At 39.7% G+C, this 144179-nt stretch overlaps 5 protein-coding genes across 9 annotated transcripts in view; 4 read left to right on the top strand and 1 right to left on the bottom strand.

Annotated features, from left to right (window-relative positions):
- The window catches only part of LOC129505524 (olfactory receptor 8S1-like), a 5287-nt gene extending 2581 nt beyond the window's left edge, over nucleotides 1-2706 (top strand). Inside the window, exon 2 of the mRNA XM_055318535.1 lies at nucleotides 1778-2706. Within this exon, the coding sequence (XP_055174510.1) occupies nucleotides 1778-2706 (929 nt within the window). The remainder of the gene's footprint in view (nucleotides 1-1777) is intronic.
- A 15696-nt stretch (nucleotides 2707-18402) lies between these two features.
- Nucleotides 18403-19314, top strand: LOC129505523 (olfactory receptor 8S1-like). The gene has a single exon (XM_055318534.1). It carries the CDS (start codon nucleotides 18403-18405, stop codon nucleotides 19312-19314), a length of 912 nt encoding a protein of 303 aa, XP_055174509.1.
- Nucleotides 19315-49112: 29798 nt separating this feature from the next.
- On the top strand, nucleotides 49113-50041 carry LOC129505522 (olfactory receptor 8S1-like). The gene is given in 2 exon segments (XM_055318533.1): nucleotides 49113-49197; nucleotides 49200-50041. Coding segments are annotated over 2 exon segments (927 nt in total).
- An 18717-nt stretch (nucleotides 50042-68758) lies between these two features.
- Nucleotides 68759-79329, top strand: ZNF641 (zinc finger protein 641). Of its 5 annotated transcripts, none has more exons than XM_055318771.1 (6): nucleotides 68759-68824; nucleotides 71820-72028; nucleotides 72565-72656; nucleotides 73810-73939; nucleotides 74543-74656; nucleotides 75541-79329. In XM_055318771.1, the coding sequence occupies exons 2-6, from the start codon at nucleotides 71845-71847 to the stop codon at nucleotides 76293-76295; spliced, it is 1275 nt and encodes a 424-aa protein (XP_055174746.1). In that variant the 5' UTR covers nucleotides 68759-68824; nucleotides 71820-71844; the 3' UTR covers nucleotides 76296-79329. The 5 variants fall into 5 exon arrangements, with proteins under 5 accessions (XP_055174746.1, XP_055174742.1, XP_055174744.1 ...); XM_055318767.1 differs by having other exon boundaries at nucleotides 68769-68824; nucleotides 69130-72028; XM_055318769.1 differs by lacking the exon at nucleotides 68759-68824 and adding an exon at nucleotides 68838-69363 and having other exon boundaries at nucleotides 70490-72028.
- A 7342-nt stretch (nucleotides 79330-86671) lies between these two features.
- On the bottom strand, nucleotides 86672-119614 carry LOC129505521 (testis-specific H1 histone). Its single transcript, XM_055318532.1, has 3 exons — nucleotides 119508-119614; nucleotides 112746-112860; nucleotides 86672-87616 (listed from the first exon to the last, which is right to left on the bottom strand). Exons 1-3 carry the CDS (start codon nucleotides 119612-119614, stop codon nucleotides 86672-86674), a joined length of 1167 nt encoding a protein of 388 aa, XP_055174507.1.
- Between the last annotated feature and the right edge of the window lie 24565 nt (nucleotides 119615-144179).

Here is a 144179-nt window from a genome sequence, read left to right as displayed (position 1 = left end):
ATTGACCATGCTGAATGAGTACAAGATCTTTTGTGTTTCTCTTTCTCTTTTTCCCATTGGATTTTTTCTGTCATATGGAACTCCACCCTAGAGCGTCTTCACTTATGAATGGGCTCACTCTGGGTGGGTTTGTTTATGACTCTTTGACTCATATATTCAGCCCAAATATCTTTTCTAAACTTCAGGACCCTATCTCTTAGTGCCTTCTGGACACCCTTTCACTGTCTCACAGGGTTCATCAAACAACATATTCAAAACTGTGTTTATTATCTTTGCCTCAAATATGCTCCTGTTGCAGTGAATGGGACCACTCAATTACCAAAGGCAAACACTGGAGAATCATTTTTTATTTACTTACTTTCACTCTAAACATCAAATTGGTGATGACATTCTTTAGAATTCATCTCAACAATATCTCTCAAATCTGTCTCCTCTAATCTTCTCTCACTGCTACAGCCTCTGTTAACCCCTCACCAGCTCTGACTAGACTCAGTGCTATACTCCCCCAATTCTCCATCCATAGAACATTTGCAGGGATAATGACCTCATCACCTTCAAATCCTTGTTCCAATAACCCTATCTCTCCTGACCACACTATTTAAATTGCAAACCTCACTGCGCTCCTCTACCCCCATATTAGCCGTCTCCCTTTCCCTGCTCTATTATTATTTTATATAGCACATAGCACCTTCTAACACATTATACTTACTTACTTATGTCTTTATTTATTTTCTAAATTTCCCAACTAGAATGTAAGTTCTGTGAGGATAAAAATTTTTGTCTGTTGTGTTCAATGATACACCCTAAGAGTCTATGTGCTGGGCACATAGTAGGTATTTGGTAAGTATCTACTAAAAGAATGAACTCACTGCCCTAACTATATGTTGCTTTGCCTCCAGCTCATCTTCCACATGTCCCCAGGGTGAATGTCTCTAAACTACCAATTTGATCACATGACCTTCACACTTAGCACCACATGCGCTTGTGAATCACCCTGTACCCAACCACTCTGAGCTGATGAAGTTCTTAAGAGAGGCACTAATATTTCATGCCTCCCTATGTTTGATCATGCCATTTCCTTTGCCTAGAACACTGTCTTCCACTTTGTTTACTTAGTGGAGTAAATATCTCAAAACAGGCTAAGCATTACCCATTCTTCATTTTCCAAGTTATCCAGAGACAATTAATTTATATTTGTGCCATTGCTGTGTCCTATGCATTATGTTATTACAAACTATTTTGCTTCTTTACATGTTTCTCTGCCTTGTTAAATTCTAAGCCGTTTGAGGGCAGGGATAATGTCTCAAGCAACTTTGTATCCCCAGGATCTGGTACAGTGTCCAGCACTTGGATGCTTATTAAATATTTCCTGAATAGGGATCCCTGGGTGGCGCAGCGGTTTGGCGCCTGCCTTTGGCCCAGGGCGCGATCCTGGAGACCCGGGATCGAATCCCACATCGGGCTCCCGGTGCATGGAGCCTGCTTCTCCCTCTGCCTGTGTCTCTGCCTCTCTCTCTCTCTGTGACTATAATAAATTAAAAAAAATAAATATTTCCTGAATAAATGGGTATTAAAGTTCAAAGAACCAGTTACAGAGGAAGCACTTTGGGGTGCTCATGCCACCAGAATTGAAATAATAATGGGGATGGTGAATGTGCCCCAGAGGGAAACTTCTTGATCTCATAGTTTTTTATTTATACCTCTAAGCTGGAAGTCACATTTTTTTTTAAAGTCTTATTCATCTGGGATGACTCAACTGCATTATGTTTCTTTCTAGGGCCAGTAACTTTAATCATGAAAAATCTTACCATCATTACCGAGTTTGTCCTCATAGGATTGTCCGGAAATCCTCAGATCCAGACCATGCTTTTTGTACTGTTCCTGGTGATTTACCTCTTGACCTTGATGGGGAATCTGATGATGATCCTGGTGATCAGAAATGATTCTCACCTTCAAACACCCATGTACTTCTTCCTAGGTCACCTGTCATTTCTAGATCTCTGCCTTTCTTCAGTAACGATGCCTAAGATGCTGCAGAATTTATTAGCTCAAAAGAAGACTATTTCTACATGGGGCTGTGTGACCCAGAGTTTCTTTCTCATATTTTCTGGGAGCACAGAGGCCTGCTTACTGTCAGCCATGGCCTATGACCGCTATGCTGCCATCTGCCACCCTCTCCTATATAGTGTGGTTATGAATAGGCCTCTCTGTGTTGGGATGATAATTGCAGCATGGGCAGTGGGGTTCCTAAACTCCTTGCCAAATAGTCTTTTCACCTACAACTTACATTTCTGTGGCCCCAGTGTCATCCCTCACTTTTGCTGTGAGCTTCCTTCTCTCTTCCCTCTGTCCTGCACTGACCCTACTGCCAATGAGGTCCTTCTTGCTGGGTCATGTGCATTGTTGGGATTTGTGACACTTCCCCTCATCCTCTTTTCTTATTCTAGAATCATCTCTGCCATCCTAGTCATCCGTTCTTCTGGGGGTCAAGGCAAAGCCTTCTCTACCTGTTCTTCTCACCTCACTGTGGTGCTTTTGTACTATGGCACAGCTTTATTCAGGTACATGACTCCCCTCTCAGGCTCTAAGTTGGAACAAGTGGTTTCCATTCAGTACAGTGTGATCACATCTTTGCTGAACCCCCTCATCTATAGCCTCAAGAACCAGGAGGTGAAGGCAGCTCTGCATAAAATGTTGAAGCAATAACTGTATCTCCCTATATATGGAAAATTCATATTGTATTTGGTTATAAGACAATGAGAGAACAGGTGATAAAATATATTAATAATGTCTAACTTGATCACTTCAAAAATTTGCCATTTGATGAAAATAGCCTCTTGGATTTTGATAATAGAGGTTTAAGTGTGTGATTGCTTATTTGTATTTGGCAAGAAAATTCAATGAAGACTGAGAAATACATACTGGGATGAAGTAGTATAGACTATGTCCAAATCTGTTTGTTTTGTTCAAGAGTTTTGGAATTATAGGCATCAAAGTGTTTTGTTTTCTTTTTTTAAAAAAAAAGATGTGTGTGAAACACACTTCAAAGTGGAAATGAGTTACTAATTGAAGATGATACTAAATGAAGTTTGTTTCATTCACCTAACCTGGAGTAACCTAAAAAATTGATATACTTAGTTGCCAGAAAGCAAAGACACAGATTAGTGGGGACCTGCCTTAGCTCATTAAAAAGAAAAAATATATTTTTTCAGGGGCTCTGGTAGTGACTACTGTGTGGGATGAGATTAAGATGTTTGTTGACTAGAATAGAGACCTTGTTGGAACTCAAAACTGGTGAATGCCTATGTGGTCTCAAAATGATGTTTTCACTCAATCCGGAGGATATCAAACCAATTAGTTTACTCAGTATCTGATGGTCTCACTCAGCCAAACCCCTGAGTTTACTGCCCAGTGTTGCTTTGACATATATTCAATCAAATAAATTAATTTCTTGTCACAAAAGAGTCATGGAGGGGGGAACAATAAGCTCACAACCCAAAGTATATACGCGGACTCACATGACCTCTGTAATGAAATATTTAATATGAATCATTGTATTTCTACCCTTATAAAAATCAACCAAAAGTAAGATTTTTTTCTTTGGCATTTTCTTAACTTCTTACAAATCAAAATAACAAATATTGTTGGTGTTATATTTTTATTATGAACTTTTAAATATATAGTAAATTCTATAAAATTAGGGGAAATGTATAGTGGATGAACAAAAGAAGTATTTTATAATTTTTAAGATGTAATATACAAAAATCTTTTTTCAGAAAAAATATACTTCAAAATGAAGTATATTATGGATAATGGTTTTATATCAATGATAAATAGCCCTTGCATAAATTATTCTAACTATTAACATCATCTGATTTTGTCAAGGAAAAGGAGGTTCTAGTACAGAGTGTAGCCAACCAGGTACCTCATGTGGAACATGGTTCTCCCTAAGTGACCTAAATTTGAGATATGGTAGGAATAGAATTAATATAACTTATTGACTTTTTAAATAAAGGAATAGTTAATAATAACATCATTATACTCCCCCACCCTGACTTTAAATATTCTTAAGAGAAACTTTCCAAAGGGGACATATTTAGATACAGTTTATGGGCATAACAGGAAAGGCATCCTTATCCAAATCAAACCCTAACGAAGGATGTAAATGAAGTCACACAAACTGATGCAAACAGTGTATCATTGGCATAATGCAACCATTCCCTTCCTCACCTGCATCTTTGAGAGATAGATCCAAGGACCAAACTATACTCAATCTCCCCTCCCTTAGGAGAGTGAGATAGTTACTGGCACACACTTACACGTGTGCTTGCCACCTTCTGCTTTATTTTCAATTCTTACTGCAGACCCTATGTCATAAGGTCCATAGTGGACTTCCTTTCTTACCTTCCAGATATACACTGTATGTATGAATTTTGTTGGTGAAAGCATGGCTTACACTGAATTTGTAATCCTTCATCTTCTCACTTGCATTTCCACTCCTGTCTTTGTGCTATTAAGTACTTTGTGATCTTGATTTATATTGCCCATATACTTGCATAAATATTTGCATTAATTTACAGTCAAACCAACAGAATATTAGAGGGTCTGACAATGCTTATTTGCCAGGCCTGAGAACCATTTTAAAATCAACACAAGAACAGACACACAGTTCAATGGAACACATCAGAAAGTCCAGAGGGAAACCCACACACGTAGTCAATGTACGACAAATGGGCCAAGAATATGAAACGGGAAAATGACAGTCTCCTCAATAAGTGATGTTCTAAACCCTAGAGAGCCGCATGCAAAGGAATCCATCTGGATGCCTATCCAACACCATACACAAAAACTAAGTCAAACTGTATCAAAGACCTCAATAAAAGAGCTAAAAGCATTAAAAAATCATATTTTAATCTTTTATCAGTTTTATAAGCATAAAATGCTACTTCTTTCATGTATTTGCATTTATTTTTCATCATAAGTAATATTTAACATTTCTCAAATGTTTGTTAAACATTGATGTTTCCTCTTTTATCATTAGCATACCATTTTTGCTGTTTGTTACTGCATTCATAGTATTATTTTTTCTATATGAATGATGTAGTTAAATAAAAAGGATATTAATCACTTGCTATAAATTGTTGCAAACTTTTTCAAAGTTTACTGTTTACTTTTTTTTTTTACTTTTTAAACTGTATTATGTAGCCAGTCTATTTTTTCCTTTTGTGTCATTTTCTCTGCATTTAAGCTTACAAAGTCCTTTACCATCTGTGTCCAAAATTTTTCTTCTTTTGTGTGTGTGTGTGTGTGTGTGTGTGTGTGTGCTTTTTTTACATTTAATCCATCTGGAATGTCTCTTGCTCCATCCAAGCAAACAATCATAATTCTGATCCTTGTTCAATACAGGGAGGCAAGGCTAGACACAGAAATGAATGAGAAACAAAGGAAAGATACTGAGTTAAAAAAAATAATGTCAAGAGCCAAATAAACTATTTGGATGCCTTCTCAATAGCATGTTTGCAACTAGCGTTAGCAAAGAGGATCTGAAACATAACTTTTGAATGATTCCCTTGACTCATGAAAGGGTAGGGAGGTAATTGTGAAGAGTATTCTCATATATGCCTCAGTTTTATTTATTTTTAAAAAGATTTTATTTATTTATTTATTTGACACAGAGAGAGAGAGAGCTAGCAAGAGGGAGCATGAGCAGCAGAGAGGGAGAAGCAGGCTCCCCGCAGAGCAGGAAGCCCAGTGTGGTGCTGGATCCTAGGACTCTGGGATCATGACCTGAGCCAAAGGCAGATACTGAACCCACTGAGATACCCAGGGGTCCCTACTCCTCAGTTTTAAACTGTCGTCTATAATCTTAAGATTCCCAAAGTATAAATTCATTAACAACTTTACATCTAAGAAACAGACATATCTGTCCGATACCAATAGATAATTCTACTATATTTTCCCAATGTATCTTCCCAATTCTCTGTATCCTCTCCCACTAATTATCCCATTCAAAGCCCTAATTTTAAATATTGCTTCTGCTCCTGTGAATCCCAAATGTGTATTTCCAGCCTGAACCTCTCTTGAAAAATTTCAAACTCACATATTTAATTAACTACTTGACATCTCTTGGATGTCTAACAAGTATCTCAAACATGTTCAAATTGAACTCATTATTTAAGTTAATATCACCATAATTCATCCAATGCCTGAGAGTCATCTTTTGATTCCTTTTTTCTCTTTTTCCCAACATACTTTCTTTTCCTTTTTTTTTGATATATATTTTATTTATTCATGAGAGACACAGATAGAGAGAGACAGGGGCACAAACAGAGGGAGAAGCAGGCTCCATGCAGGAAGCCCAATGTGGGACTCGATCCCAGGACTCCAGGATCACCCCCTGGGCCGAAGGCAGGTGCTAAACCGCTAAGCCACCCAGGGATCCCCCCGAACATATTTTCAACACAAAAACAAATCCCATGTGTTCTGTCTTCAAATATCTCCTGAATCTGGACACATCTCAGTGTCTAGTTTAAGCCATTATTTTCTCCCACCTGGACTCAGGGCTGGTATTCAAAATATTTAGTAACCAGTAAGGCATGAGCACAGAGCAATTAAAATGGATTCCCAACAAATAAAAATAGATTCCGGCTTTGATGTCTGTCATGAATACTGGCTGATATATTAGTATGGCTAGTAATAAGGCAATAACGTTTTCTCAAGTGCATGCAGAACATTCTCCAGGACAGATCATTTAATAAGCCACAAAAGATATCTTTGTGTAAATCCTACCAAATGTCTTTTCTGACCACAATGATATGAAACCAGAAATCAAAAACAAGAGATAAGATGGAAAATTTACAAACATATGGAAACTAAACACACTCCTGAACAACTAATGGATCAAAGAAGAAATCAAAATAGAAACAAAAAGTATCTTAAATGAAAATGGGAACAAAGTACCAAAGCTATGGAATGCTGTAAAAGCAGTTCTTAGAGGGAAATTTATAGCGATAAATGCCTCAGCTAAGGAGAAAAAGAGATCTCAAACAACTTAATTTTATACCTCAAGGAACTAGAAAAAGGTGAACAAACTAAGTCCAAAGTTAGGAGAAGGAGGAAATAACAAAGCTCATAGTGGAACAAATGAAATGGACACTGAAAAACAGTAGAAAAGATCAATGAAACTAAGAGCTTTTTTTTTTTAAGAGAAAGCGAGAGGGGGTAGAGGGTAGAGGGTGAGGGGGAGAGTGAATCTTAGGCTCCACACCCAGTGCAGAGACTGACATGGGGCTTACTCTCACAACCGTGAGATCATGACCTGAGCCAAAATCAAGAGTCAGATACTTAACTGATTGAGCCACTTAAGCCCCTAAAAGCTGTTTTTAAAAAGATAAACAAAATTGACAAGTCTTTGGTTTGACTAAGAAAAAAAGAGATGACGCAGATACATAAAATCAAAAATGAAAGAGAAGACAACTGATACCACAGAAATACATAGGATCTTAATATACTGCTATGAACAAGTATACACCAATAAATTGTATAACCTAGAAGAAATGGATAAATTTCTAGAAGCATACAATCTAGCTGGACTGAATCATGAAGAAATAGAAAATCTGAACAGACCAATAATCAGTAAGGAGATTGAATCAGTAATCCAAAATACCCCAATGCAGAAAAGTTCAAGCCCACAGGTTTTGTGGGTGAATTAATGTCACTCCTTCTTAAACTCTTCCCCAAAAATTGAAGAACAGGAAATACTACCAAACTCATGTTATGAGGCCAGCATTATTCTGATACCAAAGCCAGATTAAGACCCTACAAGAAAAGAAAACTACAGGCTAATATCCCTGTTGAATATAGATGCAAAAATTCACAAAACATTAGCAAACCAAATTCAACAACAGATCCCATCATAAAGCTCTATCCCTAGGATGCAAGGATTGTTCAACATAGGCATAACAATAAATGTAATACATCACATTAATATAATGAAAGATAAAAATCATAGGATAATCTCAACAGATGCAGGAAAGGCATTTGATAAAATTCAACATTCTTTCATGAAAAAATGCCCTCCACAAATTTGTAGAGAAGGAACATACTTTAACATAATGAAGACCATAAAGAAAAAAACCAACAACTACCATCATATTCCACAGTGGAAGGTTGAAAGCTTCTCTTTTCTTTTTTAATTTAAATTCAGGTTAGTTAATATATAGTGTTTTATTAGTTTCAGAGATAGAATTTAGTGATTCATCAGTTGCATAAAACACCCAGTGCTCATCACATCAAGTACCCTCCTTAGTGCAAATGAGAGCTTTTTTCTATATCAGGAAAAAGATGAGGCCACTATCACCACTCTTCAGCAACATAATAATGGAAGTCCTAGCTACAGCAAATACATAAGATATAGAAGTAAAAGACATACAAATTGGAAAAGAAGAATTAAAATAGTAATTATTTGCAGATGATATGATCTTATATATAGAAAATTCTAAAGACTCAACCAAAAGAACAGTTGGAAATAAATCAACAAATTCAGTAAAGTTGCTAGATTGAAAATCAATATATAGAAGTTGCCCTTCTGAGTATTTGAGGCAAGATGGCGGAAGAGCAGGGTCCCCAAATCACCTGTCCCCACCAAATTACCTAGATAATCTTCAAATCATCCTGAAAATCTACGAATTCGGCCTGAGATGTAAAGAGAGACCAGCTGGAACGCTACAGTGAGAAGAATTCGCGCTTCTATCAAGGTAGGAAGACGGGGAAAGAGAAATAAAGGAACAAAAGGCCTCCGAGGGGGAGGGGCCCCGCGAGGAACCGGGCTGAGGCCGGGGCGAGTGTCCCCAGGACAGGAGAGCCCCGTCCCGGAGGAGCAGCAGCTGCACCAACCTTCCCGGGCGGAAAGGGGCCCGCAGGGAGTTAGAGCAGGATCCAGGAGGGCGGGGATGCCCTCGGGCTCCCGGGGACACTAACAGACACCTGCGCCCCGGGGAGTGCGCCGAGTTCCCTAACGGCTGCAGCGCGCACCGCAGGGCCGGAGCAGCCCGGAGGGGCTCGGGCGGAGGCTCCGCAGAGGGGGCTGCGGGGCGGGAGCGCGAATCCAACAGCGCAGGCCCCGGAGCACAGGGCGCCGGGACACAGCCCAGGATCCGGCCTCCCCGGGACAGGCAGAGGCCGGGAGGGCCCAGGACAGCAAGGACGCTCCTGCCCCGAGCTGAGCAGATCAGCGGCCCCGCCCAGAGCCTCCAGGCCCTGCAGACGGAGAACCGAGAGCCCCGAGCCCCGTAGTTCCTGCGGAGGCTGAATCCAGGCTTCCAGAGTTGCCTTAGCAACTGCGGCTGTTCCTCCTGGGGCCCCGCGGGGTAAACAACCCCCGCTGAGCCCTGCAGCAGGCAGGGGCAGAGCAGCTCCCCCAAGTGCTAACACCTGAAAATCAGCACAGCAGGCCCCTCCCCCAGAAGACCAGCTGGACGGACCAGTTCCAGGGGAAGTCAAGGGACATAAAGTCTACAGATTCAGAAGATACTCCCCCGTGTTCCAATACAACTTGTTTTTGGCCACTCTGCACTGAGCAAAATGACTAGAAGGAAAACCTCACCTCAAAAGAAAGAATCAGAAACATCCCTCTCTCCCACAGAGTTACAAAATCTGGATTACAATTCAATGTCAGAAAGCCAATTCAGAAGCACCATTATACAGCTACTGGTGGCTCTAGAAAAAAGCATTAAGGACTCACGAGACTTCATGACTGCAGAATTTAGATCCAATCAGGCAGAAATTAAAAATCAATTGAATGAGATGTAATCCAAACTAGAAGTCCTAACGACGAGGGTTAACGAGGTGGAAGAACGAGTGAGTGACATAGAAGACAAGTTAATGGCAAAGAGGGAAACTGAGGAAAAAAGAGACAGACAATTAAAAGACCATGAAGACAGATTAAGGGAAATAAATGTCAGCCTAAGGAAGAGAAACCTACGTTTAATTGGGGTTCCCGAGGGCGCCGAAAGGGACAGAGGGCCAGAATATGTATTTGAACAAATCCTAGCTGAAAAATTTCCCAATCTGGGAAGGGAAACAGGCATTCAGATCCAGGAAATAGAGAGATCCCCCCTTTTAAGATTTGTGTGGAATCAGAAAAGACCCCGAATAGCCAGGGGAATTCTAAAAAAGAAAACCATATCTGGGGGCATCACAATGCCAGATTTCAGGTTGTACTACAAAGCTGTGGTCATCAAGACAGTGTGGTACTGACACAAAAACAGACACATAGATCAATGGAACGGAATAGAGAACCCAGAAGTGGACCCTGAACTTTATGGTCAACTAATATTCGATAAAGGAGGAAAGACGATCCACTGGAAGAAAGACAGTCTCTTCAATAAATGGTGCTGGGAAAATTGGACATCCACATGCAGAAGAATGAAACTAGACCACTCTCTTGCACCATACACAAAGATAAACTCAAAATGGATGAAAGATCTAAATGTGAGACAAGATTCCATCAAAATCCTAGAGGAGAACACAGGCAACACCCTTTTTGAACTTGGCCACAGTAACTTCTTGCAAGATACATCCACGAAAGCAAAAGAAACAAAAGCAAAAATGAACTATTGGGACTTCATCAAGATAAGAAGCTTTTGCACAGCAAAGGATACAGTCAACAAAACTCAAAGACAACCTACAGAATGGGAGAAGATATTTGCAAATAACATATCAGATAAAGGGCTAGTTTCCAAAATCTATAAAGAACTTATTAAACTCAACAGCAAAGAAACAAACAATCCAATCATGAAATGGGAAAAAGACATGAAGAGAAATCTCACAGAGGAAGACATAGACATGGCCAACATGCACATGAGAAAATGCTCTGCATCACTTGCCATCAGGGAAATACAAATCAAAACCACAATGAGATCCCACCTCACACCAGTGAGAATGGGGAAAATTAACAAGGCAGGAAACAACAAATGTTGGAGAGGATGCAGAGAAAAGGGAACCCTCTTACACTGTTGGTGGGAATGTGAACTGGTGCAGCCACTCTGGAACACTGTGTGGAGGTTCCTCAAAGAATTAAAAATAGACCTGCCCTACGACCCAGCAATTGCACTGTTAGGGATTTACCCCAAAGATTCAGATGCAATGAAACGCCGGGACACCTGCACCCCGATGTTTCTAGTAACCATGTCCACAATAGCCAAACTGTGGAAGGAGCCTCGGTGTCCATCGAAAGATGAATGGATAAAGAAGATGTGGTTTATGTATACAATGGAATATTACTCAGCCATTAGAAACGACAAATACCCACCATTTGCTTCAACGTGGATGGAACTGGAGGGTATTATGCTGAGTGAAATAAGTCAATCGGAGGACAAACAGTGTATGTTCTCATTCATTTGGGGAATATGAATAATAGTGAAAGGGAATATAAGGGAAGGCAGAAGAAATGTGTGGGAAATACCAGAAAGGGAGACAGAACATGAAGACTTCTAACTCTGGGAAATGAACTAGGGGTGGTGGAGGGGGAGGAGGGCGGGGGGTGGGGGTGAATGGGTGACGGGCACTGAGGGGGACACTTGACGGGATGAGCACTGGGTGTTATTCTGTATGTTGGTAAACTGAACACCAATAAAAATTAATTTATTAAAAAAAAAGAAATTATTCTAATTATGTTTGTTTCTTGTCTATACTATATTTAATTTTGGCTTATAACTTAAAATAACACATTTTAATTTTAATAAATGATTTTTATTGTTTGCACTTATTGATATGATAAAAATGGTTAAAATTATTTAGCATGTTTTATATAAATATATGAATATATATAAATAAATAATATACATGTGTTTATGTAATTGTTTATCAACAAAGCCAACATTATGCTAATGGCCTAATACTAAGAACATTTCCATGAATGAGAAAGTGGAGTCCTTTATAATCACTACTTTGTAAATACATTTATATGTATATATATCGCATTAAATATTCATGGAATATCTCTAGAGGCATTAGTGAATACAATGAAAAAAGAAAAGAAATGAAGAATAAAAACTGAAAAGAAGGTAACATTAGGATTTTTGCAAAGTTTATGATTGTTTACCTGGAAAATCTGGGAGATTTATTCTCAGAACTGTTAAAAATGATAAGAGAATTTACAAAGTGACTGGATATAAAAAGATAGATCAATAGTCTTTATATCTTCAGATAACAACCAATTAGAAGCATAATGAAAGAATTTAACATTACAGTAGCAATGAAAAAATGTAAAATACCTAGGAATAAACATAAGCAAAATTTGCAAGAACTTTCAGAAGAAACTTTAAGATTCTATCAAGGAACCAAAAAGAAGATTTAAACAAATTAAAGGCATATCCTATTATTGAATAGTAGAACTCAGTAGACCACAGATTTCATATCTATCTAGAAAGCCTATGGATTTAATGTGGTCTCAATAAAAATAGCAACAAGCTTCTTTTAGAATTGAACTATTTCTTTCTAGGGAAAAATAAAAAAGCAAGAATTATCAGCAGATTTCCAGGAAAAAGGTGAAGTGGGGGATTAATTCTTCAGGATATGAAAACGTATTCTAAGGATTCAATAATTCAAACATACATGAATATACAGAATAGCCCATAAATGAACCCATATGTATACAGACAACTTAGAATATGGAAAAGGTGTTAATTCAGATCAATAGGCTGAAGATGGATTATTCACTACATGGCACGGGATAACTGGGAGTTCAGTGTGAAAAATGAAACTGGATTCCTGTCTTATTACCAAAATAAATTCCTAGTGAATTCAAGAAAATTAATGAAACTACCAAAATGTAGAATTTCTAAATATGTTGCAAGTATAATGTCTTTGTAAGTATGACCAAAATAGTTAAAACTACATAGTAAAAGATTAATAAATTGAACTATACCAAAATTTTTTAAGTTATTCAAAGAAGAAACTTTAAACAAATTAAAAAGACAAGAAAACACTAGGAAAAAATTGCAACTTATATCACTCAATTCTCTAAAATATGATGAGTGGCGATGAATCAACAAAAAAAAGTCAACTAACCAGTATAAAACTGGACAAATTGCATGAACAGAGAGTTCACCAAAAAAGAAAATATATAGGCTCTTAAACCTATGAAAATATGTGTAAATTCACTTAAAATGGAGTTAAATGCAAAATAAAAGTACGATGAGATTTTTTTAACTATTAGCTTGGCAAAGATCAAAAGGTTTGATAAGGCACTGTTGGCAAAAGTATGGGGAATAGGCACTATTGTGCATTGCTCATGAATTTTAAATTCATACAGCTTTCATGAAGAGAAATCTGGAAATCTCTATCAAAAATGCTTTGATCAAGTATATCATTCCTAGGAATTAATCTTACCAATAATCTCACAAGTGTGCAAAAGTAAACATATACAAGAATAATCAGTATATTCCTCTATGCAAGCAAGGAGCTGTTTGTTCACTAATGTCTTCCTGAGCACCTTGGAAGAGTTCCTTGGCCATCATAGATGCTTAAGATATTTGGTGAATGAATGAAAGAATAATGAAATCTTGGCTATTGTGATCTATAAAGTACATGTTAAATAAATTATAGTAGTACTCCCATACAATAGACTATTAGCCATTTAAAAATGGAGAAACTTTGACACCTGAAACTAATGTAACAATGAGTGTCAACTATACATCAATTAAAAAAAAAAAAGCCAGTGTTCTGTGTGGAGAAAGCATGATCCTCCATTAAGAGAATCCTAAAAACCACAGTCTTCAATGTGCTCATAAAATATTACTTCTGATATCTCTTTGAAAAACTGTTTTCATTTGGAAACATGAACTATGACCTTTGAGTCCTTAAATAAATAAAATAAAAATGAGGCAGCTCTGTATACATCAATACGGAATGGTCTTCAAAATAAATTGAGGGGTGCCTGATTGAGTTGGTTAAGTGTCCTGCCTTCAGCTCAGAACATGATCTCAGGGTCCTTGGATGAAGCCCTCATTGGCCTTCCTGCTCAGTGGGGATTCTGCTTCTCCCTCTCTCTCTTCCCCTCCTTGCCTTATGCACTCGAGTTCTCCCTCTCAAATAAACAAAAAAATATATATATTTTTTAAAAAATAAATTGATAATTAAAAAAAGATAGTTACAAAATGGTATAGACTATGCTATCATTTTTTTGTGAAAATACTATATACACATATGTGGCTATACTCATAGACTATCTCAGGAAATTTGTACAAGTAAAATGGAAAACAGTTCTTGCATCTAAGAAAGGCATTAAATAATTGAGCAGTAGGGATTGCAGAAAAACTTACTTTTTGAACCATGGATATGTATTAAAGCATATTTTTAAATGTGGAATAACTAAAGATATATGCAAGCATGCAAAGGCTAAGGAAATTTATTGCCCATGATCTCTTTCTCAAAGAATATACTAAAAGAATACTTAGGCTTTTTAACCTAGTAGTACTAAATTTAATATAGCCATATCAAATTAATTTTTGTAAAGTGGTAGTTTATGTATTAATAAACATATAAGTAAATAATAAAGCCATATTAATACTTCTAAGCCTTATATCCCTTAAAAAAGTGAATTGATATTTACATTTTTATGGTACATATATGCAATGTAAGTACTTCTAGTCATCCGTACCAACCAGCATCCTACAGCTTATGAAAAAAGGTGTCCATCACTAATGGAAACTACTCTTCCTCCTGAGCTTATCCAATTGAGGAAGAATTCCAGACTCCTTCCAAAATTAGGCTTGGATAAAGGGCTATTTTCATGATGGCTCAGAGAGAATAATCACTCCCTCCACCCAACTTTTTCTTAACGACGTGGAGTCCAGGTATTAGATGTCCAGTCAACTCTAGAAAATATGACTAAAATGTGATGTTTCTTACATCTTAGTGTCACATTGGTTGTAGAAGTCACTGGCAACATGAAGGAAAAGGGATGGTGGATACAGAATCCAGAATGTTGTGGCATGAAAAGCTAAAAAGTTTGGCAGGTAATATAGTGAAGTTAGACTTTCAGTAAAAGTTACATGGGAGAAGTAGAGTAATACAATGTAAAATCAGTTCACTCCCAGTTAAAAATGGGGTCAACTGGATACTTTTAAATATGAGAGATATTTTAATATGTTTATATCCTTAGTACAAATGAGTAACTCTTTTACTCAGTTGGTTGAGCAACTGACTCTTGATTTCGGCTCAGGTCGGTCATGATTTCAAAGTCCTGGGATTGAACTCCATTTTGGGCTCTGAACTCAGCTTGGAGTAGGCTTGTCCCTCTGCCTCCACTCCTCCCCCTGCTTGTGTGTACTCTCTCTATATATCTCCAATAAATAAATAAAATCTTTAAAAAAAGAGAAAGAAACTGATGATAAAAACAGATAATTGGCATAGTTGAAGAAGGACCCAGAGGCCTAGGATGGAATGGGAGCTAAAATACACATACAGATGTTAGTCTTGGATTCAAGGCAGATACCTCTACTAAAGAAAGAGCAGAAAAATACATTTGTAACTGGGAATCAAAAAAATGAAAGGGTTCCAGCCTCATGGCTCTAATTGCTCTTGCAAGGCCATTTGAGGATGTGATGGAAAAAAGATAACACATCGGAAGACAATAGTTTGGAGGAAATCCAAAAGAGAAAAGGGAACATTAGACTTTATAGGAGTATGTAGGTGGTATTTGTGCATGTGCGCTAGCGGGCACATTCATGCCTCTGTATGCACATACTCATATAGCTGAGATTGAGAAACCCTAAACTGAGCTTTATTTATCAGATTCTGCATCATCCCTTGTGCTCCTTCTGGAAATGTTTCTGTGTCCCTGCTTCCAAATTGCAGCCAGCCCTTCAAAGTCAACCAGATCTCAAATGACTCTGATACTGCCCCATGGGCAGTGAGCAGGTTCCCTAGGGTCTTTCCTCATGCTCCTTTCCTAGGGTTGTCTTGGCAAAGAGGTAGCCAAAGAGAATAAGGCTGGAGAAATATAAGACTCCTAAAGACTGGTCAGGAGTTTTTCTCGGGACTCAGGTAGGTTACTACAGAAAGACTTTTAGCAAGGCCCAGAAAGTCCCAATGCAGAGAATACCAGCCCTTTAGGTGTTAGCTAGAACTGATCCCATAGAGGTTATAAAATTGACTTTGCCCAAGGCCTACCCAGGGCACTGTCCCCTCCCACTTGCCCAACTGTGTGAAGAAGTAAGCAATCTGGCTCAGAATCCCAAACAGGAGCCAGATTTAGAATAATTCAGCTCAGCAATAGGGGTAAAAAAGGTCCACTTTTCATGTGTTTGCATAACTAGGAGTCATTCTGATCCAGATCCCTCATGGTATTGAAAAAGAAGTAAAATCAACCACAAGAGAAATATCTTGCCTAAAGTAAGTAAGTAGACCAATTTTTTACCCTGGGTGTAGAATCTTATGAGATGTTGGTCTATGTGCACTTCCGTCCATCTGGGTTCTCCCTGTCTCCTCCATTCATGTCCGTGGTCCCTGGCACTAAAACAACTTTCGTTTGGCATAGAGGAGCTATTGGGAGGGCATTCAGATGGAGAACTGCAGAACATTCTCTCAAATGTATGCCATGGCAGGAGTAAAGGAAACAGAAGGAGACCTCATTCCCTCTTGCCTGACTTTTACTAACAGTTCCAAGATCTTAAGGCTTTTGGGATAGCAAGAGATCATTCCTTGTCTCCAAACAAGAATAATCAGCAGAGAGGACTGTCTGGGAGTTCAATCTCTTAGAAAGTTTCAGAGGTGGGTTTTTCCCAACAGTGCCTTTGCTATTTATTATTGTCAGAACTGGGAATGAGAAGAGAAGTTTTCTTGATCTGAAAAGGCAATGCCACTAAGCACAAATATTCCCAAAGAAGGGCAAGGCTCACCCATTTCTTCCTGTCCCCCATTTTAGTAGTTCCTTTCCTTAGAAGAGTTTCTTCAGAAATTTGTCTTCAACCACCAAAAAGCCTTTTAAAATAAATTCATGTCAACCACATGAAATAGATATAATTGTTCCATTTTAAAGATGTGAAAAGTTGCCCTTCAGAAGGGTTAACTGAGTGGCTCAAGCACTCAGTTCTTAGGTCCAGCTTTTTCATTTTAACCACGGTGCTATATTTAAGACACAGCTATATAGTCCTCTAAGCGTACCTTAAATGACTCGAAAACTATGTCATCCCTCTGCTGGCTGTGTTGTGGTGGAAAGAGCAGTGAATTGAGAGCAGAACATTCTGTTTAATTCTTGGCTGTTCTGCTGATAAGCTGTGTGATGCAGAGCAAGTCGCCTTGTTTCTGTGGGCCTTTATCTTCCCGCTGTGAGATGCCATGAGAACCTCCTGGGCTTGAGGACAGAGCAAGCTTTCCTGAGGCATGTCCACTCATTCCCACAAATATTTCTCCAGCTTTGCCAGTATGGGCTTGGAGAGATAGAGTACCCTTGAAGGATCTTGAAATGTTTGGAAAGCCTCGTGCAACCTCTACTAGCATTTTCCAAGTCCCTTTTCCACATCTTCATCCAAAACCCAGACCATCTACAATAAGATGGTGAGTTCTGTAGTTCTTGGCTTTACCACCCAAACCTAAATATAAAGACTTGCAACTAAATGTTTGTTTTCTGAAAGTTTCATTTGAAGCATCCTGTTTATTCATTTTCATAAATACACTTTTAAGGATCAAAGCATGTAATTTGATTTAGGTTCCAAAGACGTTTGCCATATTCACTGACAGAATTAATGAGATAAGTTGGGGAGGGCCTAGGAGCAGAAACCTTGAAAGTTACTGTTATTAGTTGCCTAGGGCTGATATAACAAAGTACCAGACAATGACTTAAGACAATAGAAATTTATTATCTTACAGTTGTAGAGGTTGTTAGTCTGAAATCACTTACCTCTGAAACTTGTAAGGAAGAACAGTTCCTTGCCTCTTACTAGCTTATGGTGGTGCCTGTCAATCATTGGCATTCCTTGGCTTGCAACTGCATCACTCCAATCTCTGCCTGTGTTGTCACATGGCTGTCTTCTCTCTGTGTGTCTGTTTTTCTCTGGTGCTCCACACCAGTCATATTGGATTAAGGGCCCACCTTATTCCAGTTTGAGATAATCTTGATTTACCACATCTGCAATTCTCCTACTTCCAAGTAAGGACACATTGTGAGGTACTGGGGGTTAAGGACTTCCAACATATTTTTGGAGAGGAGGGGATAAAATTCAACCCATTAGCAGTCACAACTGGAAATATTCAACTTGTTTACCTTTTCTATTTTAAGCTGAAAGGAGTATTTCCTGAGAAGTTTTAGGGTTTGGGAGTGATATTCTGATTACTAGAAACCATTCAGATTTTATAATACTGTTGATTTCTTTCTAGGGATGGAATTTATAAACAACCATGAACAACTTCACTTTCTTCACTGAGTTCATCCTCCTTGGGCTGTCTGCTGACTGCCACGTCCAGACTCTGCTCTTTGTGCTGTTTCTGGGAATTTACCTCCTGACTCTGATGGGGAATCTGGTGATGATCCTCGTGATCAGGGGGGATTCTCACCTCCATATCCCCATGTATTTTTTCCTTGGACACCTGTCCTTCCTAGATATCTGCTTCTCCTCAGTTACTATGCCCAAAATGCTGCAGAACTTCCTGTCTGAGAAGAAAAGCATCTCGGTCTGGGGCTGCATCACCCAGAGTTTCTTTTTTCTTCTCTCTGGGTGTGCTGAAGCCAGTCTTCTCTCTGCCATGGCCTATGACCGCTATGCTGCTGTCTGCTACCCTCTGCTCTATACCATGGTCATGAACAGATCTCTTTGCATAGTAATGGTTAGTGCAGCATGGGTGATGGGGTTTCTGAACTCACTAGTGAATAATCTTTTCATCCACAAGTTACATTTTTGTGGGTCCAATGTCATCTCCCACTTCTGCTGCGAGCTACCCTCACTCTTCCCTCTGTCATGTACTGATCCAACTGCCAACAAATTCCTTCTGTCAGGATCCAGTGCATTTCTGGGACTGCTGACACTTCCCCTGATCCTCTTCTCTTACTCCAGAATCATTTCTGCCATTCTGAACATCCGCTCCTCTGAGGGCCAAGCCAAAGCCTTCTCCACCTGCTCCTCCCACCTCACCGTGGTACTCTTGTTCTATGGGACAGCTCTATTCAGGTACATCAGCCCTGCCTCAGGCTCGGTGTTGGAGCGAGTGGTCTCCATTCAGTACAGTGTGATCACATCTTTGGTGAATCCCCTCATCTACAGTCTCAAGAACCAAGAGGTGAAGGCAGCTCTGCAGAGGCTGCTGAGGCAATAAATGTGCTCCTCAGATGAGGGATTATCTGTGTGGTGTTGTCAGAGAATGGGGTGGAGAGATCTTCAGAAATACCTTAAGAGGCTAAAAGACATTTGAGGCCAGTGGTTCCAACCACTAATCTGCTGAATCAACAGTAGAGCTCAACAATCTTTTTTTTTAAAAGATTTTATTTATTTATTCATGAGAGACACACAGAGAGAGGCAGAGAGAGCAGCAGGCTCCATTAAGGGAGCCTGATGTGGGACTCGATCCTGGGTCGCGTTAAACCCCTGAGCCACCAGACCAGGGCTGCCCAACAATCTATGTTTTAATTAGCCAGGTGAGTGTGAGAAGTATGAGAAAAAATGTTGTAGGACAACTAATGTTTGAGAAAACTATCTTTGGGGAAAGATAAAATATTAACATCTCAAAATGAAGAATCTCTTTTAAATGAGTTGGTCTGTAGTCAAGATGAGAACATTTGTGTTCACACCCTCTGCAAGACTATAAAAGAGAAAATTTTAAAAAACCTACATTATTTTATTTTACTTTTTAAAAGATTTTATTTACTTATTTGACAGAGAACACAAGCAGGGGGAGTAGAAGCAGAGGGAGAGTGAGAAGCAGGTTCCAATGCAGGAATCCCAGGACCCAGGGATCATGACCTGAGCTGAGGCAGATGCTTAACCAACTAAGCCACCCAGGTGCCCCAAACCTATATTATTTTAAGACATTGGAAAGAGGGAAAGTGTTGGACCTTCTACTGAAGGCAGACCAGCCCATTCCTTCCACCAACATTTGGAAGTTAAAAGAAGCTAGCACAGCATAACACCAAGGGACAGATGTTCCGGAACAGTGACTCACAAAACACTTCCTTCACCTCACCTGAGAGCACCTGAGGCCATCAAATAGCCAGTGTGCCTGGGTAGTGGTCACTGGTTTGTCCTAGAGAGTGAAGACAGCCTGAGGCTAAGATAGAAGAAACAAACGAGATGAGCTAGCACTTCTGTGCAAGTGCTTTCACTGAGCACCTCTGCTTCCTGACTTGGTTGCCTGGGCCATACTGTCAGGTCTGGGGGCTGAGTTCTTGCTTCCATATATTTTGTCACAACACTACCTTTTGCATATTCTTCCTAGAGGTATAAAGCCCCTCTCAATGTTTATTTTTACCTTTCAATTAAGAAATAGAGCATTCCTAGAGCCTTAGAAGCTCCACCCCATCATCTCACTCTTTTCTTCTCCCCAGAGGTAACTACTGTCCTGAATTGTACAGTTCTCATTCCCTTGCTTTTCTTTAAAATTTACCACTTATTTATGACCCCTAAATAAGATTTTTGAGTTTTGCCTGTTCTTGAAAGTTTTATGAGTAGAATCATACTGCAAGTTTTTTCTGTGCTTTTTTTCATTTAACATTATTTATTCTTATGTTTTTAGGTATGTCTTTGTACGCAGCATTTGGCTGCATTTTGATTATTTTATCCAGTCTGAAAATTATTTTAAGAGAAGAGTTTAATCAACAATTATAGTAATTGCTGATATGTTTACATCCATTTCTACGTTTCTCACTTCTATAACTTCCTTTAATTTCTCACTCTTTTTTCCTTTGTATTTTTCCTTCTATTTTTCTTTTTATTTTTTTAAATATTTTTTTAATTTTTATTTATTTATGATAGGCACACAGTGAGAGAGAGAGAGGCAGAGACACAGGCAGAGGGAGAAGCAGGCTCCATGCACCGGGAGCCCGACGTGGGATTCGATCCCGGGTCTCCAGGATCGCGCCCTGGGCCAAAGGCAGGCGCCAAACCACTGAGCCACCCAGGGATCCCTCCTTCTATTTTTCTATTCTTTTGATGGCTAGCCTATTTTTCTATTTATTTATTTATTTATTTATTTATTTATTTATTTATTTATTTATTTATAAAAGATTTTATTTATTCATGAGAAACACCGAGAGAAAGAGAGACAGAGACACAGGCAGAGGGAGAAGCAGGCTCCCCACAGGGAACCTGATGTGGGACCCGCTCGTGGGTCTCCAGGGTCTGGACCTGGGCCGGAGGCGGCGCTAAACCGCTGAGCCACCCGGGCTTCCCCAATTTTTCTTTTTTAAAAATCATACTAACTTTACTTAACAAAGTCTATAGTTAGTATCTTCATCCTCTTCCAAAACAATATAAATATCATAAAATAAGCGACAACATCCCAAATTTATATGCCACTTAAATCCAGTATTTTAGTTCTTCCCTTTCCCACACAAATTAGACATTATCATTACTATTTTATTTAATCAATCAGTTTTTATTTAGATATATCCATATATTTGTCATATCTTGGTTCACCATGTCTTTTATAAAAATAATATGGTTGTTATTTATATAGTATTTACAATATGCTGAAGAAACTTGATTTATGGAAAGTGTATTTACGAAGGTACAATTACAGACAGGACACAAAATTATATATAGCATCATAATGATATTTCATAACTTATAGGACAAATACAGGAGATCTTAAATGTTTCATATTTTTCCTATACATTCAATAGATCACTATACCTTACTAAATTAAAAAAAAACCTTTAGGGATCCCTGGGTGGCGCAGCGGTTTGGCGCCTGCCTTTGGCCCAGGGCGCAATCCTGGAGACCCGGGATCGAATCCCACGTCGGGCTCCCGGTGCATGGAGCCTGCTTCTCCCTCTGCCTGTGTCTCTGCCTCTCTCTCTCTCTCTCTGTGACTATCATAAATAAATAAAAATTAAAAAAAAAAACCTTTATATTACAGTATAAAATTAGAAGTTATTTATATCAATATTGCCTACGCATACCAAAAAAAATTATAATAGAATTACCAACTACAAATACTGACTTTTCTAATGAAATTTATCATTAATTTTAGGATTGTTTTATTAAACCATAACACTTGGCATCTTTTATTAAACCATAATATTTGGAATCTGTATGTATCTTTTATAGAAGGGACTGAAAACATTTTGCAAATACTGAATATCATTTTGGGTATCAGTGACAAATGACAGATTAATAATTGATTCCTATGGCAGTACCCGCCAGTCCACTTGCACTCAAAACCTTAATGAAATGCAGACAAGCTATTATAACTTTCTGTATCTCAGTCTTCCATTAGTGATCATTTTATCCTGTCCAAATTTGATCCTTTAGAATTCTTTGTATCAGTATGTTAGTGATGAATTGTTTTTGTTTGCCTGAAAATTACTTTATTTTTTGAAAGGTAGTTTTTCTGGCCATGAAATTCTAGGTTGTAGCCTGAGTTATTCTCTGCTTGAGGTATTTCAGACCACACACACAGACAGCATTAATTCAGACTTCACACTTGCCTGAGCACCAGCTGTGGTTATAAATTTGCAAGAAATAGCCCTTTCCCTCTTTACTCAACTCCAATGTCAAAAGGGCTAATTTTCTCATGATCCCCATCCCCATGGTAGATTATTTCTTATTTATGCTTACACTGAGATTGTACCACCTTATTTCTAACAATTATATAATTCTTGTTATGTACTAGGCATTCTAAGAACTTTATGTATATTAACTAATACAATGCTCTGAACAACATTGTGAGATAGATATTATTTTCCTCATTTTACAGACTTAGAAACTGACGCACAGAGAGGAAAAATGACTCTCCCAAAGTCAGTGGGAGAGCTGGTATTTAAACCCAGGTAGTTTGGGTACAGAGTCCATGCTAACTCTGCCAGGCTGTGCTGTTTCTGGGATTTATTCCCATGAATGTGTATCAAAATCACTACTGAAGTTCTCTTATCAGAATTATTTTTATTAGGATTCTCCTATTAGACTCCCAAGCCTAGCTTGTCTCTAGGTTCTATCTCTTACCCTCTGTATCAAGCTGGTTAGGGTACTTGCTTAACTCTTAGAATTTCTGCTTTCACTTCATTTGTCAGCTCTGAAGAGCCAAAATGTCATTTTGGTAACCTGTTAATTTTTTGTAATTCAGTATGTTAATTATTCAAGCAAATAATTCTGTGAGATAATTAATCAGCTATTACTGTCAGAAGTAGAAGTCACCTCCTCCTCAATCAAGAGATCTTGATACCTTCCATGCCCACCAAGCCAACCCAATTTCTGACCAGGCCTCTCCTAACTTCCAAACTTGTCATCAACATCTTGAGTATTTTATGCTTTATTAAGATATATCAGAACGTTGTTTTCAATAAGATGTAGAAATCAATAACTGCATTATATTGAGATATGCTCATACTGTTTCAAAAATATAAATACACCTTTTGGGGTAGGCTCCTAGTTTATTTTGGAGGTAGCAAACTGTCTGATTCCTTCAGAGAAAAGAGGTCTTGGTAAAGAACATAACCAGTCACATGTCTCATTTAGAATATCTGACTTCCCTACAACTTCATTTTTAAGAAGCTAACATCTAAGATATATTTAGAAAGTAGAAATAAGAAATTTGGTAACCTGTTAAATCTGATGAATTAAGGAAAAGGAAGAATCTGATTTCATTTGATTTGGGTTAATGTGAACTATTTCATACTTATGGAACAATTAGAAGTTTTGTTAGGTTTCTCTATTATAAATAATATTGTAACAAACAACTTTGTGCCTAAACACTGGTCTTCCTTTTAGGTTGTTTTATTAGGAAAGATTATTTTATTAGGAAAGATTCCCAGAAGTAGATTCACCAGGTTAGACTGCATTAATGTGCCACCCTTATTGCTTCTGGCATCTCAGAGCTTGAAAGATAGGCTCACATAAACCGTAACCAAAAGCATCTGGGGTAAGGAGGCTCACTTTCATCAGCTACTATTGGATATTTGTTCCCTCCCTCATGACCTGCCTTTATTTATGGGAAACCCCAGAGGTATTTCTTGGTTCTCTAAGCATGTCTTCTCAGTTTCCATAAACCGTCAAGAATACTTGCATGGTAAGTACTGAAACGGCACTAATCAATACCAGTACTGCCAGTAAATGGAAAGAATGAATATTTTTGTAATATTTGGATTCTGATCTAGGAAAATGAAATCTGTATTCACTAAGATTGCCTACTTAGGAAACAGGTGATTTTTCTTCATACTGATTATATTTTTTATTCAGGATTAGCCTCAGTTATTCCGTTTTTTAAAACAGATAATGTAAATGAAATCTCTTTTCCTATTAATGTCTTTTTTTAAAGATTTTATTTATTTATTCCTGAGAGACATAGAGAGAGAGAGAGGAGAGAGAGAGAGAGAGAGAGCAGAGACACAGGCAGAGGGAGAAGCAGGCTCCATGCAGGGAGCCTGATGTGGGACTTGATCCCGGGACTCCAGGATCAAGCCCTGGGCCAAAGGCAGGCGCTAAACCACTGAGCCACGCAGGGATCCCCCCTATTAATGTCTTTTAAGTGATTATTACTGGCAAAGAGAATGTATAATAATGAAAATTATGATGCATATGCCACATATATGCTATTTGTTATATATTAACAAGTAAATATATGCTGGTTAGACACACTGTGTTTTCTTTTACTCTCATACTCACAACACTTCCATGGTCAGATATGTGGATTTTTTTCCCCCACACTGGCCGATTCTTTGCCACCAACTGGGTGTAGAATTCAACTCAATTCAATTCTGACACTGGGGTGAACACAGACTTCAGAGGTCAAAGACTTAGTCCCACAAGACTGCCCCCCTCCTCCACAACTTCAGACACCAATCACAAATCTAGTTGTCTCCTGTGCTTCTGACAAAGCGGCTATAAATCAAAGGTTCTCACAATCCCCTCCTTAGTTTTGATAATTTGAAAGAATAGCTTACAAAACTCAGGAAAACAACATACTGACTAGACTACCAGTTTATTATAAAGGAACACAACTCAGGAACAGGCAGATGGAAGAGATGCATGGGGCAAAGTATGTGAGAAGAGTTACTGAGCTTCCATGTCCATTCTGGGGGCCACACTCCTGGCATCTCCACAAGCTTGGCAACCTGGAAGCTCTCCAAATCCCATACATTAGGAATTTTTATGGAAGCTTCATCACATGGACATGATCCATTCACTTATTTTCTAGCCCCTTTCTCCTCTCCAGAGGATGGGAGATAGAATTAAAAGTTTCAGCCTCTAATCATGGTTTGGTTTTTCTAGTGACCAGCCCCCATTCAGGAGCCCACCAAGAGTTGATGTGTTTATCATTCAGGATATCGTAAGGACTTAGGAGCTCTATGTGAGATGCTCTTATCACTCAGGAAATTGCAAAGATTTAGGAGCTCTGTATCAGTAACTGGGCTCAAAGAGCAAATACTAGCAAGAACAAGGGGTATATATATATATATATATATATGACATATATATATAGAGAGAGATACATATATATACGTCTTTGTTATTTCACAAGTAGGTATCTCAGACACACACTTACATGACATTTCTTCTGTAACTCAAAAAGTGTATATGCCCTTTTAAATTAAAAAAAGCTTTTAATATTATCAATATTCTCTTCATTATTTTATTATAACACTAAAAATATGTTCAAACAAGATGTAATTTGCTTACCTTTATGGCATATAATACACTGTGAAACCAAACAAAACTCATAAATAAACATGCACAATATTACAAAACTTAAAAGAACTGAAATTAACTATATTAATGGGATAGATAATATCATTTGCTGTTATATTACCTATGTTTGTTTTAGTAATACAGAGTTGTATTTGTTTTCCTTATGTTTAACTGGCCAATTTTATCCATTTGATTCTGTGCATAACGGATTATCATTTGAGTCACTGTAGTTATCACTGTTGTTTATTTTTCTTTTTAACAATTGACTCTTTTTATATTCCATATGTTGTTTTAATGAAACAGTCAATTTAATGTTATTGCAGTAAACTATTAAAAAAAACATTGTGGGATCCCTGGGTGGCGCAGCGGTTTAGCGCCTGCCTTTGGCCCAGGGCGTGATCCTGGAGACCCCAGATCGAATCCCACGTCGGGCTCCCGGTGCATGGAGCCTGCTTCTCCCTCTGCCTGTCTCTGCCTCTCTCTCTCTCTCTCTCTGTATGTGACTATCATAAATAAATAAAAAAAAAATTAAGGGATCCCTGGGTGGCGCAGCGGTTTGGCGCCTGCCTTTGGCCCGGGGCGCGATCCTGGAGACCCGGGATCGAATCCCACATCGGGCTCCCGGTGCATGGAGCCTGCTTCTCCCTCTGCCTGTGTCTCTGCCTCTCTCTCTCTCACTGTGTGCCTATCATAAATAAATAAAACAAAAAAATTAAAAAAAAAATTAAAAAAAAATAAAGCAATTTGCTTTAAAAAAATTAAAAAAACATTGTTTAATGAAAAGTCTTTCATTTGTACTTAATAATGCAGTTACTGATGATTACCTTTAGTTTTTCACCCTCCACGTGGCCCAAGAAATGAGAAGTCTTCAGAATTTTCTATCTTTTGCCTGTAACAATTAAAACGGCCTATAACTATGGAAAGATCTTTCAACTGTAAATTGTCACTGCAAAGAAAAATACATTCTAACTACTATTAAAATAATTAAACATGAATAAAACAATAGGAGATAATTGTAGAATTTCTACATTAGAACTGCCAACCTAAGAGCAGCCAGACAGCTTAATGCATCAAATTTAACTTCCATTGTTGTTCTTTCTCTGATCTGTAAGTATATGAAAGTATGGTTTATTTTCCAAACATTTAAGGATTTTATAGCTATTTTTTATTGAAATACTGAAATAATATAGAACTGACTGTTTATATTTAGAGAGCATCATGCTCTGTCTAATTTCAATTTTTTAAAAAATTTAGTGAGGTTTTCTAATATCCTGGTATATGATGAACTTTAGAAAATGTTTCAGGTACATATGAAAACAATGAGCATTCTGCAGTTGTGGGATACAATGATTTATTTATGTACGTCGTTGAGGTCAAGATACTACTCATGTTTTTCCAATCTTTCACATATTTACTGATTTTTTGGTCGGCTTTTTCTATCACATGGTTATCAATGGTGCAGTTTTTTTATTTCTTTAGTTTTTTACTTTTTATATATTGAAGTTTTGTTAAGTGCTCTGTATCAGTCAGCTATTGTTGCATAATAAACAACCACAAAATTTTTGTGATAGTAGTAACTATTTGGGTTTGTCATTTATAAGTACACAAATCAATTGAGATAGCTAAGTTTCAGGCTGAGGTCTGCATATTGTCTGGACTTACTTTCCGGCTGTAATAAGTGCCACAAATTTCATTCTAGGTAGGCAATGCCTTCCTGGGGCTATTATTCTCATCATGGAGGTTAGAAACTCTCTGAAAGACAAATGGAAACATCCAATGTCTCTTAAAGCCTAGACTCAGAGCTGACAGTCTGCTATTTGTGCTTATATTCTATTGGCCAAAACCATTCACATAGCCATAGCATTCCCAAGTTCAAAGGGATGAAGAAATGCATTTCTTCATGGAGGTGAGGGGAGAGGAAGTTAGTGGATATATCTTGAAGAGTAATCTAGTCTACATGTGCTTACAAATTTAAAATCGTTATGTTCTTGTTGGATTGATTTTTCCATCATTATTAAATGTGTCTTATCTCCAGTAATTTTGGTTTTGCTTTAACTCTACTTTGATAATTGGTATAGTTTCACAAACTTTCAGTTAATGTTCATTTGTATGTCATTTTCCATCCTACTGTCATCCTTTAAGTGTCTTTATATTTCAGGTATGTCTATTATAAGTAGCATGTAGTTGGTTTTGTTTTTTTTAATACAGTATGATTATCTCTACCTTTTAGTTGGGCCATTGAGTCAATTTACATTTAATACAATTATCCATATATTCTGGTTTAACTTTACCATCTGTTTTATAAGTTCCATCTGCTCTGTTCCTTTTTCTCTTCTTTCTTGCCTTCTTTTGAATTTACTAAGAATTATTATTCTATTTTTCCCTCCACTAATTTGTTTTGCATTTTTCACTAGTTTTAGTGATGGCCTTAGGGAGTACAACATGCATTCTCATTTTATTAAAGTCAAATGTAAACAGTACTTTTGCTATTTTCTAAACAGTGCAAAGACGCTAGAACTCTATTTTCCATCCCTATCTTTTGTGCTATGGCTGGAATGTATTATATATACATACACATTATTCATATAAGTAAGACATTATTGTTATTGTTCTATACCATCAATATTCTTTTGGATTTGCCCACATATTTACATTTTCATGTTGATCTTCATTCCTTCTTGCTTCTCTGCTTCCAACTCAAATCATTTCCTTTTTCCTGAAGGACTCAAATATGCTAGTGATGAATTCTCTATTTTTTCATTTTTTGAGGGCTTATTTTGGTCTAAAAGTGTCTTTATTTAACCTTTTTTAAAATTTAACTTTACTATAGAATTCTTTTTTTTTTTTTAAGTAAGCTCCATGCCCTGTGTGGAACCCAATACAAGGCTTGAACTCAACAGTCCCAAGATCAAGATCTGAACCAAGATCAAGAGTCAGATGTTTAACCAGCTGAGCTACCCACTTGCCCCACTGGTTATAGATTCTTGACAGTTATTTTCTTCCAGCACTTTAAGAATCACATGATTTTGTCTTTTAGCTTCCACTAAGAAGTTAGCCATAAGTTTAATATGGCTAATTAGAAGGTAATATATATTTTTTCTCTGGTTTCTTCTATTATTTTTCTCTTTGACAGCTGTTTCATTATGCTGTCTTGTGGGATTCTTTGTTTTTATCATGCTTGGACCTTGGAGCTATTCTTCAATCAGGAGTTTGACGGCAGCTTTGGTCAGTTTGGGATAATTTTCTTCAAATATTGCATCTGTCTAATTCTCTCTTCCTTCTCTTGTGTTTTCAATTACTTTACCATTACTTATATGCCTTTTATGCTCTTCTCTGTATCTTTTATCTGACTTTTCTCAGTGCTTCAGTCTGGATATATCTTCTAACTCATCTTCATAAAGCTTCTGTTATGTTTGATATGCTGTTACACACATCCATTAAATTCTTAATTTGAGATATTTTTGTTTTCACTTTTCTAAAACTCTCCTATGATTCTTTATTATAGGTTCCAGTCTATCCTGAAAGGATCTACCTACTTTGTCGTAAATTCCTTAAACTTATTAATTAGTAATCTGGGAATCCATATCTGATCACTTCAATATCTGGATCTGTTTTCTAATCATGCGGTATTGCCTTTTGACGTGCCTGATATATATGTATATATGTATATGTAAATATATATAACTGACTTCTGAATTTGTGTAAAAATTATAGAAATAATTTTAACCTATAGGTGTCTTCTTCCTTCAGAGAGGATATAGTAAAGAAGATGAAAGATAACCTTAATCCAATCAGATTTGTGCTGCTTTGAAACTGACAATTAATCTTTAATAAGAGCTGGTCTATTTTCAATTTACCCTTACTCCTAGGGTGCAGCTGCTTGGAGGTCCCAACTAAGAATTTCATGTATTTATCAGATCCTCTCTTTTTTGGTGGTCCTGAGTTCCAATTTTTGTCTCCCCAGACTTATTGGACTGCCAGCAGTTCTGGGCAGCTTCTCAAATGCTACTTACTACTCAGCTTCTTAACCATTCTGCTTCTGTTTTTGCTTTCAGAATCAACAGATCCCTTAAAGCAGAAAGCAGTACCAAATGTCTTCATACTTCCCTTCTTTCGATTATATTGGCCTTTCAAATTTCAACTATTTTGCTAAATCTCTGATAACTTCAAAGTTCAAAAAAGTGTATATTCATATATTTATATTTTGTTTAATTCTTTAAGTTTTGGAAAGGAGATTTGGTCTACAACACACTGCTTTGCCATTACCAAATAAGACATCAAATTTAATTGCTTACATTTTAGGTGATAACGGCATCCTCACAATGATAAATCAGAATGCAAACTCAGGTACTAAAATCAAATGCCAATATCAGCTCTTGAGTTTTTATCGAAAGATCTGAATTCAAGTTTTACTTTTTAGCATTGTCTGTGGAATGAAAATGTACAATTAAAAATTGTCATAAAGAAAGACGATCCACTGGAAGAAAGACAGTCTCTTCAATAAATGGTGCTGGGAAAATTGGTCATCCACATGCAGAAGAATGAAACTAGACCACTCTCTTGCACCATACACAAAGATAAACTCAAAATGGATGAAAGATTTAAATGTGAGACAAGACTCCAACAAAATCCTAGAGGAGAACACAGGCAACACCCTTTTTGAACTTGGCCACAGTAACTTCTTGCAAGATACATCCACGAAAGCAAAAGAAACAAAAGCAAAAATGAACTATTGGGACTTCATCAAGATAAGGCCAGAAAGGGCTGGCAGGATATATTCAGGGTCCTAAATGAGAAGAACATGCAACCAAGAATACTTTATCCAGCAAGGCTCTCATTCAAAATGGAAGGAGAGATAAAGAGCTTCCAAGACAGGCAGGAACTGAAAGAATATGTGACCTCCAAACCAGCTCTGCAAGAAATTTTAAGGGGGACTCTTAAAACTCCCCTTTAAGAAGAAGTTCAAGTAACTCTGAACATGAATGGGCTTAATGACCCCATCAAAAGGCGCAGAGTTTCAGACTGGATAAAAAAACAGGACCCATCTATTTGCTGTCTACAAGAGACTCATTTTAGACAGAAGGACACCTACAACCTGAAAATAAAAGGTTGGAGAACCATTTACCATTCAAATGGTTCTCAAAATATACCCTAAAAACTACAGAACACTTCTGAAAGAAATTGAGGAAGACACAAAGAGATGGAAAAATATTCCATGCTCATGGATTGGCAGAATTAATATTGTGAAAATGTCAATGTTACCCAGGGCAATTTACACATATAATGCAATCCCTATCAAAATACCATGGACTTTCTTCAGAGACTTAGAACAAATTATTTTAAGATTTGTGTGGAATCAGAAAAGACCCCAAACAGCCAGGGGAATTTTAAAAAAAGAAAACCATATCTGGGGGCATCACAATGCCAGATTTCAGGTTATACCTCAAAGCTGTGTTCATCAAGACAGTGTGGTACTGGCACAAAAACAGACATATAGATCAATGGAACAGAACAGAGAACCCAGAAGTGGACCCTGAACTTTATGCTCAACTAATATACAATAAAGGAGGAAAGACGATCCACTAGAAGAAAGACAGTCTCTTCAATAAATGGTGCTGGGAAAATTGGACATCCACATGCAGAAGAATGAAACTGGACCACTCTCATGCACCATACACAAAGATAAACTCAAAATGGATGAAAGATCTAAATGTGAGACAAGATTCCATCAAAATCCCAGAGAAGAACTCAGGCAACACCCTTTTTGAACTTGGCCACAGTAACCGGAGAAGGACAAACAGTGTATGTTCTCATTCATTTGGGGAATATGAATAATAGTGAAAGGGAATATAAGGGAAGGGAGAAGAAATGTGTGAGAAATATCAGAAAGGGACACAGAACATAAAGACTTCTAACTCTGGGAAATGAACTAGGGGTGGTGGAGGGGGAGGAGGGTGGGGGGTGGGGGTGAATGGGTGACGGGCACTGAGGGGTACACTTGACGGGATGAGCACTGGGTGTTATTCTGTATGTTGGTAAATTGAACACCAATAAAAATTAATTTATAAAAAAAAAAGATAAGAAGCTTTTGCACAGCAAAGGATACAGTCAACAAAACTCAAAGACAACCTACAGAATGGGAGAAGATATTTGCAAATAACATATCAGATAAAGGGCTAGTTTCCAAAATCTATAAAGAACTTATTAAACTCAACACCAAAGAAACAAACAATCCAATCATGAAATGGGAAAAAGACATGAAGAGAAATCTCACAGAGGAAGACATAGACATGGCCAACATGCACATGAGAAAATGCTCTGCATCACTTGCCATCAGGGAAATACAAATCAAAACCACAATGAGATACCACCTCACACCAGTGAGAATGGGGAAAATTAACAAGGCAGGAAACAACAAATGTTGGAGAGGATGCGGAGAAAAGGGAACCCTCTTACACTGTTGGTGGGAATGTGAACTGGTGCAGCCACTCTGGAAAACTGTGTGGAGGTTCCTCAAAGAATTAAAAATAGACCTGCCCTACGACCCAGCAATTGCACTGTTAGGGATTTACCCCAAAGATTCAGATGCAATGAAACGCCGGGGCACCTGCACCCCGATGTTTCTAGCAGCCATGTCCACAATAGCCAAACTGTGGAAGGAGCCTCGGTGCCCATCGAAAGATGAATGGATAAAGAAGATGTGGTTTATGTATACAATGGAATATTACTCAGCCATTAGAAACGACAAATACCCACCATTTGCTTCAACGTGGATGGAACTGGAGGGTATTATGCTGAGTGAAGTAAGTCAATCGGAGAAGGACAAACAGTGTATGTTCTCATTCATTTGGGGAATATGAATAATAGTGAAGGGGAATATAAGGGAAGGGAGAAGAAATGTGTGGGAGATATCAGAAAGGGACACAGAACATAAAGACTTCTAACTCTGGGAAATGAACTAGGGGTGGTGGAAGGGGAGGAGGGCGGGGGGTGGGGGTGAATGGGTGACGGGCACGGAGGGGGACACTTGACGGGATGAGCACTGGGTGTTATTCTGTATGTTGGTAAAGTGAACACCAATAAAAATTAATTTATTAAAAAAATTGTCATAAAGAAATACAAACATGAAAAAAAAAGAAATACAAACATGAGAATTAGACCAGAGAAGAATGCCAGATCTAGGAGCTACTGATAGGAATACTTCATTTGAAATGATGATTAGACAAGGTAATCAGATTCTCTTAGCTTGAGGAGACTAAGATAAAAGTCAGAGGCTCAGTGTTAGAGGGAAAATGCCATAAGAAAAGTGGATGAAGTTTGCATCCAATCTGAAAGTACTCCGATTGCAATCCAACAACCTCTCTTCTTTTTTCCTTAAGCAGATTTGAGATTCTCTTTGCTCCTAAATAATCCTAATATGATATAATTCATATTTTTATAAAAATGCAAGTTGAGTATTTTTCTTTCTCATCCTTAAAACTTTCATTTATTATTCATGTATTTTAATATAAACCAATAATTGCAAAATAGTAACAGAGTAATAGTTCAAGCAGGAATTCTTGTTTTGTTCCTAATTTGAATAAAAATCCATCTCATGGGGAACCTGGGTGGCTCAGTCAGTTACGTGTCTGACTTTGGCTCAGTTCATGATCTCAGGATCCTAAGATTGAGCCCCACATCGATCTTCCTGCTCAGCAGAGAATCTGCTTGTTCCTCTCCTTCTGCTCCTCCGATCTCTCTCATAAATAAATAAATAAATAAATAAATAAATAAATAAATCCTTTAAAATTTTTTTAAAATGCATCTGGCAATTCACTGTTGGTATGATATCAGTTTGTACTGCATATTTGCATGTTTTTCCACATTATAGCTACCTATTTTAGTTTTTAAAAAATGCTATCAAAATAAGTACTAAATTTTATAAAGTAGATTTTCAGCATTTATTGAGATTATCATACATGTTTTTTATTGGAGCAATTATAAAATTTCCTAAAATTAAATGATCATTATATTCATGAGAAAACCCATTGAAGGATAATATATCTTTTCAAATAACATTAAATTAACTTGTATTTGGAAATTGATCACATATATTTATAATTCATAGTGATTGATATTTAAGTTTCAGTATGAAGATTGTGTTATCATCTTGATTATATGTTGGAACCTTCTGCATTATTATTGATTCCTCCTCCATGTCATCTGTCAAGGACTAAAAACTATATATACATATATGCATATACACACACATATATATAAACTTAATAAAAACTATAGTTTATATATTATCATATAGTTATATTTTTGATATACATATATACTTGTTACATAGTTATGAGATATATATATGTTTGCCCTCATAATTGTACTTCTGGCTATATTTCCTTATATTTCTAAATTTTTGCTTCATTCATTTTGAAATTGTACTATGAAGCATAAAAAGATAACTTTGTCTTTATTGTGGATTATAACTATTATTAAAATGGAACTCTTGGGATCCCTGGGTGGCGCAGCTGTTTGGCGCCTGCCTTTGGTCCAGGGTGCGATTCTGGAGACCCCGGATCGAATCCCATGTCGGGCTCCCGGTGCATGGAGCCTGCTTCTCCCTCTGCCTGTGTCTCTGCCTCTCTCTCTCTCTCTGTGACTATCATAAAATAAATAAAAAATTAAAAATAAATAAAATAAAATAAAATGGAACTCGGATTAATGGTTTTTATTTGAATTTCAGTTTCTGTGATGTTAGTATTTCCACTTGTTCTTTCTTTTTAAATTTTTTAAAAGGTTTTATTTATTTATTCACGAGAGATACACAGAGGCAGAGACATAGGCAGAGAGAGAAGCAGGCTCCTTGTGGGGAGCTCGATGTAGGACTCGATCCCAGGACTCTGGGATCATGCCCTCATCTGGAGGCAGACATTCAACCACTGAGGCACCCAGGTGTCCCTCTTTTTAATTTTTTTTTTATTTGGCACTTGATGGGATGAGCACTGGGTGTTATACTATATGTTGGCAAATTGAATTTAAATTAAAAAGATTAATTTTTTTAATTTAGGTATAGTTGACACACAACATTACATTTATTTCAGGTGTACAACATGGTAATTCAGCAAGTTTATACATTATGCTATGTTCACCCCAAATGTAGCCATCTGTCCCAAAACATAGTTATTACAATATCATTGACTATATTACTTATGCTATGCCTTTCATTCCTGTGGCTTATTCCTTCTGTAACTGGAAGCCTGTTACCTCCCACTCCCTTTCACCCATTTTGCCCATTCCCTCACACACCTCCCATGTAGAAACCATCTGTTTACTCTCTGATTCTGCTTTTTGTTTACTCATTTGTGGATTTTTTTTTAGGTTCCATATATGGTATTTGTCTCAGTCTGATTTATTTCTTTTTTTTTAAGGATTTTATTTATTTATTCATGAGACACACACAGAGAGAGAGACACAGGCAGAGGGAGAAGCAGGCTCCACGCAGGGAGCCTGACGTGGGACTTGATCCCGGGTCTCCAGGATCACGCCCTGAGCTGAAGGCGGACACCAAACCGCTGAGCCACCCGGGCTGCCCCTGATTTATTTCATTTAGCACAAAATACCACCACTTTGGCTTCAGAAGTCTTGCTAGGGCACCCAACATACCCACCCTCCAGTGCAAGCGCTAAGGAAGCTCTTGGCTGACTGCTTCAGATCTAGCTGCCTTGCCAGGGTGTGCCCTGCATGGAGCATTCCGGGAAACTCAGTTTCATGCTTGTATCAGTTTCAGCCACCCTACAAGGGTACCTACCCCCTGTGCAGAGTGCCTTGGAACACTCCCACTTGTACCAACCTCCATTCTGCTCAACTTTGCCAAGGCACCTCTTGTGCTGAACATCTTGGGACACCCTGGCTTTCACTTCAGCTTCAGCTGTCCCTCTAGGTCACCCTCAGTGTAGAGAGTCCCAAGACAACCTGGCTTGCAAACATTTGTCCTTTGTTTTAATATATTTTCACTGTATGTATATTTGTCCATTACTTTAGTTTTAACAGTCTGAATTATATTGTTATGCATAGTTTATCTTTAAGCAGCATATCATTAGATTTTGTTTCTTAAACCTGTGCCTTTTAATGAGGATTTAATGCAACCAGTATTTTTACACTTGTGGTCATAGATTATGCTTTACTTTATTCCTAATATCTTATGCAATAATTTTTGTTATAAGTTTCCTTTCTATACTTCTATTTTTGCCATAAAAACAGACATAAGAGCTAACATTTATCAAGCTGTCAGTCAGCATTGTTTTGGTATACATTAAAGCATCTTATTTATTCATTACAGCAATCTTGTAAGGTAAAAAGGATGGTCACTTTTCATAAATGAGCAAACCGGAGATTGCAGAGACCGTGAACTTACCTAAGGTTAGTTACTTAGCCAGTGAGTGATGGAGTCAGAATTGACACCCACGGATTTTGCACTAGAAAGTCCAAATTCATGACCATTTTGTTTTTTCTCCCTTCCTCTCCCTCCCTCTCTCATATCCTCTTCCTCTCTCTCTCTCTCTCTCTCTCTCCTTTTCTCTCTATCACCAGTACTGAATTGAAAAATAAAAATTTGACTCTAATTTTAAAAGGGTATACTGAGCACATGATACAGTCTCTCTTCCAAGAACCAAACTCTGGAAAAATATAAAAGGGACTATAACCTCTTTCTATCCCACTTAGGAGTACTCAGAAGTTCATTATAAAAATAGTAATGTGCTTGACTATGGGATACCACAGAAGTGTTAAACACAGTGTTATATATTCCACATATATCTTTCTTAGAGATGGGTTAAAACGTAGGTAGGTGAGAGTAAAATTTTGACTAACTTGTACTTTCTTTTGTGTCTCAAATGGAAAAGTATCTAAATCTTTGTGTTTTTACATGTAGAAGACTTTAAAAGTGATTGCCTTCATTACTCATGGGCTGTACTATAATTCCATTATATTTTTAAGGCTTCTTTTGGAAGAGAGGGTTACTAATTGTTCCTTTTCTATTTTATTTTATTTTTTTAAATTTTTATTTATTTATGATAGTCACACAGAGAGAGAGAGAGGCAGAGACATAGGCAGAAGGAGAAGCAGGCTCCATGCACCGGGAGCCCAACGTGGGATTCGATCCAGGGTCTCCAGGATGGCACCCTGGGCCAAAGGCAGGCGCTAAACCGCTGCGCCACCCAAGGTTCCCCCTTTTCTATTTTAAATAGATAAACATAAGTAGTTGCTATGTATATATTGAGTGCAAAGGCTTCATGGAAGGGAGAGACAATAGAAGAGAAAGAACATGGTTGATTCAGGGAGATTCTCTAAAAGAAGTCAGGCTGGGATCCAGAACAGAGAAAGGCACGGACCATAGATGAAAGAGGACCTTCTACTCAGGCTGAAGGGGAGAAAAGAAGAGTAACTCCGTGTGGGGATTAGGAAGTCAGAGATCGCCCATAGCAAGAACAGAACATTTCCTCTGAGAATACCAGCTGAGAGTTAGAAGTGTCAGGTTAAAGGAGTAGATAACTTCGGAGAGTAATATAACTATTGAACTAGTTGCCCTTGGAAAGAAGAATATATGTGCTTGGGCAGGAAGAGCAAGAGAGAGCATGAGAGAGAAAGAGGAAGACTATCAGGGACTAAAGAAGCCCTCAGTAGAATCTCATACACTGGTGTTCCCCAGGCCCCCTATTGCCCTATCAGCAAAGCAGTTTGTAGCCAGGAGCCTTATGCACTCCTGTGTCACCCTCCAGCCACAACAGTTGTAAATTGTCCATATATGGACTGATGACTCCTGAGGTTCTGGCTGCTGCTGCCTCTCCTATTAGCAGTGAACAGTTCCTGGGTCCCAGGAGTGCCTACTCAACATCTCTCTCCAGGGCTCACCTGGCACAAGACTGCCAATAAGATATCGAAGGAAAAAAATGTAAGTCACATGAATTGGGCCTGAACTTTCCTCAACACCGAGGGAAACAAAAGAAGAGTAAAATGATAGAGGGGCGTCAGATTCTCTTAGGTGAGACAAAAAGACTCAATCTAGCCTCAACTAGATGCTTGAACACTTAAGCCTTTTCATAGAAGTGATCTTGAAGTGAGCAGTTTTGAGTTTGAACTTGACTCTGGACCTAGAATTGATTGGGAGCTAAGCCTGCTTTGTGCCGAATCTATTTGGAGTCCCCTGCAGAAAACCCCTACTGCCAGAGTTTCTTTCATATGTTGGAGACTTACTTTGGAGGTTCTAGACAGCCTGGCTCAAAATGCAAGGTATATTTTGGGCCCAGGACAGCCCTACTCAGTGAGGAGGTTAGTGAACCAGAAATACATCTAACTGGGAGTATATGAATGGGCACCAGTTCTTTTTTTTAATTTTTTAAATTTAAATTCAATTTGCCAACATATAGTATAACACTCAATGCTCATCTCATCAAGGAATGGGCACCAGTTCTAAATTTCTTTTTTTTTAAGATTTTATTTTATTTATTCATGAGAGAGAGAGAGAGAGGCAGAGGGAGAAGCAGGCTCCATGCAGGAAGCCTGATGTGGGACTCGATCCCAGGACTCTGGGATCATGCCCTGAGCCAAAGGCAGACGCTCAACCACTGAGCCACCCAGGGGTCCCCTAAATTTTGTATTAGGACTAGAAATTGAGAGGTGCCTCAGTGGCTCAGTCACTTAAGCATCTGCCTTCAGCTCAGGTCATGAGCCCAAGCTCCTGGATTCAAGCCCCACATAGGGCTTCCTGCTCAACTGGGAGCCTGCTTCTCCCCTCTCCCTCTGCCTGCTGCTCCCCCTGTTTGTGCACTCTCTCTGTCTCTCAAATAAATAAATAAAATATTTAAAAAATATATTTTAAAAAAGAACTAGAAATTGAATCCAAGATGGGGATGATAATGGCTCAGCTCACAAAATGAAGTAGTAACTGTCCTGCAAGCCTGAGCTCTTTACCTACTTGGCCATTTGGGATTTTCTGTTTTATTTCTTCATGTACAGGATCTGAACAATCAATCAATCAATCATAAATATAGAAACCAAAGAGGGAGTCTTCCTCCCTACTTCTGTTCAAAGATTCCCTAAGTCACTTGTTTTCAAAGCTATTTTATTAGCTAAATATTTTTTCATTGAAAATGTATAACAGTAAATGAAGAGCCATAGTGATTATAGAACAGGTGGGTGGGGATGGGGAGAGGCTCACACACCTGAGCAGCCTCTCAGTACCTGTATTGGCTCCGTGAAGCACTGAGGAAGCACATTTGGGCTCCATGGAGGCCAAAAAAGACTCCAGAAAACTTGCAATAGAGTCTAGGATCCCAAGGATTTTTCAAGTTCATTGAGGCCAGTGTCTGCCTCCAGATGGGATCAAAACATAACAAGAATACCTGTTGGACGAATGTAATGAAGAGTGTGGAAGATTTTTTGGCTACTGCTTTCAGGAAAGAGAACAAGAGAATTCCTCTTTGCATGAATAAATCCTGATCTTTCATCTATGGTCACTTATTTGATGCATCACCACCAGAACTTCTTCAGATGCTTCAGGTAGGGAAACAGAGGGGCCTTCTCTGATAAATGAATTACCCCACCACTGTAGATTTCAGCCTCCTTCAGCCTTAATTGCTTTTAGTGCTCAATTTGACTTTTCCTTTAGTTTTCTCTTCTTGAAATTTTCTCTGACCCAGATGTCTCCATTTATGTTCCAAGAGGTCAAATTCATGATACCTATATCTCTGTGGGCATTGGGACAATCTGGGTGAAGAGAAGTTCCAGACATAGTCAATGACCCAAACTCCCAGGACCACCTAATTCCTGTCTAAGTTCCCGTGTTCCCCTGATAGAAAGCATAGTCTCCAAACCAGAAAAGACTTACCCATAAGCAAACTTCATAAGTGTTGCAAAGTAGAAAAAACATAGGAATTGGACTCAGAGGGCCTTGGGAGTGAGTCCCAACTCTACTACTTTGTAAGGTCTATGACTTTGTCACTTAACTTTCTCACAGAAATGGGTTAGTAATACCTATGTTACAAGGTTTTGTAGGGATTAAATGAGATCAAGAGCATATATAGGCCTTGCTATAGTACCTGGCATAAATTATGCACTAAATAAATAATAGTTATTGTCACATGAGTAAGGCTTAAGTAAGTGAGGGTGGGAAGGAGAATGTGTGAAATGACTTTTGCGGGAAGGAGGGAAAGAAAGAAGTGAATTAAGATTTTTCCCAATGGGGTACAATATAAAATGCAAGTGGTAAGTTAGTGTATTCTAGCAGGAAAAAGAGAATGTCTGGAGAGAAAAAAAATGAAAAGGTCTTAGAAATCAGGCTAGGAGGGACTGGGAGCAAGAAAGTACTTTTCCTATTTTTAAAAAATGCAGTTAGTAAAAACATAGTTTTATAGCATAGGTGAAATATTTAATCGGGAAAATACACATAAACTCGACAGTCAACAGATTACAAATTTTTATCATATTTCATTTTAATCTTCTGCATAATAGACTTTTTTAACTTTTATAAAGCATTTCCTAGATTATAAAAACTATTCTCACATTCGACTTCATTTTAATTCCCATTTTGTATTTGAGAAAGTTAGGTCTTAAATAGGTTTCATAGCCAGTAATCAGCAAGAACTTTCTGACTGAATCTAGTGTTCATTTTACCATCAGAGAAGCTGTTTTAGAACTTTAAAACTTATATGACCAAGGTATATATTGGGGTCATTCATCTTCCCTCATTCACACAGGCCTCAACCCCAAGCTCCTTAAATACACATATATTTATCATCTTGTGTGAAACACTGGGACAAGAATTGGATGTAAAATCAGAACACCTGTCCTGGTCCTAGTTCTGAGACCATCTAGGTATGTGATCTTGTGTAAGTCATGTTCTGTGAGAAGATACTAAACATCTTTTGTTAGATGTATTTTAGGTGTTCAGTGTTTGCTGATGTGATTATAAAATGGCATTTTTATTTCATGTTGCAAAGTTTGCTTATTTATAAGAATACAAAAATTTAATTTTTGTATGTTGACCCTATTAGTGGCAAACTTTCTAAATTCCTTTACTAATTTTAGTAATTTTTCTGTAGATTCTTTTGACTTTTCATATAGAAAATCATATTATCTTTGAGTGAGGGCAGTTTTCATTGTTTACAATGCTTACACCTTTTATTTCTTTTTCTTGCCTATTGCAATGGCTAGTACTCTGATATAAAGTTGAAGCTATATAGTAGCAAACATCCATGTTTCGTTCCCAGTCTAAGGGAAAGGTTCTAAACATTTCCCCATTAAATATGGTTGCTGCAGGGATCCCTGGGTGGCGCGGCAGTTTGGCGCCTGCCTTTGGCCCAGGGCGCGATCCTGGAGACCCGGGATCGAATCCCACGTCAGGCTTCCGGTGCATGGAGCCTGCTTCTCCCTCTGCCTGTGTCTCTGACTCTCTCTCTCTCTCTGTGTGTGTGACTATCATAAATAAATAAAAATAAAAAAAATTAAAAAAAAATATGGTTGCTGCAGATTTTGAGGACACTCCTATCTTTAGTTTTCTGACAGATTTTAAAAGTGAAAGGGTGATATATTTAACAAATAATTTTTCTGCAACTCTTGGTACTATTTATTATTTTTCCCTTTTTCTGATTGATTTTTCAGATGCTAAACCACTTAGTAATATTGAATTATAATTTTTATATGTTTACTGGATTAGATTTGTTAATATTTTGCTTTAGGGATTTTACATATAAGATCATAAGAGAGACTGGCCTGTAGTATTCCTTTCTTCTAATGATTTTGTCAGTTTCAGTGGCAAACTTATGCTGGCCTCATAAGACAAGTTGGGAAGTGTTCCTTATTTTTAGTCTCCAGAAGAATTTGTGTAATATTGATATCATTATTTCTTTAAAAGTTTTGAATATTCACTGGTAAAGTCATTGGGCCTGGAGTTTTCCTTGTGAGAAGATATTTAATTTCAATTATTGATCACTAGATATAAAATCTTCATCTCTTGTTACAATCTTTGTTTTAATCTTGTTTGGGACACCTGGCTTACTCAGTCAGAAGAGCATGTGCCTCTTGATCTTGGGGTCATGAGTTCGAGCCCTTCATTGTAGAGATTACTTAAATAAATAAAAGGCTTTTTAAAAATCTAGCTTGTCTGATATAAGTATTGCTACTCTGGCTTTCTTTTGATATCCATTTTCATGATAAATGTTTCCCCATCCTCTCACTTTCAATCTGCAGATGTCTTTAGGGTCTAAAATGAGTCTCTTGCAAAGAAGGACAATATATCATAATAAAGGGAACAATCCAACAAGAAGATATAACAATTGTAAATATTTATGCATCCAACATGGGATCACCCAAATGTATAAAACAATTAATAACAAACATAAAGGAACTCGTTGATAGTAATACAATATTAGGAGACATTAACACCTCATTTATACCAAATGGACAGATCACCAAACCAGAAAATAAACACAGAAAAAATGGTTTTGAAAAAAAAAAAAAAAGAATGTTTTTGAATGATAAACTGGATCAGGTGGATTTAACATATATATTCCGAACATTCCATCCTAAAACAGAATGTGCATTCTTTTCAACTGTACATGGGACATTCTCCATAAGAGATCACAACATCTGAGGTTACAAATCAGACCTCAACAAATACAGGAAAACTGAAATCATACCACTCACTTTTTCTGACCACAACGCTATGAAACTTGAAGTCAACCATAAGAAAACAGTTGGAAAGCCACACATACATGGACACTTAACCACAAGCTACTAAAGAATGAATGGGTCAACCAAGAAATCAAAGAAGAAAATAAAAACATACATGGAGGGATCCCTGGGTGACTCAGCGGTTTGGCGCCTGCCTTTGGCTGGGGGCGCAATCCTGGAGACCCCGGATCGAGTCCCGCGTTGGGCTCCCGGTGCATGGAGCCTGCTTCTCCCTCTGCCTCTGTCTCTGCCTCTCTCTCTCTCTCTCTCTCTCTCTCTCTCTCTCTCTGTGACTATCATAAATAAAAATTTTAAAAAATTTAAAAACATACATGGAAACAAATGAAAATGAAAACCTTTGAGATGTAGCAAGAGTGGTCCTAAAAGGGAAGGATATAGCTATACAGGCCTACCTCAAGATGTGAGAAAAATCTCAAACAAACTAACCTTACACCTAAAGGAGCTAGAAAAAGAACAACAAACAAAGACTAAAGCCAGCAGAAGGAAGGAAGTAATAAAGATTAGAGCAGAAATAAATGATATAGAAACTAAAAAACAAAACAATAAGACAATAGAACAGATCAATGAAACCAGGAGCTAGTTTTTTGGAAAAAAATAATAAAATTGATAAACCTCCAGGCAGACTTATCAAAAAGAAAGAGAAAGGACCTAAATAGATAAAATCACAAGACAGGAGAAATAACAATGATCACCACAGAAATACAATTATAAGAGAATATTATGAAAAATTATATACCAACAAATTGGGTAATGTGGAAGAAATGGATGCATTCCTAGAAACATAAACTACCAAAATTGAAACATGAAGAAATAGAAAACTTGAATGGACTGATAACGACAAAGAAATTGAATCAGTAATCAAAAAACTCCCAACAAACAAAAGTCCAGGGCCAGATGGCTTCACGGGTAAACTCTACCAAATAAAAAACAGAAAAGGAAGGATAACTTCCAAATTCATTTTATGAGGCCAGCATTACCCTGATACAAAAACCAGATAAAGGACAGCCCCGGTGGCCCAGCGGTTTAGCGCCGCCTTCAGCCCGGGGTGTGATCCTGGAGACCCGGGATTGAGTCCCATGGCGGGCTCCCTGCATGGAGCCTGCTTCTCCCTCTGCCTGTGTCTCTGCCTCTCTTTTTCTTTCTGTGTCTGTCGTGAATAAGTAAATAAAATCTTAAAAAAACAATACAAAAAAAACAGATAAAGACTCCACTAAAGGGACACCTGGGTGGCTCAGCGGTTGAGAGTCTGCCTTCAGCTCCTGGAGTCCTGGGATCGAGTCTCGCGTCGGGCTCCCAGCATGGAGCCTGCTTCTCCCTCTGCCCATGTCTCTGCCTCTCTCTCTGTTCTCTCATGAATAAATAAATAAAATCTTTTTTAAAAAGACTCCAGTAAAAAAGAGAACTATAGGACAATATGCCTAATGAACATGGATGCAAAAATTCTTGATATACTAACAAAATGAATCCAACAATACATTTAAAAAAACATTCACCACAATCAAGGGGGATTTATTCCTTGGTTGCAAGGGTAGTTCAATATTTGCAAATCAATCAACATGATAAACTACATTTTTTTTAAGATTCATTTTTTTATTTATTCATGATAGAGAGAGAGGCAGAGACACAGGCAGAGGGAGAAGCAGGCTCCACGTAGGGAGCCCGACTCCAGGATCACGCCCTGGGCCAAAGGCAGGCACTAAACCGCTGAGCCACCCAGGGATCCCCTAAACTACATTAATACAAGAAAGAATAAGAACTATATGATTATTTCAATAGATGCAGAAAAAGCATTTGACAAAGATTAATATCCATTCATGATAAAAACCCTCAACAAAGTAGGTTTAGAAGGAACATACCTCAGCATAATAAAGGCCATATATGAAAAACCCACAGCTAATACCATCCTCAATGGGGAAAAACTGAGAGCTTTTCCTCTACAGTCAGGAAAAAGACAAGGATGTATACTCTCACCTCTGTTTTTTAACATAATACTGGAAGTTCTAGCTGCAACAATCAGGCAAAAAAAATAGAATAAAAGAAGGAAAGAAGAGAGAGAGAAGAAAAGAAAAAAGAAAAGAGAAACAAGCAAGAGCATCCAGGGATGCCTGAGTGGCTCAGTGGTTAACCATCTGCCTTCAGGTCAGGTTATGATCCCAGGGTCTTGGGATGGAGTCCTGCATCAAGTTCCCTGCAGGAAGCCTGCTTCTCCATCTGCCTATGTCTCTGCCTCTCTGTGTGTATCTCTCATGAATAAATAAATAAAATCTTTAAAAAAAATAAGAAAAGGCATCCAAATTGACAAGTCAAACTTTCACTATTTGCAGATGACATGATGCTGTCTATAAAAAACCTGAAAGACCACCCAAAACCTGCTAGAATTAATCAATGGATTCAGTAAAGTTGCAGGATACAAAATCAACATACAAAAATCTGTTGCATTTCTGTACACCAATAATGAAGCAGAAGAAAGAGAAATAAAGGAATCTATCTCATTTACAGTTGTACTAAAAACTATAAGATACCTAGGAATAAACCTAACCAAAGAGATGAAAGATCTGTACTCTGAAAACTATAAAACACTAATGAAAGAAATTAAAGATGATGCAAAAAATGGAAAAACATTCTAGGCTCGTGGTTTGGAAGAACAAATATTGTTAGAATATTGTTAGTATTGTATACTACCCAAAGTAATCTACACATTTGATGCAATTCCTATCAAAATACCACCAACATTTTTCACAGGGCTAGAATAATCTTAAAATTTGTATGGAGCTACAAAAGGCCCTGAATAACCAAAGCAAGCTTGAAAAAGAAAGTCCAGTTTTCATGGAACCTGACTTGAGATCTCTCATCTCCAGCCGTTGGAACCACATCTCCTTCCAGCATATAGGTCAACAGGTAAATTTTGTGAGGTTATTTCCTTTTGTGGGGCTCCTAACATATCGCTAAGCCTCTTTACCCAGTCCAGAACATCCTGGGCATCTAGTCTTCTGGGAGTCAAGGGAAAGCCTTCACTGAGTCCATCAATGCTCACCAATCAACCAGTCTTTAGAGGTAACAGAAAAAGAGAGATGACAGTGGACTGAGAAGTGAATGAGGAGGAGACTACAATATAGAGTATACTCCTCTCCCCTCAAAAAAGAAAAATTGGCTATAAAGAGAAAGAAAGACAAGGAAGTTCTTGGGAAACTCCACCAGCCTGGAGTCTGATATGCTTTCTTATATAATCCAGATGGTTTCTCTCTCATTCTCTGTTACAGAGGAGTAAATTCTAGTTTGTGGAAGTAAGCCAAAGTTTTGGTTTCACCTTTTACTGTGTCTGTACTCACCACCTGTTTCCTTAGCAGAGTAGGTCCTTTTCTGCTACAATGCTGGCCCTAGGGAAGCTGACTCTCTCTGGAGGAGATAAGGCTACGAATTCTGCCCATTATGTTTTAAAATGGGAAAAACTTGAGCAAAAACAGTGCTAAAGCACAATAGAGAGTAATACAACAAAATTAGAGAAATGAACATTTTCTCAGTGAAGTAGGAGTCAAGAGCCTGAGCTGAAAGCTAGAGAAGCAAGTGTTGCGAAGGGAGTGTCTTCATAGGAGTAATGAATTTTTAAATTGTGTAGACCTTGTGTGTGTGTGTGTGTTTGTGTGTGTGTGTGTGTGTGTGTACATATTCACATTCAAAATCCAAGACCTGTCAGAGACGAGACAAATCCTTTACAGAACTTCTTGATCTCCTGCTTCTTAGTAAAGCAATTCATGGCCAGGAGCTTTCTGTATTTGTATACCCTCAGCCAGACCTCTTTTGGCAATAGCCATATCAGTAACCACTTTGTCCTATGACCAGTGGCCCCTTTGGCTCTGGTTAATGCTGCCTTTCCCATGGGCAGTGAACAATTCCTGACTCTCTGGAGGCTCTTCTCACCATTCCTCCCTAGGGCCACCTGGCACAAGATCCTGGAGATTTAATGAAAGAAGAAATACAAGTCACACAAACTGGCCAGGAGCTCTCCTCAGTACTTAAGGGAAAAAAGAAGAGAAAAATCCAAGTCTTAAGAGATCCACCTCCAGAAAGATCCACACCAGAATACTTTGGCTCTTAACCACTGCCTCTCTGTCTCTATCTCTCCTCATATTATTGGCTGGAAAACAAAGTCCAGTTTTCGTGGAACCTGGCTTGAGATCTCTCATCTCCAGCCATTGGAACCACATCTCCTTCCAGCAACAGTGTCCTGTAGCAGGCAGCCTGGCTGGAAAACCAGAAGACACATCAGAACACGAGCAGTCCTGCTCAATAAGGTTGGTTAAAGCCTTAGAGGCATATTGACATATGTAACAGGGGACTTTCTATAGAGAGATCTCTGGCCCAAGCCCCTCTAATTTATGCAGGACCTAGATTAGGGTAGTATCTTTCTCAAAGTCAGACATAGCTACTTCTCATCAGATAATAGCTGAACTGGAAGATTAAGTCTTCTGCTATTTGTCCATGTAGGGTCTTTCTGTTTTGTTTCTATATGTATCAGGTTCTAGACACACACACAAAAGTTAGGCTTTCATTTTAAATGGGAATGTGTTACTGGGCTACAAAGCCAGATAAAGAGTAGGAAGGAGATTTCCCGAGAGGATTGAAAATGAAAATGGTGAAGAATAGAGAAAGAGATTCTTAGTCCTTCTGGCAATGGAATCCCTAGTTTACTGTGTTTTAGAAAGTTTTTAGGGATCCCTGGGTGGCGCAGCGGTTTGGCGCCTGCCTTTGGCCCAGGGCGTGATCCTGGAGACCCGGGATCGAATCCCACATCGGGCTCCCGGTGCATGGAACCTGCTTCTCCCTCTGCCTGTGTCTCTGCCTCTCTCTCTCTCTCTGTGACTATCATAAATAAATAAAAATTAAAAAAATTTTTAAAAAAAGAAAGTTTTTAGTAACGGAACCCTTTGCTTCAATTAAATCCTACTGCCAAATCAAGTATGATAAATAAAGAAGAGATGAGGCAATTGAGGTGGATGTGAGTGCCCAAAGACACCTCTAACTCCTCACCCCTCAATACTTAGAGTGGCCCCTAAAGCACTACAACAGAATATATAGGGTTCCATTCAACACACTTTGAAAGCATGGCCTTAGTAGTGTTCTGGGATCATAAGTATGAGGGATTTCAATGGGGCATTAGGTTCAATCCCATGTACTCAAGCAGAACCAAACTACTGAGATGCCCAGCAGTGATGGGGAAAAGACCACAAAACAATTTGCTCTTTAGGAGTTCAGCTTCCTTTGCCCTGGGACTTTTCTTTCACTTCAATACAATTTTCTCTTTGCCTTCCTCTCTAAAGAAAACAAAGCTAGGCGGAGAGTTTCCTGAAAGTCTCCAAGTCATTTCTTTACAAAAAAAAAAAGAGACGTATTCAATGGGAAAATAATTTTACATTAGAGAAACTATTTAAAAGAAAAAATGCCCACAAGCCTACTCCCCAATAGAGAAGTCTTTTCTTTTTGTTCATATGTTAAAAATTTTATTATTGCATAATATGGTGTGAGCTATATGGTTTACAAAAATATTTATTTCATTTACTCAATTTCATAAATGAACACAATAAGGCTTAAATAAACTGAGTAACTTTTTAAAAATAGATTTTATTTATTCATTCATGAGAGACGCAGAGACATAGGCAGAGAAAGAAGTGGGACTCAATCCCAGGACCCCTGGATCACTACAAGAGCCAAAGGAAGATGCTCAACGACTGAGCCACCTAGGCACCCTGAAACTGAGTAACTTTTAAGTTGATGATACCATTAGAATGTTTGAGCTAAGACTCAAATTAAGGTTGCTACTCTAAGACTAGTTCTTTTTCTACTTCAGTAGCAGCTAACACAGAACTTTAGAGACCACTGTCTAAGTATCAGAGCCAAGGCATATTGAAATATAATTTAGGTGAACTCCCTATTAGCAAAGTTGCTTGTGACCCCAAAACAACACAAAACTCAGCTTGTAACAATCAATTCAAAACCACCAACCAGACTAGTTGGAACATCTATTCTAATCCCAACCTCAACATCATTTTACTGAGACCTGAGGCAATGCATTCTCCTTATGTATAAAATAAAGGCTGTAAAGTCTGCTATGACACCACCCTTACTTATTGTGAGTCTATGACCTTACTATTCTGAGAAGGAATCATTTGCCCATGGGGCCCCCTAGCTTTTGGCTATAAAAGGTTTTTTGGGCTTAGCCACTGGGGCTTTTCTCCCTTCTTTTGACTCCAGGACATACCCGACTTGCATGTGCCTGGTATTTTTATCAAAAGAGTGATGAGGTAGGGTGAAGGTATAGAGATCATGACAAGATAGTGCTACTAGTTAGAAAAGAAGGGCAAGTGAAGACATTGTATCTGAGAAGACACTTTCTTATCTCGAGTTTCCTGTTTTGGTCTATAGGTAAGGAGATATATTGTCTGTGAGTAGAAAATTCCTATTCACTGAGAAAGACTCAGATCAATGTCTTACCAAGTGGAAAAATCATTCATTTCTTTTGAGGGACAGAATCTCTAAGCAGCCATGAAAAACGTCAGTATAATTACTGAATTTGTCCTTCTGGGATTGTCTAGTGATCCCCAGATCCAGACTATGCTCTTTGTGCTGTTCCTGGGATTTACCTTCTGACTTTGATGGGAAATCTGGTGATGATCCTGGTGATCAGGGTTGATTCTCATCTCCACACACCCATGTACTTCTTCCTCGGACACTTATCCTTCCTGGATCTCAGTTTCTCCTCAGTCACTGTGCCCAAAATGCTACAGAACTTCTTATCTCTGAAGAAAAGCATCTCGGTGTGGGGTTGCATCACTCAGAGTTTCTTTTTCACTCTCTCTGGAGGAACAGAAGCTTGTCTGCTCTCTGCCATGGCCTATGACCGCTATGCTGCCATCTGCTACCCTCTGGTCTACACCATGGTCATAAACAGGCCTCTCTGTATTGTGACTGTGAGCATAGCTTGGACAGTGGGATTTCTGATTTCCTTGATGAATATTCTTTTCATCTACAAGTTACATTTCTGTGGGTCCAACATTATCCCCCATTTCAGCTGTGAGCTACCTCCGCTCTTTCCTCTGTCCTGTACAGATCCCATTGTCAATGAGATTCTTCTAGCAGTGTCATGTGCGTTTCTGGGACTGCTGACACTTCCCCTGATCCTCTTCTCTTACTCCAGAATCATTTCTGCCATTCTGAACATCCGCTCCTCTGAGGGCCAAGCCAAAGCCTTCTCCACCTGCTCCTCCCACCTCACCGTGGTACTCTTGTTCTATGGGACAGCTCTATTCAGGTACATCAGCCCTGCCTCAGGCTCGGTGTTGGAGCGAGTGGTCTCCATTCAGTACAGTGTGATCACATCTTTGGTGAATCCCCTCATCTACAGTCTCAAGAACCAAGAGGTGAAGGCAGCTCTGCAGAGGATGCTAAAGCAACAAAAGTGTGCCCTGGGGTAGAAGAAAAGCTGTGTCATTTGGCTCAGAAATAGAACAAAATTATCTCTAAAGAAGAATGATTTTTATAGGCCTAGAGCACTTGGGGAAGTTGCATTTCAATTAAATTCAAGTGTTTGTCTGGACTTCAAAGCAAATAAGCTCTCACAAAAATGGAGGCCAGGGAAAGAATTTGAGGTATGGGCTCCTATCTAGCAACCCTTTACAAAATAATCTGAGAAGGGGATCTTGGCTTCATCTGAGAAGACAGCAGATAAGGTGTATTTGGAGCAGAGTAGGATGTCTGACCAAATTGATTATTTCTGGAGTGTCTTTGAAGATGTTTCCAGAAGAATTTGAATCAATGAACTGGATAAAGAAGATTGCCCTCACCGATGTGAGTATCATGCACTCTGTTCAGGGCCCAAATAGAACAAAACTGCAGTGGCAGGGTGAATCTGCATTCTCTGCTTGAAGTGGAGCATCCATCTTCTCCTACCTTCAGACATTGATGTTCTTGTTCTTGGGCCTTCAAACTCAGATTAGAACTTACAACATTGGCTCCCCTGGTTCAGGCTTTTGGTTTGGACTGGAATTATACCACTGGCTTTTCTGCTCTCCCAGCTTGCAGACAGCAGGTCATGGGATTTCTCAGCCTCCATAACCATGCCAGCCAAGCCATCGTAATAAATCTATTCTATTCTATTCTATTCTATTCTATTCTATTCTATTCATTCTGTTTTCTGGAAAAGTGTGACCAATACAGCAGGGAAACATAAAAAAGAAAAATTAATAGATTGCCAAATTGAAAATCAGTATATTGTGCCTATTTTGTTTTCCCTAAACTCTCCTACCTGGGGGCTTACATTTAAAAATAAAATTATGTGCATGTGTGCCTTTGAATCACTATTTTTGTATCCTTTGGATACAAATAAATCTATCTATCTATCTATCTATCTATCCCACATCTTCTTTACTCATTCATCAGTTGATGGACATTTGGGCTCTTTTTGTGTTTTGGCTATTGGTGGATAGCACTGCTATAAGCAATTGCACTAATAGGTATTATCCAAAGGAGTATATATATATTGAGGTGGCAAGGCATATTAATTTCTTTAGGGTGGACTTTTCAATCAATAGAGTTGGAATGATTAGCTATCCATGTAGAGAATTAATGAAACTTTATCCTCACCTACCATATGCAAAGGTCAATTCCCATTAGACTAAAGTATTAAATGTGAAAAGGGAAACTATAAATCTTTTATAAATGTGGATGGAACTGGAGGGTATTATGCTGAGTGAAGTAAGTCAATCGGAGAAGGACAAACATTATATGGTTTCATTAAAGGGGAATATAAAAAATAGTGAGAGGGATTAAAGGAGAAAGGAGAAAAAATGAGTGGGAAATATCAGAGAGGGCGACAGAACATGAGTGACTCCTAACTCTGGGAAACGAACAAGGGGTAGTGGAAGGGGAGGTGGGCGGGGGAATGGGGTGACTGGGTGACTGGCACTGAGGGGGGTACTTGACAGGATGAGCACTGGGTGTTATACTATATGTTGGCAAATCGAACTCCAATAAAAAAATATACAAAAATATATAATAGGGCAATGTATTGATGATAAAGAAGGATTTTTTTAAAACAAGATATGAAAAGTGGTAAGTACAAAAAGTTGATAAATACAATTGTGTATATATGTAATTTATATATATAAATACAATTATATTAAAATTATGAACTTCATCAAAAATCTCAGCAGAATGAAAAGACAAGCCACAACGTAGGAAAAATATTTGCCACACATATGAATAGCAAAGTCCTAGTATACTACATTATAAAAAGAAAAAAAATATTCTGATAAGAAAATGAGCAAAAGAATAGAACAGGAACTTGACAGAAGAGGAAATCTATTCTCTAAGTTCCTCAGCCTTAATAGTAATCATACAAATTAAAACCACAATGAAAAAATACCATTAAACAAGTATTAGAATGGCAAAACATAAGAAACCCAATAAAATGAAGCATTGGTAATAATGTCGAACAATGAGGACTTTCATTTTGGGTAACGTTTTAGCTACCCATTATGTGGTAAAGTTACTTCAGCCCAGAATTCCATGACTAGGTATTTATCCTAGAAAAACTCATACTCACTATACCAAAATAAAAGTACAAGAATGTTTGTGGTAGCACTGTTTGTAATAACCAAAATCAGGAAATAACTCAAATGGCCATGTACAATAGAAATAGATAAATTTTGATATATACATACTGTGAAGTGAATATAATCAATGAAAATGAACAAACTAGTCATATGAAATAGCATGAATGAATATCAAATATAATATGAACAAAATGATAGGTAATACATTCCTCTATTCATATAAAGTTCAAATAAAGGCAAAGAGAACTGTACTATTTGGAGATGCATATATAAATGGTAAAACCAGGAGGAAAATTGAGATGATAGAATAATAATGGGACCCTATGCCTGCTTCATCCCTTAAACACAGCTGGATCAAATCATTCTGAACACCCAAGAAATCTGAGGACTGAGAGAGCAAACTGCACATATAGAGGGTGAAAAACAGCCACATTGTGGAAGTTAGGAGTTGTGGAGATTTGATTTGGGAGAGAAAAGAATTGGGAGTACTGCAGAGGGGAGCCCTGATCACAGAGAGAGGAAAGAAAGAGAAAGAGAGAGAGAGAGAGAGAGGTACACAAGGGATTACACAAGAAAAACTCTTCCCCAAAACCATTGACTGGGAAGAGGGGGCGGGGCGCTGTTTATCACAAGAAGCACCCTTAAGCCCACCAGACAAGACCCCAGCGATGGTGTAGATTTCTAAAACTTCAGACTTTGAGCTCTGCTGCTTATGATAAACAGCTCCTGTAGATGTGCAACTTCTTTTCTGGGACAAACCGGCACCAGCCACAATGCAACAGGACCCTCCCCCAGAGTATCAGCATGGGTCTAGCCAGGCTGGGTTCCTAAAACTTGGAGTTTTTGAAATCCATCCACAAACCTGAGATAAAACACCGGAGTACTGTGCCACCAGGCAGGCAGACAGCTTGGACACAGGGTGAAAGCAGGGTTCTGATAGAATCTTGGAACACAAGAGGGGAGATTGTTTGCTCTTCTGTGAGAGCTTCCTGAACACTAGTGGGCGCAAACTGCCCTCTCCAGGGTTGAGAGAGTCTGGTGATGCCATACCCTTCCCTCCTCAACAGCAGGGACAGACTTCAGTGAGCAACACAGTGCCCCCTCAGTGGAGACTACAGCCTCTTACACCAAGCCCCATCCCACTGCACCCTGCAAGTGCACCTTTATTAGGGCAAGTTAGCCTGAGAATCAGCAAGGCAGGCCCCTTCCCCAGAAAACGAGCACAAACCCTCTGCACGCACCAAGTCTACTGATAATAGAATGCTGCAAAGCTTCAGCTCTAGTGGAAATAGGATCAGGTTTGTTTTAAGAAGCAATCCAAAGCACACCTAGTTAAAATGCCACACATTGAACAAGGTCCAAACACATTGCCACAGAGACTAGAAAGGAACTGACAAAATCAACAAATCAATTACTTTATAGGTAATACAATGGTACTAAATTCTTATCAATTAATAATTACCATGATGAGATACCACCCACACCTGTCAGAATGGCTGAAATTAACAATTCAGAAACAACAGATGTTGGCAAGAATGCAAAGGTAGGGGACAACCCTCTTACACTGTTGATGAGAATGCAAACTGGTGCAGCCACTATAGAAAGCAATTCGGCAGTGTGGCAGGATACAAAATCAATGCCCAGAAATCAGTGGCATTTCTATACACTAACAATGAGACTCGAGAAAGAGACATTAAGGAGTCAATCCCATTTACAACTGCACCCAAAAGCATAAGATACTAGGAATAAACTTAACCAAAGAGGTGAAGGACTTCTACCCTAAAAACTACAAAACACTTCTGAAAGAAATTGAGGAAGACACAAAGAGATGGAAAAATATTCCATGCTCATGGATTGGCAGAATTAATACTGTGAAAATGTCAATGCTACCCAGGGCAATTTACACGTTCAATGCAATCCCTATCAAAATACCATGGGCTTTCTTCAGAGAGTTGGAACAAATAATCTTAAGATTTGTGTGGAATCAGAGAAGACCCCAAATAGCCAGGGGAATATTGAAAAAGAAAACCAGAGCTGGCGACATCACAATGCCAGATTTCAAGTTGTACTACAAAGCTGTGATCATCAAGACAGTGTGATACTGGCACAAAAACAGACACATAGATCAATGGAACAGAATAGAGAACCCAGAAGTGGACCCTCAACTCTATGGTCAACTAATATTCGACAAAGCAGGAAAGACTATCCACTGGAAAAAGGACAGTCTCTTCAATAAATGGTGCTGGGAACATTGGACATCCACCTGCAGAAGAATGAAACTAGACCATTCTCTTACACCATACACAAAGATAAACTCAAAATGGATGAAAGATCTACATGTGAGACAAGATTCCATCAAAATCCCAGAGGAGAACACAGGCAACACCCTTTTTGAATTTAGCCACAGCAACTTCTTGCAAGATACATCCATGAAGGCAAGGGAAATAAAAGCAAAAATGAATTATTGGGACTTCATCAAGATAAAAAACTTCTGCACAGCCAAAAAAACAGTCAACAAAACTAAAAGACAACCTACAGAATGGGAGAAGATATTTGCAAATGACATATAAGATAAAGGACTAGTATCCAAGATCTAGAAAGAACTCATTAAACTCAACAGCAAAGAAACAAAAAATCCAATCATGAAATGGGCAAAAGACATGAACAGAAATCTCACAGAGGAAGACATAGACATGGCCAACAAGCAGAATGCTCCGCATCACTTGCCATCAGGAAATACAAATCAAAACCACAATGAGATACCACCCCACACCAGTGAGAATGGGGAAAATTAACAAGACAGGAAACCACAAATGTTGGAGAGTATGTGGAGAAAGGGGAACCCTCTTGCACTATTGGTAGGAATGTGAACTGATAAAGCCACTCTGGAAAACTGTGTGGAGGTTCCTCAAAAAGTTAAAAATAGACCTGCCCTACGACCCAGCAATTGCACTACTGGGGATTTACCCCAAAGATACAGATGCAGTGAAATGGCAGGACACCTGCACCCCAATGTTTATAGCAGCAATGTCCACAATAGCCAAACTGTGGAAGGAGCCTCGGTATCCATTGAAAGATGAATGGGTAAAGAAGATGTGGTTTATGTATACAATGGAATATTAGTGATTAGAAATGACAAATACCCACCATTTGCTTCAACGTGGATGGAACTGGAGGGTACTATGCTGAGTGAAGTAAGTCAATCAGAGAAGGACAAACATTTATATCGTCCCAAACTATGATTCTTTTACTTCACCTCTCATCTTTTACTTTTCTCCAATACCCTGCATTTCTAAGCATGTTTTCAAATTTGGATTCCTATGTCTCCTTTTACCTGTTACAGGCTTACAAGCTCTTTTATATTTTTTAAAAAACTCTTTTATATTTTTTTTCTAGAAATGCAAATACCATTTTTAGGTGAGGCAAACATGGAAAACCAAGTTTGGGTGATTGTAATTGTGATCTACTCTTCCACAAACCATTGCCTTGTATCCAAAGTTTTTGCTAAACAGAGGTGTGTTGGAAAATTGAAATCTTAACCTATGGCCTCTTGGAGCCCTATGAGAGTTAGAAGGCATTAATAGACGAAGAACTTGAACTGGACTGGGAAACTAGCTAGGCCATGCAGGTTGGGTCAGCCCTGGCTACCAATTTTGGTTCATAATCACCTGAAAAATCTAAAATATATCATTGAGAAGTGAAGTTAAAGGGTTTCATATGGTATGGGTTAGTTCTAATAGAATTTCGTCCTTGGCATCAATGACCAATAGATGGTGACTGTGCAAGTTATAGAACCTGTGTGATTCAATATTCTTGTTTGTACAATTAATTCATATAATACTTCTGTTTTTGCTTTCATTCTCATAATAGTTCTATGTTAAACATCTGCAATTTTACAGATGAGAAAACCGAAGTTCCGAGGGGTTATTTAATTTTATTTTTACAGAGCAGAACTAGGACTAGGTTTTTTATATCAGTACCTGTGCTTATCCTGACTTTACCACACTTTCATTTCCAGGGCTCTGATCATCCAAAATATCTATTGCTTACATAGAATTCTGGGTAATCTTTTTATTTTAAAAATAACTCTTCTTATTATTATTTTGGTGATATTGCAATGGATAAAATTTGGGGGTAGTTGAAAACAAGAGAAAGAAGGAAGAAAGGATAAAAAGGAAAAAAAGAAGGAAGGAAAGAAAGAATGAACCAACAAACTGCTACCAGAAAGGTGGTTGTTATATTTCCCATATTTAAAGAAAATAAATATTGAAAAATAGTATTAATAATTTGGTAAAATATATTTGAAATTCATATTTTATACTTGCTTTTCATTCCACTTATAGGTATTTATTTTACTAAGCCAGTATTCAATGTCTAATGTATTAGACCTACAACAGGGAATAAGGAAAAAAAATGACTGACAGATGTCTTAGGAAGATTTACACTTTCAAGGATCCTCACTCAACATTCAGTTGGCCTACATATTGAGTATTCAATACTCAGTGCTTGGTTTCTGGTATAAAAGTTTGATTAAGACAGTTGCTCCTGTGAGTATTTTGCCATCTGCATTATTTTTCTAGGGCTACCATAATAAAATACCACGAATTGGGTGGCTTAAAACAACAAAAAGTTATTATCTTACAGTTCTGGAAGTTGTTAGACTGGTGTCCACAAAGTTGATTCCTTTTGAGTGCTCTAAGAGTGAACTATTCCAGGCCTCCCCTCATCTTCAGCGGCCTCAGGCATTCCTTAGACCCTATCCTCCAGTTGCATCACTCCAATTTTTATGTTCTCACATGATATTCTCCCTGTGTCTTCATGTCATCTTCCTTTTTTTATTAGTGTCTGGTTCTACATCCAAATTTCTCCTTTTTTATAAGGATACGAGTTGTATTGGATTAGGGGTCACCCTAGTGACCTCATTTTAATTTTATTACCTCTGTTAAGACCTTATTTCCAAATAAAATAATATTCTGAGGTGCAGGATGTTAAGACTTCAACATACCTTCCCATAGAAGATTCCCAATTCCACCCATAATACCATATATCTTTCCCTTTTTTTCTTAAAGTTTGCCAAATTAGTTGAAAACCAAATGACTCCAGTCTATTCTGATCAATATTATTTTTCGTATTGATACTGCAATATGATGAAAACTCATTTTTATTATGCTCTTAAGAAATGCCTAGAAAAGTAAATTAAAATAGAGGTTATACACAGATGAAGAAAAATAGAGTGTTCTTAGCAATAAAAGTATCAGGTTTGTAAAATATGAAAAAAAAGAAATGGACGAGATCTTGCAAAGAGTTAGGTTGTATTTGCTCAGAGGAAAATCCTCCAGGTGACGGGATCAACCATGGGCTGTGAAATTGCCATATTGACTGTCATAGTATTCTACAGTCTTGCATCTCACCAGAGAGTTCATTTTATAGCAAAAATTTATGAGCAATGAGCACATGCTCGTGGAATTTATTAGTTTTACCATATTCCCCATCACGCTGAAGCTGCCATTATAAAATGGTAGAATGGCTTTTTGAAATCTCATTTATCATGGCAGCTGAGTAGACAACACTTTGTCAGTGTCCTACTGCAGCAATTCTCAAATTATTTGGTATCAGGACCAATTTTTATATTCTTAAAAATGATTGAAGACGCCAAAGAGATCTTTTTTAATGTGTGTTATACCTATTGGTATTTATTGCTTTATAAATTAAAATTGAGAATTTAGGAGCACCTGGGTGGCTCAATTAAGCATCTACCTTTGGCTCAGGTCATGATCTCAGGGTCCTGGAGAGTCTTTCCCCCCACCCCTGCTTGTGCTCTCTCTCTCAAAAATAAATAAATAAATAAATAAATAAATAAATAAATAAATAAATAAAATTTAGAGTTTAAAGAAATTTATCAATTCATTTAAACATAATAATAAATCCATTATTAGTTCACATAGGTAGCACTTTTATTAAAATAATTATATTTTCTGAAACAAAAAATGAGAAGAGTAACATTATTATACATTTTTGCAAATCTTTTTAATGTCCGACTTAATGAAGATAGTTGAATCTATTTTACTGAAGCATATGAAGAATAGCCTGCTTCAGAGACATTATTGGAAAGGGAGGAGCATTTTCATATCTGAAACAATATCAATGAATTTTTCATAGTCTGTTAAAATCCATTGCTCTCTATTGCACTTTGACGGGAACTTTGGTCCAGGCATGATTTTTTAAATACCATGCATTAGTCATTTGAAAACTACTGGTTCCCTTTTGTTCCAAATATTGACATTTATTATATATTATACAGATGTTCCAAATATTAATAGTTAATTATACAATATTTAAAAATCACATGCATTAATATCACCACAAATCTTAATCATAATTTTATCACTGGCAACAAATAATGTTAGTTTTTTCTTTTTCTGTCATGCTCATTTAAGTTAGTTTCAAGAAAAAGTCTGCCAAATATGTTCCAAAAGCTATAGCTTGCCAGGCATTCTTTCAAGTAAAAGTGCTGTTCTATTTTTTTTAGAAAAGTAATTACTTCAATTCACAACTAAAATAATTGTACAGGGGCTTTTCCTTGAGACAACCATCATGGTCTGGTTTGCAGCATAAATGACTTATGCATACTTCCCATTTTGTTACACAGAATAGTAAAAAGACGTATATACTCCAGCATATACAAGATTTAATAAAATAAATATTTGTACTATTTCACCAAGATGTTCTCAGTGTTCCCAAGCTATCCTCCTGTTTTCTTCTAAAGACACTAAGGAACAATTCAGAGATAACTGCCAACAATAGTGAATCTTCTAATTCATAAACATGATATATTTCTCCAGGTATTTAAAGTTCTTCAATTTCTCTCTACAGTGTTAGAAAACTAGAAACTAGAAAGTGTTCAGTGTACAAGTCTTACACACATTTTATTAAACTTATCTCTGAGTATATCATTTTTAGTATATCATGTTTTACATATCATAAATTGAACTGTTTTTACTTTTATTTTCTAATTGTTGCTTATTTATAAAAATATAATTGATTTCTAGATTGACTTTGTATCATGTGACCTTCTTGAATTCACTTACTATAGTCTAGGAATTTCTTTGTAGACTCCTCAAAATTTTCTATGTATATAACGTAACTTCTCTAAACTATGTGCATTTTATTTTTTATTTTTGCCCTTTTTTTGCACTGATTAGTGCCTCCAGTACAATAATGAAAAGAAGCAGTGAAAGCAGACATCCTTGTCTTATTTCCAGTCTTAGGATAAAAGAATTCAGTCTTTCACATTAACTATTATGTTTGCAATAGGCTTTTCAGATATAAGCTTTTCATTCCTAGTTTGTGAAGGGGTGTTGCATGTTGTTAGTTGCTTTTTTGGTATCAGTTGAAACCATAATAGTTTCCTATTTTGCTCTATGTGGTATATTGATTTTCAAATGCTAAAAGCAACCTTGCATTCCCGGGATAAATCCCTCTTGGTTCATATATATTGCTGTAATCAGTTTGCTAAAAATTAGCTGAGGATTTTTGCATCTATGTCTATGAGGGTCTGTAACTTTATTTTCTTGTATTGTTCTTTTTTTTTAATTTTTTTATTTATTTATGATAGAGAGAGAGAGAGAGAGAGAGGCAGAGACACAGGCAGAGACACAGGCAGAGGGAGAAGCAGGCTCCATGCACCTGGGAGCCTGACGTGGGATTCGATCCCGCGTCTCCAGGATCGCGCCCTGGGCCAAAGGCAGGCGCTAAACCACTGCGCCACCCAGGGATCCCTCTTGTATTGTTCTTATCAATTTTGGCATCAACCTTATATTTGTCTCATAACAAGTTTAGATGTGTAATGTCTTGGTCTGGTTTTAGTAGGATAATTACAGCCTCCTTAAATGAGTGAAGAAGTGTCCCCTTCTCTCTTTTCTGAAAGGGTTTGTTTTTGTTTTGTTTTGTTTTGTTTTGTTGTAGGATGAGTATCCTTTTGTTTAAGTTTGGTCAGATTCACCAGTAAAACCATCTGGACCTTGAGGTTCCTTCTGATTTATGGTTACAACTCTAATTTCTTTAGTTGATATAGTGCTATTTAGGTTTTTTATATTTTCTTATAATTTGATAATTTATGTCTTTCAAAGAATTTGTCCAATTCATCTAATTGTCAAATTCATTGGCATAAAATTGTTCATAACAATCTCTTACTAGCTTTTGAGTCTATGAAGAATATGCAGTGAGGCACTCACTTATTCCTGATGTTAGTAACTTCTTTTCAGTTTTCTTTTAGCCTAGTGAAGATATATTAACTTTATTTTTTTAAAGAAAAACAATTTTTGCAATACTTTTGTCATTTGGCATTATCTTATAAAGGTGAACATTCACATATTCTATGGTTCAACGATCCTAATCCTAGAGAAACCCTTAAACGTGTGCACCAGAAATAATTTACAAGGTGTTCACAGTAGCATTGTTCAAGACAAAAAAGTGTAAACAACTCATTTCCATGTAAAGAAAAAAAATAAATGTAGTGCCTATGGTATGCACAATCATAAGAATGAAAAATTGGACACAGTGTATTTTCTATTGTTGCATAATGAATTACTGCAATTTAGTAGCTAAAATCAACACAAATTTATTATCTCGCAGTCTCTGTGGATCAGAACTCCAGGCATGGATCAGTTTGGTACTCTGCTCAGAATCTCTTCAGGCTAAAAACAAAGTGTAAGCCATGCTATGATCTCACCTGAGACTTGTAGTCTTCTTCCAAGATGACTCGATTGTCAGCAGAATGTGATTTCTTGTAGCTTATAGGCCTGAGGTCCCCAGTTCCTTGCTAGCTGACAGCCAGGGACTGCTCTCAGCTCCTACAGACTCCTTCAGTTCCTAGCCACATGGCCCCCTCACAGCATGGTAGCTTCTAATCTCTCTGACTTTAGGAAGTGCCCATTTCTATGGGCTCACCTCCTTAGGTCAGGGCTATTCAAGATAGTCTCCCTTTTTGATTTACTCAAAGCCAGCTGCTCGGTAGCTAATCATGGAGATTAAATCCCACCATATTCGCAAATCCTACCCATATTCAAGAGGAAAGGACTATAGAATACTATATTAAGAAGTTAGGGGACAACTTAATATTCTTCTACCACAGCCATATAATAGGAAAATAACTCTAACCTGATGGAAAACAACTTTGAGCCTGAATTATACCAGCCATTATATGCTACCGGCATTTATAATCTCAGAAGAACTTTTAACCCAGTCTAACTCTTTCTGCCACTGGGTATTAGATGATGCCAGGTATTTCTCTAAAATGATTAAACAATCTGGCCTACTTAAAATATAAATTAAGAGCCAGAGATAACAGAATTAAAGATTAAATTTTCAGTAATTTATAAATAAAATATATTATAAATAAATAGCTAAATTAAGAAACTATACTATGTCAATGAGAAGTCTGCTTTGAGTAAGTTTCTGTACTATAAAAAAAAATGACAGTTTGAGATTACACAACTCTAAAGCTGTCCCAGTGTAATATGATATTTCACAAGTGCTGTTTTGACCCAGTCTTGATGTCATGGCTTAAATTCTCAATTCCCCTTCACTAGCAATTTATCAAACTCCCACTCCAACTACTTCCCTTATCAGGCTCTAACACTCCTGGGTTACAATACACACATACCCAACTGCCAGAGGCCCCCAGATACCTACACTCAGGAACAGCTTCTTCTTAGCCTGGGAAACCTACCTAACTCTATCCTATTTGCTATACATAAGCACCTCCTACAGTTCCAGCCTACTGTTACCCTGTCCTCAGGTGTAACCCACTATGTGGCTCCACACAACGGACTTCTCTCTTTGGAGCTGTAAGTAACAAACAGTTCTGCTTTTTATCTATTTGTCTGAGTTGCACTGCACCATCAAAAATCTCTTTAAATCTTATAAAACATCTAGTCTTACCCTGATTGCAACACCAGCTGTCACTAACTGACAGCTGCTTGCACTTGGTCCACTATTTGTACTGACTACAAATTATTTCTGCCAAGTAATGCCCATTGCCAATAGCTTGCCTTTGAATACTGCTTTATAAATTTTACACCATATGTCTATATTTTTACTTAATTTATTCCTCAGAACAGCTTTTAAGGAAAAGAAGAACAACATTATACTAATTTGATAGCTGGGGTTAAGGCTCTGATCTGTCACCGAGAGGCATAGCCAGAATTAAAAAACAAATCTTTTGGTTCTTAGTTTAGTCCAATTTCTAGTATATCTTTGTACTCATTATTTAAGTTAGCATTCTCTTTTTAATTAAAATTTTCCTACTTAAAGAGTACAAATAAAACTATTACCTTCTTGTGAGGTCAGTCCTTCCTTCTCCCTCAACATCAAGAACAGTAGGATTTAAGTGTAAGCCACAGAACTTCTTAAGCCTTGAAACTACTACCACTCACTGCCAAGCCCGATTTAAGGGACCCTCAGAGCTCTGGCACTTCTGGAAAGATAGTCACTCTATCCACAGTAGAATTGAAAAAGAGTCCATGGAGCTCAGCACACTTCTAGAATGAGACCCTCATTCTACCACACACAGCTCATCTACTCAACCCCAACCAACCCTTATACCTCACCCCACCACTGACAAACTGAGAGACCAGTCCCAAGAAGGGGGCTATATTAGAACTGATTATCCACCTCCCCCTGAGAGAACTAATCCCATCATGTCCTATATCTCTGCTTACAACACTCACCATGTGAATCCTTAGCCCCCAGATCATCCCTCAAAATAGAGATTCTTACCCTATTACAGTCCTCTACATTGCCTAAGTAGAATCAAACTCTAACTCCCAAAACAACCTCTACATCCTTCCACTGTGACCTTTGGAATTCAGGGTCTGTCATCAACAAAACCCCCCTTTCTATAAACTGAATGTTTGTATCTCCCCAAAATTCATATGCTGAAACCTGATTTCCAGTGTGATGATACTTGGAGGTAGGGCCTCTGGGAGGGGATTAGGTCATGAGGACAGAGCACACAAATGGGATTAGTGCCCTTCTAAAAGGGGCCTCAAAGAGCTCCCCCTTTCTACCATGTGAAGACACCGTGAGCAAATTCTCACCAGATGCTGTCGGCACCCCAATCTTAGACTTATCAGCCTCCAGGACTGTGAGAAATAAATGCATTGTTTATAAGCCACCTAGTCAACAGCATTTTGTTACTGCAGCCCGAACAGATTACAGACACCCCTTTATCCTTCAACCTCTTGGATAGATGTTTCTTTCTCCTCCTTTATCTAGTCAAAATCTGGCTGTCCCTTAATAAAGCATGTGCCCCATGCAGTCATTCCAAGAAGTGGCTATTTTTGCTCCTACAACTTGCATACCAATACTTTTTTATGATAACCTGCAATCCATTAGTGGGTTGTAAAATCAATTTAGTGGGTAGTAAATAGCAAACTTTTAAAATAAGGTAACAGAACAGAAATCAACAGCATGTATTGCATGTAGTTGAGTATAAAAAAGCACTTTGTAAATTTTAAGTGCTCTACAAATGTTAGTTATAATTATTAATTACTGAACAAGGGCTCTAACCCTTTTTCTCCATAGGAGTCCTAATCTGAAACTTCCTTCACCCTTTCTCTCTTCTTTCTTCTTTTCCTATGTAGGACAAAAAGGAAGTAAAGAACTCCACTGACCTGTTAGTGGAAAATTCATCTCTGACACCAAGCTTCAAAACTTTGTAATTTTTTTTTAATTTTTATTTATTTATTTATGATAGTCACAGAGAGAGAGAGAGAGAGAGAGAGGCGCAGAGACACAGGCAGAGGGAGAAGCAGGCTCCATGCACCGGGAGCCCGACGTGGGATTCGATCCTGGGTCTCCAGGATCGCGCCCTGGGCCAAAGGCAGGCGCCAAACCACTGCGCCACCCAGGGATCCCCCAAGCTTCAAAACTTTGAATGAAAAAAAAGCAGCTGGGATCCCTGGGTGGCGCAGCGGTTTAGCGCCTGCCTTTGGCCCAGGGTGAGATCCTGGAGACCCAGGATCGAATCCCACGTCGGGCTCCCGGTGCATGGAGCCTGCTTCTCCCTCTGCCTGTGTCTCTGCTCTCTCTCTCTCTGTGACTATCATAAATAAATAAAAATTAAAAAAAAAAAAGAAAAGCAGTGTCATATAGAGTGGTTAGGTTCTAGTTAGCAATGGAAGGTATGCTTTCATTATGGCTGAACAGGGTTTTTATAAGCCAAGCTGATAATTCATTACAATCAACTGATAAAGGAACTTTTATAACACAATCCTAACTGGTGAACACCTGCATTATACTTTCTTATTCAAACCACAGCAGAACTCCTGTTCGCAGAAATGAAGAAGCCAAGGCTGATAGACAAGAGACTGAGCCTTTTAAGGTCTTTCAAAGTACTATAGAGAACTTGAAACCTTAACTATCTGGGAACTTTTCTCTGAGCCTCAGATAGAACACTGCTGTGTCCTGAGGAACTCTGTATTCCAAACATTAGAATCTGGCTATGAGCCCAACTCATCTAATTCTGTTGTTGTGAACTCTATCAATAGGGCAGCCTCACACCACCAAGTTTCCTTAGAATGACATAATTAGACCCATCGGGTATATTATTTCCTTTTAACACTAAGTATAAAGACTCCCTATTACTTGTCATAGCAAATTAAAAAAAAACACTACTCTAATCCTTCTGTCAATTTCCCCATTTAATTTCTCTACTCTAGATAGACACCCCCATATCTGTGTTCTTCATCCCATAGCACATGACAGCATATCCATTTCTGCCTTCTGATTCTTTTTCTTTTTAAAGATTTTATTTATTTATCCATGAGAGACACACACTGAGAGAGAAAGAGGGAGAGAGAGAAGCAGAGACAGAAGCAGGCTCCATGCCGGGAGCCCGATGTGAGACTCGATCCCGGGACTCCAGGATCACGCCCTGGGCCAAAGGCAGATGCTCAACCGCTGAGCCACCCAAGTGTCCCCTGCTGTCTGATTCTATCCAGGCTGTTCTTCCCACATTTTGCCATCAAAACTGATCTTGAAACTTTTCCACCAGAAAGTTTTTAAATGATGGAATTATCAGGGATTCCTGAATGGCTCAGTGGTTTATCGCCTGCCTTTGGCTCAGGGCTTGATCCTGGAGTCCCGGGATCGAATCCCACCTTGGGCTCCCTGCATGGAGCCTGCTTCTCCCTCTGCCTGTGTCTCTGCCTCTCTCTCTCTCTTTTTCTCTCACTGTGTCTCTCATGAATAAATAAATAAAATCTCCCACTCATATTATATTCCCCAAATGGATTTTAAAATGAGTGGGAAATATCTCCCACACATTTCTTCTCCCTTCCCTAATGTGTGGGAGATATCAGAAAGGGACACAGAACATAAAGACCTCTAACTCTGGGAAATGAACTAGGGGTGGTGGAAGGGGAGGAGGGCGGGGGGTGGGGGTGAATGGGTGACGGGCACGGAGGGGGACACTTGACGGGATGAGCACTGGGTGTTATTCTGTATGTTGGTAAATTGAACACCAATAAAAATTAATTTATTAAAAAAAAAACAGACACATAGATCAACAAAATTGATAGAATAAAGAGCCAGGAACAAAAAAAAAAAATAAAATAAAATAAAATGAGTGGGAAATATCAGAAAGGGAGACAGAACATGAGAGACTCCTAACTCTGGGAAACAAACAAGGGGTGGCGGAAAGGGAGGTGGGGTGTGTGTGTGTGTGTGTGTGTGTGTGACTGGGCGACGGGCACTGAGGGGGGCACTTGATGGGATGAGCACTGGGTGTTATTCTATATGTTGGCAAATTGAACAATAATAAATAAATAAATAAATAAATAAATAAATAAATAAATAAATAAAATCTTTAAAAAAAAAAGATGGAATTATCTACCTGCTGCTCACCTCATACTTAATTATTCTACCTTGTAACATTATATAGGAGTTTGGACTTGTCCATACATTACTATGAAAAGTAAGGTACTATTCTGGTGCACCAGGTTATAAGTCTAAGGCCAGGGCTGTATTCCTAACTTTGCCTTTTGGCTCACTTAATACCCTTGAACCCATGCTGAGATAATACCTATACTTCAGTTTGTTGAGGCATGTCAAAGCATAATATAGAGGTATTTTACTTATTTTCTCCCTGTGATATTTAAGGCAAGGTTCTGACATAAAGCACATGTTTACTAAATACTATCATACCATTAGGCCAAAGCCTATTTTTGCCTCCCCTCACCGCCTACGTTTTTTTTTTTTTTTTTTTTTTTTTTTTTTTTTTTTTTTTAAGAATACAATCTTACACTGATTTGTTTCCCAAAGAAGAAGAGAGGAGGGTCTGGGCTACCTCTTCCATCTATCAATGTGCCAACTCTCTCCAAATATCCTTTCGAAGTAAAGTCAGATTTAGGTGCTTGGTTAAGTTGAATGTAATATTGTGTGGAAGAGGCAATGTAAGTGTTCATTAGACCTCATTTCCTTTTTTACTAGACACAAGCATTTATTTTACTTCCCAGCCACCCCTGCAGTCAGGCGGGATATGCTACTACACATCTGAATTCAGACTAAGGGAATGGGGTAAAAATTATGTACCCCACTTCCAGGGTTGGCCCCTGATATCTCCAACAAGTCCACCACAGTTCTCCTCCCTTATCTGAGGCACATAGATCGGATGATTCCAAGGCAACTGGTGATGGTGGAGCCACAAGATAGAAGCCATGTCCATCCACAATTGCAAGGAGCAGATACCCCACCCACCGGTCCCAACTAACCCACTATACAGGGACTTGTATGAAGCATACGCCGCTATTGTGTTAAACCACTGAGATACTGGTCTCCTTGGCCTACCCTGATTAACACACCTTATATTTAACAACAGTGGTCACATACATGAGAAGAACCCACAGACTTAGTTCCAGGACCTGAGATATAAATCCCGGCTGTACCCCTCTCCGCATATATTCTATGATTGGCTCCAAACTATGCTCTGTACCCTTTACCACTTGCATGTCTAGCACATTCTCTTCTTTCTTTTTTGGAGCCCTCTCCACTCTCCTCTGCCTCAAGACTTCTGTGAGGCACTCTCTGACTTCCCTCCCATGCGTAGGTCTTTGTTCCTAGTGCAGGGTCTATCCCGCCATTTTAGCATCTATTACATTTGATTGCAAATATTTGTTGAGCTTGGGTTTCCAAAGACTGAGTCCTTGAATCCACAGACAATTCCTTTGGGATCTCTGACTGCCAGCATTTAGTCATGGTGCCTGGCACATAGCAAAAATAAATAAATACATACATACATAAATACACAAATAAATAAAATAATAATAAATATATATTAAAGGAATGGTTGTCACTTTATGACCTTAAGTGAGTCCCTTATTTTTGAACTCAAAAATTTTACCGAATTTGATGATGATAATGATATAATGAAATCATTATAATGATTGATTGTGAATCAATGTGATAATGAAATAATGTGATTTGTAGATTCTAAACAGATGCTAATGGTAACATGGTTTATTGTATTCTGTAGTCCCTTCTCATTTTTTTTTTCAGTCAAATTCACCTTAATGCTTCAAGGAAGCTCTGTCCAATAGAAAAATAATGCAAGCCACATATATAATCTAATAATCTTAGTAGCCATATTTAAAAACTGCAACGAAGGGATCCCTGGGTGGCGCAGCGGTTTGGCGCCTGCCTTTGGCCCAGGGCGCGATCCTGGAGACCCGGGATCGAATCCCACGTCGGGCTCCCGGTGCATGGAGCCTGCTTCTCCCTCCTCCTGTGTCTCTGCCTCTCTCTCTCTCCTCTCTTTCTCTGTGACTATCATAAATAAATTAATTAAATTTTAAAAAATAATAACAAAAAGTGCAAAGAAGTAGGTGAAATCCGTTTTCACGAGGGACTTAACCCCTGACGCCTGGGCCACCGGGGCTGCGGGAGCCGGCGCACGCCCCCCCACAGCCCGGCTCCGGGCCCGCGCGACGCCCTCCGACGCTCGGCGGCAGGACGGCCTCGCTCCCTCCCTCCCTCCCTCCCTCCCTCAGCGCCCTCGCAGGCGCCGCGAGCCGCCGTCGGGACGCCCCGAAGTCCAGCTCTGAGGAGTCCACCCCGTCGCCTGGGATTCGCTCTCGCAGCGACTGTCCGGCTTAGGGCGAGCGGTTACTAGATGTCGGGTAACTCCGGCTCCGGTGCGCGGAGGCCGGTGGGAGGCCGAGTGCCGGGATCGGAGCTGGTCAGTCAGCGCGCGCGCGGGCGGCGGGCGGCGCCGAAGGCGGGATCCCGACGCCTGGGCCCGCGGCGTCCTCGGCGGGCGGCGCCGAGGCCCGGGCTGGGCGGGCAGGGCCGCGGGGACGGCGGGGACCGTGGGGACCGCGGCCCGCCCCCTCCCCCTCCCCCACGCCGCCGCCGCCGCCGCCGCCGCCGCCGCCGAGCCCCGGAAGCGGGCGGGGATTTCCTGTGCCCGCCCCGCCCGCGCCCGCCCGCGCCCGCCCGGCCGCCGTCCCCGCCCGTCGCTGGCTCCGCGGCCGCCGGCTCCCACCACGCGGAGGGCGGAGGGCGGAGGGCGGAGGGCGGAGGGCGGAGGGGAGGGGCAGGCGGCGCCCAGAAGGGAGGCGCGGGCCGCAGGCCAAGCCGACCGGGGTGAGTGGGGCCGGGCCGCAGGGCGTCGCGGCTGGAGGGAGGGACGAAGTCGCTTCCCGGGGCGGCGGGCGGGGGGCCCGGTCACCCCCCCACGCGGCGCCGGGAGGACCGACGCGGCCTGCGGGTCGCTCGCCTTAACCGGGTCGGCCCCGCTGTCATCGCGGGCCCGCCCCGCGCCCTGGCTTCCCCGTCCCCGGCGTCGCTGACAGGCCCCGCGGGTTCCCGCCGCGGGCTCCTTTCTCCTGACCTGCTCCTGCCCCGGTTCCCGGGAAACCTGTTTTCTGACCTCACCTCCCCTGCCCTAGCTCTGCCTCCCTCGGATTCTCTGAAATCTGACCCTGCCCAGGGGCGCTGTGACAAGAAGAGGGGAAGAAGCCACCTTACTCCGGAGCAGGCACCCGTCCCGCCCAGCCCCACCCGGGGCACAGGGCACGGTTCTCCGGCGGAGCGCGACTCGTCCCTGTGCCCTTGGGCTTCTCATGTCACACACCCCCTGGGCCCTGTCCAACAGCTGCCGCTGCGCAAACTTCCTCCTGCAGGTGCCTTGACCCCCGGATATGTGAGGAAAAGTGGGAAACGGAAGCCCTAGGAGCCGGACTCCGGTAGGCCTGGGAACATCCTGGAGCCAGGGGAACCCTGATTAGGCTGACACCCGTGACGGCCCGGGTTCTGGCTCCGAGGAGAGCGTGAACATCTTAGGACACGCTGTGTGAGGAGAAGTCCCCACCCCCTTGTGCCCTTGTGGCTGAGATTTTTGCCAGCACTTCCACAGGTTTTCTGTCGGTGGCCTGGAGAGGCTCGCAGCGAGCCCTGTAGGCTCCGCAGAAAGCAGCTTCCCATCCAGGGACGGTGCTGCTGGGGAGATGGACAACTGAGTCTGAGACAGGTGTCCAGACTTTAACTGTAGGTAAAGCCCCGAGGGAGGAGTTCAAAGGGAGCTTGAGAAACAAAGAAGAAAGACCTCCAGGGAAGACAGGGGAATTGGTGCCTTATATGTTAAAAGCGAAGCAAACACAGGGGTTGGAAATCAGAAGAGAGCGCTAAAATGGAAGTTTCCCTTTATTGCTTTACTGCGAATTTTCCTTTCTCATGAGAAGTCTCTGAAAAGGAAACCTCCTAAGCTGGGAATCAGTCCAGGAGGCTCCCATGAGGCCCCGAGACTTCTTTGGACTTCTGAGATGAAAGCATAATTTGTTCCCTTCCTGTGCATTGGGCTTAGGGTTGCCACCTACCTCTTTTTGTCAAAGACAAATAGGCAAGAAAATCAACAACTTGACATCGGTCATTGACCTGTCGTGGGCTTCTGGGTTCTTGCAAGTGTTAATGAATAGATATGAGTGATGAGCCAGGATAGTTAACCGAGGTTCTGACTTGTTTTTGGAAGGTTTTCACTAGCTCTGACTGCTTGAGTACTGAATAAAAATCACACGCGCGCGCACACACACACACACACACACACACACACACAAAAGATGTTGCCACGCAGAAAGGACTCTGTGCAGTCTCATAGACTGTTTCTCTGCCAGAAGTCAAGGAAGTCCCCTTGTCACAACACATGAGACCTGTTCTGACTCCAAGATGTCCGGAGAAGAAAAAGCCCACAACCTGGTCCCGTGCACTACAGGATTATTGTTAAGAATTTTTTTTTTTTTTTTTTTAATCTAGGGATGCCTCAGTGGCTTGGTCGGTTAAGCATCTGCCTCTGGCTCAGATCATGATCCTGGGGTCTGGGATTGAAACCCATCTCGATCTCCTTGCTGAGCAGGGAGTCTGCTTCTCCCTGTCCCACACCCCCCCCCCCACTGTACTCTCAGTCTCTTTCAAATAACTAAATAAAATATCTTAAAAAAATGTTTTTTGTATAACCTAAATCTCTTCTCTGGCAATCAAGAGAATAAATAGATCTATAAAGAGATATAAACCATTTCTTGTTCTTAGTAGCATCATTTATCAGCTTTTTTCCCTAGACAGGAGAAAATTATGTCTTTTGTTTTTAACTTGTCCCCAATGGCCATGTTTCCCATCCCTTTCTCCACTTTTATTTCTTCTGATGAACCATACTGGTTTCTGGTTTCTTCATACCCTTCTTTAAAACTGAATATATTTTTCTAATGAGATCTGACTGGTTCTTTCCTATGTCTCGGGTTCTTTCCTATGTCTCAGCTCACAGGACTGTTAATTCACACACAGAGGTCATGTTAGCATCAGTTACTTCCCCTTTATCCACTCTGGTTCAAATGCTTTCTTTTCCTTTATACTTTTCCCAATTAGACATCAACTCCTTACTGACCAACAATTTCTCCTGTTAGGGTTGCTTTGGAGTTTTACACATGCTTTCTGAGTTATTGGTCTTTCTACCACATTTATTATCAGTTCTTATTTTCTGCATCAGAGTGCCAGGTTGTGTCTCTTTGTTGAGGCTTAAGTGAGGTGTCATTTGGTTCAGTCTTATAAAGGGGATGTGTGCTCCTTGTACACACACACACACACACCTTTGGCTAGGACTTCTATCTATAGTAATCATTTCATTCTGAACTAATTGATGAGATTTGTGGCAGAAAATCTTCTATGTGATTATATCCATTTTTGTTGAGTGTAAATCCGTGCACATTCCATTCCTACATGTGTCCAGATTACTTACTTTATTGTATTTTGAGTGGTTGAAATTAAATGAATACCTTTTGAATTTCCAGGATTGATCTTAAAAAAAAAATTAAGTTCTTCCAGCCATCAAGAGTATTCTGTTTCTGCCATGAGGTCCCCAGAATAACTGTTAGTGACTTTGCTATTTAGCACCTGCTCATTTCTTAGTTCCTCCAAGAAGCTTGGCCCAGGGTCAGTTGATTGGAACACACCAAACTTTAAAGTTCATCTTCCATCAAGCTCCCCTTATCTGGTTTCATCTTTTATCCCTCAGGCTGTTCTCCGTAACTCCCTTAGGAATATCACCTCTTTCCATTTTTAATGGGCACAGCTGATAATGAATTTGTTCCAGGTCACAATTTGGGTTTGCAGCAAAAATGCTTTCAGAACAGACAGCAGTCCTGGGTACAGGATGGGAGTCCATGAATGTCCAGCTGGATGGAGCAGAGCCTCAGGTGGAAAGGGGAAGCCAAGAAGAGGGGCCATGGAGAACAGCACCAGGGCCACTGGAGCACCTGTGCTGTGACCTTGAAGAGGATCCACAGTCCCTTCAGGAGAAGGGTGAGAGCCTGGAGTGTATATGTGTGTTTGAGTACTGTAACCAGTACCAGGACTAGTCTATTCTTCTTGGGCTCTGATCACAGGAATATAAGGAGTTCCTGGGTTCTGTAAACCATGAAACTGCACTTCTCCTATTTCTTGCATAATCACTCCCTTCACATGCTGCAAGTGCGTGGTTAGTGGTATTGAATGTGGGAGACAAAGGAAGTGACTATTACTATTACTATTACTGTTGAGAACACATCCAGTAAGATGCACTTTACTAGGTGAAAATTACATTCAAATAATATAAATTCAAACCACAACTAGTCTAGTGGAGATGGCTGACATATAAGCTTTACTAAAAACCACTTAACACCTTTGCAAAATATGTTAAGTGGAGATCTCTTCCACTCTATGTATGCATTTGAATGTTACCAATGGATACAGATTCAAGAAAATGTGACCCTTAAGTTCCTCTGACATGGTGTCCATTGCGCCCTTATTGGGAAAGGGTGGATGGTCCATCTCTAGTGGTTCCTCTTTTTTCTCTCCAGCTCAGTCAGCTCCCTGGGTTCCTGCCATTCCCCAGGAGGGGAGCACCGGAGATTGGGAGATGGCAGCTGCACTTCTTGCAGCAGGATCACAGGTGGGCTGTTTTCCTTGGCCTCTCCCAGGGTCTCATCACTGCTACCTCTCTGTAGGCTCACCATCATCCTATTGATTTCTTATCTCACATGATCACTAATGGTATCTTCATCTTATAACTGGACAGATTCTTTCCCCTTCCAAAGGGCTCATAATACCCTTGAATAAATGAGTGAAGGCATGACAAGAAGAGGGAAATTCTTAGAGGTTAAGTTGTTTTTAATGGATGGCTGTGCCATTCCTATATGGATTTTAAGAACAATTTATTAATGTTCTTTAAGAAAAAAATCTGGAAAGACTAGGAAAAGAGGACCTGAGGGAAGCTTGATAGAACATAAAGTAGGCAGGACTGGGTGGGTAATGGAGCATATGGAAAAGGAGAGAAGATAGAAAGATGTAAAGAGGGGCAGAGCCAGAGAGAGAAAATAGGTTTAGATTCAGGAGGCAATAGGAAACTCATGGAAAGATAATAATAGTAGTAGTAGCTATACTCCCAGAGTGCTTACCATGCTTGTGTCTCTCTGAATGCTTTATGTATATTAACCCATTTAACTCTGAGAGAAAACCAAATATGCTCATTTTACACGTGAGAAAATAGGGTAGGAAGAGATTAGGGCACTTGTGTAAGGACAAAACTGCTAATAAATGGCAGAGCTAGGAGTCATTTGGCTTGAGAATCCTAACCACTATACTATATACTGTCTCCAAAGATAAAGATATGGCATGATGGGTAGAGATCAAAAAAGAATGTTTCATCTATATGATTTTGTACTGATAGAAAAGGAAAGGTCAAGTGGAGGAAGAGGAAGCTAGTACCCAGTTTCTGCAATGAAAAGAACGAGGCAAGTGAGGTGAGACTGGGCAGACATCTGTAGTTAATCAGAGGGAGTAATGAGTTCATGGTGCCTCCAACTTCATGGTTCCAGTGGGAAACTCCTCAAGAGACATTATCCTTCTCACTCACTCACCATTACTTTCGCCCCTCTGCTCCATTTATCTCTCACCAAAACTATTTGCCTTACCCAAAGACTTCTGGGGGAATTCTTTCCCTAAATGCTCTCATGCCCTCTCTTCTGCTACTTCAGCTTTTTATACTGGGATCACATTTTCCTTAAGGAACAATTACTAACAGATGATGCTACATTTTGTTTCAGGGCCTGGTAACCATCAAGGATGTGTCCTTGTGCTTCTCTCAGGAAGAATGGCGGAGCCTGGACCCTTCTCAGACAGACTTTTATGGAGAATATGTCATGCAGGAAAACTGTGGGATAGTGGTCTCTCTAAGTAAGCATGATCTTCCCTAGCCACTTTTAAAAGATTATACTCTGGGAAGATGGGGCCATCTGCTCCAGAGCTATCAGATAGTCTATCTAGGGTTCTTTCCTTGGCTGGAAGTCTGTCTACACTTTTACCAGAGAAAGAGCATTAGGGCTAATCCAAAGAGAATAGAAATGAGGTGTCATTTCTTAAAAACAACAGCAAAATAATGCTGAATTGTGGAGAACTTTGGGCTCTTCTTGGTTGGGAATTAAGAGGGAGAAGGACATTTAAGTGATAGAACTGAGTCCTTGGAAACTCAGCAAGCCATCTAGGGTAAAATGGGAGTGGAGGTAGGACAGCTGTAGTAAGGCTAATTAAGTAAAGTTAAGGACAGGTGGGCTGGAAGTATTTGAAATCTGAGTGGAAGAGAACAGACACACTAGGGAAGAGAATATGACTTTCTAAAAGAAAGAAGAGGAACATAACAAATGGGGACAGGAGAGAGGCCTATATCTGACCTTCTTTTATCTCCAGTTCCAAGGAATAATCTAGGAAACAGCTTTTTTTCAGAAATAGAAAATTACAGTTGAACTCACTGACATCTCTGTTTTCCTTTCCCATGGACAGGATTTCCAATTCCCAAACTGGACATGCTTTCTCAACTAGAAGGAGGGGAAGAACAATGGGTCCCTGACCCCCAGGACTTGGAGGAGAGGGACATCCTAAGGGTCACATACACAGGTAAACACCTAGAATACACTTTCAGCCACTGCCTTCAGCCCTCGTGGAGTGTCATCATTATGTGTCCATCCAATCCCTCCTCCACTCAGTGAGTTACAGAGTCAAAAAAGTTGAGATCTTTTTCTTCAAAGGCAAGACAGTGTAGCAGAAAGGTTTAGAAGGCAGGCTCTAAAACCAGACTTTGTGGATTTGAATCCAGGACCACACCTGGGAATCTTGGAAATGTAATTAGCTCGCATTTGGGTTCCTCATTGGTAAATTATCGAGAGACTTAAATATGTTAACAGAATAGAACAGTACCAGGCACATAATAAGCACTCAATAAATGTTAGTTGTTGTTGTTATTGATGTTATTATTCAACATCCCACTCATTGTGGAGATGCTTTCCAGGGTGCCTCTAGTATTGCTGACAGATGGTCACTCAGCCCATGGAGATTGCAGCACATTTCTTAACTCTTTCCATCTATGCTTAGACAGGAAGATGGAAGTAATTTAAATAAATAAAATAAATAAATAAATAAATAAATAAATAAATAACAATAGCATAGACCATTTACTAAATGCTCACTATGTGCAGGTATTATACTGTCTGTCTTATAACATCTATCTTATGATCATTGCCATTTTACAGAAGAGAAAAGGCTTACAGAAGCTAAGTGGGAAAGCTCTGAGATTCAAAATTGGGGAATCTGCCTCCTAAGCCTAGGCTTTTAACTTCTACACTTCTTGCACTGTCTTGAACAATATTAGAATCTGTTCTTCCAGCCTTTGTGGGGTAAGGTTTAGGCCCTAACAGGAATCAGACAACCTCACCTGTGACTTGGGTCCTAGGGTACTCTCTTGTGACTCCCCTCTTGGGGTTGGTATTTTCCCTTCTCCACAGGAGATGGAAGTGAGCACGAGGGTGATACCCCTGAACTAGAAGCAGAACCTCCCAGAATGTTATCTAGTGTGTCTGAAGATACTGTTCTCTGGAACCCAGAGCAGGATGAGAGCTGGGATTCCATGCCCAGGGGCTCCAGAGGAATGCTCCTGGGCCCACCTTTTCTTCAGGAAGATAGCTTCTCAAACCTTCTATGTAGCACAGAGATGGATTCCCTGTTAAGACCTCACACATGCCCCCAGTGTGGGAAACAGTTTGTGTGGGGCTCCCACCTTGCCAGGCACCAGCAAACACACACTGGGGAGCGGCCCTATAGCTGCCTCAAGTGTGAAAAGAGCTTCGGGCGAAGACACCATCTGATCCGGCACCAGAAAACACACCTACATGACAAGCCCAGCAGGTGCTCTGAGTGTGGCAAGAATTTCCGATGCAACTCCCATCTGGCCAGCCACCAGAGAGTGCATGCAGAAGGCAAGTCCTGCAAGGGCCAAGAGGTTGGAGAGAGCCCGGGGGCTAGGAAACGGCAGCGTGCCCCCCCAGTGCCAAAGTGCCATGTGTGCACTGAGTGTGGGAAGAGCTTTGGCCGACGGCACCACCTGGTGAGACACTGGCTGACCCATACTGGGGAGAAGCCCTTCCAGTGCCCTCGCTGTGAAAAGAGCTTTGGCCGTAAACATCACCTGGACAGGCACCTGTTGACCCACCAGGGACAAAGTCCCCGGAGCAGCTGGGACAGAGGGACATCTATCTTTTGAAATCTGTTTCTGCTGCAGCTGTGGTCACATCTATCAGCAGCTGGTGCTACCAGGAGTCTCTGCCAGAACTGCCCCTCTCCTGCACCCCAGTAGCCAGAATCATGAACCCTGACTCCATCCTTAGAAAGATGAGGTTCCAACATTGGCCAAACATTTCTCACCAGTTCTATGAGATTCCACATAAAATGGAGTTCTTTGGGCAAAACTTTTAGGAAACGATGCTGATATTCAGCCGAAGCCCATTCTCAAGGGTACCACTTGAGAATCATCAGTTTATGGCTGCGGTCCATCCTGAGTGGTTGGAGCCTATGCCGTACCAGTTGAATATTTGAATAACACCTTTGTATACTGTAACTATTATATCCTCTCTGTATATAGAGAGAAAGACCATATTAGCAGATTGAAGGCTCTGAGAACTTATGTGTGCAAAGACTTGTCAGGGCTCTTTTACTGCAGTGTTTCCTAAATGTGTTTGACCTCAGAGTCCTTGCTATCTCACCTCCCGCAGAACTGGTGACTCCATGAAACACACTCTGGTGAACACTGGGTTAGGGAGTAATGAGGAAACGAGAAAGAGATAGTGATCAGGCACCCAGAGTTCTCCTTTTCTATCCAGATGAAAGCTGAGGGGCAGACCTCATTCCTGTGTGGGTCTATCATCCTTACCCTGATCATCCAAATATACATCACACCTCTTACCCCCACCTATTGACAAATAGAAACAAGAACCTTTTCACTCCCTTATTCAGACTCCCTTCATCTTCCTCATACATATATCCAGCTGAGGGAATCACGCTACAATGCTGAGATGGACGTACACTCCCAAAGGAACCCAGGCCCACACAGAAGAAAAAAACTTTATCCCCTTGAACAGACCCCTCTCCTCTTGACTGTGTCTTTATGTGTCTATGTGTATCTGTGTGCAGGGTCTTTGAAGAGAGCATGCAATGTGCAAACTGTACAAGCTAGATTTTCTAGGGGCTGTTTTCTGGGGGTGAGGGTAGTAGGGATTGTATGGGATTTTTTTGTTTTGTTTCAAGATAGGAAGTAAACTGAGAGATTAAGGGAGCCCTCATGGAAAGGATTAAGTGATGGGTTAAGTTGTGGGAGTTGAGGTATAAAGCTTTCCCCTGTATTACTGAGATCAAGACAACTGTGGATATATATGTATAGGTCTGAATCTCTGGGCCACAGATTCTTTTTGCCTAGGAGGAGAGAGAAAGACAGACACATCCTCAGTGAGGTGAGCTGTTTCTTGTTGATTTCAAGTAAGGTGCATATAGAAGCTTTGTGCTGAGTGGGTTTCTTTGTCTTGTTTTAGTGCTGGAAAATTAGGACAGGAATCACAGTGCTTGCAGGTTGTTGTCATCACTCTTATTTGACCTTGATTGCCTCATCAAGGAGACAGTTTTTCTTAAGGATTTCATTCTCCCAGAAACGGAACATTAGGGAAAATGGCTATGGTTTAGCTTTTCAGCTGATGTGGTGGGAAGGTAGTGCATTGGGTTTTCTTCCCAGTTCTGGGTAGGTATCCACACTAAGACTCTTAACTCCAGGACTTGCATAAGTATTCTAGCATCTATTGGTTGATGAGTTGGTCATTGTTTTGCCTTATTGATAATGTGTTAATACCAATCATATAATTTAAAAATTATCTTGTATGTAAGAGCAGTTTGGGGTTAGGGAGGAGAGGAGCAAAGCAGATAAAAGTGGGATAATTTCTCTTTAAATGCTTACATTCTGGTTTTTCCTTAACATACTTATTTCTTAACCACAATTTGGTGGAATTAACCAGAGAGGCAAAAGGAAGTAAGCTGCAACAATCTAGTTTAGTGATTATCCCATTTGCTTAGGGAAAACTGGGTGAATCACAGCTCCTCAGAGTTCTGGACCTAAATAGAGCTGAAAATAGGGTCATTTTGTTGACCGGGCTTCTTAGAGTGGATATGAGTTGAGCAACCCAGCTGCCACCTCCCTTTTGCCGCACAGAGGAGCCTTTCTTCTTTGCCTGGGATGCACTTCTCTTGCTTAGGTTCCTACGAATAGAGCAAAATGACCAGCCCTTTTTAAGGTCCTCAGAAATAGGAGCATTTTAGGATTAATATTAGGAGGTACCCCAGGGAATAGGAGAGTATTGGATTCCAGTGGTAAAACTGGACTATGCCATTTCTTTTACCCTTCCACTATGCCTCATTCATTAATGCAGATCAGCTTTATGTAAGCAGGGGTTCAGAACCTGTTTTAGATCAGAGACCCTTACGAAACTCTGATAAAAATCAGAAGCTCACTTTTAAGAAAAACGGGCATTAGAAATTCACTCTGTTTTATATACACATTTAGCAGGTTCAGAGCCCATCCATGGAATCACTAAACCGGGGTCATAGGGAGTTACTCTGACCCAACATGGTCATTTATATATTTTTGTCAAGAATTACAAGGCAAGGATCACTAAATATTTTAAGGACTAAGATATCAGAGGCAGTAGGGTATAAAGACAGAGTCTAGTCTTTAATGACTAGGAGAGTATTGCTGACATTCTACTCTGTTTTTTGTTTGTTTGTTGTTGTTTTTTTTTTTTAAAGATGACATGCTGACAAATTGAGCTCCTCACAAACCTTGTTTTAAAGACTTGTGGGAAGTGACTCTCTACTGTCAGATCACACATCTTAATAACCAAATGTTAACTTCCAGCAATTGGTCTGTTTTAGTAATTATAAGGATAGCAAGAGAAGTCCCCAAAGTGTGGGTGCAGCCATAGCATCCAAACGAAAGGCATAATAGAGTCTAAGAGCTTTCTGCAGAAAGGACGTCCCTTTAGGTCATTTCTGGTACACCACTGTCTTCTCTACCTCGGTCCAACACCACTTCCCTTGGACGAAAAATAAAATAAGCAACAGCCATTAGATGGGTGAATAGATTTGGAAGATTTTTCCCACAGGGAATCAGCTTCAAACTCCCATCTTTCTCCTAGCTGGCTTTGCCACGTGTCCACCCTATCCCCTTTAAATAAAAAAAACAAAAACAAAAACAAAAAACCAAACACACAACTGTGTCTGTGTTCTCTCTGGACAAATGTAAATTGGGGAAGTCCATCTTTAGAAACCTATCACCTTTTCCTTCTGTGGTGCCTTTACCCTGTTCAGGGCCGAATATTCTTCCCTTTTTATCCCATCAAAGTATCTCTGCAAAGAATCCCTTATACCAGATAATATAACTCAAAGTGTTAGCTCTTCCCAGAGTTACTTACATTTCAAGCCTTAACTCTGATAGAAGTGAAGGAAAAATTTTTCCCTTGTCAAAATGATGTTATATCTTCAGGGAGCTAAAAGGGTAATAATTTGTGACAAAATCCTTTCCTTTCCTACACTTCTGGACTCAAACCACTGTTTCCTTATTTCCATTAAGGGCAAGGTGAGCCCTTACTCAGAACCAGAAATGCCAGAAGACGTGTGTTCTTTCCACCTCTCTTCAGATGAGTGCACTGGACAGGGATGAGTGGGGCTAGGTAGTAACAGAAATCTATTCCTTTAGAGTCTTTAGTGATCCTGAGCTGACAAAATTTCCTGGAGTGCTATATTAGATCTTAGGTCTCAAAATGTGGTCTCTGAACCGGCAGCATCAACATCACCTGAGAACTTGTTTTAGAAATGCAAATTCTCAGGCTCTACCCCAAACAAACTGAATCAGAAATTCTGGGAGTAGAGCCCAGGAATCAGTCTTCACTTGCCTTCCAGAATATCTGATGTATGCCAAAGTTTGAGAATCACTGCTAGGAGATTCAAATTCCACTTCAATCAGTAGTACCTTATCCTATTCAAATTGGGAGGGGAATCTTTGTGTTCCTGTTGTCAGGTTTATTTTCTGCAAGGCTAGTTTCTCCTCTGTTCTGGTTCACTTGAGTCCCCACCCTTAAATCTGTGAAAGGACTGGGTTAGTCAACAATTTTAGAAACCATGGTAGGGCACCTACCTAGCTGTTGTGACTGACTGGGGCTAGAGCTTCTACAGTGGACATAGAGGGTTCATAGGTACAGAAATCTGAAGGACCAAAAAGGAGCAGACACCTCAAAGAAGGGAAATCCAATGTAAAACTGAAAAACCAACATCCAAGGAAATAGTCCTCGTGTGCTAGTTACTTGCTCCTTCTCAAGGTCTAATAAGTTGGTCTGGAGGCATGCAAGGTGAACATTTAGCACAGAATAGAGAGTAAGGCCAGCTCTCCCCAGCTCTTAAGGCACCAAGTTTTCCAGCCTCATAATTGTATTGGAGACAATGAGGTACCATGAAAGGGATTCCCAACTATGATTTGACCTACCCTATGGGCAAGAGCAACAGAAGCATTGGAGAGTCCCCAGGACACAAGAGACAACCAGGCTCATTTAGTAATATGTGACACAAGTGAGATTTGAACCCAGAGTCTATTTACCAGGTAGAGTCATAATCAATTAAACCATAGCACCTATGTCAAAAATGCATTTCCTGCTTTGAAGACTGTCCAGTTCAGGCTGCAGGAAGGAACCTGTCTTGCAGGCCCTGGTTCTGTTACCTTCTCTAGCTCCTCTCCTAACCAAATCCATGAGGACATACTGAAATGATATTTACAAACCTACCACCTCTGGAGCTCTCCCAAAGTCAAAAGGTTGGAGTTTGGGGAGGTGATCAGCCCCTCTCCCCAAGGTGGAGAAGCTTGGCTACAGTTTTCAACTCCAGGCCTCAGGGTGTCTCTCTCTTGCCTTTCCAATCACTACCTCCATTTCCCAATAAATGGAGCTCCTTCTCCTCTCTTCTCTACAATTTCTCTTTTTCTGATGGCTTGGAATTTGTGTTTTGCCTGGGAAATGCCTCACCTTCACAGGATATTTGTTCTTCTACTCCCTATCCTCTTTCCATCATAGTTTTAGATCAGACCTTACTCTCTTCAGGCTTCTAGTCAGTTCTGTTCCATCATGAGCCCCCTGTCCCTCTGCCTGTTGTCCAGTTTGTCAGCTTTAAGCCTACAAAGCAGGATCAATTACTCATATTTCCTACTTTCTTCCCTCAAATCCCTCTAGCAGCTCAGCTGCCATCCCACCACTCTGCGTCTCTTCCTCTCTTTCTGTCTTACCCCTCCCCACATGCTGACGTGGCCAGTGGATTGTCTATACCGCCAGGTCCAGGCCTTGCACTCCATTCCCTGCAGTCTCTTCTTCCCTTGATGTAGCTTCCAAAATGGATTTCTACTTTTTGCTACTTTGATTTACCCAGTCCCTTCCTGCTTCTTCTTGCTTCCGAGAATCAGTCTCAATTCTATAAGCCATTTTTGGAGAGCTCATTACATGCCAGGCACTGGCTGTTCTAAGCCTGAGAGATCAAGTGTAGCCACAGGCCCTGTACTCAGCATGTTCCTCAGCTGAGGCCTTCCTTGGCACCACTTTTCTGCCATGCCTCATGATACTGTCACGAAGGCACCCTCATACAGGAAACTTTGGAGGTGTGTGTCCACATGCCATCCAGCCCAACTGCTCGGTGCCTGCCAGATTTCTAGCTGTTGTCTGACTTGGTTCCCTCTGATGGACTGTGAATTTCTCTCTGATGGACCTTTGTTTGTATCCTTAGCGGTTTCCAATATGTCCTTTCATTCTCAGCTCTTCTCTTGATCAAAAAGCTGCAGCAAAGCTGGGGGGACACCAGATAGCTTTAGAGGAAGTCACAGAGCCATGCGTGAGCCCCTTCACTGCCACTCCCAAAAACATAAACCTTGAGATGCCACAAGTTTGGCTTCCCCATTTCCCTCTTGGTGTCCTGGCTTCCAGATGTCCCTCCCAAGTTAGCTGCTCTTAATCCAACCTGGAAATGGGGGAAGCAGAGTGCTGATCAGGACCGGGCCTAGGGTAAGGTGGGTAAAGGCCTAGGAAGCAAATTTAATGAGGCCTTCCATCTCAGGGTCATTCAAGTGAAGATGCCACTCTTGGGATACCCTTAAAGTGGTAAGCCTGAGTCCAGAGACTGTGATGGTGGCGAATGTGACTTGACCCCCTAGGCAAATTTACAGTAATTGGAGATGGGGGCGCTAGAAGAGGCATGCACAGATGAGGTTAAGCAGGAGCTGGGTCCACCAGACATACTTTTGTGGATAAAGAGGATGGGCACATGGCAGAGGGTATCAAAAGAATAAGGTAAGAGAAAAAAAGTGTGGGAGAAAACATGGGGAGCTGGCATGAAACTGCCAGCCTCTGATCCACTGACACCGCCTTCCACCTGTGGAGCTTCATGGAGTGTGGGGAAGAGGGGAAGGAACTCCTCTGCAGGCCTTGAGTACAACCCAAAGGCTTTGCTCTTCCTCCATGCGAGTTGCCTAAATGGAGCTTGGAGCCTACGTTTGGGGATGATCCACCTGTGCAGCTTCCTGAACATGAACACCAGCCTGGCTGTTCTGGCACCTACCTTGGTGCTTCATGTTTCCCTGTTCTCATGTGTTCACTCTTAGTTCCCCCAGTCACCTGAAGTAATACTCTTGACAAATCTGGTCTTTCTCTTAACCAAAAAGGAGGCGGCGGCAAAGAGCTGACAAAAGGGGGAAAAGAAACACAGCTGTGATTGTTCACTGAGGCCCCTGTTCTCTCTGCCATCTCCAGTTGGTGTCTATTGAAATCCTGACCTCCTCTCCTTACTCCTTTCTATCAGTGCTTTTCCCAGCCTCATCCAAGGCCTCATGCTGACACCCCCTCAGTCTTTGGTTTCTCTCTTTCAAATCCTTTGGCTTTTTCTCTTTTTAAAGCTTCCTTTCTGACATGGTGCCCCTATATTAATTTCCCAGAATGTCTTCCTGTCCTTCTAGACATTTAGGTTGTAGGTGGAGTTATCTCCAGCCCAACCACAAAGCCTTGTCTCCACAGGGCTCCCCAGAAATAGGGGATAGGAGAGAACTACTGTTTTGAGACCACTGACACATGGAGATGTTTGCATGCTCTGAAAACAGAGCCTGCAATGTGTTGGAGAACACCATCCACCACAAGAAAGCTCAAATTTTTAAAACACTCAATGTGGGCATAAATTCTAACTCCTGACTCTACCTACATAGAAAAGATGTCTTGGAGAGTTACTGAGTAGATGGTGAGGCCCCATTCGGCATGTAGACAAGAGAGCACAGTTAAAAGTCAATTTCCAAAGTGCACATTTTCCAAACATTAAGCTTTTTCACTTAAGATCTAAGGGACTGAGGTGAAAATGAAACAATGCATGCAAAAGTACAAACCACATTATAAATGAAAAAGCTGCAACTGACAATTATGTGGAATTTTTTACCTTCTTTTACATGATTCTGAAAACAAATACCAAAAAAAAAAAGAGATAGTAAAGAGTCTCATTTCTCTATATCCTCTACAGTTCCCATCACCTTCCCGTCTCCATACAGAACCAGTTAATTTTTGTGTATCTTTCCAGAGTTTTATACAATTACAAAGACATATATTTTCCTTCATTTTACACAAAAGGTAGTATGGTATACTTCCTTATCCGGAATTGTTTTTTCACTTATCTTTGGGAGCTTGTCATAATACGTAGAGACTCTCCTCCTTTTTACAGCTGCATGCAGTTTCACTATACAGAAGCTTGTTTAACCAGTCCCCTAGTTATATTTAGATTATTTCCTTTTTTGCTACTGCAGTGCTGCACTGAATACCTTGGACATAAATCTTTTCATAAATGTACTTACATCTGAAAGATAAAGTGGTTCTGCTGGGTCAAAGGATATTTGGATTTGTAATTGTGAAAGACAAATTCCTGCCATTTACACTTTCACTAGCATTGTGTGTGAGTGTCTGATCTCCCACAACCTCACTGATGGAGTAGGTTCTCAAAACCTTTGATTTTAAAAAATGTTATCTTACTGTTTTAGTGTGCATCTCTCTTATGAGTAAAATTGTACCTTCTCCATATTTTTAAGGGCCATTTGCATTCCTGTTAACAGTTTTATCAACAACCATTGAATATCTGATGCTAGAGGGCATCTGAACTTTGTTACAAATCTAAAGTCCAACAATTTTCTGATCATCGCACTAGGCAGTTGAGATCAAAGGAGAGCAAAGAATTGAGGTCGGAGATGTTCCATTTGCTCTGACTAAAGTTAAATACCCAAATATGCCACTAGAATGTGAGCAGTGAAAAGTGGGGATTATGCTTTATCCATTTTCAGCAAAGTGCCCAGAATCTTGCAGGCATTTCATCATTAATGAATACTGGGGATAAGATGAACTATTCTTGGGAATTCCTTTCAGAGAAGTACCCAGCTAGCATTACAAACTAGATAATGTGGATAGCTAATGAGCTAAAGTCATTTCCTGTATTTTACTGGAGTATAGCCACCTTAAAATTTACCAATGAAAAATAACCTGAAATGACCATATATAGCTACATATGGTCAGGGTCTGACACTTAATACATTTGTCAAATTTACTGACCAGAATGACTGGAACTTTGCTTAAATGAAGAAATCATCATAATGTAAATAGAACTGTGATGATTCTTAGGAAATCTAAAAAAAAAAAATTGGCAGTATCCTTCTCATCCCATTTTAGGAGAAAAGGTTTCTAGTTCTTGACCATCTGATTCTTTAGGTAAAAACCTCCCAGGACTATAACGGGGCAATACATCTGGCTATCATAAGGACATCTGATTAACTTTGCTCTAACTGTGTTCAACAAAGTTTCCCACTACCTTTTTTTCAGATGGCTCCCTCGTCTCTGATTCTGGTTGCTTCATTCTATTCACAGACAATTCAAGTGCACAGTAAATCTAATTATAGCAGGGGGAAATTTCAAAGTTCAGATCATCTATAGATGAGACACAACAGCAAACATTTTGCTATTAGCTTTGCATAGGTTTAAAGCAGTGATTCTCATTTAAGGGTGTGAGAAGGTGAATATTAGCATCACTTAAGCTTTCTTTCCCTCCTTTCCTCCCTTCTTCCCTCCTTCCATCCTCCCTTCCTTTTCTTTCTGTGTGTAAATACACATACCTGCTCCCCCCTTGTAGAAGATACCACACTCTCTGAAAAGCTTGGTCAGATACACTGAAAAAGCTCCCCACCTTGTTCAAACACATTTCCACCTCCCACCATCACTCTCACCTCTTTACAAGAATGAAAGCACCTTCCCAGTGTCTCCCTTCTTCCTATTCCTTTGGATTCAGCTGGAAACAGAAAGTCATTTCCTTGAATCAACTACTCTGATGTTTTTACTTCTCTAGGAACCATTTCTGTGTTCTGTCTTGTCCTATGGCATTAGAATTATTCCCATTCTGTTCTTAATCTCTACATTCGGAGCTAAAAGAAATCATACATTTGCTCTATATTTGGCATATGATGCTCAATACATGTTTTTTAAGAAAAGTAAAAGATCTAGCTATTCATTACCTGGTCTTCTCATCTTATATTTCTGATATTCATCCTATAAATATTCATAATTTCCTCTCGTTAGTACTTTCCCCGTTGATAATTCCCTCACTGCATTTTGTCAAAGCCGACATCATGATACTTTAAGTCCTTATTTTACTAACACTTAAAAGCCCCTAAAACCATCCTAGCCCAATTCCAAACTTTTTTTAGAGAAGGAAACCAAGACTATGAACAGTTAAGTAACAACTCAGCCAAGGTCAGAATGTGGAACTTTGACTAGAATCCTGGTCTCATTAAGTGCTGATCCAGTAGAGTTTTCTGTCATAGCTCATTATCACATCATCACAAAGTATTTATACTTATTTAACTCTCATTAAAGAGCACCTACCCTGTGCCAAGCCCTGTGCTAGATGCTTTCACACACACCCATTTAGCTAAAGATTAACATAATAAGAAAGTTTTAAAATTAAAATAATATCAAGTCAGGTAAAAACTACAAACCCATTACAATCCACTTGGGGAGAAGGGCCTTTTTCCCTAAAGGAATTTCAGTTAAGAACATTTTGGGTCAGTGGAACCACTCATCCTATAAAGGTTGCCTACTCTTCTCTTGTCCCAATGATGCCCCCTACTTCTCTCTTTACATGCCCTTCGCCCCAAAACTGAATTTGGATCTGACCGGGTGTCTAACATTAATCCCCTCAAGGGGCTGCTTTTCTTCTACCTGTTTTCTTTCTTCCTTCTGAAAGGCATTGGCCTGGGGCCTGAGGCAGGAGCAGAATCACCACATCTTTTTGTCCCCTCACCCCTTCTGCCCCGCATATAGATCTCACCTCAACACCCGCCCTTGCCCTTACCCTTCCAGGTGCGGCAAAGACAAAACGGACACGATATAGTGGAAAGGTCTTGTATATAGTTTTGTCCACTTCAGTGTGTGAGAGCTGCTCTGATCAGAGCCTACAGGAAAGGCATCTGTGCCCGGAGGAAGGGCAATTGCTCCCACCCTACAGGTACCCGGCTGCATTCCGAGCACTTTCACATTTCATGGAAGTCTTTGTGCGGGCAGCCCTTGGCTCATGAGTCTTCCCCTGACTGCTAGAATTGCGGTCAGTCTTCACCAAGGTTGTCTTCTGGAGGGTGCGTTTTACCGGCTTCTCCTGGTCTTGCTGCTTCTCTTCCCTGGGCTTCAAGCCTGGCCTCCTCCTCTCTTCTCGGGTCCTAGGCCTGTTGTCTTCCTTCAGGGTCCGTCCTTTCCTCTCCTCCATCACCTTAGCCCTCGCTTCCTCCCTGGCTCTGGAACGCACCGAGTCCTTGGCTCTTGCCCTTATCTTCCTCGCGTTTGCCCTGGTGCTCCTGGTGCTCCGTCTCCATACCTCCCTGGCCTTCTTGGCCGCCCTGCGATGCGTGCTGCGCCTCCGTGGGCTCCGCGGCCCCGGAAGGCTCCTCCTCGAAGAGCGCGCGCCCTCCGCCACCCTCGGGCGTCCTGGCTTTCTCTTGGGCTTCGGAGTCTTCCAGACCCTGAAGTAGCCCGAGGCGTCCCTGCCGCTGACCCGCAGAAGCGTGCCCTTCACATCAGACTTGGGTGCTTCGCCCGAGGGGCGGCAGCACTTCCTGCGCACTTCGTAGCCAGCATTTCCAAACTCCTTCTTGAGGGCGGCGAGGGTCAGCCCTTTGTGCGCAGTGATGGCTCGGAGCAGCAGCTGGGAGACTTTGAGCACCGAGCGCGGGCCCCTCCTGGGCGGTGGCGTCAGGGTTTTTTCGGCGCCCAGCTGGGTTTTAACTTCAATGGCTTTGGGATCACCAGTGGGCCCAGCCACCTCAGCCATGGCCCCGCTCCCGCCTCTGCGGGGCCGCTGCTGTGGGCTTCCCACGCCGCGGCGCGAGCTAAAGCTGAGGCTGGCTGCGGATGTCACAATGGCAGGCCTGACTTTCCGGTCCTGGCTAGGGAGCTGCCGCCAGACCCCACCCAGGTGGGGGGGCCGGTCAGGCTCCACTTCCTTCTAGGTCTAAACCAATCCAGATCGCGCGTCTGTGCACCCCCCAAAAATCACCTTTATCATCTCCGGGGTTTGTTCCCTGCCCTTGTTATGCTCCCACTTCTCATGACCTTGATCTTAACCACTTTCTGAAGTTCACTGTTTTTCTGTGGTCCTGAACACCATCTACCCACATTTCCCTAAAGTGAAAGGAGCTGCTCCCAACTATCTAAAACAGGTAATACATTGCCTTTAAAAAATAAATGTGGTAGTCTATCACACAAAACCTGATCTAGAAACTCCCACCTTTAGGTCTCACCGGCTAGAGATCTGGTCACGTCTCCCTGACTCTCCACATGGTGGATTCTGTGCAAGAATATGAAGGAAAGAAAGAACCACTGTGCTCCCTCTACCCTAAACAATGATTCCCACACTTGGGAAATTCAGATGCCTCATTTAGGTGGATAGATACCAACCAGTTTCCAAACAGACTAAGAACTCTGGTCTAATCATTATTCTTTGACCAGACTTTGCTTTTCTGCCTCTTGTTCCTCCTCTTGGATTGCTCACTCCCTTTCTTTGTTCAGATATATCCTGCTTATCTTTCAAAGACCTGCTAAATCCTTTCCTTACTGAAGCCTCAACTCTTTCCAATGATTTCTCTCCTCTTAACTACCACATTAAACTTTTGCAATCCTACACTGCATTTTACTTAATTTAAATGAATTTGGTACTAGAGGGTATAATGCAGCACACTAGTTTTAAAAAGAAAACAGCCTGGACTTAGAGCTGGAGACATGGACACATATCTCAGCTCATTAACAGCCATATGGCATTGATAAACCCCTCCATATCTTTAGATCTGACTTCTTTATCTTAAAAAAAGGCCAATAATCCCTTCCTACCAACATCAGAGAATTATTCGAGAGGTTCATTAGAGGTGATGACAGATGACAAAGGATTACCCAAATATAAGGCATAAAATTAATTTTATTCTGAATGTTTAAGCCTTTCCAACTAAATAAAGTTTCCAGAGAGCCAAATAGCCTTTGGATTTCTATGGCCCCTGCTGCATCTAACACTATCCTTCATTATACCCAGCAGGCATTTAATAGAGTCTGTGTAAGCTCCTCTGGTAAGGAGGCTTTCTCTGGATTCAAAGGAAACTCCCAGGGAATCAGGAGAAAGGAGCAGGATGATTCTTAAAGAGCTGAAATGAAGGGGACCAAGGTAGCTAGTTACTCAAGGACTTCTTATTTTGGACACAGTCTAGTTGGGAATTATTCAAAGAATACTTCAAATTGCAAAAGCATATCATACTTCTCCAAAGGACATTCGATATACTCAGCAGTCACAGGCTGAACTATGACATCATTTCTTCTAGGAATCAAAGTGCTAGGAAGTGGCTTAGGCCAGTACTTCTTAAACTTTAGTGTACTTCATAAAATACTGATTCCAGTACATTAGGTCTGGGGTGGGGCCAGAGGTTTTACCTTTCCAACAAGCTCCTCGGTAGTTCCATATGATTAAAACACAACTGTTGGGGAGTGAGGAGTAGACAATGAGAGGGAAGTGGCAGGAGATTAGACTGGAAAAGTAGATTAGGGCCAAGGTGTGAAGGACATGTAACATAGTGACACAGTTGTAAGTAGTCCCATAGCAGTAAATGGTAGAGCGTGGGTTCATACCTAAGTCTACTTAATTCTAAGGACTAAATTATTAACTATGGAGCTAGGTTTCCTTTTCTCCAAGATTGACCTTTATGTGTCTCCACCACAGAGCAAGAAGAAGTTTATCTTCTCAATCACAGTTCAGAATCAGAAGGATCTACAAGCACTCACTGTACTTTCTCCCAGTATTTAAATTAGAGCAAGGTACTGTGTTAGTCCAAGAGACTAACACATCAGCACAGGGACAGTGCACCAACGAAGAGCTACCAGGCAGAAAGATAGAACCACATGGACCAGGTTTTCTCTCATTTGTGTAGTCTCTTGGTCTGGCTATACTTCCTGGTTGTGTAGGCCACTAGCTGTAGGATGGGACAACCATCATGAAAAAAAAACAAGAACCGCATCAGGGGCACTGGGTGGCTCAGTCAGTTAGGCATCTGACTTTTGATTTTGGCTCAGGTCATGATCTCAGGGTTGTGAGACTAAGAATCAAGCCCCTGAATCAAGCCCCACATCAAGCCCTACGTCAAACTGGGTATGTAGCCTGCTTAAGATTCTTTCTCTCCCTCTCTCTCTACCCGGCCTCCCCATGTCTGGAAAAAAAAAAAAGAACCAAATCAAACAACCATGTTTATTGATACCCTTGTGATGACAAAAGAGGACAATTAGAAGCCTCTGGGAAAGGCTGATGTCAAAGGAAAAGAAATATTTGTGGGGAAAAAAACAACATGGCAAACAAAACAAAAAATTTTCATTTATGCATAACCATTTCTTTATACATTTCTGTGTAAATATACTATAAGTAATGGAAGAATAACAAAAATGAGAGGTAAGAAACAAAATGCTTCACTACCACTAAGCTGGCTCAGAAGACAAAAAAGCCAACTACCTGATAGAAACTTTCTGCTGCACCAATCCCTCAGAGTTCTTTTGTTCCCCTTTGGAATAAATCTACTTGCCAGACCTCTTCTGACACCCCAAAGGAAAAAGATACTTCAGAAAAAACAATTTCTTTAGGAAAAGAGTCAGAACAAGCCAGTGTCATACCTCTAATCAGGAGATACCAACTCCAGCTCCAGAAAGACAAGACTGAACCATCCCTTCCAATTTTAATCATCTATGATTATAAAACAGAAGTAAGCACCTAGCTCTACCCTGTTGTGAGAAAGATCAATTGCTCTTAATTTCTGGAAGCCTTGGGGTTAAGGGAGGGGGCAGAAGAGGTAAAAGGATACTTGGTGATAACGTTTAGCCTAAATCTTTCTGCTTCAAGTTCCAGGAAAGATCATATTATTTTTTTTAAGATTTTATTTATTTTATTCATAAGAGATATATATAGAGAGAGACAGAGGCATAGGCAAAGGGAGAAGCAGGCTCCCCATGGGGAGCCCAATGTGGAACTGGACCCTGGGACTCCAGGATCACGCCCTGAGCTGGAGGCAGATGCTGAACCACTGAGCCACCCAGGCATCTCAAGATCATATTATTCTTTGTTGGTAACAAGACTCTTCTGTGGTGGTCATGACTGTTAGGTCTCCAGAGGAACTTGGTTGATTTAGGCATAGCAACCTTTAATTACTATACAAAATTCTAAGAACGTCAGAGGTTTTATTAATCTCACTTCCTCACATAGAGTTATGCAGCTCTAACTTCATTAAGGATAACTCCATGCAAGAGTACAGCAAAATTTAGTAGCACACTTTGATCTAACTTCAAACTATACCCAGGACCCCAAGTTTCTAGGTCTTGCTTACTCAATTACCTTGTATTTGATCAATTTATCTTTCTCAAAACCAAATGATATAAACCTATTCTACAATCTATTACAACTCTCTGACTTAACCTTAAACTGCTAATTGGTTTTCCCCCAAAAGACTCTTTTCCTCTCCTGAACCACTATATACCTTCCACTTTAATGCAAATAACCCCACAATGGTCATTTCAGCAAACAAACCCACTAGTCTACTCATGGCTTTTGTGAGAACTAAAGTGGTTTACACTAAAGAATGTGAAAATAAAAATAACAAGATTTCATAAAAGTATGGAGACAGAATAGCAATTGGGCATTTATCTTTCTAATCCTCAACACAATTGTTCTAGAAGTGAGTCTAGAGAATCTAGATCCAGGTGATGTTACTGGAGGATCAGGCAAATCTCTCAGCAATTATCCTGAAAACATGAAGGTCCAGTCTCCCTGACTCCTCCCAAGAAGCTCTAAAAACCCAGTGTAACACACCCCTCCTCACAAATATAAAATCTATACTCATCCCTCCAAAAATGACAAGAAATAAGGGCTTTGGTATTGGCAAAATCTTACCCAAGTACCTTTTTTCCACTCAAAGTTGTCCTATATGAATTAAATCCCTCATAAATTAAATCAAGCATTATTAATAGTTAAGTCTTTCCATGAGCCCACGATGTGGGACCTCTAAGAACCATTCTACTATAGCACTTAAATATGAAAACTGAAAACCCATTTCTCTGGGGATTTTTACTTTCAATATGAGGCTCAGGGCATTCCAAGACAGACAATCTGCAGTCCCACAATAACACTACATTCTAGGCAACATTCAATTCTGTCATAGTTAACTGCTCCCAGCCATCCATGCCCTTGTCAATTCCCAGAATATTGTACAAATGAACCCAAAGCATAAACACACACACACATACACACACACACACACAAACACAAAATGGTAGAGTAGAAATCATTTACCATATATATGTAACTCTTGTAGTCAGAGAATTGAAATATCCCAGACCTACAACTCACTACAGAGAAGCTTATTTCTATCTTAATCTCTACAGATCTAAAATACCAGAAAATCCAAATTCACTAATTAAAAATTGCTTTCCTTCAAATTAAATGGTGTAAATAAATGTCCATGCTCAGGAATATGAACAAGAGCAAGCCTAATTTGCATTCTCAATTCACAATACACATTCTGGAATTATACTGCATAACTTTCCCCATTTTTTCCTTCAAAACTGCAGTCCTAAATATTTCATTTCAAACACATTTACCTCCCCATTTCCTGTTAAAAATCACATCTAATTTTCTATCTTAAACCTACTCTTCTCTCTCGGCTTTTTCTCAGCCTTTGATCCTTTAGGGAAAAAGAGCTACTATTTACTTATGAAGGCCAATGGATCAAGTATTGTGTTTAAATTATCACTAATTCTTTCAACAACACTGAAAAGTGGATAATATTATTCACATTTACAGATGAGAAGGTAAATGGTGTACCAAAGGAGAAGCCTGGAATGAGAATTCTCTATACCTTACAGGTAAACCCAAAAAGGATTCCTATTTTTTCATCCTCAACCTAGAGTAAGGGAATTGCCACACTAGCTCTTTTCTTCTATCATTTCACTAATCAAAGCTTTGAGCAAGCAATTCCAATTCTCCTTCCTCACTATAATTTCTACCATATACTGTGGAGAACCAGCTACGGAGCCTATCTGAGAACTGAATCTCGTAGTCCTCAGCACAGTGGGGATAGGTGAGGTCCAGAGTCAGCACACAACTCTTGACCACATGGTTCTCCAGATAGAGCTCCTTCACTCCCTACTCCTTGAGTCAATAGCCTATTCTTTTACCTCTTCAAGTCAACATGTTCTTCCTCTGCTTCCCAAAGTTAATAATTCCTATGGCCACTATGCTAGTGGTGAGTCTGAGTCTTGGTCCCCCTGTCCCTCAGACTAAAATTCAGTGAGACTCAGTCTTTCTTCACATGGTTGCCTCCAACTATCCTGGAACCCAGCAATATACTAGTTATGCCAGTTGCCAATTTATTGCTTTTGTTACCTGAATGTGAAAATGGATCTGGGCCTTTTATTTATTTTTTATTTTTTTAAATTTTATTTATTTATTTATTTATTTATTTATTTATTTATTTATTTGGTCTGGGCCTTTTAAATATTTCTCCTTTTTCAGCTGACATCATGTTAAGTTTTGTAGTAAAGGGTACTAGAAAGATTTTGCGGGACAAGAGGGTTTTCCCTTCTAGTTCTGGTTCTCTGTTCTTTACCAGGTTGCTAGAGCAGAGGTTGAAAAACTGTGGCCCATGGGCCCAAACCAGCCTGCTGCCTATTTCTGTGTGGCTTTATAGGCACAACTCAAGTGGACTAGCACTTTTAGCTGCAGAGAACAAGACAAAATGTATCTAGTTCTACTTCATGCTCCACTCCCAATGTATGCCTCCCTGGCCTGGGCCATGTCTTACCACCTCTCTAGGACCACATATACAGTTCTGAATTCTCCACTGGTGGCACTGAAAAATACATTTATATTTTTAATTTTTTTTTAATTTATTTATTTATGATAGTCACAGAGAGAGAGAGAGGAAGAGACACAGGCAGAGGGAGAAGCAGGCTCCATGCACCGGGAGCCGGATATGGGATTCGATCCAAAGGCAGGCGCCAAACCGCTGCGCCACCCAGGGATCCCCATTTATATTTTTAAAATGAATTCCAACCTGGGCACCTGGAGGGCTCAGTTTGTAGAGGATGAAACTTTTTTTTTTTTGAGAGACAGAGAGAGAGAGAGAGAGAGAGAGAGAGAGAGAACATGCATGCACAGTGGAGGAGCGGGGAGAGGGAGAGGGAGAGAGAGAATCTTAAGGAGGCTCCACACCCAGCATGCAGCCTGATGTGGGGTTCAATCTCATGACCATGAGATCATGACCTGAACCAAAATCAAGAGTCAGACACTTAACTGACTGAGCCACCCAGGTTCCCTAAGCATGAAACTGTTGTTCATGAGTTCAAACCCCAAATTGGGTGTAGAACTTATTTAAAAATAAATAAGTAAAATTCCAATCCTTAAAATCACTTTCACTATTTTAAAAAAGATCCTGAAGCTTTTATCTCTTTGTCATTAGACCTAACTTTTAACAAGTTAGGAGTAACTACTAATGAGAAAAATGTATATGATATAATAGTTAAGAACTTGACATTTTTTCAACAAAATACTCCTGTTTCACCAAATATGAATAAAATTAATATGGATCAAAGAGTTAGATATAGAAAATGAAAGCAGGGAATAGTTTAGATATTTATCTGATTTTAAGAAGAAAGATTTTCTAAGCATTAAGTTAATGGAAGAATTCACAGAGGAAATTACTGACATAATTATATAAAAATCTTAAAATTTTGTACATTAAAAAAGTAAAAGAAGAGTAAAAAAGTAAACTGAGGAAAAATCTGCCCCAAAACTCTATTAGTTATTCCAAAATTAAGAGTAAACCTCCAAATTAAGAAATGTCATGAAAAAAAAGAAATGTCATGAAAATAATGACTAATATGTGAAAAATAAGCTCTTCCTTTGACTGTAATAAAACAACAAAATAGGTAATGATTTTTGACCTATCAAAGTAACAAAGATTATTTTTTAATAAAAACATAGAGATAAGAGACTTTTATTTCTAGATCAGATAGATTAATCACACTCCACTCAACCTCTCATACAACTAAAAACCTTGGACTAAAATATGTAAAACAACTACCAGAAGACTCCAAAAAGCAGATGCAAGCAGGCTAAGGGTCTCAGGACTTAGGGGACAAAGTAGCTGCAAGTTCCTTGGATTTTCTTTTTTGAGCTAAGCATAGGATATATATATATATCCCTGCCTAGATGCTAGTGCAGCCTAAAAACCCAGAACTTCCAATGGACCAGACAGGGGAAAGAGAGAGAGAGAGAGAGAGAGAGAGAGAGAGAGAGAGAGAGAGAGAGAGAGAGAGAGAGAAGAATCTATTCTTGCATGTACTCTCTCTCTCTCTCTCAAAAAAAAAAAAAAAAAAAAAAAGACTGGCAAAGGAGGACTGTGGGATGGAAACTTTCTGATTTTTATACCCAACCTACTCCAGGTGATTATCCCCAAACTAGCAGCACTCCTTCCCCTCCCCATCAGCAGTGATGTAGCTCCTGAAGACCAAAGCCCTATTTCAGGCTACTATTCTCTACCAGGGAAGTGCTAATAAAGAGTAGAACTAGGGGTGCCTAGATGGCTCAGTTGGTTGAGTGTCCAACTCTTGATTTTGGCTCAAGTCATGATCTTGGGTCCTGAGATTGAGCCCCATGTAGGTTCTGTACTAAGCACAGAATCTTCTTCAGATTCCCCCTCTTCTTCCCACTCACTCTCTCCAATAAATAAATACAATCTTAAAAAAAAAAAAGAGCAGAGTTACTCCCCCTTCCTGCTGTGCAGCAATGGCAGATTCTGGATAGCAACACTGTAGGGACTCAGCAGAATGGAGATGACAGAAGGAAGAGTCATTGAGCTTGAAGATAAATATAGTCGGTATAAATAAGGGAAGGAAAAAAGAATGAAATGAGTTGAAAATAGTCTTAGAGACCTGTAGGACAATATCAAAAGGAACAATATACATGTCACAGATGTCTCAGAGGGAAAGAAAAAAAAGATTGGAGCAGAAAAAAAAATATATAATACATACATATAAAATGGTTGAAAACTATCCAAATTTGGTGAAAAGTATCAATTTACAGATCCAAAAGCATATCAAAACCCAACAGATGAACTTAAAATTATAGTCAGGCATATCATAATCAAATAGCTTAAAATTGAAAGAAAAAAATCTTTTTTTAAAGAAGATTTTATGTATTTATTTGAGAGAGATGGAGCAAGCACAAGCAGGCGGCAATGGGAGAGGAAGAAGTAGGCACTCTGCTGAGCAGAGAGCCTGGCTTAGGGCTAGATCCCAGGACCCTGGGATCATGACCTGAGCTGAATAACTGACTGAACCACCCAGGTGCCCCTGAAGAAAAAAATCTTAAAAGCAGACAAAGAAATACAAGACATTACATTTAAGTAAACAGTCAAATGATGGTGGTCAGGCCAGAAATTAGTGGAACATTTAAAAATGACTTGTTATTGGGGCACCTGGGTGGCTCAGTCAGTGAAGTATCAGACTCTTGGTTTCAGCTCAGGTCATAATCTCAGGCTCCTGAGATTGAGCCTTAGTGGGGGCTCAGTAGGGAATCCGCCTGATATTCTTTCCTGCTCTCTCTCCCTCCCCCTCCATTCCTCCCCTTGCTCCTGCTCAGAGGCGCTCTCTCTCTAAAATAAAATAATCTTTAAAATGACTAGTTGTTGGTCCAAATGGCTTCTAAAATCTCTTCTGTGGGTGGCAAATTGAATTTGGTATTTGCATGTAATTAGATGAACAACTGTACACATGAAAAGGAGGTACTGAATAATTTACTAAAGCGTATTACCTTCTCTGAATGAGGTTTAGAGAGAAAAAGAAAAGGCCTTACTCTTCCCTAGGGCACTGATTCTCAAAATGTAATCAAGCCTTTCAAGGGACTATCACAAGGTAAAAACTTTTCATAAATAATCCTTAGACATTATTTACCTGTGTTGACATTTACTTCAATAGTGCAAAAACCAATAGCAGGTAAAACTGCTGGTCTCTGAGCGTGAATTAAAGCAGTGGCACCAAACTGTACTAGCAGACACTATATTCTTTACCGGTAAACGCTGATAGAAAAGAAGGGAAGGAAACAAGTTTTACTTGAAATACCTTTGGTGAAGCCATGAAAATTATAATTTTATTAAATTTCAATCCTTGAGTATCCTTCTTTTTAATACTCTGAGTAGCAAAATAATTATTATATATATTTTATATTTAAATAGTTATTTTAAAATTTATATTTATTTTTATTTATGTCTGCATATCTAAAGCAATTCTGCTGTGGGCTGAAGTTTTTTCCAAAGAAAATGTAGTGGGCAGCACCTTCCCTGCTTACTCTCCCTTAGTGCTGTTCGCTTTACCTGCCCTGATCACCTCAGTGTCCTGCCTCTTTCCTTGCTGTAGAATAGTTGTCTTCAGAAAATCTCCATTTCTGGGTCTTCCAAAGTTGTCCTTCAAAAATTCGCCCTCTTCCTCACCTCCAGAAGTGAATGAAGGCTCACAACAGTTAAGATTTATCAGGGACACAGGCAGAGGCTTGCCTGGGAGGTGGAGGGGCCCTTAGAAGGCCGGACGAGTCCAGATTAAAACATGGTTCCAGGACGCCTGGGAGGCTCAGCGGCTGAGCGCCTGCCTTTGGCTCAGGGCGTGACCCCGGGGTCTCGGGATCGAGTCCCACGAGTCCCACATCGGGGAGCCTGCTTCTCCCTCTGCCTGTGTCTCTGCCTCTCTCTCTCTCTCTCTCTCTCTCTGTGTGTGTGTGTGTGTGTGTGTGTGATGAATAAACAAAGAAAATCTTTAAAATAAATAAATAAAATGATGGTTCCCAGGGAATCCTCTTTGGAGAGGGGCAGAGCCTCCCACAGCGCCACGGCCCACAGAGGAAGATAACGGATTGGCCGTGAAGGCCGGGAACTCACACCCCCAAGCGCCTCCAAGCCCAGTCATCAGGGCGGTGCTACCGTGTGGGAAGAAAAAGAAAAACCCCGCACGGCCTCAAACTCTGCCCCCAGCAGGCCCCTTATGATGACGACGGCAAACGTTAGCCAATGAGAGCAGCTGCTCCAGGGGCTTTCCCGCCCTTTCTCTCAGGCGGAAGACCCGCGGCTGCTCAGAGCGCGGAGGAGGGCGCTCAAAGGGCACCTCCCCCGGGGAGAAAAGAAAGGCCGCAGTCCAGGGGCTCTCTCTGCGACTGGCGGGGTAAGTCCAAAAAGCGAAAGGAACGCTGAGAATGAAGGTCCTTTCTGCGGGGTTGGGGAGAGGAACGTGCTGGCCAAGGGGACGGCCACGAGACTCTTGGAGGTGAGGAAGCGACGCATGAACGGTCTGGTGTGTGCAGAGAACAGGGAACAAAACATCTGGTCGGAAAGGGTGGCATGGGCAGAGCACAAGACATCCTTGCTCCTGTAGACAGTCCACACATATTTCTGGATAATTCACACACACACACACACACACACACACACACACACACACAAGAATCCTTTTTCTTCCTGTGTCTCCTTCCTCTTCTGATCTTTCCTACTGTGGGCTCCATGTAGCGTGCTATAGCAGCCTTGAGCGCTCAGCCTTTCTCGTTACCTCATTCTCCTGCCCATTAGCAAGCTTTTTACCAGACACGTTATTAAAATTAACTCCCTCCCCCACAAAAACCACACAAAAAAGCCAAAGAAAACAATAAAAGGTGCTGGGGCAGTTCAGTGGGTTTTGTTTTGTTTTGTTTTTTTTTACAGATTTATTTATTCATTCATTCATTCATTCATTCATGAGAGAGACAGAGAGAGGCAGAGACACAGGCCACAGGAGAGGCAACTCCCTGCAGGAGCCCTTGCGGACGGGGATGACGCCCTGAGCCAAACGCAGACGCTCAACCGCTGAGCCACCCAGGCGTCCCAGTGGGTTAAGTTTCTTACCCTTGTTTTCTGATTCAGGTCATGATCTCTCCATCCTGAGATGGGAGGCGGCCTCCTGCTCAGAGTTGGGCGTAGAGTCTGCTTCAGATTCCCTCTCTCCTCCTTCTGTCCCTCCCGGCCCACATGTTCTGTTTCTCTCTCTCTCTCTCTCTCAAAAAAAAAAAAAAAAAGAAAGAAAGAAAAAAAAAGAAAGAAAGAAAAAAGAAAAAGAAGAAAAGAAAAAAAACCCAAACCAAACAACAAAAGACCCCTCCCAGTGTTACTGCTAGTTTATGCCTTTAAAGATGTGTACATGATAAACACACCAAGATACATGTGAATAAGATACCTCCAGGAGAATGTCAGTTTTTGTTTTTGTCATGGTGGGACTTCATTCTGAAACATTGGCTGTGCATATTAAGATTACCTGAAGGGCTTGTTAAGAAAAGAGCTTGTTGGATCCTACCCCATGTTTCTGATTTAGTAGGTTTAGGATGAGGCCCAAGAATTTGTACTTATTTGTTTTGTTTCAGGTATACAACACAAAGATAGTTGTATATATTTTGAAACAATCACCATGCTCTCTTGCTATCATTCTGTTACAAATTTTTTTTTCTTGTGATGAGAACTTACATATACTCTTAGCAAATTTCAAATACTCAATACAGTGTTACTAACTATACTCCCAATGCTATACATTACATTCCTATGACTTATCAACGGGAAATTTAGACCTTTTGACCTCCTTCATTTCACCTACCTCCCCTCCTCTGGCAAACACCAATCTGTTCTCTGTATCTGAGTTGGGTTTTTTTCTTCTTTTTTAGATCTCAGGAATGAGTGATATATCATATATATCTTTCTTTGATGTCATTTAGCATCATGGAACTTGAAGAAGTTCCACCCATATTGTCACAGATAGAACACAAAGATTTCATTCTTTTTTTATGGCTGAATAATATCTACTGAATAAATATATATGACATTTTCTTTATCCATTCATCCATCTGTGGACACTTAGGCTGTTTACATGTCTTGGCTATTGAAATAATGCTGCCTGTACATGGAAGTGCAGATATCTTTTTGAGTTTCATTTTCTTGGGATAAATACTTGCAAGTGGAATTGCTAGACCATATGGTAGTTCTATTTATAGTTTTTTGAGAAACCTTTATACTGTTTTTAATAGTGGCTGCACCAATTTACATTCCTACCATTGGCATAAAAGTGTTCTTTCTTCCACATCCTCACCAACACTTATTATTTCTTGTCTTTTTGATAATAGCTATTATCAAAATAGATGTGAGGTGATCGCTCACTGTGGTTTTGATTTGCTTTTCCTTATAATTAGTGATGTTGGGCATCTTTTTCATGTTGGCCATCTGTATGTCTTAAGATTTTGCCTTTTTAATATGTTCCCAGTTGATGCTGTTGTTGCTGTTCTGGGGACCACATTTTGAGAACCACTGGACTAGCATATCTAAAAAGAAAAAATTTACCAAAGTTCAGGCACTGAACTAAATGAGTGATTTATTTTACATGCAATTCTTATCAAAACTATAAGAGATGGGGTTACTATTTCTTTACAGGGAGTAAACTTGGCTGAGGATAATGACTGAGATTACTCATTCTTAGAGAAGCCGGCAATTTACAAAAACATACCACTCCACCCTCAAGCTGGACCCCAGCTTCATATTCTTCTTGGATCTAAAGAATAAGCAGGCAGAGAGAACACTCTTGTGCTATGGTTAAAAATACCTTTGCTAATAAAGACAGGCATACAAACCAATGGAATAAAGAACCCAGAAATAATCCCTCACTTATACAGTCAAATGATTTTTGACAAGGGTGCCAAGACCATTTGATAGAAAAAAGGATGGTCTTTTTAACAAATAGCACTGGGAAAATTGGACATCTGCATGTAAAAGAAAGTTGGACCCTTACCTAACACCATATACAAAAATTAACTAAAAATGGATCAAAGACCTAAATGTAAGACCTATAACAATGAAATTCTCAGAAAAATACATAGGATAAAGTTTCATAACATTGGACATGGTAATGATTTTTTAGATATGATACCAAAGGCACAGATAACAAAAGAAAAAATGGACAAATTGGTATTCATGAAAATTTTAAAAATCTATACATCAAAAAACACTATTCACAGAGTAAAAAGGCAACCTGTACAATGGAGGGGAAATATTTGCAAATCATTTATCTGGGTATCCAGATAATATCCAGAGTATATAGAGAACCCCTAAAACTCAACAACAAAAAAGGAAACAGCCTGATTCAAAGATGGGCAAAGGACTTGAGTAGACATTTCTCCAAAACTACACAAACATCCAAAAAACATATGAGATGCTCAGTATCACCTCTCACACCCATTAGGTTGGCTACTATTAAAAAAAAAAAACAGAAATAAAGTGTTGGGAAGAATGTGGAGAGATTGGAACCCTTGTGCAACATTGGTGGGAATGTAAGATTGTACAACTGCTATGGAAAACAGTGTGATGGTCCTTGAAAAATTAAAAATAGAATTACTATATGACCCAGCAGTTCCACTTCTGGGTATAGAGCTAAAAGAATTGAAAGCAGCATCTCAAAGAGATTTGTACACCCATGTTCATAGCAGCATTATCCACAATAGCTAAATTTTATTTATTTATTTTTAAGGATTTTATTCATTCATTCATGAGAGACACAGAAAGAGAGGCAGAGACACAGGTAGAGGGAGAAGCAGGCTCCCTATGGGCAGCCCGATGTGGGACTCCATCCCCGGACCTGGGACCATGCCCTGAACCAAAGGCAGATGCTCAAACCGCTGAGCCATCCAGGCGTCCCAACAATAGCCAAAATTTAGAAGCAATACAAGTGTCTATTGATAGATGAAAGGATAAGTAAAATGTGGCATATACATACGATGAATATTACTCAGCCTTAAACAAGAAGGTAATTATGTTAAGTGAAATAAGCCATTCACAAAAAGACAAAAGCTATACAATGTCATTTATATGAAGTACTTAGAGTAATCAAAATCATAGAGACAGAAAGTAGAATGTTGGTGGCCAGGGCTGAGGAGAAAGGGATAATATTGAATTATTGTTTAATAGGTATAGTTGCAGTTTTACAAGATGAAAAGAGTTATGGAAGTGGATGGTGGTGATGGCTGCACAACAATATGAATATATATATATTCATATGTGATACCAATCAACTATACAGTGAAAAAATGGTTAAGATAGTATGCTTTATGTTTATTTTAACCCAATTAAAAAAATTTTAATACCTTTACTGAACCGTGTTCCGTAGAAGAGTAGCTGTGAGTGAATCATTTCACCTCTCTTCAACATGGGCATATTGGACTACAGCAGTTAGACCATCAAGAACCCTAACTTGTTGCTACTTTTCCTCTGTAGGTCCCATGCTTTGAAAGATTGTGTCTTGCATAATACTGTGTTTGCTATGAAACTATTTGTTTTATATTTCTTATTAATTAAAGACATTTTTGTTTCTGGTTAGCACTAGATTGAACCATGATTGCCACCCTGAGTTGAGATGTCAGGCAAAGGCAGAAAAACAAGATTTTATATAGGTAGTTATGAGATTTCTGCTACAACATTTCAAATATTGAAAATTGTTAATTAACTCCTAAAGGTTTAGAGACCACAGGCTTGGCACCACAGAAATGCTTGATTTTCAAGGTTCTTCCTCTTAACATATATGATTCTCTGAAGGTATGGCTTCCTATAGGCACAGTGCTGACATAAGATTATGGAAACTTGTACTACATGAATCATAACTGGACTGACTGAGGCTTGAGTGTGTAGGATAATGCCATCGATATCTCTGGTTCTTTACTTTGCCCAGAGATGAAACAGAAATTAGAAGTAAAAATGGAGTTCAGAAAAATGCAGTGCAGTTTTTGGTATCTGGAGACCAGTTCAAAGAGAGCACAAGATATGTGGTCTTTGAGGCCAAATTCTTGGACTTCTATTATGAATGATTAATGGTCACTGCACTTGAACCAGATAAATTTTTTTAAATAATTATTCATTTCCTATGAATTGTATAGAACATTACCTAACAATGGAAAAAAGCCTCTAATTAGTGTGAATCTCATAGACATTATATAGAGTGAAGAAAAGAGACATGAATACATTTTGTATGATCCCATATATATGAAGTTCAAAACAGGCAAAACTAAGCAATAATATAAACCCAAAATGTTTAGTGTTTTCAGCAATTATTATGGTGGTAGTCTTAGCATTGTTATTCTGAGAATGTATTGATGTGGGATAAAGCAAATGAATAATTATGAAATTTTCTAGTTCTATGGTCTCTTCATCCTTAATAATAATCAGGATTACTAACGTAGGAGAAAGGAGGTATAGATGTAATACCAAAAAAGTTGAGTTAAAAACTCCGTAGTCTTGAATTTGAATTGGAAACATCAGCATGAATTCACAAGGTACAAATATAAACATAAATACAAATATATAGCTGCTACATCCACTGGAAATGCCTAAAAACAATAAGGAAAATAAAATAAAAAGAACAGTCGCCGTGAGTATCCCTAGTATCTGTATTGTGGTCTTGAAATACCACTTCACATTAGAAGAAACTAGGGTTTCTTTTTTTTTTTTCCTTTAAGATTTTATTTATTTATTTGAGAGAATGAGCAAGAGAGCACAAGCAGGAGGACCTGCAGAGGGATATGGAGAAGAGGCTGCCCGCTGAGAAGGGAGCCCATCAAGGGGCTCAATTCCAGAACTCTGGGATCATGACCTGAGCTTAAGGCAGACACTTAACCAACTGAGCCACCCAAGTGTCCCTGAAACCAAGGCTTCTTATAGAAGTACCCAATTCCAATCTTAAGCAGGAAATGTACAAGATAAGCTTGGAACATCTTGAGACATGGGATAGTTATGAAGCTTTCAAAGACTACTAGGGTCATATCAAAAGACCCCAGCAGCCACCTGAAGATAATACACTAGCCAAAGAAGGGATAATTTGAGTATCAATAAGGATAAGAAAAGCATAGATTGAAACCCATGAAATATGTTTAAAGCCATGAGTTCATAGTAGGTATTTAAAAAGGAAAGAATTGGCCACTCACAGAAGATAATAGGAACCAATTCATTACCTGGTAAATGAAAGAATCAAGCATTCATCTGGTCTTTCCCATATGAACCATACCACTGCATGCCCAAATAGTACGTGAAATAGATGAAGTATCTCTTTATATAAAAGTATCCCAACTAACATATGGAAAAAAAACTAGAATATCACCATTCTGCAACTCATAATAAATTAAGAGATTGATTCATCATGCATCAATAGCTGTTAACACTACAAAGGGAAAACTAGGTATCATTTGCCTCCTCTAGTCTTGGCAAACACTCTCTATATATATGCTACTACTCAGCCATCGGAAAAAAAATGAAATCATGCAACTTGCAATGACATGGATGGAACTAGAGGATATTATGCTAGGTGAAATAAGTCAATCAGAGAAAGACATAATATGATCTCACAAAGTAACACTGTGATTGGGTATCTAAGTAAATTTTATCTGTAGAGAAAACAAACTAGAGTAAGGGCAAAGATATAAATGGTAAAGAAGTAGCATTCATTCATTTAATTGATAGAGAAATTTTTGGCATTTTGTGGGTTGTACAATGCTCTTGTCTGAAGTGGATGTTCTTTTGAGATCATTTATGTCTGATTAAAAAACAACATAGCTTAGCTATAAGTTTCAAATCAGTTGCTAGTTATTAGAGATAGTTATTTTTCTTTCTCACTACATTCCATTTGTAGAAACCTTACATTAGATGTTTCTCATTTAAGAATTATGAAAGGTAATTTTTCTTTGCTCTTGGTGTTGAAAAATAAAATTCAGGCTCACAAGTGTTGAAGGGCTCTCTAATCAATCTCGAACCTAAGAATAAGTTTTCCTTTTGAGTAGTGATTGGGACCTTTCTTCTCCCCTCAGAAGTTACTGCATTTTGAACAGTGTAAGAACTCTTTGAAACACATAAAGAAATATATTATTGTCTTTGATCAATTAACCATGATCATACATAAAGGTTTTGAAGTGACCTTGAAGTCAGACCATCTGGGTTCATTTTCTGACTCTGACACTTTCTACCCTTGTGATTTTTAGAAAATTAGTTTCTCTGTACCTCAGGTTTCCTTATCTATAAGATACATTTCATACTGCCTATGAGACATTGTTGAAATGATTATATAACTCATGAAATCTACAGGAAAATAAGCCCAATGACTGCAAGGGTGGTTCAATATTTGTAAATAAATCAACATGATATACCATATTAATAAAGGAAATATATTATCCTTTATTAATCCATATGATTAATATTATATTAATATTATTATATTATCCTTTATTATCCATATGATCCTCTCAATAGGTGCAGAAAAAGCATTTGACAAAGTATGACAACAATTCACGATAAAAACCTTTAATGAATTAGGGATAGTGACTTCAACATCATAAAGGCCATATATAAAAAACCCATAGTTGCTATAATCCTTAATGGGGAATTATTGAAGGCTTTTCCTCTGTAACCAGGAACAAGACAGGGATATCCACTCTTGTGGCTATTATTTAACATAGTACTGGAAGTTCTGGCCAAAGGGATCAGACAACAAAAAGAAATAATAGGCATCCAAATAAGCAAAGAAGTTAAACTCTCACTAGTTGCATGATACTCTGAAGAAAATCCAAAAGACCACCAAAATGCTAGGACTGATACATGAATTCATTAAAGTCACAGAATACAAAACCAACATATAGAAATCTGTGGCATTTCTATACACCAATAATAAAGCAGCAGAAAGAGAAATTAAGGGATTAATCCCATTTACAATTGCACCATGAACAATAAGAGACTTAGGAATAAACCTTGCCAAAGAGGTGAAAGATCTGTACTCAGAAAACTTAGAAAATTTAGGAAAGAAATTGAAGATGATGGACACTGAGGCTCCTTCCACAGTTTGGCTATTGTGGACATTGCTGCTATAAACATCGGGGTGCAGGTGTCCCGGCGTTTCATTGCATCTGTATCTTTGGGGTAGATCCCCAGCAGTGCAATTGCTGGGTCGTAGGGCAGGTCTATTTTTAACTCTTTGAGGAACCTCCACACAGTTTTTCAGAGTGGCTGTCAAAAGACGGATGGATAAAGAAGATGTGCTATATGTATACAATGGAATATTACTCAGCCATTAGAAACGACAAATACCCACCATTTGCTTCGACATGGATGGTATTGGAGGGTATTATGCTGAGTGAAATAAGTCAGTCAGAGAAGGACAAACATTATATGGTTTCATTCATTTGGGGAATATAAAAAATAGTGAAAGGGAATAAAGGGGAAAGGAGAAAAAACGAGTGGGAACTATCAGAAAGGGAGACAGAACATGAGAGACTCCTAACTCTGGGAAACGAACAAGGGGTGGTAGAAAGGGAGGTGGGCGGGGGGTGGGGGTGACTGGGTGACAGGCACTGAGGGGGGCACTTGATGGGATGAGCACTGGGTGTTATTCTATATGCTTGCAAATTGAACACCAATAAAAAATAAATTAAAAAAAAAAGAAATTGAAGATGACACAAAGAAATGGAAAAACATTCCATGCTTGTGAATTGGAAGAACAAATGTTAAGATGTTTGTACTGCCCAAAGCAGTCTACATATTTAATGCAGTCCCTATCAAAATATCACCAGCATTTTTCACAGAGCTGGAACAAACAATCCTAAAATTTGTATGGAAACAAAAGACCCTGAATAACCAAAGCAACCTTGAAAACGAAATGTAAAGCTGGAGGCATCACAATTCTAGAATTCAAGTTATATTACAAAGCTGTAGTCATCAAGACAGTATGGTACTGGCACAAAAATAGACACATAGATCAATGGAACAGAATAGAAAAGCCAAGAAATGAACCCAAAACTATATGATCAACTAGTCTTCAACAAAGCAGAAAAACAATATCCACAGGAAAAAAACAGTCTCTTCAACAAATGGTTCTGGGGAAAACTGCACCACTCTCTTATGCCATACACAAAAATAAATTCAAAATGGATGAAAGACCTAAATGTGAGGCCTGAAGAAGAGAACATATGCAGTAACTTCTTTGACATTGGCCATAGCGACTTCTTTCTACATATGTCTCCTGAGGCAAGGGAAACAAAAGCAAAAATAAACTGCTGGGACTTCATCAAGGTAGAAAGCTTCTGCACAGTGAAGGAAACAACAAAAGTAAAAGGCAACCTTCAGAATGGAAGAAGATACTTGCAAATGGCATATATTATAAAGGATTAGTATCCAAAATCTACAACGAACTTCACAAACTCAACACCCAAAAAACAAAAAATCCAGTTTAAAAATGGGGAGAAGAGAGGTGCCTAGGTGGCTTAGTTCGTTAAGCGTCTGACTTTGATCTCAACTCAAGTCTTGATCTCAGGGTCATAAAGGATTAGTATCCAAAATCTACAACGAACTTCACAAACTCAACACCCAAAAAACAAAAAATCCAGTTTAAAAATGGGGAGAAGAGAGGTGCCTAGGTGGCTTAGTTCGTTAAGCGTCTGACTTTGATCTCAACTCAAGTCTTGATCTCAGGGTCATGAGTTCAAACTCTGTGTTGGGCTCCATGCCCAGCGTGGAGACTACTTAAAAATGTGTGTGTGTGTGTGTGTGTGTGTGTGTGTGTGTGTGTAAAATAGAAGTACCAGATGATCCAGCAATTGCACTTTTAGATATTTATCCAAAGGATACAAAAATACTGATTCATTGCAAGATACATCCACGAAGGCAAAAGAAACAAAAGCAAAAATGAACTATTGGGACTTCATCAAGATAAGAAGCTTTTGCATAGCAAAGGATACAGTCAACAAAACTAAAAGACAACCTACAGAATGGGAGAAGATATTTGCAAATGACGTATCAGATAAAGGGCTAGTTTCCAAGATCTAGAAAGAACTTATTAAACTCAACACCAAAGAAACAAACAATCCAATCATGAAATGGGCAAAAGACATGAACAGAAATCTCACAGAGGAAGACATAGACATGGCCAACAAGCACATGAGAAAATGCTCTGCATCACTTGCCATCAGGGAAATACAAATCAAAACCACAATGAGATACCACCTCACACCAGTGAGAATGGGGGAAATTAACAAGGCAGGAAACCACAAATGTTGGAGAGGATGCGGAGAAAAGGGAACCCTCTTACACTGTTGGTGGGAATGTGAACTGGTGCAGCCACCTGGAAAACTGAGTGGAGGTTCCTCAAACAGTTAAAAATAGACCTGCCCTATGACCCAGCAATTGCACTGTTGGGGATTTACCCCAAAGATACAGATGCAATGAAACGCCAGGACACCGGCACCCCGATGTTTCTAGCAGCGATGTCCACAATAGCCAAACTGTGGAAGGAGCCTCAGTGTCCATTGAAAGATGAATGGATAAAGAAGATGTGGTTTATGTATACAATGGAATATTACTCAGCCATTAGAAACGACAAATACCCACCATTTGCTTCCACGTGGATGGAACTGGAGGGTATTATGCTGAGTGAAGTAAGTCAATCGGAGAAGGACAAACATATGTTCTCATTCATTTGGGGAATATAAATAATAGTGAAAGGGAATATAAGGGAAGGGAGAAGAAACGTGTGGGAAATATCAGAAAGGGAGACAGAACATAAAGACTCCTAACTCGGAGGAGGAGGGGCAAGATGGCGGAAGAGCAGGGTCCCCAAATCGCCTGTCCCCACCAAATTACCTAGATAACCTTCAAACCATCCTGAAAATCTACAAATTCGGCCTGAGATGTAAAGAGAGACCAGCTGGAATGCTACAGTGAGAAGAGTTCGCGCTTCTATCAAGGTAGGAAGACGGGGAAAAAGAAATAAAGGAACAAAAGGCCTCCGAGGGGGAGGGGCCCCGCGAGGAGCCGGGCTGAGGCCGGGGCGAGTGTCCCCAGGACAGGAGAGCCCCGTCCCGGAGGAGCAGGAGCTGCACCAACCTTCCCGGGCAGAAAGGGGCCCGCAGGGAGTTGGAGCAGGACCCAGGAGGGCGGGGATGCCCTCGGGCTCCCGGGGACACTCACAGACACCTGCGCCCCGGAGAGTGCGCCGAGCTCCCTAAGGGCTGCAGCGCGCACGGCGGGGCCGGAGCAGCTCGGAGGGGCTCGGGCGGCGGCTCCGCGGAGGGGACTGCGGGGCGGGAGCACAAACCCAACAGCGCAGGCCCCGGAGCACAGGGCGCCGGGACACAGCCCAGGATCCGGCCTCCCCCGGGACAGGCAGAGGCCGGGAGGGCCCAGGACAGCAAGGACGCTCCTGCCCCGAGCTGAGCAGATCAGCGGCCCCGCCCCGGAGCCTCCAGGCCCTGCGGACGGAGAGCCGAGAGCCCCGAGCCCCGTAGTTCCTGCGGAGGCTGAATCCAGGCTTCCAGAGTTGCCTTAGCAACTGCGACTGTTCCTCCTGGGGCCCCACGGGGTAAACAACCCCCGCTGAGCCCTGCAGCAGGCAGGGGCAGAGCAGCTCCCCCAAGTGCTAACACCTGAGAATCAGCGCAACAGGCCCCTCCCCCAGAAGACCAGCTAGAGGGACCAGTGATACTCCCCCGTGTTCCAATACAACTTGTTTTTGGCCACTCTGCACTGAGCAAAATGACTAGAAGGAAAACCTCACTTCAAAAGAAAGAATCAGAAACAGCCCTCTCTCCCACAGAGTTACAAAATCTGGATTACACTTCAATGTCAGAAAGCCAATTCAGAAGCACCATTCTACAGCTACTGGTGGCTCTAGAAAAAAGCATTAAGGCCTCACGAGACTTCATGACTGCAGAATTTAGATCCAATCAGGCAGAAATTAAAAATCAATTGAATGAGATGCAATCCAAACTAGAAGTCCTAACGACGAGGGTTAACGAGGTGGAAGAACGAGTGAGTGACATAGAAGACAAGTTAATGGCAAAGAGGGAAACTGAGGAAAAAAGAGATAAACAATTAAGAACCATGAAGACAGATTAAGGGAAATAAATGACACTCTAAGGAAGAAAAACCTACGTTTAATTGGGGTTCCCGAGGGCGCCGAAAGGGACAGAGGGCCAGAATATGTATTTGAACAAATCCTAGCTGAAAACTTTCCCAATCTGGGAAGGGAAACAGGCATTCAGATCCAGGAAATAGAGAGATCCCCCCCTAAAATCAATAAAAACCGTTCAACACCTCGACATCTAATAGTGAAGCTTGCAAATTCCAAAGATAAAGAGAAGATCCTTAAAGCAGCAAGAGACAAGAAGTCCCTGACTTTCATGGGGAGGAATATTAGGGTAACAGCAGACCTCTCCACAGAGACGTGGCAGGCCAGAAAGGGCTGGCAGGATATATTCAGGGTCCTAAATGAGAAGAACATGCAACCAAGAATACTTTATCCAGCAAGGCTCTCATTCAAAATGGAAGGAGAGATAAAGAGCTTCCAAGACAGGCAGGAACTGAAAGAATATGTGACCTCCAAACCAGCTCTGCAAGAAATTTTAAGGGGGACTCTTAAAACTCCCCTTTAAGAAGAAGTTCAGTGGAACAATCCACAAAAACAAGGACTAAATAGATATCATGATGACACTAAACTCATATCTGTCAATAGTAACTCTGAACGTGAATGGGCTTAATGACCCCATCAAAAGGCGCAGGGTTTCAGACTGGATAAAAAAACAGGACCCATCTATTTGCTGTCTACAAGAGACTCATTTTAGACAGAAATACACCTACAACCTGAAAATAAAAGGTTGGAGAACCATTTACCATTCAAATGGTTCTCAAAATATATCCTAAAAACTATAGAACACTTCTGAAAGAAATTGAGGAAGACACAAAGAGATGGAAAAATATTCCACGCTCATGGATTGGCAGAATTAATATTGTGAAAATGTCAATGTTACCCAGGGCAATTTACACGTATAATGCAATCCCTATCAAAATACCATGGACTTTCTTCAGAGACTTAGAACAAGTTATTTTAAGATTTGTGTGGAATCAGAAAAGACCCCGAACAGCCAGGGGAATTTTAAAAAAGAAAACCATATCTGGGGGCATCACAATGCCAGATTTCAGGTTGTACTACAAAGCTGTGTTCATCAAGACAGTGTGGTACTGGCACAAAAACAGACATATAGATCAATGGAACAGAACAGAGAACCCAGAAGTGGACCCTGAACTTTATGGTCAACTAATATACGATAAAGGAGGAAAGACGATCCACTGGAAGAAAGACAGTCTCTTCAATAAATGGTGCTGGGAAAATTGGACATCCACATGCAGAAGAATGAAACTGGACCACTCTCTTGCACCATACACAAAGATAAACTCAAAATAGATGAAAGATCTAAATGTGAGACAAGATTCCATCAAAATCCCAGAGGAGAACTCAGGCAACACCCTTTTTGAACTTGGCCACAGTAACCGGAGAAGGACAAACAGTGTATGTTCTCATTCATTTGGGGAATATGAATAATAGTGAAAGGGAATATAAGGGAAGGGAGAAGAAATGTGTGAGAAATATCAGAAAGGGAGACAAAACATAAAGACTTCTAACTCTGGGAAATGAACTAGGGGTGGTGGAGGGGGAGGAGGGCGGGGGGTGGGGGTGAATGGGTGACGGGCACTGAGGGGAGCACTTGACGGGATGAGCACTGGGTGTTATTCTGTATGTTGGTAAATTGAACACCAATAAAAATTAATTTATAAAAAAAAAAAACTCCTAACTCTGGGAAACGAACTAGGGGTGGTAGAAGGGGAGGAGGGCGGGGGGTGGGGGTGAATGGGTGACGGGCACTGAGGGGAGCACTTGACGGGATGAGCACTGGGTGTTATTCTGTATGTTGGTAAATTGAACACCAATAAAAATTAATTTATAAAAAAAAAAAAACTCCTAACTCTGGGAAACGAACTAGGGGTGGTAGAAGGGGAGGAGGGCGGGGGGTGGGGGTGAATGGGTGACGGGCACTGAGGGGAGCACTTGACGGGATGAGCACTGGGTGTTATTCTGTATGTTGGCAAATTGAACACCAATAAAAAATAAATTTATTATGAAAAAAATACTGATTCAGCAAGATACATGCATCCTGATGTTTATAGCAGCATTATCAACAATAGCCAAATTATGAAAAAAGCCCAAATGTCCATCAACTGAGGAATGGATAAAGAAGATGTGGTCTCTATATACAGTGGAATATAAAAGCCATCAAAAAAGAATGAAGTCTTAACATTTGCAACAGCGTGGATGGAGCTACTGTGTATTCTCCTAAGTAATATAAGTCAGTCAGAGAAAGGCATATCATATGATTTCACTCATGTGGAGTTTAAGAAGCAAAACATATCAATGGGGGCAGGGGGAGAAAGGCAAACCAGAAAACAGTCACTTAACTATAGAGAACAAGGTGTTACTGGTAGGGGGATGGGTTATGATATGTATTAAGGAGGGCACTTGCGATGAGCACTGGGTGTTGTATGTAAGTGATGAATCACTAAATTCTACACCTGAAACTAAAAAAAAAAAAGAAAAAGAAAGCCCAATGACAGCAAGAATCTTGTCTGTTAACCACTCTATTCTCAACTAGCACTGTGACAAGAACATAGTAGGTGATCAATAAATATTGGTTAAATGAATGAATATAAAGCACTTATGACCTTTCAAAATATTAAACATGCAAAAAGTTTGGCTCTTATATGTATTATTATTATCACTATTTTTATTCTCCTAAGGATTAAAGTGAAGCCCAAATGAAATTACCCAATGAAGCTGGGCCATTTTCTCATTCTCTAGAACTCTAATACCAATCTAGTTATAATACTATTTGGATATAATCATATTACAGTAGCTGTGCTTTGCTTATATCTTCTAATTTGTTCTAAATTCTTGAGTATATTCCTAAGCTTTCCATCATCAAATCTGTCACCACAGTGTTCTACAGTGAACTCCTTCAGTGAAGCCACTGAAACCCTCATTCTTATCTCTCTACAAAACCACTTCAAAGTCTATGGCAATTTCACTTGGAGCCTGATACTTACCACATCATAACCTTGAGATATGCCCGAGTCCTGCTCTAACTCATCTTTAGCACTTGGGCCTCCTTGAACTTGCTTCTTAGTTACATTTTTCATTTTCTTCTTTAAGGTGGAACAACTTGGATAAGGTCAGATAAGATCTGCAACTGTAGGATAAACTTTTTTCAAGATTTAAAAAGGCTTGTTAGGCTTTGGTCTTTCTACAGTGAGATGGAATAGTCCTTGAGTTTGATCATATTTTTTCTGAAAGTTCTGTGTTAATTATTAAATAATGGCTCATTGCGAGAGGAAATTATATGCTTGGTTTTGAGCACTTTACATTTGAGTTAATAAAAGGAAATATTCCAGGAGAAAGTGGAACTATAAAAGTAAACCTTAATAAAAGCTAGGTCTATAGAAACAGTTTAAATATTTTATTGAATAGATTATATATCCTATGTATATTAAATACATTCCTCCCTGACCTTCTTCTTCAAAACCCAAACCTTGACCCTCTCTGGCAAAGCCCAGAATTGGAATAAGACTCAGGAATAAAATAAAAGGGCCTGATGCTCATATTGCTTGGTGATTAAAAATAACAAAAGCTTTTTAAAGAATATTAACATGTCACTAAGGTCACAAAAATCCGTTTAGAATGTTGGCAGATTCCTACCTGCAAACCGTCTGTAATTTTAAAATGGGTTATAGAGTCTGAGTACTTTTGGAAAATCCTGTTTTCCCATATGAGCTGTTTTCTGTATAAGTACTATATTTTGACACTCATTTAGCCAAGCCAGCTAGTCTGGATTGGTGCCTGTTGACATAACTATTGCATAATATTCCAGAGTTTAATTATTCGCTTTAGACAGTTTTTACTATTACAAACATGCTACAGTAAGTCTCTCTTTATAGTCCTCTTTGTGTATATGTGCATATAACTCATTAGAAGACATCTTTAGAAATGGAATTCCTAGTAAAAGTATATGCATATAATGTTTTTGTAGATGTTGTCAAATTGCCCTCTAAAGAGGCTGAGCCAATTTAAATTAATGCCAATGGTGTTTTACTGTTTTAATTTGCATTTTCCTGTTGGTGCAGCTGAACATCTTTCCATGAGTTTAATTATTCATTTGTATTTCTTTTGTGAATTGTTTTCTATCCTTCCATAATGTTTTATATTGTTTTATTCTTGACTTGTAGGAACTCTTTATATATTGTACAAGGGAGAATATGGCAGGTATCAGATAAGAGCTAGCCTGTAACTAGAACCTAGGCCCAGAAGTTCCCTACTTAACAGAAACAATTTTAGAGAACACTAGCATCAAACAAAACTATTCATGACTCTTTTGGAGCAAGACAAAAATGCAACCATTCTAATCATATCTGAGCACAGATAAGGACAAGAACACGGTGAAAATTACCAAAAAAATGACCAAACATATTCTCCCAGCCAAATGACAGTCTGCTACTGCTTTATCAAGTACAACTTTAGCTCCATTCAACTGCTACCATGTCCTAGATAATAATTAAGTTATCCAATCATGGAATTGCCTCACTTTCTGGCAGACTGTCCCCAAACTTAACACAAGCTCAAATTACAAGACAATTCTTTCTTAACCACCTCTTATGAGATGTCCAAGATTTCCCCATGGTACATAGTCTTTTTTGTTACAACCTGTAAAACCCAACTCTGCTTGCCTACAGGTATGTTTCCTGGCACTTTTGGCTGGTGGGCATAGACATCTAAATATTGATTGCTCTCAAGCACAATGCAGATATTTTGCCCTTTCTCTTATCTCTTAATCTTGTTTATGGTATCTTCTATTAATAAGTTGCTAATTTTATGTTGTCAGTTTTATCAGTCTCCTCTAAAGCTTCTTAGCTTTGTAACTTAGTTCCTTGCCTTAGGTCATAAAAATAGTATCCTATATTTTCTTTTAAAACTTATTTTTTTAAATATTTCATTCTTTAATCTAATTGGATTTTAAATTTGTGTGCAGATAATGAGGATTGAAGTTCTTTGCAAATCTAGGACACTTTAGGACTTTATTCACACCCATTACTTTCTCTGGGCGCCTTTCATTCTCTCTCTACCTCTCCTTTTTGACAGTCTGGGTTAGGAGTCTTCGTATTTTGTCCTGATACATCACAGCAATCATCACTTTTGTCTTAGATAAATTTGCTTGAAAGCAAGGGCAGCGTTTGTTTTAACCTCATTGTCTAGTATGTTGCCTACACTTAGGAGTTTTTTATCGACTGCCCTCCTTACTTCATCTACTGGAGAGCAAAGACCAGATCTTATTTGGTGGGCCTTTACCGAACTATTTAAGATTTGATCTAAGAATGAAAGAAACCAGAAATTTTAGTCCCTGACTGTTGCCGTGGCAACGGGGCGGGGTTTTCAGGTTGCAACATCAATTGTGCTTTATGATTGGCTAAGAAACTGACCGCCTGCCTCACTCCCGTTCACAATTTTCTCCCTGCCTACTACACTTAAAACTAAAATTATTCAAGCTGCACGAATAATTTATCTGCAATTTCGCCAAAGTCCCTTTCTGGGGCTCTGGTTCCTTCTTGCCTTAAAGCTAAGGGGACACACGCAGCGGGTTCCTGTCCTCCAGTGACCACAGGCATTAGACTGAGGAACCATGCGGGATCCCGAGCCTACTGCAAGAGACGCTGGAGAAAGATTGGGTGCTCAGAATGGGTAAAAGCCCACGCTGCCTTTCTTTTGAGTACTCTCCCATATTCTGAAGGCTGAGTGTAACCTGGCCTGAAGGGTGTAACCTGGCCTGTACTTCAATCGCGGGGATCTTACACTAATGGTCAGAGCATGCATGCCCCCTAGGAAGAAAATTGGAAGACTGGAAGCAGAGAGGTGTCTTGTGGGGAATGTAGTCTAAGCGGCTTCTGAGTCCCTAGTCTAAGATGGGGCTAAAAGGCCATTCTGCCCCAAGATGCTGTCTTACTCATTTGCCTCAGAGGGAAGAGGCTGTTAGGCTTCTTATTAATGAGATATAGAAAAATGAGGAATCTGTAAGAAGATAGCTAAAAGCAATCTGGCATAGTATTTGGCAGCTTCCTAAACTTCACCCTCCTGAAGAACAGGCTCTCATCTCCTTCCATCTCCTCCTCCCTCTGAAACGAGGGTTTCAGAATCTGACTAGAACTTTCGGTCACCTAGCATTGGAGTGAAGGAGTGGGGTTGTGTTTGGGTTTTTTGTTTTGTTTTGTTTTCTCCCAAAGAGTGCTAATGGGAAAGCTTGAGGAAGATGCTTAGGACAGTGCAGGCACAAAGAAGCCAGTAGGTAGGTATATGGCCTGTGTTGAATCTAACGTAGTAAAGAGCTCTTAGATTACCCATTGTGGGGTAGGGACTTGAGAGAAAGAAATATATGGTTTGGGTTGGAATCCATGGGTCTGTCCTTGCTCATTAGGCTCCCCATGGTATATCTTGAACATTCCCTCATTTCACAGAAGAAAAAAACTGAGAGATAAAGAGCCCTGATCAAGGTCCCACCGGTACATAGCAACAGCATTAAAATTAGTACCCAGGGCTCGTTCTCCTATGATTCACCTATAGGCAAGCCAGTGGAGTGTGGATATCAGCTTCTCACACCTCTGAGGGTGGTTATAGGTGAGGGAGGCAATGCCAGGAAAAGGCGTTACCAGAGCTTTGGCCTTTCTAGCTGGACAAGTGGATGTCTCTTGCTCCAGGGACTCTCCATTGTAGTTTGGCTATACAAAACAAAACAAGTTTACCCTTCTTGTGAGCTTTGGGAGGTGAGGAATAACTGTTTGATCTCCAATGATAAGGAGCCTGGGACCCCTGAAATTGATAGACATATTCAGTTGTATCCTATGCTCCAGCCTAAGCTATAGTATCCTTTTCATGTTCCCTCTTTCTTGTAGTGATTATTATCAGTTCTAAGCAAACCTGTGAAATGATGGAGTTAGAGGATTTTACTCTTTTCTTCTTAGATACCTTTAAGAACTGAATTACTAATTGAATGATGACCAGCAGCATAGGATTTGGAAAGAGCAGAGGCCAGCTTTAGAAAAGCTTAGATTCAAGTCCTAGTTTTATCATTGAATCTAACATAAGCAAGTAATTTCTCTGAGCTTTCTTATCTATAAATGGGGATACTGATACTTCATAGGACTGTGGTAGAACACAAGTGAGATTTTTACCAAAGTAAAACATTTAACACATGGTAAAAGGTACACTGGTTTCAAGGGTTTTGAGCTTCAGTCCCCAAATCTCCCTGAGTTATAGTTGGAGAACTAGAAAAGTAAAAAACACAAATAGAATTGTTTAGAGGAAGTTCTGGGGAAGATCTTTTTCACTGAGGGAATTATTAGCTGGGGGTATATAACCAAAATTTGGAATGCCGGCATGTAGATTAAGATGGTGTTTAATTTCCATAGAGCTCCTGTATGTACCAGGATATACTTCTGAAAGTCTGTATGTCTTTTCTTAAAAACTGACTTCCCTTGGGATCCCTGGGTGGCGCAGCGGTTTGGCGCCTGCCTTTGGCCCAGGGCGCGATCCTGGAAACCCAGGATTGAATCCCACGTCAGGCTCCCGGTGCATGGAGCCTGCTTCTCCCTCTGCCTGTGTCTCTGCGCCTCTCTCTCTCTCTCTCTGTGACTATCATAAATAAATAAAAATTAAAAAAAAAACTGACTTCCCCTCTGGCCTGCAGTTGTCCTCTGAGCTAGACAATGGCCAGATATTGGAGACCTAAGAGTACCCTGTGTTGAAACTCAGGAACATCCTCCCTGGATCAGGAGTTCAATTTAAGTGGGAACTCTTTTGGCCCAAAGGTTTTTTGCCATAGCTTATTTGAATTAGTTCTGACTCAGTTCTGGCAACTATGCCTTACCGGGTTGAGGTCAAAACCACACCAAGGAACAGATCCTGGAGTGACAGAATCAAATTCTTTTTTTTTTTTTTTTAAACAGCAGCTCCCTTTTTTTTTTTTTTAATTTACTTATGATAGTCATACAGAGAGAGAGAGAGAGGCAGAGACACAGGCAGAGGGAGAAGCAGGCTCCATGCACTGGGAGCCCAACGTGGGATTCGATCCCGGGTCTCCAGGATCGCGCTCTGGGCCAAAGGCAGGCGCCAAACCGCTGCGCCACCCAGAGATCCCAAATTCTTAATGTTCTGCCCAAGGATATCTAGTTCTGCATTCAGTAGCAGAATACAAAAAATGATGAGGAATGCGTAACCATGACATAAGAGAAAACTTGGCAGAAAGAGCCTAGAAGCTTACATAGTAGGTAAGATGGGGCACTTGGTTGATCAGGAAGGGAGGGAAGCTAAAAGAGCAGAGTTGAAGAGAAGGAATGGGGCTCATTTCCTCTTTCTTTATTTCCCATAAGGACACACACAGATTCAGTATGTGGAATACTGAAGATTTTCTGCCAGAAAGGAAAACAATGAGCAGCAGTGAGGAAGGAGGTTATGTGTCCTTGGGCCAGTATCCTTCCTTTGTGTTATAAAGATTTATATTTTTCTTGGGGTTCTCATACTTTCAGAGAAGAAGTTTGCAATTCTTTCCTAAGTCTCCATACCTCTAATACTAATTTGTCTCTGTTTGTGGTTATTAACTACATCAGCATAGCAGAGGCATGATGATGATATGAAAATAAAGGGATATACAGGGTAACAAAACAAAGTTTAGTAGAGATTAGAAGGTACTTCTGCTAACTCTCAGTACCCTGTATTTCAGTAGATTCTAGCTTTATATTTAGGTCAGAATCTTTTGGAAATTTATTTAATGTTCCTAATAATCCCTGAAAACAGGACTCTATTTTCTCTTTCCCCTTCTCTTATTCCTCAGGTCTATGCATAACTCAAGCCAGCTTTCTAAGAAGTCTTTACCCTGAAATATTACAGCATTCAAGTCTCAATCCAGAAATAGGACCAGGGAGTTCTTTTGGTAGAGTTGACATCACTAACTTTCCTAGTACAAAAAAAACTAAACCATAATTTGAAGACCTTCCCTAACAGGAGGCATCACAATATCTGTATCCCAGGTTAGAGGAACAGGGAAGGCCCAGGTAAGAGAGTAGAAATGTCTCAGTTGTTTAAGCCCAGTATAGACAGAAAACAGCATAGGCCCTCTATCCTTCTCCCCCCACCCCAAACTTCTTAATCTCACTTTCTGAAATGCAAATTCAGTTTTGGACCACTCTATGGCCAAGCAACAGAAGGTCTTGAAGGCCGACTATCTTTCTAGAATCAATTTTATGGAGAACAGATCTGGATTTCAAATCAATAATGAAAAAAAAACATTAAAAATACATTTCAGTTTTCATTTTCCTATGGTTGCTAATATAGTACTACCTTTGAGGAGATAAACCCTCTTGTAAAGAAAATTAGAATATTATTGCTTATTTCTAATTACTTTCTTCTTTTCTAGATCATTCACCTTCCTAGTTTCCTTTTCTTTCTGATAACAGTAATGCTAGAGACTGGAAGATGGTATCCTCAATTTTCTTATAGTCAGGTCCTAAGTAAGTTTTTCTTTGTTTCTTATTGAGAAGATGACAGGCTACAAGTTAATTCAGAAATCATAGTGCTGAGAAGTAGGGACTGCCAGGGAATTGCTATAATGAAATCTGACAAAAAAAAACTTTGATGGTGAAGCTAGGGGAGATGATTTTCTGATAGTTTGGAGTGTGCATTTGCTTATATGTACATATATTTCCAGAATATGATTTCAGAAAGGTGGTAACAGAGGAGAAATGGTCTGACATATATCCATCCTGTCTTACTAAGCTTCTAAGTCATGAGTCAGCAAACATTTTCTATAAAGGCCCAGATAGCAAATATTCTTTGCTTTGCTGGCCACAGTCACTGTCACAGCTACTGACTGTGCCATTGTAGCACAAAAGCAGCCATCAACAAAGTGTAAACATATGAGCATGGACACTGAAATATAAATTTCATGTAATTTTATGTGTCACAAAATATTATTCTCCTTTTGATTTTTTCAACCATTTAAAATTATAAAAGCCATTTTTATTCATAGCTCATAGAAAAATAGGCCAATTTTGCCTGATAGCTATAGTTTGCCTGTCCCTATTCTATGTTCATGAGATTTCATTGTGCATTTAGAAAATACAGAGGGTGGTATAAACTGTGGGCATTTATAAAGGGAGATAAAACTGGGTATTCAGAGTGAATATCCAATTTAAATATAGGCCCAAATCAGGCATTATAGCCGCTCTTGGAACCCAGGAATTTTAAATACTATTTTGGCTTTTGATTGATGTAATGCATGCAGTAAGAATAAAAAATCAAGTAGTAATAGAAGTCTTATTATAAATATAATGGCTTTCTACTCCATTCCTTCCTACTTCCTCAAGTCTTCCTCCCCAGAGGCAAAAATTTTGGACTCCTTTTCTATCTATGTCTTCTGGCTTTCATATATCTCTCTACCTATCTACAAATTTCTAAATACCTTTTTCATTAATTTATTTTTGACACTGCCCTTTGACTTCCTATTATGGTCAATAGGAATGGTAGTGAAGATTTAGCTCTCCTGTGCTTCCATCCTCTCTGCTTTTTTTCCCCATCTTCCCAGTAGAGTTATAATACAGGGTTTTTTTTTTTAACTTAAATTCAATTAGCCAACATATAGAACATCACTAGTTTCAGATGTAGAATTCAGTAATTCATCAGTTGTGTTTAACACCCAGTGTTTATCACATCCCATGCCCTCCTTAATGCTCATCACACAATTATTCCATGCCCCTACTGACCTCCCCTCCAGCAACCTCAGTTTGTTTCCTGTAGTTAAGAGTCTCATACTTTTTCTCCCTCTCCGATGACTTCCCATTCAGTTTTCCCTCCCTTCCCTAATGATCCTCTGTGCTGTTCCTTATATTCCACATGAATGAAACCATATAATATTTGTCTTTCTCTTATTGATTTATTTTGATTAGCCTAATACCCTCCTGTTCTATCCATGTCAATGTAAATGGTAAGTATTCATCCTTTCTGATGGATGAGTAATATTCCATTGGATATATATATACCACATCTTCTTTGTACATCTGTCAATGGACACCCCAGCTTTCCACAGTTTGGTTATTGTGGACATTGCTGCTGTAACACTGGGGTGCAGGTGTCCCTTTAGATCACTACATTAGTATTTTTGGAGTAAATACCTAGTAGTGCAATTGCTGGGCATAGGGTAGCTCTGTTTTAACTTCTTGAGGAACCTCAATACTGTTTTCCAGAGTGGATGTATCAGTTTGCATTCCTACCAGTGATGGAAGAGGGTTCCAAATATTTATGCTCCTAACTTGGGAGTAGCCAGTATAGAAACCAATAAGTAACAAAATTAAAGAAACATATTAATAATAATACAATAATAGCAGAAGACTTCAACACCCCACTCACAGAAATGGACAGATCTTCTAAACAGAAGATCAATAAGGAAACAAGTGCTTTGAATGACACACTGGACCAGATAGACTTCACAGATATATACAGAAGATTCCATCTGAAAGCAACATAATACACATTCTTCTCAAGTGCACATGGAATGTTCTGTAGAATAGATCATATTATACTGGGTCACAAATCAGGTCTCAACTGGTACCAAACTATTGGGATTATTCCCTGCATATTTTTGGACAACAATACTTTGAAACTTGAACTCAGTCACAAGAGGAATTTTGGAAGGAACTCAAATCCTTGGGGATTAAAGAGCATCCTACTGAAGATTGAATGGGCAACCAGGAAATTAAAGAAGAATTTTTTAAATTCATGAAAATGAAAACACAACTGTTCAAAACCTTTGGGATAGTGCAAAGGCAGTCCTAAGAGGGAAGTACATAGCAAGTCTTTCTCAAAAAATTAAAAAGTCTCAAATATGCAATCTGACCTTTCACCTAAAGGAGCTGGAGAAATAACAGCAAGTAAGGCCAAAACAAAGCAGGAGATCAGAAATAATAAAGATTAGAGCAGAAATCAATTAAATAGAAATCAAAAGAACAGTAGGCCAGATCAATGAAACTAGAAGCTGGTTCTTTGAAGGAATTAGTAAGATCCATAAACCTCTAGCCAGACTAATACAAAAGAAAAGAGAAAAGCCCAAATTAACAAAATCATGACTGAAAGAGGAGAGATCATGACCACACCAAGGAAATATAAACAATTATAAGAACATATGAACAAGAGGGGGGAGGGGCAAGATGGCGGAAGAGCAGGGTCCCCAAATCACCTGTCCCCACCAAATTACCTAGATAACCTTCAAACCATCCTGAAAATCTACGAATTCGGCCTGAGATGTAAAGAGAGACCAGCTGGAACGCTACAGTGAGAGGAGTTCACGCTTCTATCAAGGTAGGAAGACGGGGAAAAAGAAATAAAGAAACAAAAGGCCTCCGAGAGGGAGGGGCCCCGGAGGAGCCGGGCTGAGGCCGGGGCGAGTGTCCCCAGGACAGGAGAGCCCCGTCCCGGAGGAGCAGGAGCTGCACCAACCTTCCCGGCGGCGGAAAGGGGCTCGCAGGGAGTTGGAGCAGGACCCAGGAGGGCGGGGATGCCCTCGGGCTCCCGGGGACACTAACAGACACCTGCGAGCGCAGGAGAGTGCGCCGAGCTCCCTAAGGGCTGCAGCACGCACCGGAGCAGTTCGGAGGGGCTCGGGAGCGGATCCAGGGAGGGAGCTGCAGGGCGGGAGCGCAAATCCAACAGCGCAGGCCCCGGAGCACAGGGCGCCGGTACACAGCCCAGGATCCGGCCTCCCCCCGGGACAGGCAGAGGCCGGGAGGGCCCAGGACAGCAAGGACGCTCCTGCCCCGAGCTGAGCAGATCAGCGGCCCCGCCCCGGAGCCTCCAGGCCCTGCAGATGGAAAGCCGAGAGCCCCGAGCCCCGTAGTTCCTGCGGAGGCTGAATCCAGGCTTCCAGAGTTGCCATAGCAACTGCAACTGTTCCTCCTGAGACCTCACGGGGTAAACAACCCCGCTGAGCCCTGCAGCAGGCAGGGGCAGAGCAGCTCCCCCAAGTGCTAACACCTGAAAATCAGCGCAACAGGCCCCTCCCCCAGAAGACCAGCTGGACGGACCAGTTCCAGGGGAAGTCAAGGGACTTAAAGTCTACAGAAATACTCCCCCGTGTTTTTTTTTTTCTTTTCTTTTTTCTTTTCTTTTTGATTTCTGATTGCTTCCCCCACCCCCTTTTTTTTTCACCTTTCTTTCTTTTTCTTTCCCTTTTTCTTCTCTTCTTTCCTTTTTCTTTTTTCTTTTTCTCTTTTCTTTCCTTCTCTCTCTTTCTCTCCTTTTCCCAATACAACTTGTTTTTGGCCACTCCGCACTGAGCAAAATGACTAGAAGGAAAACCTCACCTCAAAAGAAAGAATCAGAAACAGCCCTCTCTCCCACAGAGCTACAAAATCTGGATTACAATTCAATGTCAGAAAGCCAATTCAGAAGCACTATTATACAGCTACTGGTGGCTCTAGAAAAAAGCATTAAGGACTCACGAGACTTCATGACTGCAGAATTTAGATCCAATCAGGCAGAAATTAAAAATCAACTGAATGAGATGCAATCCAAACTAGAAGTCCTAACGACGAGGGTTAACGAGGTGGAAGAACGAGTGAGTGACATAGAAGACAAGTTAATGGCAAAGAGGGAAACTGAGGAAAAAAGAGATAAACAATTAAAGAACCATGAAGACAGATTAAGGGAAATAAATGACACTCTAAGGAAGAAAAACCTACGTTTAATTGGGGTTCCCGAGGGCGCCGAAAGGGACAGAGGGCCAGAATATGTATTTGAACAAATCCTAGCTGAAAACTTTCCCAATCTGGGAAGGGAAACAGGCATTCAGATCCAGGAAATAGAGAGATCCCCCCCTAAAATCAATAAAAACCGTTCAACACCTCGACATCTAATAGTGAAGCTTGCAAATTCCAAAGATAAAGAGAAGATCCTTAAAGCAGCAAGAGACAAGAAGTCCCTGACTTTCATGGGGAGGAATATTAGGGTAACAGCAGACCTCTCCACAGAGACGTGGCAGGCCAGAAAGGGCTGGCAGGATATATTCAGGGTCCTAAATGAGAAGAACATGCAACCAAGAATACTTTATCCAGCAAGGCTCTCATTCAAAATGGAAGGAGAGATAAAGAGCTTCCAAGACAGGCAGGAACTGAAAGAATATGTGACCTCCAAACCAGCTCTGCAAGAAATTTTAAGGGGGACTCTTAAAATTCCCCTTTAAGAAGAAGTTCAGTGGAACAATCCACAAAAACAAGGACTAAATAGATATCATGATGACACTAAACTCATATCTGTCAATAGTAACTCTGAACGTGAACGGGCTTAATGACCCCATCAAAAGGCGCAGGGTTTCAGACTGGATAAAAAAACAGGACCCATCTATTTGCTGTCTACAAGAGACTCATTTTAGACAGAAATACACCTACAACCTGAAAATAAAAGGTTGGAGAACCATTTACCATTCAAATGGTTCTCAAAAGAAAGCAGGGGTAGCCATCCTTATATCAGATAAACTAAAATTCACTCCGAAGACAGTAGTGAGAGACGAAGAGGGACACTATATCATACTTAAAGGATCTATCCAACAAGAGGACTTAACAATCCTCAATATATATGCCCCGAATGTGGGAGCTGCCAAATACTTAAACGAATTATTAACCAAAGTAAAGAAATACTTAGATAATAATACACTTATACTTGGTGACTTCAATCTAGCTCTCTCTACCCTTGATAGGTCTTCTAAACACAACATCTCCAAAGAAACGAGAGCTTTAAATGATACACTGGACCAGATAGATTTCACAGATATCTACAGAACTTTACATCCAAACTCAACTGAATACACATTCTTCTCAAGTGCACATGGAACTTTTTCCAGAATAGACCACATACTGGATCACAAATCGGGTCTGAACCGATACCAAAAGATTGGGATCGTCCCCTGCATATTCTCAGACCATAACGCCTTGAAATTAGAACTCAATCACAAGAAGAAGTTTGGAAGGACCTCAAACACGTGGAGGTTAAGGACCATCCTGCTAAAAGATAAAAGGGTCAACCAGGAAATTAAGGAAGAATTAAAAAGATTCATGGAAACTAATGAGAATGAAGATACAACTGTTCAAAATCTTTGGGATGCAGCAAAAGCAGTCCTGAGGGGGAAATACATCGCAATACAAGCATCCATTCAAAAACTGGAAAGAACTCAAATACAAAAGCTAACCTTACACATAAAGGAGCTAGAGAAGAAGCAGCAAATCGACCCGACGCCCAGCAGAAGAAGAGAGTTAATTAAAATTCGAGCAGAACTCAACGAAATTGAGACCAGAAGAACTGTGGAACAGATCAATAGAACCAGGAGTTGGTTCTTTGAAAGAATTAATAAGATAGATAAACCATTAGCCAACCTTATTAAAAAGAAGAGAGAGAAGACTCAAATTAATAAAATCATGAATGAGAAAGGAGAGATCACTACCAACACCAAGGAAATACAAACGATTTTAAAAACATATTATGAACAGCTCTACGCCAATAAATTAGGCAATCTAGAAGAAATGGACGCATTCCTGGAAAGCCACAAACTACCAAAACTGGAGCAGGAAGAAATAGAAAACCTGAACAGGCCAATAACCAGGGAGGAAATTGAAGCAGTCATCAAAAACCTCCCAAGACACAAGAGTCCAGGGCCAGATGGCTTCCCAGGGGAATTCTATCAAACGTTTAAAGAAGAAATCATACCTATTCTACTAAAGCTGTTTGGAAAGATAGAAAGAGATGGAGTACTTCCAAATTCATTCTATGAGGCCAGCATCACCTTAATTCCAAAACCAGACAAAGACCCCACCAAAAAGGAGAATTACAGACCAATATCCCTGATGAACATGGATGCAAAAATTCTCAACAAGATACTAGCCAATAGGATCCAACAACACATTAAGAAAATTATTCACCATGACCAAGTAGGATTTATCCCCGGGATGCAAGGCTGGTTCAACACTCGTAAAACAATCAATGTGATTCATCATATCAGCAAGAGAAAAACCAAGAACCATATGATCTTCTCATTAGATGCAGAGAAAGCATTTGACAAAATACAGCATCCATTCCTGATCAAAACTCTTCAGAGTGTAGGGATAGAGGGAACTTTCCTCGATATCTTAAAAGCCATCTACGAAAAGCCCACAGCAAATATCATTCTCAATGGGGAAGCACTGGGAGCCTTTCCCCTAAGATCAGGAACCAGACAGGGATGTCCACTGTCACCACTGCTATTCAACATAGTATTGGAAGTCCTAGCCTCAGCAATCAGACAACAAAAAGACATTAAAGGCATTCAAATTGGCAAAGAAGAAGTCAAACTCTCCCTCTTCGCCGATGACATGATACTCTACGTAGAAAACCCAAAAGCCTCCACCCCAAGATTGCTAGAACTCATACAGCAATTTGGTAGCGTGGCAGGATACAAAATCAATGCCCAGAAATCAATGGCATTCCTATACACTAACAATGAGACTGAAGAAAGAGAAATTAAGGAGTCAATCCCATTTACAATTGCACCCAAAAGCATAAGATACCTAGGAATAAACCTAACCAAAGAGGTAAAGGATCTATACCCTAAAAACTATAGAACACTTCTGAAAGAAATTGAGGAAGACACAAAGAGATGGAAAAATATTCCATGCTCATGGATTGGCAGAATTAATATTGTGAAAATGTCAATGTTACCCAGGGCAATTTACACGTTCAATGCAATCCCTATCAAAATACCATGGACTTTTTTCAGAGACTTAGAACAAATTATTTTAAGATTTGTGTGGAATCAGAAAAGACCCCGAATAGCCAGGGGAATTTTAAAAAAGAAAACCATAGCTGGGGGCATCACAATGCCAGATTTCAGGTTGTACTACAAAGCTGTGGTCATCAAGACAGTGTGGTACTGGCACAAAAACAGACACATAGACCAATGGAACAGAATAGAGAATCCAGAAATGGACCCTGAACTTTATGGTCAACTAATATTCGACAAAGGAGGAAAGACGATCCACTGGAAGAAAGACAGTCTCTTCAATAAATGGTGCTGGGAAAATTGGTCATCCACATGCAGAAGAATGAAACTAGACCACTCTCTTGCACCATACACAAAGATAAACTCAAAATGGATGAAAGATTTAAATGTGAGACAAGACTCCATCAAAATCCTAGAGGAGAACACAGGCAACACCCTTTTTGAACTTGGCCACAGTAACTTCTTGCAAGATACATCCATGAAAACAAAAGAAACAAAAGCAAAAATGAACTATTGGGACTTCATCAAGATAAGAAGCTTTTGCACAGCAAAGGATACAGTCAACAAAACTCAAAGACAACCTACAGAATGGGAGAAGATATTTGCAAATAACATATCAGATAAAGGGCTAGTTTCCAAAATCTATAAAGAACTTATTAAACTCAACACCAAAGAAACAAACAATCCAATCATGAAATGGGCAAAAGACATGAAGAGAAATCTCACAGAGGAAGACATAGACATGGCCAACATGCACATGAGAAAATGCTCTGCATCACTTGCCATCAGGGAAATACAAATCAAAACCACAATGAGATACCACCTCACACCAGTGAGAATGGGGAAAATTAATAAGGCAGGAAACAACAAATGTTGGAGAGGATGTGGAGAAAAGGGAACCCTCTTACACTGTTGGTGGGAATGTGAACTGGTGCAGCCACTCTGGAAAACTGTGTGGAGGTTCCTCAAAGAATTAAAAATAGACCTGCCCTACTACCCAGCAATTGCACTGTTAGGGATTTACCCCGAAGATTCAGATGCAATGAAACGCCGGGGCACCTGCACCCCGATGTTTCTAGCAGCCATGTCCACAATAGCCAAACTGTGGAAGGAGCCTCGGTGCCCATCGAAAGATGAATGGATAAAGAAGATGTGGTTTATGTATACAATGGAATATTACTCAGCCATTAGAAACAACAAATACCCACCATTTGCTTCAACGTGGATGGAACTGGAGGGTATTATGCTGAGTGAAGTAAGTCAATCGGAGAAGGACAAACAGTGTATGTTCTCACTCATTTGGGGAATATGAATAATAGTGAAGGGGAATATAAGGGAAGGGAGAAGAAATGTGTGGGAGATATCAGAAAGGGAGACAGAACATAAAGACTTCTAACTCTGGGAAATGAACTAGGGGTGGTGGAAGGGGAGGAGGGCGGGGGGTGGGGGTGAATGGGTGACGGGCACGGAGGGGGACACTTGACGGGATGAGCACTGGGTGTTATTCTGTATGTTGGTAAATTGAACACCAATAAAAATTAATTTATAAAAAAAAAAGAACATATGAACAAGTATAGAAGAAATGGATATATTCCTAGAAAATTTTTAACTACCAAAACTAAAACGAGAAGAAATAGAAAACCCGAACAGACCAATAACCAGCAAGGAAATTGAAGCAGTAATCAAAAATCTCCCAACAAACAAGCGTCCAGGGCCAGATGGCTTCCCAGGGGAATTCTACCAAACATTTAAAGAAGAATTTATACCTATCCTACTAATGCTGTTTCAAAAAATAGAAATGGAAAGAAAACTTCCAAACTCATTCTATGAGGCCAGCATTACCTTAATCCCAAAACCAAAGACCCCACCAAGAAGGAGAATTACAGACTAATATCCCTAAAGAACATGGATGCCAAAATTTTCACCAAAGTACTAGCCAATAGGATCCAACAGTACATTAAAAGTATTATTCACCATGACCAAGGGATTTATTCTAGGGGTGCAAGGGTGCAACATTCACAAATCAATCAACATGATACATCATATTAATAAAAGAAATGACAAGAACCATATGATCCTCTCAATTGATGCAGGAAAAGCATTTGACAAAATACAGCATCCTTTCTTGATTATAATACAATTTTTTATTAAATTGGTATTCAATATTTACATTATTGTCTGGATATTCTATTGTCTGGATGACTATTGTACTGTGATTACATTCTTATTTCTTCATAGTGTAATTGCTTTATCTTTTCACAGTTTTTACATAATTTTTTTCTTACCAATTGCTACTTCCTCTCACATCTTGCAATAACTTCTCATTATAGATTCCCACAAGGGTGATTTTTATCAGCTAATCTATCAGTTCCAGTGAGCATGTGTGTGTGTGTATGTATGTGTGAGAGAGAGAGAGGGAGAGAGAGAGAGACTCTCCCTAGAGATTCATTCTACTTTGATTGTCCTTTGATCCTGCCGTGCAGCTGTGATTCTGAGACTTCCCTTTACTACTATTCTAGGAATTCCCCTCAGCTTTCTCCTGATTTGAATTACTTATTTCTTGGATCTCATGCCCTCCTTTTATCCTTTTTTTTTAGATTTTATTATTTATTTATTAGAAACAGAGAGAGAGAGAGAGAGAGAGAGAGAGAGGCAGAGACACAGGCAGAGGGAGAAGCACCCTCCTTTTTTTTCCAATGGAATACACGTACTAGTAGCTTAGTCAGGATTTTTATTTTTATTTTTTTAATTTTTTAATTTTTATTTTGTATATTTTTTATTGGAGTTCGATTTGCCAACATATAGTTTAACATCCAGTGCTCATCCCATCAAGTGCCCCCCTCAGCACCCATCACCCAGTCACCCCAAACCCCTGCCCACCTCCCCTTCCACTACCCCTTGTTCGTTTCCCAGAGTTAAGAGTCTCTCATATTTTGTCAGGATTTTTAAAATGGCGTAACGACAGAGTGAATGGGGATAGCAGCCCTTAATATGTATGACTTTTGAATCACCCTGCTTCAATCTGGTACATAATTCTCTTTTTAGGATATCTCTTCATCATTGGGATTCTTTCATTTCTCTCTCTTGTGGGATCTCCTGTGTTCTGCACTCCATATCTTCCTCCTTTCTTAGTTTACTCCCTTTATTTGGAGTGAAGTATCCTGTAATACCTTCGGAGAAAAAGTGCATGGGAAGTAAAAGTAAGAACTTGCATGTCAGAAATTTCTTTTTTCTACCCTCACACTTTATTGGTAGTTTCACTGGGTTTAGTATTCCAAGCTGGAAATATTCTTTTTCTCTGGTATTTATTTACCAATTGTTTTCTAGATTCTGGAGTTGCTTTGGAGAAGTATTTCTATTTCTGATTCTTTTCATGTTACTTATTATTTCTGTCTTTCTATTTTATGTATTTCTATCTTTCTGGAAGCTTATAGAATCTTCTCTTTGTCCCAGTGTACTGTAATTTTATAGTGACATCCTATGGTGTATTTCTATTTTCTTTATCACACTGAACATTTTGTGGACCCTTCAATCTGGAGATTCATGAAGTTCTAAGAAATCCTTTGGTTCAAAGAAAAATTTCTTAAATGATCATGATGATGATTTCCTCCCATATGGGAGTCTCTTTGCCTTATTACATCCTGAGAAATACTCTTAGCTATTTTCCAACTCTTCTATTCTGTTTCTGTATCATGTTTCATTCTAAGAGCCCTTCATTTGTTTTCTACATATTCTTTGTCATAGCATCCTGTACTTGCTTCATGGATGCATTTCATCTCAAGTGTCTTTGAATTGTGACTTTTCTTTTTATTCATGATAGACCCAGAGCAAGCGAGTGAGAGAGAGAGAGAGAGAGAGAGAGGCAGAGACACAGTCTTTGAATTGTGACTTTTCTTTTTATTCATGATAGACCCAGAGTAAGGGAGAGAGAGAGAGAGAGAGAGAGGCAGAGACACAGGCAGAGGGAGAAGCAGGCTCCGTGCTGGGAGCTGGACGCGGGACTCAATCCCGGACTCCAATAGCACTCCCTGGGCCAAAGGCAGGCACTGAACCGCTGAGCCACCCAGGGATCCCCGTAATTGTGACTTTTTATTTTCTTCTCTATGCATATTTTGTTTCCTCCAAGTTGCTCCCCCACCTTCTTTTACTGTTAGCTTAATTTGGCCTTTATCTTTCATATTGAAAACTTCTCATTTGCCTTGTACTACTTGGTTGTCTTTTCATATGTATAGGAGAAGACTAAAATATAGATTGAAATTCCAAAGTGCTTTGGTGGAATCTTGTCAACTGTGAGCTTTCTTATTGGTTAAACTACTTAGGTCTTTGGTTAGGAAGCCCTGAAAATAAATATGTTTAGGTCTTTCCTCTTGGGAAAGACTCTTCACTAGAGAAGACTATTCTGGTCTACTTGGAGGCTAAAGACTTAGCTGCCAGCATTCTGAGAGTTAAATGGGAGAAGAGATCTGAGAACTGTAGCATTTAGGGAGCATATGTTTCTTTAATCCCCCCCTTTTTTTTGGTATATTAATGCCTTCCAGTAGACCTATTTTAGCTGAGATGAAATCACTCTGTTTACTCTCCAAAGAATAAATTTTCAATATTCTACTAGGGTGGATGAGTGATGGTCTCATAGCTATTGCAATGGGGGAATGGATGAACAATTAAAAAGTTTTTGAAATAACTTTCAAGAGTTCTTCCCATTTTAGCCTCCACTCCACACCTTTCATTCTCAATTCCAGGTGATTTCACACATCACAATTTGTTTTTAGTCCCATGCCCCTGCCTAGCTGCTGGCCTATAATTTGTTTCTTAGCTCTGCAAAATCAGATACCATGCATTCATCTGCCTTCAGTTTCTAAATATAGTGTGCTCCGGTCCCGCTGGGTGGCATAGTCAGTTAAGCATCTGACTCTTGATTTCAGCTTAGGTCATGGTCTCACAGTCCTGAGATTGAGCTCCACCATGCTCAGTATGGAGTCTGTTTAAGACCCTCTTTCCCTCTCCCTCTGCCCCTGCCCCCTCCCTCTGCTTAATATACATACATAAAAATAATATATATATATATATATATATATATATATATATATATATATATATAGTACTGATGTTTTATCTTTTGGTTACTGTGTAGGTTTGTGCCTTTAAAAAAATCCCTTCACGGGATCCCTGGGTGGCGCAGCGGTTTGGCGCCTGCCTTTGGCCCAGGACGTGATCCTGGAGACCCCGGATCGAATCCCACGTCGGGCTCCCGGTGCATGGAACCTGCTTCTCCCTCTGCCTGTGTCTCTGCCTCTCTCTCTCTCTCTCTCTCTCTCTCTCTCTCTCTCTGTGACTATCATAAATAAATAAAAATTAAAAAATAAAAAATAAAAAAATCCCTTCACTAAATTAGATGTCTGTATTAAAACTACAATAGTCTGCCTCCCATAAACTTTGACTTCTCTTATTAGCCCTCAATTAATTCACTAACAATATGTAGGATGCCAGTGCAACAAAAGGAAATGGCCAATTCAAATTGAACACCAATAAAAAATAAATTTATTATTTAAAAAGTAATAAATAAGTAAAATGATGGAAAAAAAAGGAAATGGCCAATTTGCTAAATTATCATGAAATCATTTTGACAAATTTACCTAAGTATTTACTATTATTTAAATCTTTTAAAAGATCATGTATTGCCTAATAGCATTTTAAATAATGTTCCATTTTCTTTACCCCATCTCTTGCCACCACAGCTAGATACTGAGGAGCAGCTAGATAGAGGAGGAGATGAAATATTATAAAAAATAAATAACATATTCTAGAATATGAAGAATTCTTATGATTTTATTGAAGAAAGTATTCTTCATGAATATATTTTAGTAATTAAGTAGATTCTATTTGTAAGAATAATGTATTTGTTTTTACAAATTATTAATTGAATATTAATAGTTAACCATCAGTGAAATTCTTCCTTAGCCAAAAGCCTTTGTTTTTTTTAAATGTATTTTTATTCTCAAGTTTTTTCCAGAAGGTGATTTCATAATTGATATAAGATATAATAAGCTATTTTGAAAGCAAAAAGAAATGTTTAACCAAAAAAGAAATAACTCTGCCAGCTGTTGAAATTCTTCTTCATTTACCTTACTTTGTGATGAAGTTATAAGTCCTAGTCTCGAGAATTCTGCTCCCTGCACATGTAAAGTGAAATTCAAACTCCCTCCCTGATCTATACACCCTATATGATCTGTCATATGGCCACCCCTGCCACTTCTCTGCCCTTTGCACTCTGCTCCAGTCCCTCTAGGATTTGTTTCATGAACTCACATCTTATTCTCACTTTTACCACTTTGATACTTTGTGTCCTCTCTGCCTAGAACCCTCTATTCTAAAATCTCATATTTGATCCTTTACATCATTCTTGTCTCATGTCATTCCCTGACCACCCAATAAAAGGTAGTATCGCATTTATTATTATCTGAATAATGTCCTCTTTATTTACCTATTGTTAATTGACTTCCCCTACATCTAAAAGAATATCTGGAGCCTTGTTATTCCTTTCTTTCCTTAAGCAAACTTCTTACCTTCTATTTGACTTACTCATCTTTTACTTGTTGCCTGCTCTTGTTGCTAGTTTTAAAACACTAGTTGCTAGTTTTTATTACTTACATAATAACTGCTTGGAGTATAGAGAAATTTGGTTTCTGTGTCAAATAGCATAGGAGTCAGGAAATAAGCAAACCAACGTTCCTCTAGTATTAGATCTCAATTTTACTTATATTTGTTTATTTTTACATTTATATAGCTATTTGTTTTTCTGCTGTTTGACAATATCATCAGGCTAAGGAAAGAAAAAGTGAGGAATTTTAAAATAGGATACTACCAAAGTTGTGGGCACATTTCATGTGAAGAATCAGTAATAAGTCTTTTGGATAATACTAGACTTCAGCCTTATCTAACATTGATATTTCTTCTGAAATTTCAATGGGCCTGTCCATTGTTGACCTTATCCTAGGCCCAGAAGTCAGGAGAACTGACAGAATGAGAGTCATTAATTAGTTGAGTCAGTGTCTAAAAACCCCTAATGTAGGACTTTCTGGTAAATTCTGAGTTAGCAAATGTTGCTTAGGCTCAAGGTTTAAGTGGGAGCTCTCACTTTCCCCAATCCCCAACTCTTAAGTTTTGGACCACATACTCCCAAGTATGCCTGTAAAGAGAAGAAGATAGCATCCTTTCCAAAGAGGAGTCCTGAGTCCAGTTATGAAATTAGCTTTGTGTTGAAAAGGAAGATTAATAAGGGTGACTGGCATGCCCCCCTAGGGACTAAAGTCAGCTGAGGCAAGAAGTAAAGAGGGTACACTATATCTTTAAAGCTCATAATTTCTGTGGTTTCTAAGGTATCGTGTATAGACATGAAAACACGGGCTGTTTTTCCACTGGTAATGAATACACAGTCCATTTGACTATCATGATGAAGACATTGCTAAGAAAATTCTTATTATCATTACAAAACAATTGTTTCAATTCAAGGAAAAAAATTTCAAACTTCCAATAGCAACATCAATGTAATGGATAAATGTGATATATTGTGGAAGGAAAAGGTGATCAAGATCCATGTGAACTAAATTATGACATAGTTCTGCAGAATTGATATATCTCTGAGGTAAGACAGTGAAGGTATATTGCTGACCTTGTCAGCTGAAAGCATACCTCTTCTGGTGATCTCTCCTAGAAGGCATCAAGAAAAAAGCATTTGCTAGATCAGTAGCTGCATACCAGGTACCAAGGGATGTGTCCGTTTGGTCAGGCAGTGAATCCACATCTGGTACAGCAGCTGCAATTGGAGTTACCACCTGGTTAAGTTATGATAATCCATTTTATTCTCTGATCCATCACACAGGCCAGAGTTGAATGGAGATGTGGTGGGAATCGCTACCCCTGCATCTTTCAAGTTCTTGATGGTGGCATTAATCTTTGCATTCCTTCCAGGAGTGAGGTATTGCCTTTGATTTGCTATTTTCCTAGATAGAGGTAGTTCTAGTGGCTTCCATTTTACATTTCCCAGCATAATAGCCCTCCCTCCACAAGTCAGGGAACCAATGTGAGGATTCTATCTGCTGCTAAGTATACATTCTAGAAATGGAGAAGTAATCATAGCATAGGTTTGTTGACCCACTGTACCCTCTGTGAGATGAATCTGAACTAAAACTCCATTGATTAACCTCTATAAGCCCCTATTCTGACTGGTGGACATATTGAGTCTCCTGGAATTTGTGTCAGTTCAGAGTCAGTGCCCAGTAGTCTCTGAAAGGTCTAATTATTTCCTTTTCCCCAGTCCACAGTAACTGGTAAAAGGCCATAGTTACCTTTGGGGAAGGCTAGGTTAAGGATTAATGGTATAGTATATATCTTAAGAGATTTATGAGGAATTCGCTCATAGGATTATGGAGGCTGAAAAGTCCCACAATTTGCCACCTGCAAACTGGAGAGACAGGAAAGCTGGTGTGTAGTTGCAGTATGAAGCCAAAGGTCTGAGAACTGGATCACTGATGATATAAGCCACAGTCCAAAGACAGGACAAAACTGTTACCAGAGCTCAAGCAGACAGAGTGAATTCTTTCCTTTGCCTTTTAATTCTCTTTAGGCCCTCAACTGATTGATTGTTGCCCACCCACAATGGGAAGAGTAGTCTGCTTTACTCAGTCTACCTATTCCAATGCTAATCCCTTCTAGAAAAACTCACAGACACACCCAGAAATAATGTTTAACTGAACATCTGAGTATTCTGTGACCTGGTCAAACTGGTACGTGAAATTAACCATCATACTTCCATTGGGCCTTATTGCTGCACTGGCTCAGGTTACTCCAGTAAGCTTCACATCCAGGTATTTCAAGGCAAATTGTAGATATGTTCCACATATCTTGAGGAACATATAAATATGACAAGCTATGCCATAAAAGTTATGATGTTCCATCATTAGTTCCAACATTCTATGAGCATCCAACCAGGGATTTATATACTTATCTCCCCTTTCTAAATATACTCCACAGAACATACTGGGGATTTTCCTGGGACCTCCCTGCTTACTTTTCTTGGTATGGTAGTGAAGGAAGCTGCTCTGCCTTCTGTGAAAAAGGAGAAAAAAGCCATAAATCTTTTCTAAGCTGTCACAACTCTGAGAATTTCTTTCCCCTCAAAAGGACAATCTTTTGATTTTATGAATTGGGAAATGTGGAGTACACAGTTGAGTATGGCAGCACTGGTTTATCTGAATCTTATTGAGTGTGGAGGGAGTATCAGACTCCCAAGTGTGGCTGGCTCTTTGGTGGTGTCTCTTTTGAACATGAGGATTTCAGTAACTCTGTCTCACTGCAGGCCTTAGGCACCAATTCTGAAGCAGCAAAGATAGTTTTGCTCAACATTAGTTATATTTACATTGATTTTTTTTCCTGAAATGATAAAAGAGTGGAAACAGTGATTGCTTCTGGCAAAGGAAACTTGGAAGCTGGAGACATTATTACATGTCTGTATTACCTATTTAAAAATAATATTAAAAAGGGAAATTGGGTAGGGATGCCTGGGTGGCTCAACAGTGGAACGTCTGCCTTTGCCTCAGGGCCTGATCCCAGATTCCCAGAATCGAGTCCCACATCCGGCTCCTTGCATGGAGCCTGCTTCTCCCTCTTCCTGTGTCTCTGCCTCTCTCTCTCTCTCTCTGTGTCTCTCATGAATAAATAAATAAATAAAATCTTTATTAAAAAAAGAAATTGGGGTACTTGCTTATGAATTTGCTGACCTAAATAGTTTCTGGACAATGGTAGGGCTAACAGCCTGGTGGAAATGGATTGAAGTATGCATTTTCCTGGGGCAGGATATAACTCAGGTGAAGAAGTTAAGCTTGGAGTAGTGGATCTAAGGAAGGCATTGTTTAGCTAGAGAGGCAAATATTTTGGACATTTCTGGGGACTAGGGAGAGGCTAGAAAGAATTTCTGGAATGAGGTAGAAGAGTCTCCAAATGTATCAGTATTCATGGCTGACATAATGAATCTGTGTATTGGTATGTCCTATATACTCATTCGTTTAACAACTTGTCAGAGAATATAGTTCTACAGGATAGGGAATTTTGGATCTTGTTCACTGATGTATCTCTGGTGCTTAGAACATTGCCTGGCAAATGATAGTCATTCTGTGCATATTTGTTGATGAATAAATGAATGGGAATGACACACATAACACTAACATCCCAAACCATGATGTCATCCATGAATGTTAATTCTGAATAATGCCATGTAGTTCCTGTCAGTGGAACCGCTCCCTTCAGTCACTTCATATCCCTGCATTCCAATGAGGTAGGGGAGGGTCTGGAGGAAGAAAAGGGGAAAGAAGCTGCTTTAGGTGAATAGCTGGAGGAGGGACTAGAGCAAACAGCCCTATGCCTTGGGTGCTCTTCCATGAGTTTCCCTCTGATTTTTTTGTTTCATATTCTTGCTCTAATCTCAAGGTAATATTGAAAAAAAAAAGAGAGAGAGAGAGAGTCCTAAATTTGTGAGTATAAGGGTGGGGACTGGGAACACAGATCTGCTCCTAATTTGCATGTCCAAGTCCAATTTAGAAAATACATAAAAGATCTCTCTCTTCCCTAGCTCAGATGCCTTGCTTTATGTTAAAAAGTTTCTGTTAATTTCTGATTTTCGCTCCTCTGATTATATAAGGCATTGTTGAATATTAAAAGACAGACCTTCTTCCACTTTTAAGAATTTATCATATAGAAATCATTGTTCAACTGTGTCAAGGATATTTGTACAAGATGTTCATTTACTTATAACAATGCAAGTTTAGAAACCCAATTATCCAACAACAGGAGAATTGTTCAATAACTTATGTATGACCCATCCGTGGAAGTAGTACATAGAATAGTAGTGAAAAACATTGGCTCTAGAGTTAGAATGTGTGGCTTCAAATCCTGGCTCTGCTATTTACTAGTTGTGTGACTCAACCTCAATTTCCATATCTATAAAATGGAGATATACCAGTCTTTAGTAAATTTGAATTTGAATAAACTATTTCATCTACTTGATCTCATTTTTTCACCAGTAAAATAAAAATGGTAATGTCTGCCTCTGTAGAAAGAAAATAATTACTGTGTAAATTGCCTAGCTTAATGTTTGACCTAAGTAATAATAATTTATTGCATTTATTGCACCATCGTAATGTTCCAAGCGTTGTTTAACTTATTAATTACATTAATGGACTTAATCTTCACAAGAGATATATGATGTAGGTACTTTTTATTACTCTCGTTTTTTGATGGGAAAACTGAAATAGATTAAATAACTTGCTCAAGGTCTAGACTTTAATAAGAGTTAGATACTCTGTGTGTGATAGCTGCTATTTAAGAAATGAGGCACAATATTATCTGTGGGATGCCTTTACTTGCATGTAATATAAATCCAACCAAAAGTGACAAAACAATGAATACATTGTTAAATCACATAATAAGGACTACAGAGATGGATGATCCAGTGTTGGCTAATTAAGCAACTCAGTAACTTCATCAGAAACCCAGGTGTTTTCTGAATCTTTCTGCTCTGGTGTCCTCATTTGGTGTTGGTTTGCCTTCTTAGTCTGGATGCCACATGCTTCCAAGATGGCTGACAAAGTTCTGGACATCACAAATTCAGAGGAGCAGGAAGTGTCCCTGTGTTTATGTCCCTTTAAAGAGTGAGGATAATCTTCCCAGAAGCCTAGTAGGAGATTAGCCTCATATGTTTTTACTGGAATTTCATCATACTCTTATACTTAAAGTAATACTTGGCAAGGGAAATAGAATCACCATGATTGGTTATAGGCTAATTAAGATTGGCCCCTGGAGCTTGGAAGAGACCCAGCTACCCCTGGGTCCTTTGATCATTAGGAAGAGAGGGAACAAAATTAGGATCTGTTAGAATAAAGGAGGGCAGTGTTGTTCACATTTTTTGTTTAATTCCTTCCCTTTGGGTGTGAACTGAACCTGCTGACTTGCCCCTAATGAATATAGTACAGGAAAAATAATGTCACTTGCATGATTATAAGAGACTTCTTCCATCTGGCTGGCATTTTGTCTCTTTGGCTCTTCTTGTGTGCTTCAGTGAAGGAAAGTTGCAAGGCTCATGTGGCAAGGAACTGAGGGTAGCCTTTCATATTACTAGGGAGGAACCAAGGCCTCAGTCCAAGTGTACAATCACCCATGACACTAAATAAATACCCAGTGTGCTGGATGGCTTCCTTTTGCCTTTACAAATCCATTCTCCACCCTGGTCAGTGTTCCTAGGGAATAATCTGTATGTTTTCCATCATGGGCTTCCTTGCCTTCTGGCTTCCATTTGGGTTCTACCTAGGGTATACTGGCTAGAGATGAGAGGTAGACAGAGAATGAGGTCTGGGTATTTATCCTGCCAGCAACCTCTTTGTGAATGTGACTGTATTTGTATTTAGGGTCTTTGCAGATGTAATCAAGTTAAGATAGAGTGGACACTTATCCAATGACTGGTGTCTTTATAAGAAGAGGGAAATTTAGACACAGACACATAGGGAGAAGTCCATGTGATTATGACATAATATATCTAGAGCCAGGGAATGCCAAGGACTTCCAGTAACAACCACCAGAAGGAAAGAAGCATGGAACAGATTCCCCTTCAGAGCCTCTTCTAGGTATCAACCTTGCTGATAGCTTGATTTTGGACTTCTGGCCTCCAGAACTGTGAAAGAATAAATTTCTGCTGTTTTATACTACCCATTTTGTGCAGTTTGTGGTAATGTTATGGAAGTCCTAGGAAACAGATTAATCAGTCTCTTTTTTTGGTGTAATCTTTGGAAATCATAACTTTATGCTAAATGGCTCCATTACCATTTTAATGTGTTTTTTCCTTATTATGATAGTGATACATGCTATTAAAACAATAGAAAAATACAAAGGAAAATAATTAGAAAATAGTATCCATAATATTTTCATGGTTATCATATTTTTGGTATATAAAGTGCCATTCTATAGGTGTTCCATATCTTACTTAACAGTTTGGTTTTTGAATAATTGTTTTGTTTGGGTTCTTTTTGTTTTGGAAACAATCTGTGATGCAGGGTATGATGAGATGAAAGTCTTATTTCCAGAAGGGGATTTAATCTGGTTATTGGTGATTTGTGTAGATTAGAGAAGTGCATGTTAACAAAGATGTCCCAAAGTCAGAGACCAGCCTTTCCTAACTAATCCAGAAATGACTACAAGGCAAAGATTTAGGGTAGGAGTAAAGAGGGTGTTCCAGGGACAGTCCTTAAATTACATAGCAGAGAGAGCTGGCCCTAGAGTTGCTAGATTACTCAGGATGCTTGCAACAAGATCTGTAGGGACACCTCCTGGACATGTGCCCTTTGCCCACTTTTTTTAATAAATCCCTGCTGCTTCTGATTCTCTTTAGGCTGTCACTTGGGGAGTTCCTGCAGGCATCTTTCTAACTAACCTCTTGAGACTTATTTAGGATAAAAGCAAAACTGAGGCTGACATTAATTGATCTAAAGTAAAGCTGCCTGTGGGGATTTCCACCCTTGGAACTTTGGGGAAATCTCTAAGTAGCAAAGCTAATGAGGCCCTGACAGTCTCAGTTCGACTCTACCTTCTTCTCCCGTAAGGTCTATTCCCACAGACAACACAGAAGGAGCGAGGATGAGGGACTCAGCCTGGACAGAGACTGGCTGGGACCCAAGTACCTCCTCAGAGTATGCTCAACACTATTACTAGCCTTCCCCAGGTAGTAAAGTTTGGAAGTTCACAGTCATTTCTATTGGCTTACATGGGATGTGCTGGGAAATGTTCAAATGATCTGTATTATAATTCACTGAGGGAATAGCAGGCTTTTACTTCAGATTAGTAAATCTGGAAGATCAGTCTATTATTTGTACCATTCTTTGGTTTACTTCAGAAAGTAAAATATGGCAGGTTTATGCCCTGGACAAAGAACCTTTGTAATGAGTTTGGAAAACTTTCAAGCAGGATGAACTCCTCCCCAAGAGGTTGAATCACAGGGAAGCTACCCAGGTACTCAATCTATGGAAACCCCTTCTCCTTTTCCTAGAACTGGAAAATTTTCAGATTATTCCCTCATTCTTTCATTCAACACATATATTCAGTCTACTGTGTGACAATGCTGCATATTATGGGAGACAGACAAATAAAATGTAGTCTTTGAATTAAGATAGGTAAAAATCTGACAGGAAAGATAAATAATTAAGAACAATCACTGTAAGAGGGCATGTTAAGTACCACAAGTGAAACACAAATAGAAATTAGAGGATGCTCACATGGGGCATTATACTCAATTTCTGACTGGAGAGATAAGAAGAGGCCTCAGAGAGGACTGGGCATTTAACCTAGGTCTTAAAATTTTCAAATATTCTTTCCCTCTTGCCCATGGCTACTGTCCTGGATCAGAACTTCATTATCTCATTTATTCATTCACTCACTCACCCAACATTTTTGTCTAAAACCTACAAAGTACCAGGGTCAAAGTCAGGTATGGGGATACAACAGTGAATAATAGGAATGTCTCTTGCCTTCATGGTGCTTACACTCTATTTGAGGAGGTAAGTAAACAGAAAAATAAGAGTCATGACAGAATCCAACAAAGAGCTAGGTAGAGAAAAGCAAGGGGATCAACTTTAAAGAGGAAGGTAAGGGAAGACTGATCTGAGAAAATGATACATTAACAAAGATTTAAAGAGTGAGAGTGAGCTAGTCATGGCAGAATTAAGGAAGAGCATTCTAGAAAGATATAACAACATATGCAAAGGCAATGAAATATGAAAGTTTAGAAAGTTTAAGTTTCTGAAATAAAACACAGCTGAAATATAGTGAATGAAGAAGAAACCAGAATGTGATGAGATTAGAGAGACAGGCAGAGAGTGGATAATATATAGCCTTAAATGCTATTATTAGGAATTCAAATTTTATTCTAAATGCAATATAAAGTCTTTTTTTTTTTTTGAGAAAGAAAGACAGCAGGAGTGAGGGGAGGGGCAATGGAAGAGGGAGAGAGAATCTTAAGCAGACTCCATCTCACAACCCTGAGATCATGACCTGAACTGAAATCAAGAATTGGACACTTACCGGAGCCACCCAAGTACCCTATAAGGTCATTTTTTAAGTGAATGAATAATGCAAAGTGATTTGCATTTTAAAATCACTCTTGCTGCAGTGAGTAAAATCAATAGGAGGAAGGTAAAAAGGAGAAGACCAATTAAGAGACTCTTGGAGCCTGGGAAAGAGGTGATGGTATCTTGGATTAGAGTGGCAGAGAGAAGAATGTGTGAATTCCGTATATACTTTTACAACAGATTCAACAGGACTTCCTGATGGATTAGATGTGGAGAGTGAGGAAAACGGAGGCATCAGAGATGACTCCTAGGTTGCTTCAATGAGCAATTATATGGACTGGTTTAATAAACTAGTTTCTCTCTCCTTAAAATAGGATAATAAGTCCTATCCATTGTCAGGAGTCTGGACTTAATCATGTCTTTGGCCAACAGAATGTAGGCAGAAGTGATAGTGTGCTAGTATCCTCAGGGTCATCTCACAGTTGCAAAAGAGCTTCTGGATCTCAACCACAATGCATCCATTCCAGGCCAAAAGAAAGGGGGAAAGGGGAAAGGAAGAGCAAGCAAGGGGCAAAAGCCAATAGCGTCAGCCCCTATGCCTCTTAAAGGTAGTTCTACCCAGAAACTCCTGCTTGTATCTTACTGGCCAGGACTTAGTCAAACAACCATCTTTCTATGCAAGGAAGCCTGAAAGAAAAATGGTTTTTTCAGCTGAGCACACTGCTACATTAAACAAGACCATGATTTCGTTCAAATCAATATTGGGTATATGTCTGGCTCTGTCATAAGAAGTTGTTTCAAGAAAGAAAGAGTAAGCAGCTTGTTGGTTGCAACCTCCTTGGGAGCTTCCTGGAGATAATCTGAAACCAGCCTCTGGTTTCAGGGACCTGAAGAAAGAGGCAGCCCACTCCAGATCAATAGGTGGCAGGTTTAAAAAGCAAAGGAGTTTACATTTAAGACTTGTCTTGGGTGGCCACAAGATGAGTAGATCTCCATACATATCTGCCAAATCTTAAAAGTTTATATAGAGGCTTTAACTGGGTTCACTTGTGTGTACCATCCAAGTGGTCTCAACACCACATCACTGTTTCAAGACTGTGTCTTTGGGGCAGCTTCTGGCAGCAGGGAAAGCAAGCAAAATTCACATTCTAAGAACGGGGGAAGGGGTAAAGAACCTCTGATTGCCAGGGTCTAGCTCAGCCAGCAGTCATGTCTTCTTGAGGATCTCCTCCAAAACAGCTGAGAGACTGAATAAAATTGGAGTAGATAAGAGACAAACTACATTGTTGGAGACTTTATGGAGAACAATTCCAGAGGAAGTGGGATGGAGGCCAGATTGGAATGGGCTTAAGAAAGAAACTTGAGGAAGTAAAGACACCTTATACAGATGATTCTTTAGAGAAAATTCTTTTGAAAACTGGAAGTAATAACTGAAGGGAATTGTGGTAATAACTGGAAGAAAAGTGAGGTCAATGAGAATTTTTTCAAAATTATAGATACTAGATCATGACCATTTCCAGACATAACACTATATTCCTCAGTCTCTTCTGTCATACACACAATGTGTAACTCAAAACCAAAAATTAGGAGTCATGTAAAAAAAAATCAAAAAAGACAAAAAAAGGTAAACCATATGTTTACCTTATCAGGGAATTTTAAATAATTCTGATTAATATGTAAAAGGCTCTAGCAGAAAATATAGGTAATGTGCATCAAAAGTTAGGTAATTTCAATTGGACAGCGATGGAAACTATAGGAAAAAGACAAGTGAAATACTAGAAATAAAAATGTTAACAGTAATGAAGAATGCCTCCCAATAAGCTCATAAGTAAATTAAACATATCCTGGGGTGGGGGAGGGGTAGAAATCAATGAACTGGAAGATAGGTCAATAGAAATTATACTACTATAACACAAAAATTAAAAAGAGTGGAAAAAAAACCAAAATATTCAAGAGGTGTGTGACAGTATCAAATAGCCTAACATACATGTAATTAGAAACTTAGAAGAAGATGAGATAACAAAGTACAAAATGTGAAGAACTCATTAGAAATATAAGAGACAGTGCAGAGGATCATCAGGCAAGGGAGGGAAAACTGAATGGAAAGAAATCAGAGACAGAGACAAACCATAAGAGCCTTATAAACTATGGGAAAGAAACTGAGGGTTGCTAGAGGGGTGGTGGGTGGGGGGTGGAGTAACTGGGTGAGGAGTATTAAAGAGGGCACATGATGTGATGAGCTCTGGGTACTCTCCATGCAACTGATGAATTACTGAACTCTACATCTGAAATTAATGATGTACTATATGTTGGCTAATTGAATTTAAATAATTTTTTTAATGTTAAGAAAAATAGCTGAGAGTTTAAAAAAAAGATATCAAATCACAGGTCTATATTGCTAGCTTAGAATGAAACGCCGGGGCACCTGCACCCCGATGTTTCTAGCAGCCATGTCCACAATAGCCAAACTGTGGAAGGAGCCTCGGTGTCCATCGAAAGATGAATGGATAAAGAAGATGTGGTTTATGTATACAATGGAATAT

The sequence above is a fragment of the Nyctereutes procyonoides genome, unplaced genomic scaffold, assembly GCF_905146905.1.
Source record: "Nyctereutes procyonoides isolate TBG_1078 unplaced genomic scaffold, NYPRO_anot_genome, whole genome shotgun sequence".
NCBI lineage: Eukaryota > Metazoa > Chordata > Mammalia > Carnivora > Canidae > Nyctereutes > Nyctereutes procyonoides.
The sequence above is the reverse complement of the archived record's forward strand: the minus strand, read 5'-3'. Positions and strand labels throughout refer to the sequence as shown.

Excerpts from the sequence above, each read along its gene's own strand:
- ZNF641 (XM_055318771.1), top strand. The coding sequence starts at position 71,845 with ATGCTTTCAGAACAGACAGCAGTCCTGGGTACAGGATGGGAGTCCATG. Across the intron at positions 72,029-72,564 it reads ACAGTCCCTTCAGGAGAAGG|CTCAGTCAGCTCCCTGGGTT; the intron begins GTGAGAGCCTGG and ends TTTTCTCTCCAG. Across the intron at positions 73,940-74,542 it reads TGGGATAGTGGTCTCTCTAA|GATTTCCAATTCCCAAACTG; the intron begins GTAAGCATGATC and ends TCCCATGGACAG.
- LOC129505521 (XM_055318532.1), bottom strand. The coding sequence starts at position 119,614 with ATGGCACAGTCAGTAGCTGTGACAGTGACTGTGGCCAGCAAAGCAAAG. Across the intron at positions 112,861-119,507 it reads ACTCATGACTTAGAAGCTTA|TTGTTCCACCTTAAAGAAGA; the intron begins GTAAGACAGGAT and ends ACCTTATCCAAG. Across the intron at positions 87,617-112,745 it reads TATCTCAAGGTTATGATGTG|CTCCCTAGCCAGGACCGGAA; the intron begins GTAAGTATCAGG and ends GTCTGGCGGCAG.
- LOC129505523 (XM_055318534.1), top strand. The coding sequence starts at position 18,403 with ATGAACAACTTCACTTTCTTCACTGAGTTCATCCTCCTTGGGCTGTCT.